A 144,179-nucleotide genomic window follows, 5' to 3' on the forward strand; every position below is an offset into this window, starting at 1 on the left:
CAGAGTACCCGCATCTTTGACAAGACACCCCTGGGTCTGGAGCCCACACTTTCTAGAAACTATTTGAAGCCATTCTCTCAGAAATTCTTCCCACTACCCAAGACAGAGCAGGGCATACGTTCTCACTAGCCTCCTTCCGCTTCCCAGTGAGGGTACCATCTTCTCTCTCCAGCACTGCGTGCTAGCTGAACTCAAAGGCAGAGCAGACACTCCATTAGGACACCAGCAGTGCAGAGGCACACATGTATGTGCACACACACACAGAAACTTACAAGAGAGTTGATGTTACAAAAACATTTAATGATCAAAAGTAAAAAAGTTTAGATTGAATTTCTTTTTATGGATGTTTTGGATAGTATAGTTTCTATTTTGAATTGTGTTTGGAGAACCACAGTGTTGGCACCGTATTCCTCCCAGTGAGGATCTCTTTCTTTCCTAGCAGGCATTTCTGGACTCTGTTACTTTAAGATTACCAGTAAAGTCTCGAAGATGTCTTTCTTCTGGTGGGTGGCTCCTGCTTTCTTCTTTGTTGACTGTGTGTATGTGGGCTGTGTTTGGGGAGGTGCAAAGAAAAGGATATACGTGAGGTTTACCTTCCTGCGTGCAGTGGTGGCATTTTGGGAGGGAGATTGAAGAGCCGAGGGACCACACACACGTGACCATTCATTCCATTAACGCCCTGCTGCCCCTAGTCATCAGTAGAAGCAAAACCTGAAAACTGTGTTTAGTTTTCTCAGTACCAAGGTGAGGAATGGCAACTGGCAGGTTTAAGGGAGCCCAGGGGATGCCTGCTAGTGGATAAAATGCCCAGCTATGCCTTCTGCCAGTTTATTTCAAACTATAGTGGTATCTCTCATTCATCTTAGCTGGAGAAAGAACTCTCTCACAATGATTTTTTTTAACATGCAGAATGTATTCCTTTAAGAAACAAAATGTTTACTTATTTTTTGAATATTTTCTTTTGCCACTTGGAATGAATGAAATATTTTTTCTAAAATAGATTCTGTTGGAACTGGCCTCTTCGATGGAGGATGCAGGAATAGCTTCCCTCTCTCCCTGCAGCTTTGAAACACATTCTCACCTGGACTCTAATACTAAGTCCAGTCTTCTTATTTTGGGGGTGTACTTTGCTCCCCCCTCTGTTTGCTCTGAGGTTCTTTTCTGTTTGTTGATGAGCCCACACCATTAGTGGGGAAACCAAACACCAGGACTGGAGAAGACACCTGCAAAATCACGATGACTCAGGCTCTGTCTGGGCTGGCATCTACACCCAGCTTCAGTGCACGGACTTGGCTGCAGCCATTTGGATGATACAGTCAGCTTTTTTGAGGATTGTCTATTAAATAAATATTAGGAACACTGAACTTGATGTCCTAAATGAAAATTCATGAGACCCTAAGATACAGATAATTTCATCCCCTACTACCAGAGTGCAGGTAGACCCCGGAGCAGTTAAGAAACTTGCCCACTGTTGCTCAGTGTCGTCAGGAGTCACAGCTTTCAGACTTTGTACAAATTTTTCAAACTCTGGATCACACACACTGGTGGGTTAAATCAGTTTAGTGGGTCATGACCAGTGTTTTTTTAAATCAGAGTAAATAAAATAGAAACTATCAGCATAGGTGACAAAAAGAAAGCTTAAGCATTTTCTTGCAAACTTGCATTTCAGTTACATATGATTAATGTGTGTGTGTGTTTGTGTACTGTGTTGTGAAATAAAATTTATTTATTACTGTGGGTCATGGACCAAGAGATTTGAAAAACCCCGCCCTGCATAGCATTTCTCCGGAGGGTGAGGTTGTCAGAGACGGGACTTTTGGGAACATGGCTGACACCAGAGAACTCTTTAGAACCAAATCGGATGAGATGAATGCTCTAGTATTTTATGGCAGAAAACTTAGAATTTCATTATAAAACTGTGGACATGAAACCATTGATGAAGGACTCAAGATATTTGTTTGAATCAAAGAGACCTTCAGGCACCATCCCAAGTGACCATTTAAGTCATTTAAAAATTTAATAGTAGATATTGTCTCTTGTACCATAGAGCTCAGTAGCTGCTATTTATTCAGAATTCGCTACATGTTCGGCCCTGTCCTAAATGGTTGGCACACAGGGTTTCTTTAACCATTGCAACAACCTCGTGGGGTTGGCATTGCTGCCCACAGTTGAAGATGAAGGCACTGGGATACAGAAAAGACGACCAGTTCAAATCCCGCCACTTCGGCATTGTCAGTGCTGAGTCAGAGGGACAGTGGAACCCTGTCTTCCCTCAGAATCTGTGATTAACAACTCGATTGCTTTTCTGACGGGCAGATTTTCTCTGAATCTAATTGCAGTTGCTCCTGCTGCAGTGGAAGCCCTTTCCCTCTTTTGTTTTGTGGCAGCAGGGAACAGCTGGTCGCTGTCCCACTGACAAAGACGCGTGGTCAAGTAGGAGACAGTAATTGTCCTCCTTCAGAGCCAGCAATCTCAGCTCCTTGAACATTTGCTCTTGGCCCTGTTTTTCCTTAGTGACTTCCTTGTTCCCGTATTCTCCTACGAGAACGGCTCCACAGCGCAACTCCTCACCGGCCCTGGGCGTGGGATAGGACAAGGTTGAGGCACTTCCAGTTGACACTCCTGGGTTTCCCTGAAATGGACAGCACTGGGCTGACTTGTAATCTGCATCCAGGCTCAGGGGCCCCTTGCAGCGCCTCCCAGACCCCACATACCCAGATCTTAGCTTCCTGGGCTTCTACTCACAATGGCAGAGGACACAGGGACCTCTGGTGATCTTCGCCTCATTTGGCGTTAACATTTGTCTTGGACTTCTTACCCAGGCCCCTTCCCTTAAAATGCCTCCCCCCCTCCAGATATCCTCGCAACTTCCCCATCTTTCAGGGCTCTGCCCAAACGCTCAGCTCTCCTTCATGGCCAGGAGGATGGACTTTCATCCAGCTCTGGCCACTTGGACCTTTTCTACTTCTCTGTAAGCTATTTTGACTTTCTGCCTCAGAATACTTGTGTACGTATCATATCATTCATTTAAAAATTAATTTTTCATTTAATTCTTAAAATAGACACTATATGTACATAGTGTACACACATACACACATATAAATGCACACATACCACACACACGTGTGTGTATACAACTTGGCTAACAGCCACACACATTTTTCTGAACTTTCTTTCAATTGCTAGTATAACTCGGATACCATTTCATTATGAGTTTGTAAAGAGCTTCCTTATCTTCTTTATGGCTGTATACGATTCCATTCCATGGAGATACCCTCATTGATTTCACCAACTCCTATTGAAGAACATTTGGTTTTAAGAGCAGGGATTTTAGAATCAGACTGCCTTGAGGGGATTCTGGCTTATCGCTTATCAGCCATGTGACCTCAGGCAACTGACCTTCTCTGTGCCTCAGTTTCTCATTTGAAAAGATGGGGGTTATAACACACCTCCTCCCCAGGGGTGTTGTGAAGAGTAAATATGTTAATCAGTGTAAAGTCCTTAGAACAGTGTATGGCACATAGTAAGCTTTCATAAATGTTAGTTTTTGGTCAGACTGTTTCCCAAGTTTTCCTATTGCATTCTATTCTGCAGCGAATAACCTTGAACACAGGAATGATACCCAAATGTTCAACAACCCTTACATCACCAGCACTGCCCAATCAGAAGGATGTGGGCCATAGCGCTGAGGCATGGTCCTTCTGTATCAGGCGTTGAATTGCTGGGTTGTAGCAAGGTCTGGGAATTTGGGGAAGGGACTGGATGACAGGGCACTGGGTGGGTTCAGGGGCAGCAGCATTTACCAGTAAATAAGAATTTTAATGTTTCAGTAACCAGTATGGCACTCTAGCGCACACCAGGTGGATTTGTCTCTGTGTTCAAACATCAGTTCACACATCTGTGCATATATATCTTTTAGGATAGATTTCTGAAAGTGGAATAGCTACATAAAAGTTTATTTGCACTTGCAATTTGTCCTCCTTAGAGGTTGTACCAGTTTATATCCCCACCAGGCATACACGAAAGATGTGTGTGTTTCTTCACCCTCACTGGCACAATGTGTTAGTGAACTTCTTTTTGTCTTTACTCATCTGATCAGGGAAGAATGCTGTCTGATGGGTTTTAATTTGGGAGCGGTATCTGAGAGTGGTTTTAATTTGCATTTCTCTTAGTGTAATTGGGTTTGCATGTCTTTCTGTTCCTTTTCTGTGTACCATCTTTTCATATGTTTTACTCGCTTTTATTTTGTGTTGCTGATCCTTATAGATTTGTAGGATCTCTTCATATATAATGTTATTCATTTGTTTACTGAACTATACAGATTTATTAGGGATACAGAGACTAAAAACAACTCCATAGTACTTTGTTCAAGGAGCTCACAGACTAGTGAAGATACGGAAAGAAATAATTGCAATAAAGAATAACGAGTGCTGCCCTGGCTGGTGTAGCTCAGTGGATTGAGCTCGGACTGCGAACCACACGATCGCGGTTCGATTCCCAGTCAGGGCACATGCCTGGGTTGCAGGCCAGTTCCCAGCAGGGGACTCACGAGAAGCAACCATACATTGATATTTCTCTCCTTCTCTTCCTCTCTAAAAATAAATAAATAAAATATTTAAAAAAAAAAAAAAGAATAACGAGTGCTGAGAAGGCTGAATGTGGGGTGCCTTGGGACACAGAGGAGAGAGAACAGTGACGTGGGCCACGTCTGGTTAGGTAATTCCGCAAAGCATTTACAAACTTTTGAGCAGTGATGCTTAATAATGCTTGTTCTGTGTATAAAGGCTAATGTTTTAAGTTCCTAGTTGACTTCTCTATATCAGACACATTTCTTGGACAACAAGCATCATGATTGCTATCATTTCTGATTCTGCTCTGTGGTCATAACCTATATCCAGCCCTTGAAACATAAAAGGAATAGTGTAGGAGCTTCATCCCGACCGCTGGAAAGCTCTGAAAATATCCTTTCTTCGCAATAAGTAGATTTGTCTCTACTGAAGACAGATGCTAACCATTGAGCTGTCAGCTAAATTTACCGAACGGATGAAGGCCTTTCCAAATATAAAATGGGCCATGTCCCCAGATGTGGTCCTTTGTTTTACCTATTAATAATCTTTTTGGTTTAAAATGCATGTTGGTCATAATATAATAGCACTCAGGCCCAACACAGACCCTCATCTTTCTATTCTATCTTTTATCAAGAACCTGCTGTGAGTGTTTCACATCCAATTAACCCCTGTAGCAGCTTGCAGCACTAAGTGGGTCATCCTATTTTAAGACCGTTTTTTACGGCAGTTGAATGCGGTTTGGACAGTCCACCCCAGCTGGGGCTGGAACAATTGAACCCAAGCCTTTAGCAGAACAAAAGTTCTAAGGAGCTTCCCTCGTGTGCCATTGCAGCACATGGCAGACTGTTGAAATGCTGTGTACCGTAAGCCCTCTGGGCCTCGTACTTTGTCCACCAAGGCTGAGGGTCACTGCTTCAGCTCCCAGCACTGCTGAGGAAGAGAATTCCACTTTCCTTTCAAAGACTTCCTGTTGTTTGAATGGATAGACTGCACCAGCTACATAATTTGTGGGGCTCAGTGGAATGTGGAAAATAGGAAGACCTTTATTGAAAAATTAAGAGTTTCAAAAGAATGACAGCAGAATGTTCAATGAAACACAGGACATTCTACTGGGGGGCCCTGGTGACTGACAGGTTGCATGCTCCTGCAGGCGCCCCGTTGATGGGCTGCTGAAAACCACAGTGGTCAGCACAGTGCGGCTGGGTGCTCCATCAGACCCCCAAATAGCGGATGTGGGAGGAACCTTGGCTGTCCCCTAGTCCAACATTCCCATCCTACAGGGGAGACTGAGGCTTAGAGTAAATGAGTTGATTAAGTTCCAAAGCACAGCTGGCCAGAGGCAAAGCCAGATCTGTAACCACAGATAAGTGTGGAGAAGAAATGTTTGGGGAAGCGCAGTCTGGATTACTTGTTGCACCCAGAAACTGATAATTCCCCATATTATAGAACTATGACACCACACTTTTTCTTAGTGGCTAATTTTGTGCCTTTGAGAGGTCTATCACATCTCTGCCAACATTTTCTTACTAAGAGCCTAAATGGGATATGTGCCCTTTCCCTTTTCCCTTGGTTTCCTTCTCCCTCCAGTTATGTCCAGAATTCAAGTCTCTTGGGCGCCACCCAATTCACCGATCTTTTGACTGGTCAGCGCTTGTCAACCTTTCTAAAGTGTGACCTTTCTAAACTGTGTCATACTGAAATCTCGGTCTCATCCACCCACATGTGTAAGTGAAACAAAAGCTTCATTAATCAGCACTTTTCTTTTTTTCTTGTAATGCAAATATTTGCTTTGCTCTTTTTAATACACTATTTCATTAAAAACAAACAGGGTCATGACACACTAAACTGACTTTGTAAACCACGAATTATTCATATCACACAACTTAAAAAACACTGTCTGAAGGTCTGTGGTGCTTGTCTTTTGGGAGTGGTAGGCGAGGACTGGAGGCATTTCACAGGAAAGCTCCCCTGAAAAAAAAAGAATAAAAGGAGCAAGGAATAGACATACTTGAATCCTATTGAGGGCATGCAAATTGGCACAATCTTTCTGAAAGCAGTTTGCTAAGTTTACTGTAGAGCAGGGGTGTCAAACTCATTTTCACCGGGGGCCACATCAGCCTTGCAGTTGCCTTCAAAGGGCCGAATGTAATTTCAACTCCTTATCAGTTAGGGAGTGATTACATTTATACAGTCCTGAAATTATTTTGGCCCTTTGAAGGCAACTGCAAGGCTGATGTGGCCCCTGGTGAAAATGAGTTTGACAGCCCTGCTGTAGAGGCTTAAAAATGTGTTCACTCTGACCTGATAATTCCACCTCTAGAAAACCAGGCTGAGGAAATGATGATAGATAGCCCAAGATTTATCTACAAAGGATGATCATTGCAAAATCATTTACAATGGGAGGAAGGTAAAAACAACTCAAAAGTTCATCAGTAGGGAACAGGTCAAATGAAGGCATATATCTCTGATTTGGAGTAGTATACCGCCATTAAATGATGTTGTTCGTGTAATGAACTATTTAGTAATACCAAAATACTTGTGATGTATTAAATGAGAAAAACAGATTAAGAACCATGTTTACCATGTAATATTAATATCATTTTTAAAGATCAAAAGATAAGACATGGATAGGACTATTTAGCATTAAAAAGTTTGGAAGAAAATATATCAAAGTGTTAATAGTGTATTTTAGGAATATGGGTGGATTTTATTTTCTCCTTTAAGATTCTGTTCTTATTTTTCTACAGTGATCATTCAGTTGTAATTAAAACAACTGCAAAGGACTCCTCCAGGAGAGAGTGGGGCAGGGAAGATACTGAAGCAAAGTACGTTTGATCTCAGATCAGGGGAGAAATTTATTTGAGATTTTTCTAAGTACTATATCGTAACATTTTAGCTTATGCATTACCTATTCCATAAAACAAGTATGAATATGTATTTTTAAAAGGTTCTAATAATTAGGAATGGCCCTCCAGGTTCAGATGAAGGTTTAGCTGCATCCTTCACCATTGGTAAGAGGGTTATCTCTCCAATGTAGACCCAGATTCAGTAAAAGAAAAAAAAAAGGAGAGATCCTGGAGAAGATACAGAAGCCGTAGAAAGCATTAACCAAAAAACAACAATTTCTATGAACGGAAGTCTTTTATTTTTTATTTTTTTGGCAGACTGGCTTTGCTGCTATATATCTAATACTACGCCAGAGTTGATTATTACAATATGTTAATGACTTCCTGTTTCATCTCTATCCTATTCAGCAGTTAATTAAAGTATCTGAAGACTGATAAGCATTTCATAGAACAAATATTTTAAGTCCCTTTTGCCTGGGTTGATAGTAGAATAAAGTAAGAGAAAGTATATCAACTTTGGAGAAAACAAACTGAAGTTGAAGGCCAGGTTGTTGCTCTGATGAGTCACTGAGTATCAAGTCTTTCTTAGTTTTCTCATTCATGAAGTAGATATAATACTTCCTAGTTCCAAACTTGTAAAAACTAGAAGTAAGAATCCCTCATTTACCCAATGATGTGCTTAGTTGACTTGCAGTGAGTCACGACAGCCAATTGTTAAATTTTGGGGACTTTTTGAGCTGTTTGTTGAACATAGCCACTATTAACCCTGGTTGGTGTGGCTCAGTGGATTGAGCAATGGCTTGTGATCTAAAAGGTCACCGGTTCAATTCCTAGTCAGGGCACATACCTGGGTTGCAGGCTAGGTCCCCAGTTGGGAGCTATAAGAGGCAACTGATAGATATTTCTCTTGTACATCAATGTTTCTCTCCCTCTCTTCCCCTCCCTCTAAAAATAAGTAAAATCTTTAATAAAATGGTCACTTATGTTTATTATATCTGTATGCTGGAAATACTAAGTAATGATATGCTCCTGGACATCTCTTTCCAACTCCATGTTAAGTGAATCATATTATAGTTTGAATTTGGCCACGAGAATTTTTAAACCTTGGAAATTCATTGTTTTAATTCTCACTGGAAGACATTTTTTCCCATTGCTTTTAGAGAAAGGGGATGATGGCGGGAGAAAACTAATGGGTTGCCTTCTTGCACGTGCCCCGATTAGGGATAGACCTGTGACCTGAGAGCTTGTGCCCTGACTTGGATTCGTACCAGTGACATTTTGGTCTATGGGATGACTCTCCAACCAGCTGAGCCACACCAGCCAGGGCTACACTTGGATGTTAGCAAAATCTATAAGTCAGGACTTGATTTATTGCTTTATTGATTGTCTAAGGCAGGGATTTTCAACCCCAGTACTCTTGACCTTTTGGAGCTGGGTAATCTTGTCGTGGAGGGATGTGCTGTGTATTGTAGGGTGGTTAGCAGCATCCCTGGCCTCTACCTACTAGATTCCAGTTCCACTTCCTCCAAACTTGTGACAACCACAGTAGTTTCCAGATATTGTCAAATGTTCTATGAGAGGCGAAATTGTCCTCTTTTCCCCACTGAGAGCCACTGGTCTAAGGGTTGGTAAACTGAAGTCAGCAGATGAAATTTGGCCATGGATGTTTTTGTACAGCCTGCAGACTAAAAAGAGGTTTTAGATTTTTAAAAGGTTGTAAACTATGACAGAGATCACATGTGGTCCTCAAAACCGAAAATATTTACTTTTTGGCTCTTTAGAGAAAAAGTTTGCTGACCTCTAAAGGATGGAGAAGTTAATAATGCTAATTAAACATAAAAATATGTCCTATTTGTAGCTGTTAGATTGTGAAAGTCACACACACACACACACAAAAGTGATTGAAGAGCCGTGGCCAGCATGGCTCATTTGGCTGGGTGTTGTCCTGCAAAGTGAAAGGTTGCTAGTTCGATTCCCGGTCAGGGCACATGCCTGGATTACAGGTTCCTTCCTGGTGGGGCACATACAGAAGGCAACCAATAGCATTTCCCTCCCTTTCTTTCTCCCTCCTTTCCCCTCTCTCTATTCAGAGACATGTAGTCCAGCAAAAACTGCTCATATCACTGATGAACAAGTAATGCTCCAATATACATAGTGTTGGAGCGGAGAAGGAGCTTACGAAGCTAATGAGTATAATTTGTATGTGAGCAGCAGTTTAACGGTAGATCACATATGTGATTCCATGATAATAAATATATTGGGAAAAGAATTAGTGGGCTGGGGTGCAGTTCCATTCATCAAATCCTGGTTGTACTGCAGTCGGTCTACCAGTCCATACTGGACTTCAGCAAAGCTCAATGAAAGAATTCTGTAAGGGTCAACTGACCACATGGGATTTATAAAAATACACAAAAGTTGTATATGGTATATTTTCTTATTTGTAAAACATGAATTACACATCTTTTATATCAGAAAAATTTTAAATAAGCGTGTTAGTGTGTGTGGGAATGTTTGAGTTTGGGCATGCGTGCACGGTGCCCCTCGGAGCGCTGGTTGTTAGGCATCTCCCAGCACAGCACTGCCCCTGCCTGTTCCCTCCCTATTTCTTCCCACCTCCTCCACACTCTTTGCTATAGAGCCGTGGCTTCCTCTTTACTTCATGGGATTCTCCAAGCTACCTCCTGCCTCAGAGCCATTGCCGCTGCCTTTTCCTCCCCTTCCCCTCTCTCTCCTCCTTACTCCTCACTCCCGACACACCTGAGATCCTTCAGGTCCAGTGCAGTTGGTCAAATACGGACAGTCAGTGTGAAATGCCAGACAAAAAAAAAAAATAACAGCTAGTGTTTATATCTCATTTCTGTGTTTCAAATACACTATATGTATAGCACTTTGCACGTATTACTTTATTTAATCCTTACAATCCTACCATGAGATAGGTAGTAAGTAATTTTATCTCCATTTTGTAGATGGGAAAACTAAGACGTAGAGATGTTAACTAAAAGCTAAAGTCACACTCCTTGTAAGTGGTAGAATTGGGATTTGAACTGAGACTATCAGCTCCAGAGTCTGTGTCCTCAACCATCACCTTCCACTGCCACTGGGGAGAATGAAATCACAACATAGTCCCTTGTCATCCAAGAGGAATTGGTCTGGGAGTCAGGCGGGAGCCCCCTAGGCAGCGGGAGCTGCAGAGAGCATGGAGAGTGTCACCCCAAAACCACTTCAGATGGTCGAGGGAGAATGTAGGGGTCCAGGCTCCCCTCTTCCTTGTGATAGAGGTGTATGGGGGGTGTGCCTCAGTTACATCAAGAGCCCATGGGGTAGAGAGTAGGAACTGAGGGACCTACACATGCTGTGTAATCAGAGAAGTAAGATACAGCCTCACTAACAGATTTGACTGTGGCTTTCCACTGACTTACTTTACCAAAGGGAATATTATGTGCACACACACAAAAGTGTGCACATACCGCCATTTATGGGCAGACACTTTACTTTGAAAAACTGCTATTTTCTGAGCTCACTCATTGATTCAGTTAGCAAATAGTTATGCAATACTCCCCCCCCCCACCACCCCGCAGAGAGAGGACACTAAGCTAAGCCCAGGGATGGATACAAAGGAAAGTCTGCTCCCCATGTTTGTCCTGTAGAAATTTTGTTCCTGTAACAGAGATAAGGAAAAGATAAGTAGGCAACTTATCTTATCTGCAAGGTCAGAGGAATTAAGGGACAGCTCGAGATGAAGAATGAAGGCAGTTTGGTGGGAAGGGCAGGTGAGAGATAGGGTCCACTTCAGGGAGAACTCAGCATTTGCCATGGGCCTGGAAGCCGTGTGGTTTTGAAGGGAAGATAATCCAGGTACAAGGACAAGCTTGGGCAGAGGCGTGAAGGCAGGAGAGCTTGGCACCACCAGGCAAGAGGTTTGGGCCTCTGAAGAGACAGAATTAGAGAAAATGCTAGAGAGATAGTTTAAGTATAGATTGTCAGGGTATGGATGGGGGATTCTAAATGTCGGATCATACATACCACTTTTACATTTATTTTTTAGGCAGTGGAAACCCCTTGGGGATGTTTGACCAACAGAACATCTAGCAAGGTGCTGGGTGCATAGTGTGCAGAAAATCAGTCAATATTTCTTCAAAGAGAGAAATCAGAACTGCTAAAATAGGTGCTGCCCATATGCCAGACAGTTTTCTAGACATTTTATACATTTTTAATGATTCATATCATTCTCACAGTAGCCCGTGAGATAGTTACTCCATCCCGGCTTTACAGACAAGGAAACCCAACTCAGAGAGGCTAAAGTATCCTGCTGAAGGTCATGACCAATGAGAAAGCATCTTGAGGGAGCTCACACTTTATAATGCTATGCAATTAGGAAAAGAGGAAAAAAGGAGAGGAAAGAGAGAAAAGAGTTATGTGGCCAATGCTTTCCTTAAGAAAGGAAACTGTGATCGGCCCGAAATTAGCAGAGGAAAAGGGTGAGATGAAAGTAAAAAACATTCCAAAGATAGAGTCCACAAGAATCTGTTATTACTTGACGGAGGATGCCTAGGAGAAGGGAAGGGTCGAGAAGGCTCAGAGTTTTTAAACTTCAGTCCCCGGGAGGTGGTGAAACAATTAAAAGAAATTGGAGAGAGATAATGTGAACAGAAAAAAAGAAGTGATAGTGCATACAGAAATCCAGTACTTGGAGCCCCAAAAGCAACCTGAGGAGATGTGTTTTCAACTGCAAGCCTCAGGGCTCCTGGCTTTGTCCCATTGCCTGCTCGGGGGGCCCTGGGAGTGGTTCCTGGGAATCTCCAGCCTCTCCCTTTGTGTGTTTATATCGTTTAGCAGGGACAGGATTGTTAATGACTAATCTGCGTCCCTGAGGCACGGCGCCAAGGAAGAGATGCTGCTGCGCCGGAAGGCCGCGGGAGATCATCCCCAGCTTTTGCTCGAACTCCCTCTTCCTCGCTCCCTCGGCTCCTGGATTCACCCCAACGATGAAAACTTGGTGAACATTTGTAGAAGAATTGGTGGGATTTGGAGAGGAAGACTGGACTCGGGATCTTCCCTGGCTTTGAAAGTTCGTCTCTGACCTGAGACAATCCGAGTGAGTACCTAATTCCTCTGGAAGTGGGGTGTTTATCCATCTCATGGCAACAGAGGGGAGGTGGTCATTTAAAGTTGCTCTCTAACGTCAGGAAGTTGGGTCGACAAATAAATGCTCGATCAGTAGAATTTGATATAAAATCCTGAAAATTAAAAACAGGGGGAAACTCTTAAAAGCAAACAAAAAGGAACGAAAGTTAATGATTCTAACCTGACCTTATTGAAAAACAAGTTGTTGACCTACTGAACAATTACTTAGAAATGTCTTTTTAACATTGTGGTCACCCAGGAGAATGGCTGGGGCAGTACGTTCTGGAAATGCCTCTGTTCTGATTCCATAGGCAATTTAACATGTATGGTGTTCCACATTTTGGTGATCGACCAAGTCCTGGTGTGGGTCTGGGAATACTGCTAATGTCAGATGACTTGGAAACCAGGCATAGCATGTTTAAGTTATGTTTAATTGAAATGCAAGTTCTTCCTAGGAGAGTAGGTTTAAAAAGCTTTCTCTTTGACTTCCATTGTAGACTCTTTTATTGCTTTTCATTTCTCATATTAGAGCAGATGGAAATACTTTAAAAAGAGGGACATTATTAGGAAGAACTTTATTATTAAAAGTGTCCAGTGTCTGAACCTACAGATAAGGCATCTCTGCCCACAGTGAATCAGCAGTGATGGGGTGAGCCTGGATCATTTCTCTTGGATGAGGTTTTATTTAGAAGTGGGGGTGGTGCGGGTATGTGCGTGACTTGTTCTGGATGCTTCCTCTGAGAAATACACCTGGATTTAAAGAACTCTGGTGTCGCCTCAGAGCCACCGCAGGGGGCTCTGCAGGGGGATGCCCTGACCGGGTGGCTCTGTGGTTCGGAGCATCATCCCATGCACCAAAAGTTTGCAGGTTCGGTGCATGATCAGGGCACATACCTAGGTTGTGGGTTTGATCCTCGCCTGGGGCATGAACAGGAGGCAACCACTCAATGTTTCTCTCTCTCTCCCTCTCTCCTTCTCTCTCAAATCAATAAACATATCCGCAGGTGAGGATTAAGAAAATATTACAAGATGGATAGAGGAAGATGTTCAGGAGCCATCACTGGGTTTCTAGCTGTCATAGACACCTTCATCTTTGTCACCTTCCCCACCTCCAAATTCTGGACCGGTGCCATTTGCACCGTGGACTTTTCTGTTTTGCTGAGGATGTTGCAATGGGGCTGATGTAACCCTGAGTTAGCTGATCCAGGGCGGGCCAGGGACCCTTCCTCAGGACATGCGACCCTGTTTCTCGCCACACCCCTCTGCCCTCGCCCCCCAGTCAGAGATGGGGAGTAATGTAGTCCTTGTTCTTCTTCTTATTTCCAAATCTCTGAGACCTAGCCAGTTGTGATGGAACGCCCACTAGCTGTGAGCCCCTGAGGACTTGAGAAAGAAAAGAAATGTGTGTGCAAGAGTGTGTGTGTGGCAGAGTGAACTCTAGTTGAATGATTACTGACAGGTCACAGGCTTTCCTTAAATTGCCTGTTTTCCTCTCACAATAACCCTGCATGGAAGTTATCCTTATATTCATTTTACAGATGGGAAAACTGAGTCTCGAAGAGGACGAATAACCTGTCATGGTCACACATTTAGGACAAGCAGGCTCTGACTGTGAGAGTGGATCTTTCTGGCTCAAAAGTCTTTTTGTTGCTACTCTGATATTGTTGGGGGCCGGGAGAACCTGAAATCAGGGATGATGGCACAGCAGGTGGACCAGCCTGCACACATTTCAGCGTGGTAGGAGTGAGTTGTTCAGCCTCGGTACAAATGTGAACATTGGTAGGGCACTTTCTAATGACTGTACCATGAGCAGGGAAGTGGAAAGTTTCCAGCACTATTTGCTTTAACCCTGAGGTCAGTGTAGAAGAGCTGATTGGAGACTTCAGTTATCAGCATCTTAATTAAAGACTGCAGGAACCCGCCACGGTGCTGTGATTAGGGACATCTGAGACAAGCTCAGAACCGCTGTGGTTCACAGAGGCTGTGGGTTATCAATGCCACGAGAATACAGAAGGCTCGCATGGTCATTAGGTGGGTAGAGAAAGGAAAGAATGAAGTGTACACTCTTTTCTTGGTGGTGAGAGGTTTCCCTTCATTTTGCTCACAGTCTCACTTTTCCCTGAAATGCTAGCAACTTAGATCACACAGGGGCGAAAAGGAGGAGGAACCATTTTCTTCTTCCCAGGTATTATTTATTGCCCCTATATTTTCTAGCTGCAGAGATGTAACCACAAGGCACCACTGTGTGATTGTCTTTAGTCACTAAGCTGCATAGGGAAGCAAAAGTCACCTTATATAAAAATTTTCCTCCTCCTTCCTTCTTCTCTACCCCCTCCCCTCTGCAATCCCCTAACCCCTTTGCCCTCCACAGTGGGTTACTTCCTCCCTCAGTTTGCACCTTTCCGATTTTGGCAATAAAAGAGTATCTACTGTTCTTTCTCTTCTCTTTGTAAATTTGTGTCCATACAATGCTAATATAATCCAACATAATTGTGAAGTGAAATATTGCACAGGAAATAAAATATTGCCCAGGAAAAAATCTTGCCCAGACAAGAGAGCACTGTCCTCGGTTGATATGTTCTTAAGTCAAATAATTATAGTAGAGTTCTGATGACTAAAATTAGTATGCATGAATAAAAATAAATTTGTATTAATCCTCATTTTTTAAGATAAAAATTCTAATAGAACATTAAGATTTTGGTCTGCATTTTAAATAGATTTTGAAGGCCTTTTCCTGGTCCCAGTGACCCTGGGATAACTTGAACCCTTTATATTTTAATTAATGTCACTAGCTCAAAGAAAAGGAGAAATAGCATGACTTTGCAGTGTCAAGTCCTGGAGAATTGTCTAACATGGTCCTCTGGGAGGCACTAGTCCATGGAGAAGACGGTCTTGCTGAGGGATGTTGCCGATCAGAGAAAAGCCCACTCACTGAGCTTCAGGGGCTCAGAGCTTCGTGGCCAAGCAAAGAAGGATCTGCTTCTATTTCCTGGAGAACTACCGAAGTTCTTGGTGGTGATGCCTTGTCTGCACCAGCCTGTCACTTAGGGAGGAAAAGCTGGCTGCGAAAGCTGTCTGCGGTCTAGGGTTAAGAGAGCAGGACAAAGTAATGTCATTTTGAAGAGGTTATATAGGGGATCCTTATTCTTTTGGAGTTCAGGCTCTGAATCTGAGGCCCTGATTGGACTTCAAGGGGTCAGGAACTCTGTGACGCTGTACTGCTGTATTCAAAATATACATGTATCTTACAGAGGATTTTTAGGGCCGTGAAACTATTCTGTGTGATACTAATGGAAAACGTGTAGAATATACGACACCAAGAGTGTGAACCCCGATGTAACTTATTTGGGTAACATGATGTGTCAGTGTAGGTTCCTCAGGTGTAATGAGTGTACAGCTGTGGCGGAGTAGATAGGGGGAGAGGTTGTACATTTGTGGGCATAGGGGTACAAACAGCAACCCTCTCTTCCAGAATATTTAAATAGGCCCGCTTATGACATTCCACTCAATGTCCAAACGGAGAATGGGGAATGATACCCTCAGTGCATTCATCTCATAAAAAAAACACAGCCTTATAACCAAGTCTAAAATCTCGCTTTATCTTCCCTGAAGATAAAGCCGTTCCCCCCTCCTTTCGTCTTTCAATGTGAACACACGTAAAACCACCTTTGTCCTTTCAACTGCAGCCTGATATTTGCTGCTGCAGGTCGAGCACAGTGTGTGTAGCCACTTCGTCGTGGTGATCATTTCGGCGGTTTCCACCTTCGCAGCAGAAGGGGCAATGCTGCAGTGAATACGCTTGTGCACGTGGGCAGGCGTTTTCCAGGGAAGATACCTAGGAACCAGAATTGCATTTACCATAATGTACACTGCTGGAAACCTTGCAGAAGCTTAAAAGATACACTCCCACCAGCAGTGTATGAAAACACGCATTCCTATACCCTTAGTCCAACTTCCAATATTATCAAACTTGAAAAGGTAGGACAATCCGAAAATGGCATCTAGTTATATTAATTTGTGTTTTTCTAATTATTAATCAGTTCTGCATGTTTCGTATGTTTATCAGCCACTTGAATTTCCCTTTTGGTAAATTTCCTTTTTATATCCTTTGCCAGTTTCTTCCCTGGATTGTTTATTGTTTCTGTTTTTATTTATATGAGTTATTTATGTATTGTTCATACTATTTTTTTGCTGTTATTATGTTGTAAACATTTCCTCCCAGTTTGTCTCATATATTTAGTTTTGTTTACAGTGTCCTGATGGCTGTTGTCTTGACTTTAATGTAGTCCATGTTATTCTTTTTCAATTTATTTCTTGTTTAGTAAGTCCTTCTCAGTCCCTAAGTTCATGAAGATCGTAAATGCATTTCCCTATGTTTCTCTCAGTAATTTCATAATTTTAAAGTCTTTAATTCACCTGAGACTTATTTTCAAGATGACACAAGACAGAAATCTTTATTCTGCCTGCCCGCCACTGGAGGAATGGCCAATTTTCCTGACTCTGTTCTTTGAAAAGCCCACCCTTCCACCAATGATTTGAACTGAATTCACTAGCTACAGCAAAGAGAATGATTTATGGTTGCTCAGAATGTACCATGCTATTTCCCCTTCCTGTGCCCTCCCCGCTACATGACTCTTGCATGGTCTAATGCCTGCTCCTTCAAGACAAAATTCAGAAATTAGTCTTCCATCCTCAGGTAGACTTCCTCATCCTTCTAGTCACACCCTTGCTTAGAACCTGCCAATGACTTCCATTTAGAATAAATTCCACTCTTTACCCTGGTCAACAGGCCATATGAGAGCTGTCTGCTCTTAGATGTCATCTCCTGCACTGCTCTCCCCTCCCCCCACCCTTTGCTCACTCATCTCCAGCCTCACTGGGCTTTTGCTCTTCCTCCAGCACCCCAAGCCCTGGTCCTTAGCACTTGCTGATCACTCTGCCTGGACTTCTTTTTCCTTGACATGGCCTGCACCTTCTTATCCTCCATGTCTCAGTTCAGAAATCTACTCTGCAGAGAGCTCTTCCCAGATCGCCCTCTCCAATCACATCACTGTTCCCTGTCTTCTGTATTTTCTCATGATCATTGTAGGACATCTTACATGTTTCCTTATACGTCATCCAGCTTTTCCACTTGAACATATGCCCCATGAAGACAGGGATATTTTCTTTTGCCTCATCTACCACTTCAAAGCCTGATATGTAGCAGAAATGAATGAATGTTCAATGAATGGCTGTCATTTCTGTGCTCCTGAAGGGATTTGTGCTTACCTCTTTCATAGCAGTCCCCGCACAAATTTAATTGGCTTTTCCTTGCCTAACTTGTCCTCTGAGCCTCTTGAAGGGTCATGACTTTTCTTTTCCCTTAAGAACATTCTTCTTGCCTTTGGGTTGAATCCAGGGCTTTTCCCTGAGCATGAAATGTTGATGACTAGAAAAAGATCACTTTTTTATTGCCCTTTACGAATGGTTGAGATAGATGTTCAACACAGTGTAGACTTTCCCATCAACAGCTGGTTGCATCTAAGAAAAATGCCACCAAGGATAGTATCTTTGGGTGTGAAGACTTTGTAGGAAATCAGCACTAAAACTGATTTTTAGTTTTAACTTCTGAGGGCTGAGTCTTCTAAGTCAGAGTCAAAACTTTTTAACTGGAACGGGGTGTTTCCAAGGCCTGTATTTGCATGCGGTTTATGGTAAATCAGAAAAGCTTCATACACCATGAACTTCCTGTGACACACAGTATCTAAACAAGTAAAAACTGATAACCAGACAGCGGGAGTCCGAGCTACCAGTCACTAAGTGTCTTATCACATTAAAAACAAACAGCACATACCATTTCTGAAATTATCCTTGGGTTCTTAAAAAAAAACTTAGGTTACAGATCATACAAATAAACATAAAGTAAAATAAACATTTTGTCCCTGTTTCCACCAATGCTGAAGGCTTCAACCTTGTATCACCCGGCTTCTTCCTTTCCTTTCTTTTTTCTGTGTACTGGACTTTAGTTCCTGCCTTCAACCTCTACAGACACCACCGTGGTATGCGCCCGGTCATCCCACTGTAGCAACAAATTTCCCTCCTCCTTGTACTGCTTGCCCTTCCTGTCCCACTTTTTCACTGGAGTAATCTTGAAGATACTGGGTTGGCCAAAAAGGCCGTATGGTCTTTTTCCATAAAATAAAAGATGCATTTTTTCATTTTCACCAATAATTGTATTGATTTGGATATCTTGAGTATGTTGTCTGTCTGCCACGTGGTAGAACACTGATTTTCTCAATCAATGTCTCAAGTTGATTGCTGTCAACTTCAACTGGTCTTCCCAACCGTGGAGTGTTGTCCAGAGGGAAATCTCCAGCATAAAACTTTGCACACCAGTTGTGACATGTTTGATCAATCCCAGCACCTTCTCCATACACTGCACAAATCTTTTTTTGTGTTTCAGTTGCGTCTTCACTTTCCTTGAAATAATAAAGCATGATAAGCTAAAAATGTTGCTTATCTTCTTCCACCTTCAGTATTAAAATGGCTACATAAAAATTCACCAATTTTGCTAAGTTTTTAAAAAATATATGCTGATATGACAGCTGTCACAATACAATCTAACAAATTGTTTTGAATGAAGTTAAAGACCACCAAGTGCTACTAGAGCCATCTTACAGAAAAAAACAAAGGAACTTTTTGGCCAACCAAATAGATTTTGTTATGCCACTCAAGATTTCCAGTAGTGCCTCATCGAACAGTTAGGGCCTCCAAACATCTTATGGGAAGAAATTAATTTCTCTTCAAAGTCTTAAAAATGTATGTGTGTATGTTTGTGTGTGTGTAGGAGTGTGTAAGAAAGAATTGCTGTATAAACTTGCAAACCTTTACCGATGAGGAAGCTGTTCACATATACAATTTCATTCAGTCATTTTTCATTATGAAACATTTCCAACGTGCCCCTCCCCCCAGGTTAAGAAGGGAGCTGTTACAGGTGCTGCGGGAATTTCCTCCGCACTTGCCCAGTTGCTCTGCACCGCTCCTCTGGATCAGGTGTGACGCTTCCTTGCGTGCTTCTATGGGTTACAGCAGACAGCACAAGCTTTTCCTATAAAGGCCTCATAGTGAATATTTCAGGCTTTGCAGACCACGTGGCCTGTGTAGCAACTACTGAACTCTGCCACTGTTGCGTGAAAACAGCCATAATGTGTAAACTAAAGGGCAGATTTGGTCCGTGGCAGGCTGAATTTGGCCCTTGCGTCATAGCTTGCTGATGCCTGCATTAGTGTGTCAGCGATAATATGTAGCATTGTTTTGCATATCTTTAAACACATACAATTTTATACAACTGTACTATTCTGCAACCTGATTCTTTTGCTCAATATGATGTTTTTCAGTTTATCAATATGAGTACCTATAGTCCTAGTTTGTTCAGTTTAAGTGCTGCGTAGTATTTGATTGTGAATATATTTATTGTGTTCATTCTCTTGTTGATGGACTTCTATGCTGTTTCCAAGTGTTTACGAACAATTCAGTGAACATTTTTGTATGTTACCCTATATATATGTGTGAAAACATTAATGATTCACCTTTTAATCTTTATAGCAGCCATACTAAAATTTTAAACCCTTATTAAGCTGAGGCTCAGGGTGTGGTGTGTGGAGGGGGATGTTAAGTGAATAGTTCCAGGTCATACATGGAGCTGTAAAAGGTTAAAGCCAAGTTTCCATCCTCCTCTCCTCATGCCCTGCTGTAGCATTTCTGCTAGACCACAGCTATTATTCACATGTGTGTGCAGAATACTTGCTGTGAAAGGGAGATGTGAAGAAATAGGATCTATGATTTCTGCCTTCTAGGATTTAGCAGAACTAAGAAAAAAACAATACAAATCATTTAATTGAGGTAACATTTCTCAAGGGTCTATTGTGTGCCAGGCACTGGAATTGGAGATGCCAAGCTGATATGATTATATAGAGGAAAATACAGTGTGAGAACCCAAAGTGAAGATGATTCTCTGGAAAATGTCAGAGAGTTCTGATGTGCCCTGTTAAGGATGGGCGCTTGATGAACATGACTGAAAGTCAAAAAAGACAAATGTGGGGGAAAGTTAGCATGGAGGGAAATCTAAGAGTCAGAGAACCGAAAGCTCCTCTTTTTTAAGGACCAAAGCAACTGGGTATTAGTAGAAAGCTAAAATTTCCTATCACAAAAATAAGAGAAACTCAATATGGAATAATAGTTGTATAAATTTTGAGAGACTTTTCAATCCACGTACATAATATGCAGACACATATATAATTATACATAATTATAAAAGTTCAGGTATATAAGCATGTACACATTGAGCTGGTCAAGATGGAGGCGCAGATAAACATACTTTGCCTCCATGCACAACTATAGCAAAACATACAAGTAGACTACAAAACAAATATCACCTAGAATTGTTCAGAAAACTGAGCTGCGTGGGAGTCTGACAGCCACGGGTTTAAAGAAGCCAAGTTCATCTAGATGGGTAGGAGGGGTGGAGGTGCAGAGAGGTGCAGAGAGATGTCGAGAGATACGTAGAAAGTGAAGAGGTGGAGAGGCGTGGAGAGGCGTGGAGAGGCATGGAGATAGAGTGGTGTAGAGAAACGCAGAGATGGGAATGAGCAGTCCCACATCCACCTGTGGTGGATAAAAAATGGGAGGGATGTCCTGGGACTGAGGGGTCCCAGCGCTAGCCCTGACCACCCAACCCAGGGTTCCGGTGTCAGGAAGATAAGTCCCCATAACTTCTGGCTATAAAAACCAAGGAGGGCTGAGGTGGTGTAAGAAACTGCGAGATTCTCAAGAGACTCATCTTAAATGGTCCACCATGGACTTAGGACTCATGCAGACTTACTCTCTCTAGTGTTTAGCACCAGGGCAGCAGCTGGGAGGGCACTAGTGGCATATGGGGGGGGGGTAAAGTGTGAGTGTCAGGAGACAGGAAAGCTCCAGAGGCCAGACAGCAGCATTGTCCCCTCTACAAGCCCTCCCTCACACAGAACAACAGAGCAGTGATGTGGGTTGCCCTGCCCTGGCAATTACCTAAGCTCCACCCCATACAGCTTAACAGGTGCCCTTGTCTACAGTAGACCCTACTACTACTACTACTACTACTACTACTACTACTACTACTACAGGAAGTCAAAACAGCTCTACCTAATACACAGAAATATAGGGAGGCTGCCAAAATGAGGAGACAAATATGGTCCAAATGAAACAATAGAACAAAACTCCAGAAAAAGAGCTAAATGAAATGGAGATAAGCAACCTATCAGATGCAGAGTTCAAAACACTGGTTATCAGGATGCTCCAGGAACTCACTGGGTACTTCAGTGGCATAAAGAAAGACCCAGCAGAAATGAAGGTTACACTAAGTGAAATAAGAAAAATCTACAAGGAACCAACAGTGGAGGGGATGAAGCTGAGAATCTGATGAATGACTTGGAACATAAGGAAGGAAAATACATTCAATCAGTACAGCAGGAAAACAAATATTAAAAAAAAAAAACAAGCATAGGCTTAGGAACCTCTGGGACATTTTCAAATGTTCCAATATGTGAATCATAGAGGTGCCAGATGGAGGGGAGGAAGAACAAGAAATTGAAAACTTATTTGAAAAAAATAATGAAAGAAAACTTCCTTAATTTGGTGAAGGAAATAGACACACAAATCTAGGAAGCACAGAGAGTCCCAAACAAGTTGGATCCAAACAAGACCACACCAAGACACAGTCATAATTAAAATGCTAAAGGTTAAAGATAAAGAGAAAAATCTTAAAAGCAGCAAGGGAAAAGCAGAGAGTTCCTACAAAGGAGTTCCCATAAGACTAGAAATCAGCTGATTTCTCTAAAGGAACTTTGCAGGCTAGAAAGGACTGGCAAGAAGTATTCAAAGTGATGAAAAGCAAGGACCTGCAACCAAGATTACTCTATCCAGAGCTACCATTTAGAATGGAAGGGCAGATGAAGTGCTTCCCAGACAAGGTAAAACTGAAGGAGTTCATTATCATCAAGACTTTATTATATGCAATACTAAAGGGAATTATATAAGAAAAAGATAAAAACTATGAACATTAAAATGGCTATAAATTCACAACTATCAATAATTGAATCCAAGTAACAAACTAAGCAAACAACCAGAACAGGAACCGAATCATAGATATGGAGATGATTTGGAGGGTTATCAGTTGGGAGGGGGAAAGGGGAAATAGGGGGAAAGGTGCAGGGATTAAAGAAGCACAAATTGGTAGGTACAGAATAGACAGGGGGGTGTTAACAGTAGTATAGGTAATGCAATAGCCAAAGAACTCACATGCACGACCCGTGGACATGACCTCAGGGGAAGAATGCTGGAGGAAAGGGGGTACTAAGTGGATAGGCACAAAGGGGAGAAATGGGACAACTGTAACAGTATAACCAATACAGTGTATTTAAAATAAAAAATATATACACATCGAATACACACATAACAATTCACGACACACATTAAAACTTGAATTTCCCGAGTCCTCAAACAGCTTGTGAGAATGAATGAGGGCCCATTAGTAACAACTTTTATTGGCTTATTCTTTAGGACTTTCAATTCCCTACCAGAGTCTTCCTCCCTGCAAATATTTTTGGAGTGCTTCGGGGTCTCCTCATGTTTGTTCATAATCCAGTCTGCTCTGGCCACTTATTCCTCTTTTTTTGTGCGCATTGGAGAGAGCAGGACCCAACCAGTGGTCACAGCTCCTCTGCTGGACAGTCTCATGGGTTACGATGACACCTCAGCAGCCACAATCTGTGAAATCTGGGGCTATTTCACAATTGCCCCAGAGTGGCCCTGAGTCCTGTTGGGGTCAAAGTTCCACTGTGACGTGTGATGGAGTTGTTGGACAGTGAGGCTGGAGTTGAGATGAGCTCTCTCTCCTACTTACTGTGTTCTGTTAGAAAGGTCTTTCTTATACTTTGATGTGCCCAAGCTGCATTTTTATTTTTAGCTTCCTCCCTTTTCACACCAGTGTGGCAAGAAAACCTCCTGAATCTAGTTCAGGTTGGTCAAATGCTGCTACTTTGAGAATTACACATTCCTTTGATGACTCCAATGGCTTTGCTCTGGGGTGAAGGTCATACTTCCTGGCTCCCTCCGACTTTAGAATGGTTAAGTCCTTTGGCTTGCTGGGCAGCAGACTTTGGTAGGACCGCGCCGTGCCATGGGTTCACCACACGGACACGAATATGTCTGCACTCCCACAGTGGACACGGTTTGTATCCTCTCACGGGAGATTCTCTCCGTTTCTAAGTGCTTCAGCCCGTCTGGCGTGTTCTCATCAGTTCACTTGTGCCCTGTAGAGTACTGCCCATCATAATGAAATGTCTACAGGTAGGGTAGATCTTATCATTGTTTAATAGGGGTTCAATGTTGTTATTAAAAATATGGGTTCCTCAATATCAGTGGACAAACAAAACAGACACAGACTCAAACAGAGAACAGACTGACGGCTGCCAGAGGGGAGGGGTGTTGGGGGGCTGGCTGAAAATGATGAAGGGATCGAGAAGTAAAATGTGTAGTTCCAAAATAGTCATGGGAATCTAAAGTACAGCATAGAGAATAGAGTCAATAATATTATAATAACTGGGTGGTGCCAGCGGGTACTGGAAATATCAGGAGCGACAATCTGTGGAGTGTAATGTGATTGTCCAAGTAAATGTCCCTGTGCTACACCACCGAAACAGATGCAGAATAATTTTGAATGTAAAGGATAGTTGAAGAAAATCAAAAGTAAAATGAAAACTGCCCTTCAAACCACAGCCTCCCTCAGCCGCTTCCTTATCTCGACTCCTTTTCACACCTGACCTCCCTGTTAGAGCACCCTAATCTTCACCTTCCTCAACATCTTTGAGAACACCGTGTAATTGTCTGTATTTGTGTGATTATTTCCTAATGTCTCCATTCCTCATTAAGCTTGATATCATAGATCGTGGGTGCTTTTTCCCTGTCATCTTTTTATTTCCAAAGATCCAGCACAGGGCTTAGTGCTGAGTAAGTCCTCAACACATGCATTTTGAAAGCGTGAGTCAGTGAATGGATGCGGCAAGCGCGGTTTGGTGGACTGTCTCCCAGCAGCCGCATCTGCTGCCCACCTCTGCTGGAACTGGGTCATTTCGCTGAGTGAGGGAGAAAGGGAGACGTGAATGGTAGGACAGTTCTGACGTAGTAAATATTAATCCAGTAAAACCCCCCTGTATTCTCTTCTTGAGTAGAAAATACAGATATTTATATACTTGTAAACAAAGTGATTTCCTTGTGGGGATAGGATACAAAGGTCTGAAAGTCACCCTCTTGAAACANATTTTGAAAGCGTGAGTCAGTGAATGGATGCGGCAAGCGCGGTTTGGTGGACTGTCTCCCAGCAGCCGCATCTGCTGCCCACCTCTGCTGGAACTGGGTCATTTCGCTGAGTGAGGGAGAAAGGGAGACGTGAATGGTAGGACAGTTCTGACGTAGTAAATATTAATCCAGTAAAACCCCCCTGTATTCTCTTCTTGAGTAGAAAATATAGATATTTATGTACTTGTAAACAAAGTGATTTCCTTGTGGGGATAGGATACATAGGTCTGAAAGTCACCCTCGGGAAACAGCCTTGGAAAGGAGGTTCTGACAGTGCATATTTTTATTATTTGACCTTTCAAATTACTTCTTCAGGAAGGCAGAAGACACACTGGAAAGAAGAAAAGGAGGAAGGAGGGACGACCTGGAGATACAACTGAAGGTGAACACTACTGCTCTTGGGTCCCGGGGTTAATTCTGTCCGCCTCCTCAGGATGCAACTTCAGACATTCTGGTGAGGTTTACCATTGTTTGTTCTGTTTATCGTAACTTCTTTTTACCCTAGATAAATAAATGGCCAAGGTAGACTATGGGAGTGAAAATGAAAATCCCTGAAATTTTCCCTGAAAGGCAAAGATAAAGATCTTGGGGAAATGTTTTCTGAATTTTTGATTTGCTGACATAGTGCCTACTCAACTTCAGAAAATTCCAGTAGAAAGGGGTCTTAAATTACTTTCGTGTCTGTGCAAAAAACTGGTCAATTTCAGAATGAAATTTAAGATGTTTAATCATCGATTCAAGGTCTTTATATTTGTTTCTATTTTTCCTGTACGTTAGAGAAATAAAGGCAACCAAAATGTCATCACGTTTTGCCCAAATTTCCCAAGTGTTGAAATTTAAATGAGAATATATGATTTTTTCTAGATAAATTAGAGAGTATCTCTTCCAAAAGCACACAACCTGGGCATGTATAAGTTTAAATTAGGTGCAAAAATGATAAATGGTGACAGCAAATACATGCAGAAAGGCCTTGGCAAATGACGGAAGGGAGCCATTCACTATTTTGTAAATTAGTTTGCACTCTCTCTCACCCTCTCTCTTAACTGTCTTCCTCCTCTTCCATAAACTTCTATTTATTTATTTGCCTTTCAGGGTGTTTTTTTGAAGACCACAATAGCAAAGGTGCATTCTCAAATAGAAAAGTTTGGATGGGATCAAAAATGAATCTCATCCAACACTCTCACTTACTTGCCACGGATGAACTTTCTCTTTCTGAGCATTTATTTGGTAAGTTGTGAAGCTCACTTAAATCTATCACTATATACAATAAACCACAATTTGGAAATGCATGAGAAAAAAACTTAGATGATGAATGCAACAAAGAGTCCAGAAAATGTTGTTGTTCCTTCTAAGTTCTTAGTTAACGTTAGGTACAATGCAAGGGTAGAGGTAGATAGAACCTTGGATTCATTGAACCTCATGGCCCTCTATTTTATAGATGAGCACAGCAAGGCTTGCCCAAGGCCAAAAGGCTAGATAATTAGCAGAACTGGGAGCAGAAACAAATTTCTGCTCTAGGGCTGCGTCTGATCTTATTGCAGCATGTACTAAATTATGAAATCATGATTCTTATGGTTTAATATTATACCCATTAAAGGCTAAGGTTACTTACGGTTATAGCTGTGTGATAGGTTTTCTACCTACTATCCTTCTGGTGCTTGGGGATGTGTGGCACTGTGGCAGGATTAGTCATTCAAACTGGCGTGAGGACAGATTGTACCAAGTTGTTTCCAGTAGATCTGTAACTAGATAGTACCATAAAATAATATATTGCTCCACTTTATGCATTTATGGAAAAAATCTCATAAATAGTTTTAAATGGGATTATCAGGAAAGATTCATCAGAGGTAAAGTTTGGATGGGATAGGGAAGTTTTGTGCCACTCTTAAAATAATTCCCTTTTGCATAGTAGCTGTGTTAGGAGAGCTGGGCCCTGACCAATGTGGCTCAGTTGGTTGGGCTTCATCCCACAAAAAAAAAAAAAGGTAACCAGTTCAATTCCCAGTCAGAGCGCATGCCTGGGTTATGGCCCAGTCCCCAGCTGGAGGCGTGTGAGAGACAAGCAATTGATGTTTCTCTCTCACATCGATCTTTCCCTCCTCTTTCTCCCTCATTTCCCCTTTCTCTAAAAATGAATAAAATGTATTTTTCAAAGATTTTATTTATTTAATTTTGGAGAAAAGGGGAGAGAAGGAGAATCAGAGGGAGAGAAACATCAGTGTGTGGTTGCCTCTCATGCGCCCCCTACTGGGTACCTGGCCCTCAACCTAGGCTTGTGCCCTGATTGGGGATTGAACCAGTGATCCTTTGGTTCACAGGCTCATGCTCAATCCACTGACCTATACCAGGTAGGGCTGAATAAAATCTTTTTTAAAAAGAAAGAGCACTTGAATACTCCGTTATTCATTCTACATTAATCTATGGACTGTGGTAGATAATGATAGTGAAAATGCAAACACTTGAAATTTCACAAAAGTCAGTTTGAAGGCACAATCCTCTATTTGATTGCAGACATCCCTGGGAGATATTAATAGTTTATGTTACTATGTGCGGGTCATTAGCACCTTAGTGTATAATGGTTTATCAGGTCCTTCCAAGGGGAGGTCATTATTTGTGTTACCTGTTTATATGTCTATCTGCCCCCAAACAGTATAAGAGCATTTAAAGGTACTGATGATATGGTATTAACTCTAGTTTGCACCTGATAAATAAGAATCAAGTCATAAATAATAGAAGGGAAGGAGAAAAGAGGTTAAGGAAAACGAGATGCGTATCAGTGAGTCTAAGAGACTGAAGGCATCAGTAATTATTTATGAAAAGCCGGTTCTTGGACATACTTGGTGCATCTTGTTTCTTCCATTTGCCTTTTCCTCATCCTGTGGGTGCATTCTAGGCCGGCAGGACCCCTACCTCCATGTCCAGCTACTTGACCATTTGCTTCTGGCCTATCCTACAAATCCTTAACATAACCAGTGTCTACACATCTTTATAATATTTGCTCTACCGATCAGAATGCAAAGGATAATTAAGACTGTAGGTACATATCAGAGACTAAGGAAAATTCCACTGAAGGTTTTTTCCCCCCGTATTATTGTAAAGCTCCATATTCTGCTCTGAAATTTTATGATTGCATGTTAAGATCTCTGAGAAAGGGCATCAGGGTGAAGGTTGACCTCAGCGGCATGCGGTGAAAAGATGTGAGTAGGGAGAGAAACAGTGGGGAGGGTGTTGTCAAGTGAGAAGCATCAGAAAGTGATTACGGAAGAACCTCGGTGACTCGTGCATCCAGTGTGCTTTTTCTCTCAGGTCTCCTTTGCTGGACCACATTCTTATCTGGTTTCCTAACACTTCATTTAAGGTTTCTGAGACTAGATAGCACAAGATGCATAAGCCACAATGCACAGCTATTCTTCTAGGCTGGAGCAGCTTTTTCTTTTTTAATTTAATTTAATTTTTTAAATATATATATTTTATTGATTATACCATCACAGTTGTTCTATTCCCCCCTTCATTCCCCTCCACCCGGCACACCCCCTCCCCCACCATTCTCCCCCCCTTAGTTTATGACCACGTGTCTCAAGTTCTTTAGATTCTGTATTTCCCCCACTATTCTTGCCCTCCCCCCATCTATTTTCTACCTACTGTCTATGCTATTTTCTATACCTTCTTCCCCCTTCTCCTCCACTTCCCCCTTCTTCCCCCTTCTCCCCTGTTGCTAACCCTCCATGTGTTCTTCATGTCTATGGTTCCACTCCTGATCTAGCTGTCCTCTTGGTTTGCTTTTGTTTTAGGTGTGGTTGTTGATAACTGTGAGTTTGCTGTCCTTTCACTGTTCATATTTTTCATCTTCTTTTTCTTTGCTAAGTCCCTTTAACATTTCATATAATAAGGTCTTGGTGATGATGAACTCCTTGAACTTGATCTTATCTGAGAAGCACTTACGAAGCACTCCGCTCTGAGGAGCGGAGTCCTAAGTGTTCACCAGGGTGGGGCCACTCAGTCGCTGGGTTGTGACGCTGTATGTGGGGGCAGGGTCAAAGAGGAGCCAAGGCGGTCCCGTCTGCTGCCTCCCGCCGCTGTCACCACAGCTGCCACCTTCACCGGGGCTCATGCGTTCCGTCCCACTGTGCACGAATGTGCCACCGCGGTTAGCCCTCCGCCACTGGGTTCGTCCTCTGGGGCTTGTACGGTCCATCTCACTGTGAGCAAATGTGTGTAGGGGGTCAGTCTGCCCTGCACCCGACTGGGTCCGCGCTGCCAGCGTGCCTGGGTTGGGGACTCTTTCCTGCCCGACCCTGGTTCGCCGCTGGCTCCGCCCCTCTTACCGGTCCTGGTTGAACGGTTCGTTGTTGTTGGACTTCCGTATAGTTCAATTTTCTGTTCTTTGGCTATGTCTTTGTTTACTAAACCTTTGCTGTATTCGAACTTGGTTGTGGGAGAAGGCACAGTGTTTCCACCTATGCCTCCATCTTGGCGGAAGTCCACATGGATCTGGAGCAGCTTTTTCAGATCTTCATTTGGTCACCTCTCCTAGTAAACTCATCTGAACCATGTGTGACCATGGCGGGGGGGTCCTTTCCCTTTCCCCCATTAAGTTCTAGAGCCAGGGATAAGCATTTTTCCCCCACATCTATTTTCCCCAGGGTCCTTGTCTCACTCCATTCTACATACTTGAGCTAAGGTATGCCAAATTAGGGGGTGAAGACTTGCATTTTTATCTCTTTATTCCTCCTGTCCATCTTTTCCTGTGCCCTGGTGACACTGATGGATTCCATGGACCTTCCACCCAGAGCTTAGGACGCAGAGCACCAGGGAAAAGACTGTGGCCGTGGATGAGTACCCACAGTGCCTCTTCTACCACTCTTGGGTCTTGAAATATAGCAGAAATTCAGAAGTGGTAACTCATGGGCTCAACCAGCCAGAGAGCTAAACTCTTTTCCAATGGTCTAACTGTGTGATCAAAATCAGTAGTCACGTTGTTACAACAAGGGCAAGTGAAGTTTGTGGACAGCTGTCATTTCTTCCATCTAAATGTTGAATGCTGACTATGTACTGGTGGGTGTAATAAAGCAGGAAACAAGATAGGCAAGCTCCTAGTGGAGGATACTCTCAGGAAACATGCAAATAAATAAACAAGATAGCATCAGGCAGTGGTAAGAGCTATCAAAACAACAAACCAGGGTGATGTCATAGTAACCCAAAGAATGGGGCTGCTCTCAATGTTGTGGTCAGACAAAGGGTTCTGGGGAGTTGTCAAGTGGAGCCGAGACTGAAAGACAAGCTAAGGAGAATGTTCCAGGTGGAAGAAATAGCAAATGCAGAGGCCCAAAGTCTAGAATGGATTTGGAAGGGTCTTCTCACTTTTATTTAGGGCAGTTGAAGGAGTCTAGAGAATGGGTTCTTGCATGTCCCTGAATCAGCACTTGTAAGAGGAGATTATTAGACTTGGAATTCCATGACCGTTGTACATAAATGGTTACCCTGAAAAGCAGAGGCCAAAGCCAGCACCTGTGTGCAGGCAGTTCATGTGAGAGGTGTACTCAGAGGGCAGATGCAAAGGACTGGGGCTTTGAGAGAAGAGAGGAGGGACAACCACCATGAGGTGAATTATGAAGATCACTGCCATGGGCAAGAGGGGCTTGTTCCACTGAGAGTGGCCTGGGGAACTGTCCCCTGAGGGACTGTGGAGAGGGACACTTACTAACTGACCTCTGGCTCCAGTTGGTCGAGGGCAGCCCCTGGGGACATTAACTCCCCAGCACTTCTTGGCTGTGCTTTTGCTGATCCCACTGGAACAGGGCCAGACAGTCTCTGGAGGCATTAAAGGAGTTTGGGACAGGAAACAAAGGGATGTGTGGCATGTTCTTAAAATGACAGGCTGTCAACACGAGGTGAGTCTGTCAACGTGATATGTACTGAAGCTCCACGTGAAATGGGAAGCTAAGCCAAAAGCATGTGACACCAGATGGGTCTGTCACACTGTGTCATGGGATTCTACACTACCCCCTGCCCTCGCCCCAGTGATTGGAATAGTCACAGGAAGGCAAGGATTGGGGGTGGGTGCAGACTTGCTCTATAGTTCTGTTTTCTTAGGCTGGTCCTTGTAGAAGAGAAGGAAAGAAGCTTGGACAGGGTGGAATTAAAAAAATGGGCCTGGAATCACCTCATGAGGGCCTTTAATTGATCTCCTGCCACATATCCCTGACCGGTCCAGATGGGAATCTAGCTCATCAGTAATTCAATCCACACACAAGCCTCAGGATGGAAGGACATGCTGACCTAGGAGAGTTAAGTCTCCTTCCCTCTGGGATGTCCTGCAAGCCAGGATACTTGGTCAAAGATTAATTCAGTGGACTAAGAGAGACTTCTCTGGTGAATGAAAAAGGCATGATCTTTATGTAATTAGTGCATAATAAAAGGTAATAATGACAAAGTCCACAGTTTCTCATGGTTTGACCTAGTGAGTAGGGCAGGAGGTAGCTTGTTAATTAAAATCCATGTATTCTTTTAGCAAACGGTGGTTGAAGAACTCAGAAAAAAATCACAGAATTTCAGATTAAGTAGAAGAGCATTCTAATAATAGCACAGAATAAGCAAGAGACGGTACGGTCTTGCACCAAATGCTCTCAGTGCAGTGGTTCTGGCTCACTCAGCTCAGTGATACTGGGAGAGGCTCACTGAATGTAAGTGGAAATAAGCAGTGAAACTGAGAGAAATAAAGTCTCAGAGGTGACTGAGACTCTCTGAACTTTAGTTTTCTCTCCCCTACAAAGCAGGGGTAATAGTGACATCCCCTTCCCAGCTTTTTGGGAGGACTGAACGGCTGTATGGGAAAGTGTTCTGGAAACTTGAAGGCATCGTCAAACAGTATCATTAGTTCTTGATATGTAGTTGTTATTATTTAAATTGTTGAAATGACAAACACCACTCTGCTCATTAAAAGGAGGAAGTTCTGTTTATCTTAACACTGTTGAGTGCAAAGACTTCAAGGAGCCAATGAAAAGTGACATTGTGGGTGCTCCTGGGAAAGAAACACATGTTCTCATTTTGGCACCACAGCATTGCTAACAACAGCTGTGACACCCATGTTTTTATATTAGTCTGTCACTGTGTCTCACAGTCTTTGTAAAGCCCCATTCATTCCAAATGAGGCCCAGCCAATGGCAGGAGGCATGTCCTGTATAATTCTGTTCACTCAGATTCCATTTTCCTTAGTGATTTTTCATCACTTTATGCTTCTGTCAGCGTTTTATGCCTGTTTTCTCTGGGTAGCTTTATTTTTATTGGAATATGGTTCTTGCCTGTCTTTTTGCTTAAATTAAAAGAATATCCCCAGTGTTACAGGGTCAGCCGGATGCTTTAAAATACAATGAAAGGTCTTGAGATGCAGTTTTGTGGAATATTCCTGACATTTGAGTTCAGGCATTTGTTCATCTCACCGAGTTTAACTCAAGTGAAGCCGGAAGTTTGCAGAACATGGAAAGATACCATAAAAATGGAGTTTTGAGTATAATTTAAATATTTCTTACCCACATCTCTTCTACAAATTTAAGCAGGCTTTGAGATTTTTGTTAATTCACCACGGCTTTGGTTTCTGGTCTCCCAGGGATCTTAGATCTGGTGTTTTTATTAGTGAAGTTAAGAAATGGGTGAAAGAAAAGAATTATCTAAAAAGCATTTCTTTATTATAAAATATATTAATGCCTTTTTAAGAATGGGCATGCATAGCTTGTAAAAGGCATGTAGCGAGGCAAAGAATGATAGACAAGCTGGCCAGCTGGTGCGTGCATCCCCTGCCATCCAGGGCACGGCTCTTAACTTTACAGGCTAAGATACGAATCTCAGGGGCACTTGGAAGAACTGAGCTGAGAAAGGTTGACCATAAAATCAGATTGCAAATTCATACCTTTACAGTGATAAAAAGAATTGTGATAATGCCAATAACTACCAATTCTTGAGCACTTTCTACGTGTCAGGCATCATGCTGAGTACATTTTAGATTTTTAAGCAGGCAGACTTCCCACATTCAGTCCCATCTCTGTCATTGACTAGTGTGTGGTTTTAGGCAAATTCGTTAACTTTGTTCAGGATACTTGCTTTACTTATTACAGTTCTCAGAAGAATGCCTGGCATATCACAAGTACTCTATTCGCCATTAATACTCATTTTACAACACTCCTATGAGGTAGATACCATTACTAGTCCCCATCCACTGGTGAGAAAGTGGAGATTTAAATGTGTTAAATAATCTGCTTAAGGGCCTCTGGATAGTAATGGGGGAACCCAAATGGGATCAGGGCAAGAATCAGAACTGCATGATTAAGGATCCGGGCTAAGAGAGCATTCCTCTTCACCTCGCAGAGAAAAGCTTCCCGAGAAGGTTGCACCACTCCAAGTCTGTTGGCCAAGTCCTGTCTCAAGGGTAGTTCTCAGAACAGCATTGCCCACATATACTCCAGGAGTTTCCTTTTTTCATAGCTTCATAGCTGGTGCCCCCACTTGCCCTGACTGGTGTGTCATTCACATTGTTCCCAAGTACCGTCTGTAACTGCACTGTTTGGTAAAACGTTCTGTGGTGATGAACATGTTCCAGACCTCCTTTGGCCAATGCAGCAGCCGCTATCTGCAGGTAGCTTCAGAACACTTAAAGTGAGACTGGTGTAACTGAGAACTTGGTTCTAATTCATTTAATTTAAATTAAATAGCCATATATGGCTAGTGGGTATTCTTTCAGACACTACAGAACTGCAGGGGGAAAATGTACCATATTTTCACTTTTTTAACCTTTTGTAATTATTTATTCCTAGTTGTGGTATAAAACAGGTGCCTTCCAGTAATGATATTCACTTGGATTTTTTTATTTTTAATTGAATTTATTGGGGTGACATTGGTTAACAAAATTACACAGAGTACAGAGTTACTCTGTAACACATCATCTTTATATTGCATTGTGTGTTCCCCATCCTGAGACAAGTCCCTGTTCATCCCCCCATACTCTCTTCCACCCCCTATAAAAAAGTGCATTTTTAGAAAAAAAATAACATGAGGCAGTTGGTCATCACTGAGAGAAACAAAGAGATCCAATTAGTCTAATTATGAGAACATCTTGAGTAGATTTCATTCAGCAATGAAGTTTTCTTAGACTAGCTAAATTATCCTGCTCATTTTTCTTTAGTATAGAAGTTTCAGAGGGCAGCAGACAGACCCATTTGTTTGACCAGTGAAACACTGAACACAGAATTCTTGAAATAGAAAATCCAGAGGTAGTTTGCCCCAGTTCACAGCCTGTGGGTGGCTCTCGTACCTCAAGTCCTCTCGAGGCAAGGATGGCTTGAATTGTGAGGAAAGGAGCATGAGGTCAGGAGTAAGCAGGATTGTGAGCAGCTGTGCCAGTGGTAACCCTTGGTTGAGCAATTCAAGTTGAAATACATCCATGGGCCATTACTCTTCTTTCTCAGCAATTAGGACAAGTGGGCTTTAGTTTTTTAGCCACAGGGTTTTGAGTCAGAAGACCTTAGTTAAAGTGTAAGTTTTATCCCTTAATAACTGGGTGACGTCAGGCAGCTCATTGAACTTCACTGGGTTGCTTTTCTGAGTCTGTAAGGTAGGGTAGAGAGAGTGGGTATCATAAATGACAGCTTCCTCAAAGGGTGCAAATAAGGATCAGGAGAGATAATGCATGTGAAACCACACTAACCTTGTACAGCTGTAGAAACATCTTAGCAATGATTATTACATTTATATAGGTCACGTTTGCCTTTTAAAACTGCTTTGATATTTATTATGTCATTTTATCTTCACGACAGGTCTATGAGGGGAGTAGGGCAGGAATTATCTGTGTTTTACCATCTGTTGATGTGCACAGATGTGGCCTGCAGAGGCCGAGGGACTGGCCTAAGTTTACACAGTACATCTGCTTGCATTATGCCTGAGCTCAACCCTGGGCCTACTGAGTCCTATTCTAAAGCCCCCTCTTTGAAAAATAATCCACAGTCACAAATTTGACATCTACCAGTTATGCTTCAGAAATTATTCCTACTCAGTAAGCAAGCTACCCTAAAACGTGAGTCCAAAGCTGAATAATCACCACATCAATATAATGATGGGTATCCACCCACTGTACTGAGATTTTTTTTAAAGATTTTATTTATTTATCTTTAGAGGGGAAGGGAAGGAGAGAAGGAGAGAAATAGCAATGTATGGTTGCCTCTCGTGAGTTCCCTGCTGGGGACTGGCCTGCAACCCAGGCATGTGCCCTGACTGGGAATCGAACCTTGATCGTGTGATTCACAGGCCTGCGCTCAATCCACTGAGCTACACCAGCCAGGGCTGTACTGAGAATTTTATAAGTATTATTTAATTTTCATAATAATTCTATGGGATTGTCTGATTATCAGGAAATTGAGGCAGAAAACGGTTCAGGAATTTGTGCACGGTCCACAGAGCTAGTGAATGCCAGGTGAGCTTGAATGTATTAATTTGTTGAAGCTGCTGCGGCCCTCGCCACAGCTGGTTGGGGCAGCATCCTGCACACTGAAGGGTCGTGGGTTCCATGGCTGGCCAGGACGTGTGTGTTTAGGTTGTGGGTTCAGTCCCCAGTCAGGGTGCAGATGAGAGGCAGTCTGTTGAGGTTCCTCTCTCACGTCGATGCTTCTCTCCCTCTCTCCCTTCCTTCTTCCCTCTCTCTAAAATCAGTAGTGTGTCCTCAGGTGTGGATAAAATAGAAGCTACTGTAGTGAAATCCCACTTACTGGGTGGCTTAAACAACAGAAATGCATTGTTTCATCATACTGGTGGCAAGAAGTCCAAACGGCAGGTGCTGGCAGGGTTGGTTCCTTCTGAGGGCTGTGAGGGGAAAATCTGTTCCTGGCCTTGGAGAGCCTCGGACGCACTGACTTACGACTGTTTTCATCTCTGTGTCTGTTCTCACTGTCTTTTTCTGGTGTGTCTTTCCCTGGTCCAAACTTCTGTTAGTATAAGGACCCCAATCCTACGGGACTAGGAACCAACCTAATGACCTCATCTTAATTTGATTACCGCTATAAAGACCCTGTCTCCAAATAAGGTCACCTGCTGGGGTCCTGGGGTTAGAACTTCAACGTATTAATTTGTGGGGAGCACAGTTCCACCATAACACTGGATATAAACCCAGATCACACTGTGAAGCCTTATGCTTTCATGCTTCCTGTTGTTACAGAACTGTGCCGTTCCATGGCCTTTCAATAGGAACAAATTTTAAGACCTGGAGCATGGCACTTGATTCCCCAAATCCACGTTTAGAACAACAGAACAGAAATATACCCTGTGAAATTTCTTAAAGTGGAAAGCGTTACCCCAAAATGTTAATCTAAGAGACTGGTTTCCAGCTTACTAGGCAATTTGGCATCGAGGACCTTTCTCATAAACATTTACAAATATTCTGCTCGGTAATGAAGTTAATCAGTAAGCCACACAACCTCTGGCCTCTGTCACTCCTTCTCTAGTCTCATTTTCAGTTGCTGGGAATAAGGTAAGAATGGTAATGCAGTTTCAGGAGTTAGAAAATCCCGTTCAAATTAGTCCTTTCCACAGCCGCACACCGTCAGGAGTTATCATGGAGATGATGGGCGTGAAGCCTGCTAAAGGTAGGACGCTGCTCCCAGCTGCTCTGGGTTGGGCTTTTGCACCTGGCCTGTGGAAAGGGGGGACTTGGGTTTGAGGTGGGATGACGGTAACAGATCTCTATCAAAGGTGGCTTGGTCAGAACCAAAAGACTGGGGTGAGAAGTGGGCGTGGGGTGATTTTTATAGGCCTCCAGGTAGGTATTTGCCTGAGATTAAATCTGAGTAGGTTTTTCCTAAAATTCTTCATTAGATATTATGTAAAATTAGCACCATTGTTTGAAGTGAAACACTAGGCAGTTCTAACCTGAATGCTCATAGACCCTTGAAATAACATTGTAAAGTATATTATTTGATGCAGTGCTTTAAAAATGGCAAGTCTCAGTTGCCAGAGGTTGGTGAAATCTGTTTTGTGGCTTGTCACCAGCATGGCAAACTGGAGTGGAATAGACGTAAAGAGGAGAGGAGAGGGGACAGAAATCTCAGCGTGCAACTCCGGGAGCAGAGGGACGTGCTGCTTGACAGAAATCTCGTTCCAGTGACTTGCGTATAAGTGTGTCCAGGGATAGAGACAGAAGGTCTATTTCAAACTGTGGGTTGTGGGGAGAAAAATAAAGAGAGATTGAGGAACACTTATTTTCTGAACTACTTTCACAGGCTATTTCTCCTAATAGTCCATGGAAAATCAAATAAGCAAAGGGTTCAGCTTTAGGCCTAAGTTATTTATTTTTTCTGAAGCAAAACATGGATTATAATTAAAATGTAGGGTTAGAATGAAGACAGTATTTTGTCTGTTTTAATATTCTTCTCAGAATAGCATCTTACCTTTTATATTTCCAGCTAAAAGAGGAACTCTAACCATTTTTACAATAATTTCAATATCGAACATATCGTTACCGCAGACTTGGCCGCATACTAGTTTGTTTAAATGGGATGTTTAAAAGTGACTGGTGGATGTGAAACGCAGTGTGGTGCTTGCTGGGGGGCGGGGGTTAAGGGGCCGAAATGGTAATGGAAAAAATACAATAAGGATTAAATTTTAAAAAAGTGCCTGACTATTTAGAAATGGAAATTAGTTGAAAGGCTAGGGAAGTAAATTTCCTATTACTTCCATTTAACATTTATTAAACTTTTACACTGTGTCAGGCTTTGTGTAAGGTGACAGGACTAAAAAAGGGAATATGTTATGATGTGATACTCCAGAAAGTCCCCAGACTAGCCACAACAATGACAAAAATGTATTGAACATTAATGCTGTGTCAGACACTGTGCAGTTTATGTTCTTTGTCTGCCTAAGTCTTCACTAAAACCTCTCATTTGACCACTATATTATTCCAGCTTTGTAGAGGACAGAAGGTTAAAGAAGCTCAATGTCTTTAGCAAGTTCATACATTTAGCAAGTTCATAAATTGTGGATGAATGGCATTCAGAGCTGTCCATGAGGTAGGACCCTCATAACCAGTACATCATTTTACTTCCAGTTCAGCATGGAAGATAAGCCTATAAACAAACAAAAATGATTGTAACTCGCTTCCAAGCACTGTAATAGAGGTGTGCACAGAGGGTTGGAGAGATCAGTTCTACCCAGGGGAGTTCAGACAGACCTCGCAGAGGAGGTGGCCACCGACACCCTGGCACCAGGAAAAGCAAACAACTCCACAAATGAAGCCATATCCTATAGTTAAGAATCCATGAATTAGGAAGTAAATGAGGCAGAGAAGGCAGTTTTCCCATTCATGAGACATTTTAGCAAACACCCATGCTGTGTTTATTGTGGTCAGCTCAGTGCCAGAAAGGAAACCTGGGTAAAACCTGGACCCGCTACTGGCTCCAGAGCTGTGAGGCCCCGGGGAAGTGTCATTGCTATTACATGAACCCTGTTCTTCCCTGCAGGGCACAGTGGTTCTCACCACGAACTCCTCAGAGCTGCACTATTGTAGTATCATTAGCCACATGTAGCTACTTCATTTTAATTATTTAGAATTAAATGAAAAATTCATTTCTTCATTATTGCTAGCCATGTCTCAAATGGTCACTATTCCATATGGTTGGTGGCTAATGTGTTGATAGGCATAGAGCCCTTCCATCATCTCAGAAAGTTCCCTTAGATGGTACTCCTCTGGAGAAACTATTAAATGCTGCAGTCTCTCTGCCCAGAATTTGTTTTCCTCTGCAGGGGGTCTCAGACTCCCCTGAAATCTATTCAAGTGTTCCTCTTTAAAAACTCTTTCCTCAACTCTCATACTCTTATTCATGTAGAATTTCCTGTAATAAAGAATCCAGATTTTCCAATCACTTGATTATCTGATTCCAAAAAAAAAACCACTCACAAATTAAAACTTACACATATATCTCTCTCTCTCTTTAAATTATTCAAGTAGAAATAAATTTACCGTTTCAGAAAGTGTACTCTAAACTTGACCTGCCTCTGCTTCTGCTGTATCAGAAACTTCTGTGTTTGTTTCTTTGGTTTTATCCCAGTCTGGGACACCCCCCCTTGCGGCATGTGCACACACATACACCCACAGGAGTGTGTCTGTTGTCTACCTGTCTTATTCATTGCTTTATCCCCAGCGCCTAGCATCTGGCAAATGGTAAGTGTTCAATACATGTACATAAGTGAACAAGTACCCTATCATTTATGTCATCAAAACAGACTGATAGATAGTAACAATTATTGCTTATCAATTAACTATCATTAGAGTCGGAGTTTTGCTAGTTTCTTCAGGAATCAAACATGTCTTTTTATGGCACTTAGCTTGTCAAAACTTTTTCTCAAGGACTGTTTTACAGTCAGAACTGCCTTCTGAGACAGCAGGGCTGGGTATTGTTAATAGCCCCATTTTATGGAAGAAATCAAGACAAAAATGTTTGGCAGTAGTTCAAGGTCTCATAGTCAGTTCACAGTGGAATTTGTTCCAGTATCCCATTTTTTTAAAACATCCAGATTTTCAAATTTTTTGTCATGAATTTGTTGATAATATCCTCTTAGCTTTTTAAAAAATATATTTTATTGATTATACCATTACAGTTGTTGTTCTATTCCCCCCTTCATTCTCCTCCACCCTGCACACCCCCTCCCCCACCATTCCCCCCTTTAGTTTATGACCACGTGTCTCAAGTTCATTAGATTCTGTATTTCCCATACTATTCTTGCCCTCCCCCATCTATTTTCTATCTATTGTCTATGCTATTTTCTGTAACTTCTCCCCCCTTCTCCTCCTCCCACTCCCATTTCTAACCCTCCATGTATTCTTCATGTCTATGGTTCCACTCCTAATCTAGCTGTCCTCTTAGTTTGCTTTTGTTTTAGGTGTGGTTGTTGATAACTGTGAGTTTGCTGTCCTTTCACTGTTCATATTTTTTATCTTCTTTTTCTTATATAAGTCCCTTTAGCATTTCATATAATAAGGGCTTGGTGATGATGAACTCCTTGAATTTGACCTTATCTGAGAAGCACTTTATCTGTCCTTCCATTCTAAATGAAAGCTTTGCTGGATAAAGCAATCTTGGATGTAGGTCTTTGGATTTCATGACTTGGAATACTTCTCTCCAGCCCCTTCTTGTCTGTAAGGTCTCTTTTGAGAAATCCGCTGACAGTCTGATGGGAACTCCTTTGTAGGTGACTGTCCCCTTCTCTCTTGCTGCTTCTAGGATTCTCTCCTTCATTTTAATCTTGGCTAATATAATGATGATGTGCTGTGGTGTGTTCCTCCTTGGGTCCAACTTCTTTGGGACTCTCTGAGCTTCCTGGATTTCCTGGAAGTCTATTTCCTTTGCCAGACTGGGGAAGTTCTCCTTTATTATTTGTTCAAATACATTTTCCACTCGTGGCTGTTTCTTTTCCCCTTCTGGTACCCCTATAATCCGGATGTTGGAACATTGAAAGATGTCCTGGAGGTTCCTAAGCCTCTCCTCATTTTTTTGAATTCTCGTTTCTTCATTCCTTTCTGGTGGGATGTTTTGTTCTTCCTTCTGGTCCATTCCATTGATTTGAGTCCCAGTTTTCTTTCCATCACTATTGGTTTCCTGTGCATCTCCCTTCATTTCAATTAGTTTAGCCTTCATATGTTCCTCTAATTTGTGACTATGTTCCTCTAATTTGTGACTATAATCTACCAGTTCTGTGAGCATCCTGATAAATAGTGTCTTGAATTGTGCTTCTGAGAGGCTGGCAATTTCTCAGTCACTTAGAGTTACTGGCTCTGGGACTTTGAGTTCTTCTTGCACCATCTTTTGGGCTGTTCATGCCTGTTCCGTAGCAGGATCAAAGCCCTAAAGTGTTCACTAGAACATTGGACCCAAGAAGGAACACACCAAGGCACATCAGAATTACAGTAGCCAAGACCAAAATGAAGGAGAGAATCCTAGAAGCATCAAGGGATAAGGGGACAGTCACCTACAAAGGAGTACCCATCAGACTGTCAGCGGATTTCTCAAAAGAGACCTTACAGGCAAGAAGGGGCTGGAAAGAAGTATTCCAAGTCATGAAATCCAAAGACCTACATCCAAGATTGCTTTATCCAGCAAAACTTTCATTTAGAATGGAAGGACAGATAAAGTGCTTCTCAGATAAGGTCAAGTTCAAGGAGTTCATCATCACCAAGACCTTATTATATGAAATGCTAAAGGGACTTATATAAGAAAAAGAAGATGAAAAATATGAAGAGTGAAAGGACAGCAAACACACAGCTATTAACAACCACACCTAAAACAGAAGCAAACTAAGAGGACAGCTAGATTAGGAGTGGAACCATAGAAATGAAGAACACATGGAGGGTTAGAAACAGGGGGGTGGGAGGGGGAGAAGGGGGGAGAAGGCACAGAAAATAGCATAGATGGTAGGTAGAAAATAGATAGGGGGAGGGTGGGAATAGTGGGGGAAATATAGAATCTAAAGAACTTGAGACACATGGTTATAAACTAAGGGGGGGAGAATGGTGGGGGAGGGAGTGTGCGGGTGGAGGGGAATGAAGGCGGGGAATAGAACAACTGTAATGGTATAATCAATAAAATATATATTTTAAAAAAAGAGAAGAAGAAGAAGAAAAGATGTCCTGGAGGTTCCTAAGCCTGTCCTCATTTTTTTTGAATTCTCATTTCTTCCTTCTTTTCTGGTTGGATGTTTCATTCTTCCTTCTGGTCCACTCCCTTAATTTGAGTCCCAGTTTCCTTTCCATCACTATTGATTTCCTGTGCATTTCCCTTCATTTCAATTAGTTTAGCCTTCATATGTTCCTCTAATTTGTGACTATAACCAACCAGTTCTGTGAGCATCCTGATGACCAGTGTTTTGAACTGTGCATCTGAGAGGTTCGCTATTTCTTGGTTGCTTAGTGTTATCGGCTCTGGGGCTTTGAGTCCTTCTTGCGCCATCTTTTGGACTATTAGTGCCGTTACGTATGAGGAGTGGAACCCTAGGTGTTCACCACGGCGGGGCCATTCAGTCGCTGGGTTGTGATGCTGTACGTGGGGGCGGCGTCAACGGAAATCAATTGCGGTTCCCTTTGCCTCCGCCCACTGCCGGGGCTGGGCGGTCCGTCTCACTGCTCACTCCTTTGCTGGTTTATCTGCGCGCGCAAATGTACCGCGTGGTCAGCCTGCCCTGCATCCTCACTGGGTTCGCTGCTGGGGCCTGCGCGGTTTGCTGCTGGAGCCTGCGGGGGTCCGTCTCACTGCTCACACCTCTGCTGGTTTATCTGCGCTGGAATGTGTGACCCCACTCAGCCTGCCCCGCACCCTCACTGGGTCCGCGATGCTACCCCGGCTGCCTGCGCACCTGGATGGCCTGGGTCGCCTGGGTCGGGGGATCCTTCCTGCTCGACCCTGCTCTGCTGCTGGCTCCGGTCCTCTTACCCGTCCCCGTTAAACGGTTCGTTGTTGTGGGACTTCCTTATAGTTCAGTTTTCTGTTCTTTGGTTGTGTCTTTGTTTACTAAACCTTTGTTGTATTCAAACTTGGTTGTGGGAGAAGGCACAGTGTTTCCACCTATGCCTCCATCTTGGCGGAAGTCCTCCAGTATCCCATTTTGAAATATGCTGGCTGTGGTGGGGTTACTTTGTTGTAAGTTGCCTGTATATTTGTCGTCTCTACTCTGTAGAGACTTGGTGGGGACAATGAAGTACTCGGAGTATTCCATACGTGTGCTTTGGGGATACAGGCATTATTCATGTGTGCCAATCTCCTATTCTTACCACGTGTTGTTGTTTCGTGTAATAGAAGTGGGAAAACCTCCCATTGTAACTGAGACGATTCCAGAGGTTGAAATGATATTGATACCGGGGTCTGATGAGTTGGGACTCCATGCTGTCTCTTGATTACAAAGAGTTTTGTTTTGTTGAAACGATGCTCGGAGATCTTGGAATTGTCATGAGAGGAGAAAAACATACACATTTCCTTGGTTTCTACGAATCCAGATTCTGTCACTAATTGATTGGCCTCAGGCAAGTTGCTTCCCCTTCCTGGAAGTGTGGGCGGAAGAAACCGGGCTTGGGGTGGAGATGTGGAGTAGATTAGGGGTAAGATGGTTTGGAGGACAAAATCTGACTGTAAGTTCACATGAAACTTTTTAATGCCAAGGTCTTTGGGATCCTATTCAATGCGGAAATTTTAGTCATGTAATTATTAAATAAGTCAGGATTTTATCTTTCCTTTTTTCCTGCCATAATTCCATATATTTACGTTCTTCCATGTTGTGGTCTTTAGACCAATCTTCTTGCTTGTTCGATGTTCTGACTCAATGCTGGTTTTATATGAACAAGTTGAGCATGAGAGAAGTCGATGTCTACACAGATACTGTGCGCTTGGTGCTGTGCCAGTCACTTCCTGGGTCAATGGAGAAAGCATTCTTTTTAACAAACATTAAATATGCATATACTCTACTTTGCCATTGTCAAAAAGCTCTGAATTCTAATGCCCATGGCCCGTTAGTCATACTCTTACAGATATGTTAGGTATAAAGAAGAACTGTAAGATTATCCAGCATGGTGTCTTTACAGGTGAGCAAAGGTTGGCCCAGGCAGGGAAGCTGAGTGCCGTATAACTAGTCTCAGAGCCAGGACTCGCAGGGACTCAGACTCAGGGAAAGCTTCTGAGAGGAACTGTACTTAAAGGGAAATTGAGAGGTAAGTGAATACTAGTGAGACGAAGCCCTCAGAGGGGACGGATGTATTTCGGGCAGCCCCAGGCTCAGGAAGCAGCTCATGGGAAAGTTCCTGAGTTGGGAATCAGCAAGGAACATTTAAGGAATGGCTGGAAAAGAAAGGGTAGGATCACAGAGCCTTACAGATCTAGCGAGAGGTTATCTGCAAGCAGAGCAGTGAAGAGACTGAGGAACTCAGAGAGGAAGAGAAAGGCTTTTCTATCGAGCTCTAAAGCATTGCACATCTGAAGTTGTCCTGGGGAGGAACAGTTCTGCGCATGGGCTTTGAAGTCGGACTTCAGAGTTCAAAGCTCAGCTACTGAGGTACCTACCTGAGTACAGTTGCCAAAGTTCTCTGTGCCACAGGCTACATGTTTGTGAGCGCAGCAATAATGTTAATTACCTCATAGGATTTTGTGAGAAGCATGTGAAAATATACAAGTGCCTGGCACTAGGAAGAAAAAGTTTTCCAAAAGTAACAGTAGTAATAATAATAATAGTAACGACCATCTTGCAGGCATTGTGAAGAGCATTCCCCATGTATCAATGCATAGATTCACAATCCCTAATCGACAATTCCAAATTCCTAAAACTCCAAAAACTAAGTGTTTTTTTCCAAAGTGTAGTGCAAACTTCTTCAGTGGCACAACCTGACCTAAATGAGTGTGAGGGCATTCACGGCCCTCGTTTATTCCTTTTACTGTGAGCGTTCATACATTGCATTGTGGACAGTATTGCTATTTGGTGCTGGGTTCTTCCCCAGCCTGTGCTGGGAGAAATAATACTGTATTCTGTTCTACAATCAAGCAACGCTGAATTTGAAACCACAGGTGACTTAGTTTCAGATGAGGAGCTTTGGATCTGTATTTTCTCAATCTGCAGCCATCCTCGATAGAGGTGTTTCCCTCCCACGCCCGCTGCTGTGAAAACGGGTTGTCGGCACTTGGTGAATCTGCTCAGTCGCGTTGTTCTTCGAGGTGGAGATGGAATTTTGGTTTAGGGTTGCCTGATTATGCTTTGAAGAATCAGACACATTTGTACACTCTCCCATATCTAATTTACGTCTGTGAAATTTTTTAGTGTTTTGTATAATTTAAACAGTGCTATTTTCTAAAGAGCCACAGCTTATGTTTCTAGGAAACGGAAGCATTTTCACAACGTGATGGTTTTGTATTACCTAGAGGTTTTCTAGATAAGGGTCTCATTTCATAATGGCAGGGGGAATAATGACTATCACAATTTGGGTGGCAGCTATAATTCAGCTGGTACTTTATGTGTCTGCACATTTAGCAAAGTACTTACATTTTGGATGCATTACCTCATTGAATCCTTACATCAATCTAATGAGGCAGGTATTAAATCTTGTTTTGTGAAGAGAAAACAGGGACTTAAAGATGTTAAGTAAACGGTCCACATACACAGATAATAGGTAATAAAATAAAGCTGGGACTTGAACCCAGGTGGGCAAATTTCAGGCACGACGTTTTTTGTGTGGTGCCGTCTCCCACCCCGGAGAACAGTGCAGAGACCTCACGTCCCACGGTCGCCATCACCCTCTTCCCTCTGCCCTGTGCCAAGGATTCCCTCATGTGCACAGGGTGTTTTTTAACATTCTCGAAAATATACACATTAGTTTATCGCTTATTTTTTTTCAAAAAGCACCATATTATAGAAACCTTTCCATTTCAGTACACATATTGCTTCACATTTACATAGTATTTCATTGTATGGGTATAATATAATTAACTGGACTCCTATTGATGGATATTTAAATCACTTTCAACTTATGGTTCTTACAAATGTTGCTGCAAATGAACACTTTGCACAAACATTTTTTTCATTCAGTTGCAAGTATATCTTTGAAAGCAGTTTTCAAGCTGAAGATTGTTGGCTTCAGAGTGTTTGAATTGTAAATGCTGAAAGTGGGTGACAAATTGCCCTCCAAGAGCTTTGCTTTCCGGAGTGTGTGTTGTTTGTCAAACTTTTTTAACCTTTATATGTTTAAGGGTGAAAATTGTGATGTTTCCTATTGTTGTTTCAATTTAAATTTAATTATTGGCAAGGATGTACACATTTTTATATCTTTTTAACACACTTGTTTTTTATTTCTAAAAACAGACCATGTCTTTCATCATTTTTCCATAGGACATTAAATATTCTCCATTTTGAATGTTTTTTTAACAGTCTTTTTGTTTTTAAAATGTTTGTATTTGTTTTCAGTTTTCTATATTGAGTGTTTTCTTACTGGTTTGCGAGAACTCTTTACATATTAATGCTATAACTATTTGGTCTGTCTTTATGTTGTAGATATTTTTCTGAGCTTATCATTTAGTCATTTAATTCTTTGTGCAAACTTTTTGGTGTAAAAAAAGTTGTTAATTTTTATGTAGTTAAACATTTCAGTCTCTTGTCAGAGCCCACACTCTTAAACATACTGCATGCTAAACTGCCTAATGTATAGAATGATAATGTTCATTCCAGTTTTATCATCACTCTGTCCAGGTGTTCTCACAGAACCAACTGCGGGCCCCCTGGGACAGAATCTAGAAGTGGAATCGTACTCACAATACAACAATATTCAGTTTCCCCAAGTTCAACCACAGATTTCCTCATCATCCTATTATCCCAACCTGGGTTTCTACCCCCAGCAGCCTGAAGAATGGTACTCTCCTGGAATATACGAACTCAAGCCAACGCCAGCTGAGGCTCTCTACCAGGGAGAGACTGGGATAGTAGAGATCCCTGTCACAAAGAAGGCCCGAATGGGCACATCAGCAGGGAGAATAAAAGGAGACGAGCTGTGTGTCGTTTGTGGGGACAGAGCATCTGGATACCACTACAATGCCCTGACCTGTGAGGGGTGCAAAGGTAAGCATCTTTCGCTTGGCAGTGTTCTCCTCGTTAAGGTGTTACTATGTCGGTTGTCAAAATCCCTCCGACTGGATCCACTATGTCGGTTGTCAAAATCCCTCCGACTGGATCCTCCCCTTTTCCCAGATAATTTCCCAGGTTTTCCTACCTCTTCCTATCTCCTCACCTTTGCTTCAATGACTTAGATCTCTGGGAAAAGCCTGTTAGAATATTTTGCTTAGATACGAGTAACTTTTTTCCTATTTACAACCTTACACTTAGCTAAGAAATTTATGATTGTGGATTTTGTTTGTTTTTGTTGGTTTTTTTTAAGAGACACTTGAACTTCAGTTTTTTTAAATTAAGAAAGAAGGAAGTAATAATAGCTTATTTCCACAGGTATTTCACTTAGCAGGAACCATCTGTGAGATGCTTTGCAGGTGAGGAGGTCAGGGAAATTTCTCTCCATTTAGAATGAATGAAATATAACACGTGAAATGTGAAAACAACTCAATTTAAAATCTCATGTGATTACTATCCCAAGAGGGACAAGGCAATAAGTTCATAAAATTTCAGAGGAAAGAACAGAGTAGACTAGTAGGTTAACCTGTTTATCTTTGTATTTCTTCATTCGACAAATATTTATGGAATGCCTACCTTGTTTTAGGTACTCTGCTAGTTTCTATGACATTGAAAGCTGAATAAGAAATGCCCTTGAGCGAATCTGTGAATGGTGTGCCAAATTCAGGTTCCCAGATGGCCATGATTGCCGTGCAAATAAACAGTCACATAAGAATGGCTCAAGGACATTTCAAACCTTTGAAAGTTCAGATGATCAGATTGTGTAAAAAAAAACATTAGTCACCTCTTAAAAACTTGATGCGATGTCATTAAATTTTTAAAACATAAAGTGGTGTTTGTGTCCTACATTTAAAAATTAAAACGGATCTATAAAGAAAATTTAAAAGATCTCATTTATGGCCTTCAGACTATCCTTATTCTCTTTGTGGAGAGCCAAGTTTGTATAGGTGAAAAGAACTTGTAAATTCTTGGAAGGCGTTGGTCATGTTTTCAGCTCTGCTACACCCCTTTGTGCCCAGCACAGTGCCTGCTGTATAGTGAGTATGGGATGAATATTGTTTGAATGACATGTAAAAATCACGTTCATTGCTGGTGCTTAGTATATAATAGCTCTACTTTGTAAAAATATATTCAAACTCTTTTATCTACTTATGTTTTTCATACCCCCAAATGATAAAAAGTAATATTACACCACCCCATTCCCATATGTGGTAGCATTTATTTTTCTTGAGTAAGTAGAGTTTTGGAGATGGAAAGCTGCTTTTGTGACAGTTAAAAAAAAAGAGTTGAAAGTTGCTGAGAGAATAGATCTTAAATGCTCTCACAAAAGAAGAAAAGACGCAGTGGGGGTGTGGCCCAGCGGGGGTGTCAGTAAAGGCTGCGGTGGTTGTCATTTTGCAACATGTAAGTGTAACAAATCATGTTGTAACTCTCAATTTACACAATGTTGTATGCCAATTATAGCTCAGTAGAGGTGGAAAAAAGAAACAAAATCAGCTGAAATGAAAAAGAGGGAGAGATGAAAGAAAGCAAGGAGGAATCACTAATGGGTTAGAAAAAATGAAAGTTTCAAAATGACCAGCCTGAAAGTTGGATTAAAATAAAAAACAAGCCCTGGCTTGTATAGCTCAGTGGATTGAGCACGGGCCTGTGAACCAGAGGATCGTGGTTCGATTCCCAGTCAGGGCACATGCCTGGGTTGTAGGCCAGTTCCCAGCAGGGGACTCATGAGAGGCAACCATACATTGATATTTCTCTCCTTCCCTTCCCCTCTAAAGATAAATAAATAAAATCTTTTAAAAAGTAAATTAAAAACAAAATTCTACACATAGGTTTGAGAAATCAGTTGCCAACCTACATAAAAGAAAAAGAGCTTTGTAGTAGCTCCAGTCAGAAAGTGAGTGGGCCCTGGCCAGGTGGCTCAGTTGGTTGTCCTGATATGCCAGGTTTACAGGTTCAGTTCCAGTCAAGGCACCTATAAGGATCAACCAATGAATGCATAAATAAGTACAACATGTATAAATAAGTACAACAACCAATCAGTGTTCCTTGCCCTCTTTCCCTTCCTCTCTCTAAAAATAACCATAGAGATGATCCAGAGAATACTGGTACTAATTTTTAAAGACATCCATAAAGTAAAAATATAAAAACAGATTCCATATGTGCAAAGTTCATGGTCTTAGCCCATTATCATTTGTTTGGCACCACTTACCCCATTTGATGTTGACTCATTACTCAAAGCCTTCCCACCTTGACTGTGTAGACCAGTGCTACTCAGTGTGGTCCCCGGTCCAGAAGTATCAGTTCAGCATCACTTAGGAAGATGTGGGAAATGCAAATTTGAGGGCCTTTCCCTAGACCTGTGGAATCAGAATTTCTGGGAATGGGGTCCAAGAATCTGTGGTTTAACAAATCCTCCTCACTAAAGTTTGAGGACTACTGATGTAAATCCTATCTAAAAGGTGCCTGAGTTGACTTATCTGGCTGAGCAGCTTGGTTGTGTATTGTGACTGTGAAATTATCAAAGGTGGAAGAGGGGAGATGCTGCTCTCCAGTCATCAGAAGGAAAATTCAATAGATAGAAATGTCGACTGTAAATGCACAAAGTTGAACCAAGTCATGTTTCCTGCTTAGAGAGAAATAGAAAAGAATGCGCATAGTTTATTCTGAAAATCTGATTCAAAAGAAAAATCCCTTTATAAATTTGAACCTACAAATCCCAGTGCCAAAGACAAGCCAGTACCATAAATATCTTCTCAGGTTCTTGCAGAAACTGTGGGAAGGAGGTATTACTGAGCCTATTTTAAAGGTGAGGAATAAGCATTTCATTTCAAAAAGAAGCTGAGATTTGGAGGCCAGTGCTAATAGCTTAAGTGATATATTTACTATACTTCCGTTGTCAGCTTGTAAATTCTCATGCCTTATCCCCATTTTATGGATGAAAAAAGTGAGGCACAAGAGATTAATCAGCTTCTTCAAGGCTTCTCAGCTAATAAGAGGTAGAGCTTCAAATCTATACCTTATAAATCTAATTCCAGAGCCTCTATTATTAACCTCTAGGTTACAGTGCCTTTTTTATTGCTTGTCCACTAAGTGATCATTCTACTATTTGAGCTGTTTGTTCAGGGCCAATATTGACTAATTCAGTGGCCAAAGGAAGAAAATCAAGAGCTCATTTAGGGGTTAAGGTATTGGTATTGCCCAAGCCAAGGGCATAAACCCATCAAGTCAGTCAGCTGCCTGGGCCAGCTCACCTCCTTGCAGGTGAAGGCTATGGTGAAACCTGGTCCCCCTGAGAAGAATTTGGTGCTGTGGCAGGGTGATTAGAGGGAGACCCATGTGCCAAGGACAATCCTAATAAACACTGACTTCAGGGTTGAGAAAAAATAACAAAACAAACAAACAAAAAACACTGACGTTAAAGGCGGGCAAGGAGGAGAAGCCCACAAAGGATATAGAGAATAGGAGTCAGAAACAGGAGAGTCCAGGGAGGGGCAGGGTCGCAGGGAACAAGGCAGGGGACCGAAAAGTAGGTTATTTCCTTATTTGGGGATCTCTGAGGTGCTGTGCTTCTCATTGGCTGCGCGGCAGAAGCAGGTTACAGAAGCGGAATGCGGAACTTAGGTTATTTCCTTATTTGGGGATCTCTGAGGTGCTGTGCCTCTCATTGGCTGCGCAGCAGAAGCAGGTTACAGAAGCGGAATGCAGGTTACAGAAGCGGAATGCGGAAGTTAGACTCTCCTATGGGGCGTTCTTAGGCTAACAGAAAAGGGCTTTTCTCTATCATTCCCCCTGTGGGTGCTTAGACAGCACTTTCTTCTGTCTCAGCCTCCAATAACGGGACTCTCTGCTCTTGTTGCTGGAGCATGAGAATGCGGCTAGTGGTCTTCCATACTAGTGCTCCTTCTAACTGGCTGACTACTGTTCTGATGGCCCAGGGTCCTATGGTAATGACTCCTGCCATCAGGAGGATACTCCCGTCCCGGCCCTGGGCCGTAGTCTGTCTTTAAGTTCATTTATGCGTTGTATGTTTTCTTTAACTAAGCCACTTTCATTAACAAAATAGCAACACTCTTCTCCTAGGAATATACAGGTCCCCCCCATTCCTGGATTCAGAGCATTAATGAGGTTTCTTTCCTCATCATTTTTCTCCTCCTGTGATTAACTATTAGGAGGGGTTCTGAGATTCCTTTTTCCTTCTGGAATTATATAAAGGACAATGGACGAAGGTCTCATCTTCTTATAACTACTGGAGGCTGGACATGGATGTTGTCCTACCTTCCCTTGGGTCGGGGTACCCTGAAAGAGGAGGTGGATGCAGCACAGAGGGAGTCCTTCCTGCAAGGGGAAGGACCTTACAGGGTCCTGGTCAGTTGGCTGTCACCAGGAAGTCGCAGGCTTGGTGTCCAAAGGCTGGCATTACTGGACCATTGGCCTTCTGGTCAGGTCATATTCTGGAGGTGACAGATTAGGCAGGTCATAGGCATACAGCCTATGTAAACAGAAGAACATACAGGTCAATTCACACAATAATCCCCAACCAGTTGCTGTGCCTGTGAGACTGTCTTTTGGGATGACATTCCATTACAAGGTCCTTCCTAAAATGACATTTAACAGTGGCAATTTGACAGGTCCTTTGCACCTGTAAATTGTACATCTTTGGTGACATCACAAACCTGGTTTCAACTCTGAAATGAAAATAAGACAGTTTTAAGACAGTTAGCTGCACCATTCTGATATCCAATACTGAGCATAGTGATTTTTCTTGAACTATAATTTTTCTCCCTAAGGTCACCCTTACTGTTATTACAGGGACCACTTTTGATTTTGACTGTTCATTTGCATAAACACATCAAGAGCAGCCTGGATCACTTATGATCTTTAAGTCCACTTTGCTGGAACTCACACAGGGAACCTTCAGATTGACTTCTCAGTCTGCCCCTCAGGGCACAGAAGCAGAGCCACACATCCTCCATCTGGCTTCCCCTGTACCAGTCATTTCACTCAAATCCTTGAGCCTCCATTGTGCCTACAGGTTCCTTTTAGCCATCTTTCAGGAAGGCAACCTTCTTTCCTTCCCTGGAAAGACTGGCACGAACCCCACAACCAACCAATGTACCAGGCTTTTCTCGTGGGCTTTTGCTAGTTTCACAGGTCAATCCCAGTTCCTCTGAGCTCTCTGGTAATGACCAGAACCCATACATGCCTCCTTCAAGCGTGACATTCCAAAGTCCTGGTTAACAAAACCACTATTAATGACTGGTCTTATTGGTTTTATGCAAAGAAACCTTACGTCATTATTCATTCCTTCAGAATGCCAAATTCTGGAGGGATCAGGTAGGGAGAAAAACACAAAGCTTGAAGGAAAATCTTTCTCCTAATACCCATTTAAGATGCATCTCTATGCCTTACACTTTCTATTACTAATATCACATAATTTCTTTCCAAAACCTTCATATTTCTATTTATTTTTATAACTTCCTATAGACTTTCTACAATATCTACAAACCTTCTATAGCCTTTTTACCTATCTAGATTTATCTATAATTCTCTTTTAATTCCTGTTCCTTTCCCACACTGGGAAGGACTGTACTTAAACTCAGTATCTGGCAGCTAAAAGTCCCTAGATTCGCAAGGACATTTTTCACCTTTCTGAAGCTTAGACCTTGCAAACACCCTATAAATCAGATGGTTGGCTATGGACCTCAGTTCATGACCTTCAAAACCAGAGTCACTCCTATCAGAACCAGTTACACAGAGAATCTGACTGCTGCAGGGTCCACACAGGAGCAGCACACAGCTAACAAGGTTTACAGAAGCAAGAAAGCAGGGCTACTGATAGGGTAATGTTCTTTTGTTCTTACTCCTTAGTTACTTAGTTGTTTACCCCTCTTTATCTTAGTGGCTCAGCAAACGGACCCAGTCTCTCTGACTTGTCTGGGCTTGTCTAAACAGGTCTCCTGCTACATCTCCCCCCTTTATCTATTCTGAGGATGGGAGGAGGTCTCCTGAAGACTTAGGGGCATTCCTAATTCTAAGTAGTGCCAGCGGCAGCAAATCTGTCCAAGGTCATCCAGTCTCCTTCTCAGTGAATGATTTTAGATCTCTAGCCAGGGCGTCTCTGAGGGCAGTGGGAGTTTCTGAAGCACTGTGGCAGCCTGGTCTCGGTCTAAGACAGCTAGGCTGAGGGCTGTAGGTGTCTGAAAGTGGGCTTTTTCTCTTCCCGTTCAGATACAGATACAGAACAAAACTTAAAACACAGAGTTCCAAAAATAACAGACAGACATTAGGCTTTCCCCGCAGCTGCCCCGAGCCCTGCCCAGGGGCTCCGATGTTTCTAATTACATAAGTCACCGGTGAAGGCGAGGGGCGGGGGCCAGGGGCCGGGGACCTGGTGGAACTTGCGTTGTCGCGGCGGCTATGCAGGGTGNGACTTGTCTGGGCTTGTCTAAACAGGTCTCCTGCTACATCTCCCCCCTTTATCTATTCTGAGGATGGGAGGAGGTCTCCTGAAGACTTAGGGGCATTCCTAATTCTAAGTAGTGCCAGCGGCAGCAAATCTGTCCAAGGTCATCCAGTCTCCTTCTCAGTGAATGATTTTAGATCTCTAGCCAGGGCGTCTCTGAGGGCAGTGGGAGTTTCTGAAGCACTGTGGCAGCCTGGTCTGGGTCTAAGACAGCTAGGCTGAGGGGCTGTAGGTGTCTGAAAGTGGGCTTTTTCTCTTCCCGTTCAGATACAGATACAGAACAAAACTGAAAACACAGAGTTCCAAAAATAACAGACAGACATTAGGCTTTCCCGCAGCTGCCCCGAGCCCTGCCCAGGGGCTCTGATGTTTCTAATTACATAAGTCACCGGTGAAGGCGAGGGGCGGGGGCCAGGGGCCGGGGACCGGGCGGAACTTGCGTTGTCAGGGCGGCTACGCGGGACGAGGGGCGGTGGGCGGGGGCTGGTGGAACTTGCGTTGTCGCGGCGGCTGCGAGGGGCGAGGGGCGAGGGGCCGTGCGCCGGGTGGAACTCGCATTTTTGCAGCGGCTCCCCGGGGTGAGAGGCGGGGTGGGGGGGTGGGGGGGGCAGGCGCCGGGCAGAAATCGCCTTGTCGGGGCGAGGGGCGCAGGGCGCCGGGCAAGACTCCGTGTTGTCTCAGCGGCTAGGGGCGGGAAGAAGGAGATGAGGTTTTCATCCAAGAAGCGTTGGACTCGCCACCCTCCCTCGAGGAGGGCGGGCTGCCAGCTCCCAGACCGACGCACAGCCGGACCGGCCCACGCTGCGGACACACGGAGGGGGCGCGGAGGCGGGCGTGGCGGCGGCGGGGCTTTGGCCCTGGTCTCGGCCTGGCTGCACCCGCGCGGGGGGAGTGGGGGGGGTGAGGAGCATCCCACACCAGCGGCACTTCCGGGAGAGACAAAATGGCGGCGTCTCTTGTCCCTCGAGCAAGGGTGGGAGGAGTGTCACTCCTGCTCTGTAGGTTTTTTCACCCGTGGAGCTATAAGCACAGTCACTTTTACAAACAGACAAACATTCAAACAAATAACACAGTTCCACGAATACACGGACCATCAGACGCGCCTGGCACACAAACAGAGGAAGCACAGCGCGGCGCGGGGGAAGGGAAACCTAATGTAACCGGTCACAATTCAAATTACCAAAACCAAATTTCAGAGTGCGGCGTCCCACCTCTGAAAGTTCCTGAGTGGGTCAAGGCGGCATCCCACCTACCACCTCAGGATTATTTGCTCTAGAGCACCAAAACCAAAAGGGGGATCCCCACCAAATACTTATACAACCCGGGCTACCTTCCGATCTCCGATCCGAAGTTCCACTGAGGGAAATCTCGCTGGGGCCTCCAAATGTTGAATCCACCAACCATGAGAACAAATGTCGGAGACTTTCAGGGTTCCAAAGATGTTACGTTATTGGCCACGTTTAACCTGCTCAGGGGCGAACGCTCAAAGTGTCCAGCGACACAGTGCCCACAAGGCCTGCAAAGGAGAGTCACACACAGCACTTACAGCTAAGTCCTTATATAGAGGCAAGCAAGCAAGCATTACACAGATGATGTGGCAGTTAGCTATTGGCTTACAGAGCCCGCGGGCGCGCGGGAACAGGATGGGGTCTGTCTCAACTGAAAGGAAAATTTTGAAACTAAACAGATTGCAATCAACTTACAGGATGTTTGCTAGGGTCGCAGGCTCCTTGGGGCTGAGACTATTTTTCTTGTTCCCAACATCTGATACAAAAATAAATCCTGTATAAGTGAATGGGGGCACCTATTTCATCCTACAGCGTGCGGAGGCAGACCTAAAGTCTAACTCTATTCGGGCCACATTGGATGTGAAGATCACTGGTCAGTCGCTCAGCTTTGTGTTTGTTGCTATTTTCAAAGCATGGAGACCCTCCAAGCTGTAAACAACTGTGGCTTCAAATTAATGGGTAGCCTGCTGTCAGTTAGTGGAGTCTGGCTTGTGTTTGTGTGCACATGTCTACATGTGTGTGTATGAGTTGGGTGTGGTATGTAAGTACCATGTCCATAAAGGAGCAGAAAAGCAGGCTGTGCAATATTCTGTGTATTTGAGGGACCCATTTTACCATCTTAAAGCTGTTTTCCTGCCACCCCAGGAATCCCTGTAGTGCAAAGCCAGCCCTCATCTTTTGTTTGTTACTAGGGAGCCTCTGTTCCTCAGTGAATATCCCTTTTCACCCATTTCCACATGACTTCTCTGATATGCACATTTTTAAAAACGCACACGGTAGGTGTATGGATGGATTTGCATACATATAAATACAGTGTATGTACCCATATTTAAGTGATATAATGATAGTATTGTGTTGACACCTCAGAGTGAAAGCTAATTAATTCAGCTATTGAGATGATAATGATTTCTTTCTCAGTTAATATCAGAGAAAAAAGCTGCAGATTTTCCTATGCACTGTTCCTTTGATTCATCTTGGAATAAGGAGTTTTATTTCTGTTAGTGATTGAGCCATCAGTATCTGACAGTGTTAAAGGGGATTGTTCCTGGCAGGGGCTGAAGATTAGTAGAAAGATTGACTTGGGCTAAAGTGGTCATTTAGCTCAAGAATTTGGTACCAGGAAAAAACATTTTTTTTGCCCATAGTCTTTTTAGAATACATGGTATTCTAAAAAGAATACCATGGTATTCTTTGGTATTTGCATTCCCAATATCAACTTTGATCTGAAGCACACTCTTTTTAGACTTTCCACAGTTGAATTTGACATTTAGGAAAATGGTAAGACCTTTCCTACTGCAACTTATGCCAAATGACAAATTCACAAGCACGTCTGTTGCCCTTTAGCCTTGACATCTCTAACTCTTCGTTCAGTGTTTGCTTTCATATTTATTTACCAAGTCCTGATTGTTCCTGTGTCCTCCTCCCCATCCTCACCGTACCCCACCCCCCACCTCAAGTTCAGACATTGGGCATCGTGGCTGGTCTTCTCTCCCAGTCTCCTTGCTCTACCTTTCTTCTCCTCGTATCAAGGATTCTTCCCAACATGCAGGTTAAGGTTAGGTCATACCCTCCCCTGCCAGAACCTCAGACCCTTTAATGGCTTCACCTTCTACACAGTAAAGACTCAACTCCTTAGGTTGGCATTCAAAGGCACCCAACCATACTCTGTCCCCCTACATTACCTCACCCATCCCCCACTAATTTAGCTGCTCTTGGTGACCTCCCATCAAAATAGATTATTCAGACTTCCTTGGCATCTCTGTAACTCCCTGCCTTGGCTCATTTCCCAGAATGTCCTTTCTTTTTCACAGGCTATATTTCAAAATCCTACTTTTCCTCCAAGATCCAGCTCAAATTCCACTTCCTTCGTGGATTCTTCCATGGTTCCCTCTACTTAAGATTAATTAGGGTTATTCCCAGGCCATATAATGCCTTTTTCTCAAGACACTTGACTTCTAGCTATTGGAAAATTGTCCTATTATACAAGGTCTGGTACAAATAACACCACTTTTTTATTGCAAAATCTTTTATTACAAAATCATAAGTATGTTATTCTGTACCATAACAGTATCACTCACACACACCGTATAACATTTTAGGTGACATGTTCAAATTAAAACTACAAATCATCACACCAATATTATTACCCTACCAACCACACTCAAACAGGCCTTACTTCTGCCGGGCCCTGTACTTATTTACTAGAATAATGTTTCATTGTCTTCTACTAGAATGACTATCACAACAAATACACAAATCTCCATGTCTGTGATGGAACTGCTACCCACCTCCCCTTAAACTTGACACAACCTTCACAAGTTCATAGTGTGGCCCTGAAGTGGTCACTTTTCATCCACATTCCAGTAGTTTATTGTTTAATTAGCTGTCCTGTTAATTTATCTTGCATTATGCTGGGAATGTACTCCTTTGTCTTCCCGCCAAATTGGAAGCTCTGAGGACGAGAACGCCTTACTCACCTCGGTCTCTCCCGGGTTGGAGAGCAGCTTTCTGTCTGCTTCTCCATTTCTCTACTTGCCCCTTCTATGAAATTGACTGTGAATGCAACGTTCAAATAGTAGATATTTAATATTAAGTCATTCTACTCCCCTGCGACCCGAGGGAGGCGGTTATAACTTGCACAGTGCTGTAAGTGTGGGCTTCGCTACATGCTCACCTGGATTTGAATCTTCTGGTCCATTTGTTAACCCAGTGAGCATAGCGCAGTTACTTGGCCTCTCTGTGGCTTTTTTCCCTTCGTCTATAGTGTGGGAGCATATAATATTAGGTTCATCATTGGGTTGATGTGAGGATTAAAGAATAAGGTGCAGGCAAAGTAGTCAGAACAACAGCCAGTGAGTGCTTAATACACGTTGATTATTATTTCAGCAGGCTGTTAAAATAGGAAGGACTGTTGTTTAGACTTTCTCAGAGACATGAAGACACTAGATGCTACATTCCAAAGTGAACCCATCTTGTAATAGATAGTAAAAAAACTATTTAAATACTTCACCCCTTTGAGGGTATGAAGTAGGCAGGTAATGGAAATTATAGAACAGCATTGTCTCCAAGATTTTGGCACATATGACTACTGTGCTATAAACCCCACATCCCTACTGGAAAGGGGTGAATGCCAGGTGCAGTGTCTTCTGCTGGGGCACACAACTGAAACATATGATTCTTTTGTGAGAATTAGGGAAAGGGGTCCCCCTTTCCCCAGTGGTCCTTCAACAGGACCACTTGAGGAGATTGGCATGTATCCCCTGAAGCTGAGGGAGACTGGAGACTGGCATCTGTATTTCACCTGAGAAGTCAAAAGGACAAAAAGAAGGATGGAAGATTGTTTACCGATAAGTGGGAGAGATTTCTGTGCCCCACAGAGTTTCTTGGACCACAGAAAGTCAGCACGGAATTATCTTAATTCCCTGTTGGCAAGAGGGCCATGTAGAGGGGCATTGGCAACAACAGGGTGGAGGTGAATTGCCAGATTCCTGGATGCTGAAGGAGATACAAGCCATGGGCTAGAATAGAGATGTACTTGCCCACAATAAGGACTTGTGGAGGAAAGTATCCCAGTGATGGGAGGTGTTCTCTAAAGGGCCCAACCCCCCAAAGAAAGTCGATTTCAGAGACTTGCTAGCTTTGCAAGCCATCTTCTAACAGTAGAGGCAAGTGCTGTAATTACTTTCTGGTCACTTCCTATCTCACCTCCCACCATCCTCTCCTTATTTGCCCCTCTGCCTTGACTCTGGAAGTTTCAGGAGCTATGGTTGGCCAGATACAGGAGAAAGAGTAGAAGTGGCAAGTGGAGAAAAGGAGAAGCAGACAGAAAGCCGGTCATCTCCTTTCCCTGACGCTGGACAGATTAACTGTAGCAGGCTGCAGTTGCAGCTACACCTTTTCAAACAGATGTTTGCTTTTAAATCGAAGTTGGTGTCTTTATTATTACACAAAGCTGGGTCTATTAAGTACTGGGTTGAAACCTTGAATGAGACCTCTCCCGGCTGCCCAGTAAACAGCAACTCATTTTCCAAGACTTAGCTCAATGCTCACTTCTGAGTCTGACCTTTTCCTCCAGATCTGACCATCCTCCCCGCCTCCTCCACCCCGGCACAGCCCAACAATGCTAAATTTCACTTGTTTGGTTGTTTGCATGGCTTTGCTCTCAACCTGCCAGAGGTGTCCAACTTTTTGGCATCTCTGAGCCACTCTGGAAGAGGAAGTGTTGTCTTCGGCCACATATTAAATACACAAACACTAAAGAAAACTGATGAGCAAAAAAAAAAGGTTTTAAGTAACTTCATGATTTTGTGTTGGGCCTCATTCATGGCCATCCTGAGCCACATGCGCCTGTGGGTTGGACACCCCTGCTTCGACTCCACGAGGGAAGGGGTGACTCTTCACCTTTGCACCACTAACACCTAGAGTAAGTGCACAGGCATGTAACTGACCCCCCAATGCAGGGATAATAAATATAATGTACCTTAAAAAACTAAGATTTTTTTCCTAAGAGGCATTATCATTGAAAAATGTCTTTATTTTTGAGAGATAAATTGAGAACAGGACCTTCCTGGATGACGTTGGGCAGTTGGAACTGCTTCTGTCAACCTCACAGTCAAGGACGGCCTGGACGCTGTGCCCAGGGCTTTGTGAGAAAACATCCGGGCATCTCAATCCTAATGTGTTTCTCCGAGGAGAAGGTGTCAGGAGTTTTTTACCTCTTTCTGTGTTTCTGCCACAGGTTTCTTCCGGAGAAGCATTACCAAAAACGCCGTGTACAAGTGCAAAAACGGGGGCAACTGTGTGATGGACATGTACATGCGGAGAAAGTGCCAAGAGTGCCGACTAAGGAAATGCAAAGAGATGGGGATGTTGGCTGAATGTATGTATAGAGGTATTCACATCAAGCCATTAAATTCCACTAAATATCTCTTAAGAAGGCAGATGTCAGGTAACTCGTCTAATTAGAGTGGTACTTCACGTATTAAAGAAGAAATATACTAATCCATCTAAGTTCTTGAAAAGGATAATGGAACCGCTGGAATTGTCCAGACTGTCAGCTGCAGAGCATTCCATGCACCTGAAGCAGCTGTGTTTTATTGTTCATCATTGCATGAAATTAGGGGTGGAGAGAAGTGACGTTAATTTTACAGACTGCAAAGAATGACAGTCTAAGAGTTTCCTCCAAATTAAATTTAGCATCTTTTAAATTTATTGTTTAATTAGCATAAAAATTCACAGTCGTTGGGGAAGAATGAGACTAAGGTGTAACTGCCTCTGAATTGTCTAAATAGAGTTTTAAGCCAAGTCATTTTATTAAGAATCCTTTTTCGGGTGCAGCTCTAAACCAATTTGTATAGATTTACACAGGAAATTAACTACCCTGAGTTTTAATATCATTTGGCCCTTCAATCTGATAACAAAAGACACTGTATTAACTGCTGGCTTTGTGAGAAACCGTAATCTTCATCAACATTTGGAATGTGTGCTAGTATATAACATATTAAGTTTTCATTCTGAAAATTGTGCAGGCCACTCTGATTTGGAGATACGTCCTCTTCTCCCTCAAAACACAAACAGACAGACAGATGTCACCAAGGGGATAAGAACAGTCGGGGGGGAATGCCACATGAAATAAAAGCCTTTGGAAGGCGACTCCAGTTCTATTGTTTCCAAACCGTGCAGACGACTGGGATGCACCCAGAGAAATAATGCGTGCAGGAGGGGGAAAAACAGGTCAGTGTAAGTAATCCAGCTCTGGAAAGATGAAAGTTTTATGGTGGTCGATCACAATCGTCCCTTAGCATATATGAAACCAGAGCCTGCAGTCGGCACTGCTGCTGGAATCCAGTCTTGCAATGGAAACGTTTACTCCGATACTGGGTGGTTCATGTTGCTCATCACTTAAACATGAACTTGTCCCAACTGAAGCACTGAGGACATTTTTCGTGACTCCACCTGTAAGAGCCTCTAATGTTATTTATGAAAGGTTTAACAGATGCAAAGCTTTCCCATGATCCTATAAACTAAATTCCCTGGACAAAGAAATTCCTGGAATTCAGTTTCATTAACATTGAGAGAATGAGGAAGCTAAATGGGAATGTGCAAGATCATGCTATGTTTTTTTTATAGCTCTAGTAAGTGTAGACTAATGGTGATATATGATATTCAACAGAAAATTTTTATGTCTCCTTAAGTTATTTTCATCTTTAACTATGTTCTCAATAATTTATACAGTTCTGAAAATTAACAAGATCTGAAGTTGTTTCCTTAAAGATCTTGGCATTTGTTTTATTCAATATGTTTACATACATATTTAATATGAAATTAAATATATGTCTTATGGTACAATTACATAAACATGGGTGAAAAATAATATTAATACTATGTTTTGAAACAGTAACTTTCAAAGTTCTCTAGGACAGAAATAGGGAGTGTCCTTCTTCATTTATTGATCAAGTACCTTGCCTTTGTACGATGCTTTGGCGTTAGATCGTTATATAAAACCGACTTAAAAATGACGTGGTAACATTTAATCTGTACAAAATACTGCGAGGTAGATATTATTCCCATCTTATGAATAAAGAAACTGAGACTCACAGAAAATCGATTTCTTTCAAGACCAAGCCTTAAAAAACATCAGAAGGGGAAGACTCAGCGCTGGACCGAATCGTGTAGAAAATCTTAGGATCCAGCTGTGTATCAGCTGCCTCGTGACCACACACCCAACAGTACTTCCTGTGGTCAGTGAAGTCTCTGTGTTTGTTTTTCCTTCAGGCTTGTTAACTGAAATTCAGTGTAAATCTAAACGACTGAGAAAAAACGTGAAGCAGCACGCAGATCAGATCATTAATGAAGACAGCAAAGGACGTGACTTGCGACAAGTGACCTCAACAACTAAGTCCTGCAGGGTAATGACATGCAACAGCGCCTGCCAAAGCCAGCGGCAGCTGGGCTTCTAGGCGTGCAGTGCACTGGCGGGGAGGCTTTCAAATTAGAGCCCCAGCTATGAGCAGAACTGCATTGCCATTGTGCATTAAATGGACTTCTTTTTAATCAAGCGAGTAATACATCCTTCTGTGTACATTTCAAATAATAACGGTGTGTAAAGTAAAAAAGCGACAGTTCTTCTCCTTGGCTCCATTCCACTCCTACTTCCCAAAGGTTGCCAGTAAAAAGTGGTATGGTGTATAAAATAGATTTTTCAAACTGAGTTTGAAAAATCTATTTTATAGATTTTATATAAAGGTCATCACCTGCCAGCAAGAAAGGAGGATCAGGCTGGGGAGGGGGTGGACTCAACAGAAGCTTATGAGTTAGTCTTTATTCATGGGTAGAACAGGGTGAATACACATTTGTGGACCGAAAAAGAAAAGCCCATCTCACTGAGGTCACAAATGACTCCAGAAATCCTTTGAGTAATTTGGGACAAGTAGAGGAATAGCCTCTTGGATGATTAGCTAAACAAATTGATAATGTGCAGGGCATTTCAAGGAATTTTAATTTGCTAATAGCTGCAAATCCAATAATCCATTTTTGTTCAAGTCACATCCTTCTTAATATTTATTATTATACTACTGGCAAAGGAAATTTCATCCATGTTTAGTTTTTCAAATATATTATTTTATATTTATTTCAGAAAAATTATTGGATATAAATGTATCATTTGCCATAATGCTTTATCAGTAACACTTTGGTAAAAGGAAGCAAAGAATTGACATGGTTGTCCATCCTCTTCAAAAGATGTTAGTAAGGGAGAAAGAGTTGTTTAAGGTCAGAATCATCCAGATTAATGACTCTACTTTAGGGGTCAGTGAATTTTTTTCTGTAAAGGGCCAAATATTTTAGGCTTTGGCCCCATGGTCTCCATCTCCACCGCTCAACGTGGAGTAGCATCAATAATGCACAGACAAAAGAGGATGCCTGTGTTCCAGTGGGTTTACAAAACCAGGTGGATTTGGTCGGTGGGCCAGAGTGTGTCAGCCCCTAAATAAATAACCTCAAATGGATTCTTCGTTTGATATTTGGGAACTTTTCCTTAGTTATGACTAAACCTTGAACTTTCACTGAACTTGTCTATGAATGGGCTCAATAGGCTTTATATCCAAGCTATTATTTATTCCTAAGAAATACTTGAAAAAAATATTTTGTTTTCCCTATTTTACAGAGAAGAAAATGAGTAACTTGGGACAGCTTTAGGGAAATAGGATAGATATGGCTTGCCCAGGGACTTAGAAGAAGCGATGACACATTGTGTCAGAGCATATTCCCAACAGTTTCCAATACTGGTTTTTTTCAGATGAGTGCACATATATGGGAAATGCCTCACAACCCCCTCCCTAACACCTTTCATTTTTCTGCCAGTGTAGGAGAAAACTGAACTCACCCCAGAGCAACAGACTCTCCTACATCACATTATGGATTCATACAGCAAACAGAGGATGCCTCAGGAAATCACAAATAAAATTGTACGTACAGTGTCTGAAAGTACATGGGCTAACGTTAGTATTTTCTGGGGCCTTTCCTACATTACAGGTGGCACTGATATATAAATATATAACTTTGGAATGAGTAGATCCAAGAATTTGTTATGCATTTAAACTTTTAGCAGCATTAAATAACTAATGAGTAAGAAGTCTCATATCTATCTCAGTAAGAGTAATTGCTCTCCAAGGATCTGCAAAATACAAGCTGAGTCTTTAAATGTTATTGTCTAAATTTGGTTCTAGAGCCTAATGATTTTATATTGCTTTATCATTTTTACCTGTTTGTTAATCATTTGCTTTTTTCTTAAAATTTAGTTAAAAGAAGAATTCAGTGCAGAAGAAAATTTTCTCATTTTAACTGAAATGGCTACCAGTCATGTACAGATTCTTGTAGAATTCACAAAGAAACTTCCAGGTATCCTTACATGTGGTTACTTCTGTGCTACACTGTACAATGCTCTTGTGACATTACGAGAAGCTGGTCTGTTAGTTGCAAAATGAGAATTACCTCATATCTAATTTAATGTGTCTACTATAGGCATAAAAATGTTAGAGCTAGATAGGATGTTTAAAATCATTTCTAGTAATTCTTCCAAATTGACAAATTAAGAAATTGAGACTTTGCAAAGTTATAATTTATTCATTTATTCACTTAAAAATATGTGTTGGTACCTACTCTGTACTAAGTATCTAGCTATTACCTTCAAAAAGAGATTAAATGCTGTCATAAAAATCTATATGCAAAGTGCTGTTTAAATAGGGAGGAAGTAATTACTCATTGTATTTGAGAAGGATAGGAAGGCTTCTGAGAAGGTCATATTTGAGTTGGATCTAAAACAACAAGGAGTTTTTCAGGTGGTATGAAGGAGAAGGGGCTTTTGGGTTGAGAAATCTGTTGTGGAAAGTACAAGAAACCGAAATTCAAGATTCTTATCTCTCAGCCTCCAATTCTTTAGACCCAGCTTCAATGCCATCTAAGTCAGTAGGTTTAAGTTCCTTCAGTGTTTTAAAAGCAAAACATATTAGTACATTAAAATTGCATGATCTAGAGGAGTATAATAAATACCTTGTATAGCTGCAAAACACTATTAAACACTAATATTAAATTACAGAAGGTAGCTTCTGACATCAGATATTAATTAAACATGTTAATTTCTTTCTTTTGTCAGCATTTGCTATTATTTTATTAAATGTGTCTTGGGTAAACATAAGCCTACATAAAACTCATAAATTTCAGGAGAAATTTCTTGTTATCACTGAAACATTAATATTCTCTCATTACTAACAATGAAAGGGGAACTTAATTTGTTATATGCTAATTAAGCTGAAGGCAATCTTGATCAAAAACAAGACTATTAAAGAGTAAAAACCATGGGGGAAGACATTGGGAAGGGAGAAATTTGTTTTTTGTTGTTTATGGAAAAAGATTTTTTATTTCAAATGCTCAGTTGATCTTGAACTAGGAAAGAATTGAAGACAACACTAATCTCACTCACGAGGAGGTAGCTTATCTGAAAGAAACGGCAATATCTTAGCATCTCTTCAGTCCTGTGCCTGGAGTGGTTCCTGAAGGAGAACATTTTTGATTAATGTGTGTTTAGTGAGTAAAGCAGGAGGGAAAAATAAAAAACACAGAAGGAAAGAAAAGGCAAAAATAAAACCCTTGAGAAAAAAAATTTAACAAGAATTACAGAAATGCCATTATTACAAATAGTCATAGTAGTGATGCAGTTCTAATAATGAAAGGGTGTTTTGTGAGGGGCCGAGTTGACTCACCCCATCCTGCAGTTCACGGGGTGTCGTCCAGGGAGCTAGAGACTCCGTATGTCTCCTGCCCTCTAAGGGGCCCTCAGATTCTCTACAACAGTGACATTCATCCACTCATCTACTGATGGGCACTTAGGCTGTTTTCACGTCTTGGCTATTGCCAATAGCATTGCTATGTGTGGGGAATGACTGTGGAAGTGGGGGGTCATATTGGGTGGAGGGGGGCAATAAAAGGGGAAATTGAGAAAACTGTAAGGGCATAAACAATTAAAAAAAACTCTGATGTTATTTCTTGATCCTTAGCATTACCCTCTTCTCTAAACTCTCAAATTGCTGTTGGTATTTAATACCTTCCTAAGCCACTTAGACCCTGGAGGCATTACTTTATCTCTATTCATGGGACATGCGTATGTACACATGTGCACACGAGCTTGTGTTTGTTTCCTCTTCATTACTCCCGTCATTCATTACTCAGTCATTTTCCCCATCCTGCACAGTGCAGTGCCGAGCTTAGAGAAGGTATCTCAACATGACCTTGATTAGATTTTATACTGGAAGTCCAATGCACCATCCACTGTGCAACGGAGCCACCTATTGGAAATGCTACCCATTCTCCAGATTGACTGAAGAGTCATGACTTGGCCAAATATTTCTTTAAACCTCTGGATACATAAAGATTTTTCTGGCTTATTAATACTTCCATTCTGTAGAGTTGCCTGTGACACCAGATGTAACAAAAATAATCCAAGAGAATCTGCTTGCCTGTAATTTTTGAGGGTTGCTTCATCTCTTTCAGCCTGTCTTTGCCATTTTATATATTTGGTGGGGTTTGACATTCTCTTTTGCCCAACTTGTTTATCAAACCTACTTGATGAAGATAAAAGTCACCTTCTCTTGGGGAGAGATCAATAGATAATTATTGACTCAGCTTGACTACCCAATTTTAAAACAACTACAAAATAATTTTGTGAAAATGTTTTATCAAGGAGGATGCTGGTGCTGAGAAATCCTGTTTTGCAGCATCTGCAGCACCTTGATACTGATTTGCTTCTCCTCTTCGCCCAGGATTTCAGACTCTGGACCATGAAGACCAGATCGCTCTGCTGAAAGGGTCTGCGGTGGAAGCCATGTTCCTCCGTTCCGCTGAGATTTTCAGTAAGAAACTTCCAGCTGGACACGCCGACTTGTTGGAAGAGAGAATTCGAAAGAGTGGTAAGTGACGTGGTTAATGGGTAGAAGAGTTTGTCTCTGCAAGAAAAGAATTTGTTCAACCCGGGAAGGCGGGACTCTTGCTCGTCTTCCGCAGTGTTATATGCCCATTATGACTAACAAGGAGAAGGGCTCTGTAAAGATACCTGTTGAGTAGGTGGGACTTTCAGGGTTTGGGTTCAAAAAACCTTGTTACAATAGCAAAATATGAACAATACTCTCTTCACTACACTGAGATGAAGGGATCCCCACAGGAGGGATTTTTCAGAAATTTGGGAAATTTGGTAAAAAAATATAGCATAAAGGAGCCCTGGTTATTCAGTCTAGAAAAAAAATCATTTATTTAAAGCCCCCAGCTCTGAATGCCTATGTATCAAACTGTTATCAATCTTTATTCAAGGAAAAATAAGAATAATAATAGCAACCTTTATATATAATTTACTAGGTTTCAGACACTGTTCTAATTCCATCAAATCCTTGAAATGTCCTATGAAATACATACTATTGTTGTTCCTATTTCCCCATGTTACAGATGAGAAAGCCATATGTCTTAAGCATTGTGCTACAGTGCCTCTCAAGAGAAAATGAAATAATATCAATAGTACATGTAACTCAGTTTAACTAATTATGGAGTAATAGTAACACAGAGGGTCAAGCGATATCTCAACAACACAACAAAAAGACAACACATTGTTGAGACAGTGTCTCGACAACACAAAACAGAAACAGCCTTGACTGGTGTGGCTCAGTTGGTTGGGCATCATCCTGCACAACAGAAGTTCATTGGTTCGATTCCCTGTCAGGGCGCATATCTGGGTTGTGGGTTCCGTCCCAGTCTGAGTGAGTCCAAGAGGCAACCAATGGATGTTTCTCTCTCATATCATGTTTCGCTCTCTCTCTTTCTTCCTCCCATCCCCTCTCTCTAAAAATAAATAAATGACATTTAAAAAAAAAAAGAAACAGAACCCATAGATACAGAGAAAAGCTGATGGTTACCAAAGGGGAGAAGGTAAGGGATGAGGAAAATTGTGAAATAATAATAATAATAGACATAAAAATGGATTACCAAGAATTTTGTGCAGTATTTCTTAAAAGGTATGAATCAGTTGTTTATTTTTCTCTGAGAGATTTTATATGTGGTTTGGGAGTATAAATGTGATGAGATGACTTTTGAAGGTGTTTTTTTCCTGAAGTATTATTATTCTATAATTGACTGACACAAGTTTAAATACTTACAAAACCAGTCTTATAAAATAGAGATTGGAAGACAGGTTTTTCAGGCAGCTTTGTATCTTCAGTATAAGTAAAGTAGTTGAAAATTGCCCTGGCTGGTGTGGCTCAGTGGCTTGAGTGCCGCCTCACGAACTGAAGGGTCACTGGATGGATTCCCAGTCAGGGCACCTGCTTGGATTATGGGCCAGGTCCCTAGTTGGGGGCGTGGCAACCAGTCAATGTATCTCTCACACATGGATATTTCTCTTCCTCACTTCCTCCCTTCCCATCTCTCTAAACAATAAATACATAAAGTCTTTTAAAAAAAGAAAATAAAAAATTATTCTTAAATGCAGCCTTACCATAGTCATGTTTTCTCCCCTAGTTTAAGACTGAAAGCATAATTAGCATCATTGGTAGATTTTAAAACATTTTTAAAAGATTCATTATTTCTATATACCCATTGATTTTTTTTTTTTTTTTTAGTTTATCAAGTCCATAAGAGCAAAGTACTATGGGGATAGTGAGTAGAGGAATCGGCCATGTTCCCTCCCCTCAGAAGTTGGCAGTCTAGTGGGAAGATGTGAACTGTACAGAGATAGTTAAAATGTGGAAAAAATAACAGAGAGATGACTTCTAGTTGGGAGGGGTCAGGAAAGTTTTCGTTGGCATTTTTGCAGGACTGTGAATGATATTTTATGTGATGCTCAGAGTGGAGGTGCAGGAGATGAGAACTGGCAGGAGCAAAAGGTCTGAGGCAAGAAAGCTCAGGCTATGCACACAGAGTGAATTGTCGATTTTGATTGAATGAAGAGTTATATTAAAAAGAGATAAAAAGAAAACAGAGTCAGAGCCAAAGTGTTGAGGGCTTTGAATGCTTGGCTAAAGCCTTTTTCCTTTATTTCCTACATAATAGGAGGCATTAAAGATTTTTGAGCAGGAAGGGAAAAAAACATCAGCATGCTTTACAAGTCTCCCAGCAATGTTAGGATAAGCCAGGATGGGAGACATCTGGTAGGAGGCGGCGGATACCAAGAATGTGACCCCTGCTGCTGGGGGAAATGGAGAGGAAGAGAAGGAGCTAAGAGATATGTTATTGCAGCTTTTCACTGTTTGAAAGACATTGTGTTGTTGAGAAATATGGATTCTGGTCCCAGACCACTAGTATCACTTACCTGTTCAGGGTCTTAATTATAGTGTGTGTGCATCTGCATGCATCTGTCTGTCTGTCTGTCTGTCTGTCTCTAGGAGACTAGGAGTAAGGGAGAAGGGTTGAATCAGGTAACCAACAAGGCACAATTGAGTTCTACAACTTTTATTGCTTTTCTTCTTAATTCTTCTCAATGTAATGTTCTCAGTAAATATTCCTGATTGATGGTTTAGCCAGTCACTTGATCAGCTGCTAAGTATCCTGATTTATTTTATTATTTTATTTTGTTTTGTGGTAGTAAGAACATTTAACATAAAATCTACCCGTTTGACAGGAGTTTAAGTGGTATTGTTGACTATAGGTACAATGTCGAACAGATAAGAGATCTCCAGAATTTACTCATCTTGTTTAACTGACACTATGCCCATTGATTGGGGCAGGGGGTAGTAGTTACTAATTAATGGGAAAATATCTCGATCTTAAAATTGTGATCAGTAATCAACAGTTCACCTTAGGAAGGAATCAAGGATGGAAACTGCTGAATGTTCATGCATCTGTTAGTTCATGCTATTGAATGTGAGTTGTTGGCTCCTTCTCTGTGCGAAACAGAGCCGTGGCTTTGGCCTCGCCAGCCTAACCTGGTCAGTGATTGGGTCCTGGTTTCTGTACCCTGCGAGTATTTAAGAAAATGTGGGAGTCTAATCTAGCCTTTAAAAAACTAGTAAAATAAAAGCAAATGATGACTCCTGGGATGAAATAGTTTTAATTTTACAGCTATAACTCATTAACTATCAGAGGATATTACTCTGGTTGATGTATTTTTGGTTTGTACATCAGTAGAGAGTGGTGATTAAGATTCTGGCTTGAATCCAGGCTCCACTACTGGTCAGCGGTATGTCCCCCCTTTTTTTATTAAAAACTATTGAAATATACCCCATGAATAGTTTAATCTCTTAGAAATCATGTCTAACTTTAGTATTTGTTCTACAGTTTTACCTGGATTTTGATATTAAAAGCTGTAGGCAGGGGGGTGCCTCTTTTTTCACTTAGTATTTTATCCTAAGTATCCAGTATATGCCTGGCTTGGAGTGGGTGCTCAACAAACATCTGTGAAATGGATGGATGGATGGACGGACGGACGGGTGGGTAGAGGGGTGGATGGGTGGGCGGATTATCTGAAGCTATGAGTCTAGACATTTATTTTCTTTTCAGATGGTTCTTTCCTTGTATAGAACACGCCACTCACCCCGACAGGTCCAGTCTTGCCCCAGACTCAGCAAACTCTGGGGCGCCCTATATTGCATCTAATTCTAGGAACTTGGCTCAGTCTTGTTCCTTGTGACGATCCCTGCCTTCCAGTGTGAGTCTGTTTGGTGAGTTAGAGAGGCTTGAAAGTTGACAATTAAATCATGGAAGAGGTTTGGGAACTTGTCAAGCCACCAAAGTCTGAGGGAGGCATTCCAAAGATATATAGCCATTATAATATAACAATAGGGAGCACAGAGATGTGAAGGAGTGAGAGAGGAAATAACCATGCATAGGACTCACAAGGACTTTAATATTATTTAAAAATAATATTTATGAAGCTGAAATTATAGTAAGTACTAGATTATTAAGGATGTCGAATGCCATAAAAGTACCGTACTTTAATGTATTCCTTATATAACGTGGTGCCTTTGTAATATTCTGAGTAGATGTGACATGACCCTAGAGGTACTGCAGAGAGATCTTCCCAGCAGTAATGTGAGGGAGGACTTTAGAAGGATTAATACAAGAAGCACAGACACCTGTGAAGAGACCGATGCAGGAACTAGGTGAGAAATGGTGAGGGCCTTGCAGGTTAAAAATATGTAAGCAAAAAGAAAAATCTTGCTCAATAACATAAATTTCAGAACTTGATTCTGCAAGTTTCAGAAAAGTTCAAAATCAAAGTTTTCTCGCGGGTGATCTCTATAAATAAGTAAATACACACTCCTTCAGGTCATAGTAAGATACTTTACCCAAACATCAACCACATATTGTGAAAATAAAAAGCATCAAATTCACATGCTGTTTAGTCTTTTATTATCTATGATTATGGTTCTACTTATTAATATGTATGAATTTGCTCCTCCCAGTGAATTTTCAGAACATTAGCTCTTCCACACATCACGTAAAACCTGATCTTGCAAGATGACCTTTTAGAATAACTTTTCACTCTTATGAAAATATAACGCATTCTTATTTCTATTGTACCTTTAATTCCATGGTAACATAATATCTCAGTTGTCCTGTTTATGCCCACACAACTCATTAAAGAATATAGTGTGAATTTCTTTTCTTGTTCTCCAAATTCATACTCCTTTGTCTGCTGTTACTAAATCCCAGTTACATGCACTAAGATACTGTCTCCTGAGATGCATTTACTTAATGAAGGTTACAGTGTTTATTTGCGTGAATTGAGGCTTCAGAACACTCATCTGACATAACCTGTGGCTAAGTTGCTTCCCCATAATTCTAGTACATCAATTTCTTTATTCCTAATGTAGTTTTATGAAAATTAGATTTTAAGATGAAATTTTTAGTAAAAATAGGAATAATCATATAATACTATAAACTACAATAGGACTGAAATAGGCTTGCTAACACTGAGTTTACATTTTAACAAAGAAATTAGCAATAACCTCTCACAAACCGAAGAAACTTGTTCTGTTAATTAAAATATAAATAACCTCTGAAATTCATAGTATTTTGTGGCCTTTTTGATCTCTGTAACAGACAGAAATGAAATGTTCCGTTTAGTAAGGGTTTATCGGGGTGGCTGTGTATCTTGTGGTCGTTGCAATGGTTTGCTTCTACATATGCCCTCATTGTATCCCCAGTGGCCCCTGGAGGTGGATGCTGGGCTGCTGTTTTGTAGATGGGAGAATGAGCTTAGAGAGGCTAGATGACTGGCCCAAGGTCATACAGTTAATCAAATCAGCAGAGTGCCAGAATGAACACAGCTGTTTCACTCAAAGCCATGCAGTCTTTCTCTGTGTTACACCTGTCACTCACCAAGATCTAATATTTGCCCACTATCAGCTGGTAGGGAATATAAATAGCAGTAAGACATGGTTCCTGCCCTTTGGTTGAGAGATAAAGTATAAGCACAGTTAGCAACTTCCAGTGGTTTTTGAGAAAATGATAAAACGAGTAGAGACAGTGAGGTCAGAGAAAGGAGGAATTCTTACTAGAGTGATAAAGTCATAATTTATAGTAAAGTATTAGCATAGTAAAGTATACTGTATAGACTATAGTATGTTTACTTTTCTGCTTTTTAAATATATATGAATTTACTGTCTTAGACTTGAAAACAAATGAAAAGCAATACTATAAACTAACTTTTCTAAAGAAGCAGATGTAAGCTATGGTTCCAGTACTCTCTTTGAAAGAGAGGTTAGAAATGTAAACAGATGGCAGAATCTTTGTGAGAAAGGTAAGTGCTTACATTAGAGTTTACAACTCTTAACACCTCTCCTTTTGCTTTTCAAAGAGGTCATGTAATAATTTTGGCATGGACAAATTTGGGGCTCAAATCAAAGGAAGAACATTTTTTCAAAATAAGAGAAAGTACTAAGGTAATAAAAGAGTCTGTATTTCCACTGGCGCTCAGCGTATTGTGTAAGCCCATTAAATGTGTTCCATTTTGGGCATTACGTATTTGTTTCTGTATCTGCGTCTCCCAGGAATCTGTTAACTGCTCCAGGATTATTCCCAGCACTATCAGAGTGCCTGGCACCTATTAGGTGTGCAGAACTCAGTGAATTTTACTGAGATGAATCTGGAACTTGATGGTCCAAACCCTGCTGGCTCCTGAGAGCACTGGTGAGGTCTAACGTGGCGAGAAAAGTTTAAGCCACTAGGACTAGTGAAAAGTATATTATTTATGAAATGTTTTACATTTAATATTTTATAATGTAAATCGTTTTTTTTGAGTTGCTGATTTGTTGGCAGCTTTTTACTCGAGGCGAACCCTGTGGCACAGATGACTCAGTACAACAGCAGTGGTACAGAGGCGGGGGCCAGTCTGTTAGCACCACGAGAACGTATCCATTGTCTTAATGGCATCCCTTTCCCCCTTTACATTTTATAACCATGTCACCTTCATCACAAAAATACTAGCAGAATATAATATTGCCTAATTTAATATACATTTATTAATCCCCTGTCAGGTCTCCAGCAGGATGTTAGTTACCAAGGAGACGCACATGAATGCCCAATGTCTGTGGAGCACCATTCGCTGGCCCGGCAGCGTGCCAGGCACCGGTACAGCATTGGCTCCTGCTGTCATAAAATTTATATGCTATTTCACACTCTCACAGGATGGAGAGAAATGAATTGACAGGTGCAATAGAATGGGACATACAGAAGGGAGTGACTAATTCTGCTCCACTGTGACAGGGAAAGCTCCAGAGAGAAAACCCAATTTCACCTTGGCTTTGATGGGGCATCCTAGCATGACATCCTACCCTTGTATAAAATGCACACTTACATGTAATACACACACCCACATACACACACTTGCCTCAGCTCCATTTTGTCTCCGATTAAAACTAGAAAGTTAATTTAAATATAAATAAAGGCATTTATATTTAAAATAACAACTTAGAACAGCATAGTGTTAATCCTACCAAATGGTTAATTCTTTCAAAGAATATTTCTGACCATTGAACAATTAATTTATCAATCACTTTTTTTAAAAAAAGATCTCTTTTAAAAATATATAAAAACATGAAAACTTTAAAAAAAAGCAAAGAAAAGAAGAAATAGAAGAATAGAAACGTAAATGCTTTTTCATTACTTTTAACATTTTCATAGTGGCCTTTGTGATTAAGTTAGAGAATAGCCCCACCTTGTGACCAAAAAATCAGCTAATTGGGCATAAACCATTGGAACAAACCTTAAACCAGTCTCCAGAAAGGAGGAAGCAGGAAAATGGGAAAACACTGCCCCTTCAGGCTGATGTTATTGTTACACTTCTCATGCTAGAAATTGCTGTTCATAGAAACTTAATACACCACTTAGTTTACGCTGTTGTGGTTAATTCTGATTATTGATTCTAATTCAAAAGCAGATTTATATTGGACTCATCTTGTAGGAAAATTACTTTTCTAAACCCTTCTGTTATTTATTTTCTACATTTTCTCTATGTTTACTTTTGTTCTTTACATGTATAAGATGAAAAATTGTAATAAGCATTTTAACTTATTTTTTTCCAAAATTATCAACTGCAATTACATAACCAGTAGAAGTAACATCTTTGAAAGGTGATTTGGCATTTATAAAGATAAGTAAAATAGAAAATTAGGTAGTCAAAGATGATTTCTAAAAGTTAAATATTTTCAAACCAGTTGTGTCTAATATTATTCCCAAATCCTCACCTACTATTTAAAATAATAGCACAGTCATGAGTTATTGTTTTAGATAACTACAGCTGATTGTGTAGTCCCCAAATGCCAAAGACTGCCATTGTTTGAAGGTGTAAAAGAACAACCTTACCAGGAAAATACAGATCTTAGCTTAGCTTTACTACCTCAAGAAATACTGAGGCAAATCACTGATCAGTCGATCTGTATTACTCCCTAGGGAACAGAAGAATGTAAAAGCAAAGCAAAACATAGCTTTGCAAACACAAAAATTTATGAGCTTAATCTAAGATTAAAATGATTGAGACTGAGATGGAAATAGTGTGCTAATCCAATTCTCCTGAATGACAATAATAATAGCTTTTATCTTAATTATTTGCTCTGATATCTATGGAGGGTTTACTATTATTGTAATTTACTTTTCATAGATGAAGAAACTGGGGCTTAAAGAGATTAGGTAGTATGCCATGATCAAGTCATAAATCAGATTTCGAACTCAGAGCTGGCTCAGTACCTCTTAACTGCTATGTTTGTTGGAAGAAAGGACTGGTTCTCCCAGACTCACACTCCAACCCTCTGCATTTTAAGTTGTGTCTAGGTTGGTTGTGGGTACTCAGTTCAATCTGAAACAGCTGGATAGAGGATCGTCTTCCACATGGTGTAATCCCCAAGGTACTCAACAAAGACATTGTTGTTAAGAGAGCCCCCTGGAGTTGCTTAAAGAATCCAAAGTCAAAGGGGAGAAAAGCGTGGCGTTTTGACTAAAGAGGGAAGGGTTAAGGGGTCAGTATGGCACACTTCTTTAGGTTCCTCTAAAGGTGAGGGTTAAAAAGAGATAAAACTCTTGGTCAAGCACAACAGTGTGGGTATTGCCCAGGGCAGAAGGAGTCGGGGGGAGGCAGAGGAGGGTACAGGGGAGAGAAATGTTGCTGGAAGCCGACTGGACTTGGGCGGTAAACACACAATGTAATATACAGATGACGTGTTGTAGAACTGTGCACCCAAAACCTGTATAATTTTGTTAACCAGTGTCAGCCCAATAAATTCAATAAAAAGGAAACAAAGTAAATAAGTAAAGGCGAGGATTTAGGCTTTCTGATTCTGTGAGATGTAATATTAGATGATAATTAGACCTTCTGGAATCTGGAATCCAGTTTTATCCTGGTTTGAATCACCAAAGCTCTATGGCTCTGGATCTGGTTGGGTGTGGAATAGGGCAGTCTGGTCTGGCCCGGTCCTGGGAACTCATGCTCATTTTAATCCACCCCTAGGTCACATCATAAGCTTTCTTTTTCCCTCTGCATTTCCCAGTCAAAGCTCTTTTGGAGTGGAAAAGAGCTCTGTGCACAGCACAGGCACCAACCTAATATTTGTTGAATGAGTGGAGAAGGTGACACAAAGGAGTCTTCAATTATAAAGGGGAGTAAGCTAGATAAAGAAAGAAGGGGATATTCCAAGTAGAGAGAACAGCAGATACAGAAATGGCAATGGCTGAGCACAGCTGGACTGTGTGATAAGGGCTGTGTGGTATGGTGGACAGGTGCAGCAGGTTAGTCACAAATGAATACCAGGACTCTGGCGCCTGCTGGCTTTGGTTTGAATTCTAGTTCCACCTCTCACCGGGTGTGTGTCCTTGGACAAACTATGTAACCTCTCTGTACCTGTCTCATGGGGTGTTAGAAAGATTAAATGAGCTATGCCATGAGGAGTATTTGAAACATTGCCCAATATATAACTACTACTCAATACTTGTGAACTCCTAGATTATGATGTGGGTGAGCAGTGGGCGGTGGGATAGGCAGGGGCAGGTCCTGGAGTTTCCTATGTAAAAAGGAAGAATGTTTATGCAAAAGCAGGGAGAGTCTTCGAAGGTTTGTAGAAAGTGGGAAGTCGGGGTGGGATTTGAATTATGTAGGAAGGTAGGTCCGGGATGGGCTTCCGCTGAAGCCCTCTGGAGGCTACACTGAAGACAGGAAGACCATTGGGGAGGCCATTGCAGGATTCCAGATGAAGAGAATCAAGACTTAAACTAATTCCAGGGGCAGTGGGGAGGAAAGGGAGCCCTTATGTGAGAGGTAGCAGGTTTAATCCCTGGAGTTAGCACCTGACCAAGTGAGAGGGACGCTGAATCTCAGTTTGCAGGAGGGGCAGTTGGGTGGGTGAGAACACGAGGAATGAGGTGGACTTGAAGGAAGATGAAGAGTTTAGTTCTGCGCATGGTGTCTTTAATTTTTGACATGTTGAGTTTGAAGAGAGCAGCCAAATACCAGTGCCTAGTAGGCGATGTGTAAACAGGTTTCGTACTTCAGAGAGAGATGAAAACTCTGATAAGAACTCTACCCATTATTAAGTGGAACTGTTTATACTTCTGGGCTGAAGAACAATAATTTGGGGGGGTTGTTTAAGATGCTATCTATGCCCTAATTAGAGATATTAACATATAAAAGATTAATAAATCCCATGTAGAAAATGGTGAAGTTCAACAATTCTTCTGGCAATTCAGGAACATTATCATTTATTGTTAGACAGTAGTGACTAAAACAAAGGCACTGTCAAAATGAAAGGCATACAAATCATTGATTTAGTTGTATTTTGAGGATGCTGTTATCTGACCTTCTTTGTCCTTTCTTTGGCTGGAACATGTAATATATAGTATTATTTAAATGTGCGCATATGGGTGCAAATGTTAACATCTGTGTGCCGTGTGTTTGTAATTTTACACCTCTCAGTTCTTCAACAACCTTACCTCTGCAGTTTTTAAATTCACCCCACAGGTATCGCTGATGAATATATAACACCGATGTTTAGCTTCTATAAAAGTGTGGCAGAATTAAAAATGACTCAAGAAGAGTATGCTCTGCTTACAGCAATTGTTATCCTCTCTCCAGGTAATTTCAATGTGAGATTTTTATTTTTATGCTATTGGTTCTTTTTAAAAATATAATCGTAATACTGTTTATGAAAGAAAATGTTTCTGTGTTTTCCTGACACAGGTAAAGGAAAACACAGAAACAGAACAAAGTAAAATGCCTATACCCCCACAGCTTCACACTGAACCACGGTTACACATCAGTGTATATCTCCTCAACCTGTTTTCAAAACCTCACATCCATTCAGTAAATGCACTGTTAATACTCACTATGCAGTAACCATGGCTCTCGACGCTGGGGGATGTGGCGGTGAAGAAACGGGCAGGACACAGGGACACGGAGCTCTCCACACTCTAGTAGGGTGAAGACGACAGTACGTGAAGAAACAAAAATAACTTGTAACTACAAAGGGACAGTCGAGTCCCTTTAGTTAGTGGTCAGGGAAGGCTTTTCTCGGGATATGGGCAGGGACCTGAATTATATTATATGTACACTTTTTATAGCTTAGTTTTTATTTATTTATAATTTTAATTAAATTTATTGCAATAAACATTTTAGCATAATGTAAAACATGCTGTCTTTTTTAAAAAGTGTACTTTTATTTAAAAGTCTTTCCCCGTGTCATTACAAAATTATACTGGTAAAAGTTTATTGTCATGCACGCATCATATTCCATTTTATTGATGACCAATCATTTACTTAATTTATACCATATGTTTGGATATTCAGAATGTCTCCAATTTTCTGTTGTTTTAAACAATGTTGAAATGAATTCCTCTGTACATACATTTTTCTATGTTTTTTCGCTTAATTATTTTGGTATAAGTGATGCCACGTTCATAATTTGTGGCCTTAAGCCGTTTTATACATGGTATTGTCAGAAGCTAGTTGTTACTTTGTTTCACCAAAAAATTATAATTAAGATGAAGGAAAACATGTTGGCAGTACCTACTAAAGTTACACACGCAGAAACCCCATGACCCCACAATCCCGGTCCAAGGGCTGTGCCCCCAGAAATGACGCTTACGTTTACCATGCAGGTCATTTGCGGGGCACTGATCAGAAGGGGGATTTAGGGAGGCCTCTGAGGGCAGTACATTTTCTGTATCTTGATCTAGTTGTGATTAAGTGAGTGTGACTAAATGACCTGGCTGTGATTAAATGTGTGTGTAAAAATTCATCCAGTGCAAATCCAGTGGAAGAATCCATGGATTTTTTTCCCTCTGGATGGAAAAAATTCATCCAGTGTCGTGCATTTCAAATGTACAACATGTGTAAGTTCTACTTCAGGAAAGGGTAACGATCCGATATACTTACGCCGAACATTCCGCTTTTTAATTTTGTGGTTTTATTTTCAACGTCAAAACAGACAGGCAATATATAAAGGACAGAGAGGCCGTGGAGAAGCTGCAGGAGCCTCTGCTTGATGTGCTACAGAAGTTGTGCAAGATCCACCAGCCGGAAAACCCTCAGCACTTCGCCTGCCTCCTGGGCCGCCTGACTGAGTTGCGGACGTTCAATCACCACCACGCGGAGATGCTGATGTCCTGGCGGGTCAACGACCACAAGTTCACCCCGCTGCTCTGCGAGGTCTGGGACGTGCAGTGATGCGCACCGCAGGGGCGGGCTGCCTCTCCGTGGTCCGCGTGTTACCAGTGTGAGGTGGAGCTGTCCCTTATTTCATTTGTACCTGGTTTCACACAAGAATTTTGATGAGTATTTATGCAGTAATTATATAACTTCCACAACTGTAAACAGGGGGCAAGGCAGAATTACTTTCTCTACTTTGCATTTGACCTGGCGTCAGGGAATCTTTTATTCTGATTGGCATGCCCTGTTTGCCTAATAAAATTGATGATTACCTCAATTCTTTATGTTGAAATAGGGAAAATCTCATTTTGTTCTTCATCTTCCCTTATCGTATATATTTTATTAAACAGTGTGTGTACTTTTGGCAATAAACTGAATATAATGGCAACAAGCTTTCATTTGGAAACGGGATTTGAAAAAATATACAAACAAATGACACCCTATTGAGCCTGAGGGGATAATTTATAAAAAGATTAACTCTCACAACACAAATGGTACATTTTTCATCCCTGGAGAAGCCCCAGGGAACATTCATTCACTTGTAGTAACCTTCTGATCATTTCTTTGACATTCAAAGAGAATAGCGTACAGAAAAATTAATGATTGTCACATGAAATATCCCTATCCATATTAGTTACACTTTTAGGAGGAATACTTCCCGTAGTCTTCTTCCTGAGGCAGCATTTACAAATAACTCCAGTGATGGGAGATTTCCTTTTCTCTCTGAAAAGTGCTCACTGTTGACTTCAGTGCATATAATTAATCATTTCTTTGTTTTGTTTTGCTTTACTTTTGGAAAACACTCCCGTTAGCCAGGTGCACAGCTGTTGTATACCTACTCCAAAGCAGGAATTAGTTCACTTCCTTCCTTCATTGTTATACTGTTGCATTCTTCTCCCCATTATCCTTTGGTGAATGCAATAAAACACCTTTGATAAGTAATGGGCTTATATCTCCCTTTCTCCTGAAGTCAGCCAAAATGGAGCTTGCTTAGCAAGCAAAGGGCATTTTTTTTTTTTGTATTAAAATCCTGGGGCAACCCTGAAGTCCTAAAATTAGCTAGTCAGTGGAAAAGAGAGTGAATTGGGGCTGCATCAGTTGGATTCCACCTGCTCCAACAACAGAGACTTGAATCCCCACTAAGTACAAGACTCTTTTGCTGAACACCACAGGAGAATACGAAGATGACCGAGACACAGAAATTACCTCGGCTCACATTGGGGGTTGGGAGATGCATTTTATAGGTTTCCCTGTCAGCTAGCTGTGACTAGGTTACATCAATGGAAGGACAGAAAGGGACAATCTAGGGTATTTCTCCCTTGCTCTCTGCCTCACATGGCATCTCTAGTAATGATTGAATCCCCTCTTGGGCAAACCCTACCCTATTGGTGAAGGCCTCGCCTTCCGGATTCCTCTTTTGAACTTCCAGGCCCTAGAAGTGCAGTGGCTTCTTAGCAACCACTTAGGGTTGCTCATCTCTGGGTTGTCTCATCTGCTCCTGTTCATTGTCTTCATCCTTTCTTCTCCTATGAAACCAGGTTCCTGTGTTAAATTTCCTTTTTCTGAAGCACCTACAGTGGTTCATGTTTTCTCCCATCCAAGAACTAACCAGGCCCCACCCTGTTTAGCTTCCGAGATCAAACGAGACTGGGTGCTTTCAGGGTGGTGTGGCTGTGGACTGGTTCATGCTTTCGGACTTGAGCCTGGCTCAAGTTCCTTGTTTTTTTCTTTTTTTTTTTTTTTTTTTGGTTACACTTGAATTTAAGAGAATGTAGAACTTGAACTGCTGGAAGCCATCTTGTAACCAGAGGAAATGTGAGTATAAAGCCAATTTAAACAGCAGAGTCATTTGAGACTGGATTCAGGTTACATTATTTGAAACCTTAGATTAAGCTTTGCCTAAAACTAGAGAATTCTATCAAGGGATTTTAATTACATGAGCCAATTATTTTCTTCTTTCATATGTGAAATTGAGAACTTTTCCCTTCATATAGAACTAAAATAATTTTTTATAGGGGCACTCTCAATGGATTTAGGGCCCACCCTCATCCAATATGATCTCATTTCAACCCTTAATCTTAATTATACCCGCAAAGATCTTATTTCCCAAGGTCACATTCTGAGGTTCTAGGCAGAAATAAATTTAGAGGGGATACTATTCAATCCATCATATAGTTAATATTTTATATTAATAACAATGGTTATAAAATTTTGTATCATTGAATTACATGTTATTTTGTCCATGTAAATTGGTAACAGTCCTCTAAGATAGAACTTAGTACTGGTTTTAATGAAGTTGGCTATTAATAGATTATCTGTCAAATGAGTAGTTTAATGAATTATGAATGAATCAAGATTTCTGTTGACCCAAAATTTCATCTAGTATATCACCCAAAGCAATACTGAGATTGACTTAATAATGTAAAGGCATTAAAATCTATAGCAGCAACAACAACAACAAAATGCTGGACAAAACAACTAGGAAACCAAAAGCAAAAATAAAAAAGCCTTAAGCTATGGTATATTTTAAGCAATAGAGCATTCCTGTAGAACTGTGAGAGTGCCAAATCATATTTCAATATACAAGGGCTGCATGAGAGTCTGTTCTGTGTTCTGTAAAGATGTTTAGTCAGATGAATGATTATTCCTAATGTAATAACTCAAAATTTAGATTTCCAAGTTTAATACTTACTAAAGTGGGGTACATCTTCACAATACTGGGAAAGACAGAACATACACACTCTGTCATCTGATGAAAGCAGATGAATGGGGCTTGCTCGGTATGTTGCAATCATGTTAATTTCAAGTAAAGCAAGCATCTCTAAAATGTGGCTATTAAGCCAACCACCAATTAGGAAATCTACACATGAAAGTAGATTGCAGCTCAGTAGGTGGAACCCTCACTTACTAATTGCAGTGTTAAAAGGTAGGTAAGATGATGAGTGCACTTACCAAGTGGGGCACTAACTGAGAATTAATGTAAAAGAGGTTGGGAAAGGAGGACAACTGTTTTCTTATTTATATGTAAGGGGGGGAAGAACAAGAGTCAAAGAGTCTAGAAGAGAATTCACCACATTTCTCCAGTGAAGATAGGGCCGTAGAGAGGAGAAGCCCTTTCCACAGGCTGGCTGTGAATTCACTCTTCAACACACTGTCTTGTATCTGTATAAGGAAGAGGAATTACCGAGACAAGCCAAACAGACAATGAGAATAAAATGTAAGCAGCCACAAAATGCCCTGCTATCAAAGTTTCAATAAATGGTTAGAATTATTGTTTTGTGTGTGTGTGTGTGTGTGTGAAAGAGAGAGAGAAAGAAAGAACACTTCTGTATATACCTCATATAGCAGTTTTTAACAAGAGGGACTCAAATGTTTAGGCATATTGTATGCATGTAAGAAGAAATAAAAACTATAAACTAATGACTCTTCAAACAAGATCTATGTAACACAGTTTATTTTTAAGGTTCTCCAGAGAAGTATACATGTTTCAATAGTAGGGCTCAACAAATCCAATTTAAAACTGCAAAGCCACTGGACCTTTGGCTAAATGAAGGGGTATGACAGTTGCCTCTAGTTTTAAGTAGAAACACGATAAAATGGCTGATTTGAACAACAGGTCCTGTGAAAATCAATCCATTGCAGTCACGGGCCATAAAGTGTTCTGGGAGGGGCTTTTGGGCATCAGGCTCAATGACCACTTATACGTCAACCTTCTGATGTCCATCTTTGCCCATCTCCCCAAAGCAGATATGCTCTGCGAGAGCAGGAGCCCTGTGCTTACAGTGCAGTCTGGCGAAGAGCGAGTGCTCACAGTCCTCGTTGATTTTCCAAATCTGTATCTCTCGCACAATCCAATTTAATCACCTTCAGACCTAACTTCCCAAATAGCTTTTTTTTATTTAACTTTTGTTCAAGTACAGTTTTCTTTCTTGTATTCCCAGCCCTGCCAAATAGCTTTTGAACACCTCTGCCTACATGTTCCTCTCATACGTCAAACTGAACCCATCCCAAAACAAAACACATTGTTCTTCCCCCAAAGTTGTTTTTCCTGCATTTCTTAGATCAGTATCAGGGTCACATGATAACCAAGTCCAGATACATCAACCTCTTAGGTATCTCCTGACACTTCTTCCTCACCATCCCTTCTGAGCTAGTTTAAATAAATGTCATCTATCTTTTGTTTTGCTTTTAATGATTTTATTTATTTTTAGAGAGAGGGGAGGGGAGGGAGAAAGAGAGGGAGAAAACTCGATGTGTGGTTGCTTCTCACACACTGCCCACGGTGGTGGTGGGGGGGTGGACCTGGCCTACAACCCAGGCATATGCCCTGACTGGGGATCAACCAGAAACCCTTTGGTTTTCAGGCCAGCACTCAATCCACTGAGCCACACCAGCCAGGGCGTCATCTTTTATTTTTTTTAAATTGCTGCCAGTCTTATTCCTTTCTTCAAAATTATTTTTTCTAAAACAAACTTATTCATACCATTTCCTCCTAATAATCAATTCCCATTGCCTGTAAGAATCTAAAGTCCTTGGCACCTATCAGGACTTTCATCTGTGCCTTCTTCAGCCTCACGTATCTCCTGATCTCCAAACTTCAGTCATTCATTCGTAACTGCTATGCCCAGATTATCCCAGGTGCTCTCCCATCTCTGAAATCTTGTTGTTCTCTATGCCTAGAAAGCAGTCCCTATCCTGATTATCCTTCCTCTTGGCAGATTCGAATTCATCAAATTCACACTTCAACTTCTTTCAAACCTCTGACCATCCCTGCCCAAGACTGTTAGGGGCTCCATCTTTCACAGACCTCCACAGACTTCCATTGATTTAGGCTTTACCAGGCTGCAGAGCACTTTGAGGGCAGGACTGCCTTCTTCATTTTAGTCTCTTCAACCAGCAATAGTACTCCCTGTTTCTTTTTGGTTAGTGAGCGAAGGAGTAAATGTGCACGCATGCACAAGAGAGAGTATGAATCATTCCAGGTCAAGCCCCACACTTTGTAGACAGGGAAATGGAGTCCCACAGAGATGATTTGATGAGCCTGAACTAACAAGAGAAGGAGGGCCTGGAACTCCAGGTTTTTGGCCATTGATTTTTTTTTTCAGTTAACATGCCATATTTACAGTTAGTACAGACCCAGCTCTTGTTCCATTTAAATACAGTCTCTGCTTTGTGTCAACCTGTGGAGAGCAGGACCAATAAAATGGCATAGGTCCAATTAAGATACATAAAGTATATAAAACAAAGGGGAGTCACGTATGTCAACTAAAATGGCTGTCAGTCAGCCCTGACACTTTGGTCCAAGAGGGAAACCACCTAAGTCAGAGTAAACATCTGGCAAGGAGACACACCTAAGACATCTGCACACGTGGTCAGAGTGGCCATGTCTGCAGAGCGGGACCACCCATAGATAGGCTCCGGGACAAATTCCCCACTTGGCATCAGGGTTGCCGAGGCACTTATCAAAAAGACCCAGGAGGCTGGAGTCCACCACTTCCAAGGCACAACGGAGGCTCTGCAGGTTGCAGAGCTCCACACACCAGCGTGCTGGTCCACGCCACACTGATCAACCTGGGCACCCCCACCCCCCACCCCTGCAGGCTCTGCCCTGCTGCCCACCTGGCTCCGGAGATCCTTCCCTGCAAGACACTGACAACTCCCTTGCCCACGGTGCTGTTTCCCCGACCTGAAGGCTGAGACTCTGGGACTGGGGTTCGTTATTCCCCATTGATTGCTACGTGTGTGTGTGGTATGTTTCTCCTAGATTGTTAGAGTGTGAGTAGGATATCAAGGTATGTTGATATTCTAGAGTGAGCCTGCATTCAATAAAGGCTGAGTGAATAGCATAGTCGCGTGTGCGATTCTTGTCTACTCCTTGGTAAGTTGCCCTGCTGACTTATTGGAAAGACTGTATCCCGAATAGTAGCTGGTGACACAGCCCTTAGAGCTGGTAAGCATATCTCACTGTGTTGAGGTTAATTTTTCTCCCCTAGTTCTCGTGTTTTCTTAAGGAAGTGCCAACATCCCCTTTTTGATTTTGGTTTTGGCCTGAAGTTACAGGATTCCTTCCCTTCATCTGTCACCCTGACCCCCTTATGAGAAGAGGGGCCTCTCGCTGAAAATCTTCTGCCTAGGACTCCCATGCCTGCTCGGTGACTGCCTCCGCGCAAGAAGGCGCCTTCAGTACAGCCAGATCGGCAGTGGGTTTAAGGTTGGGAGGACTCAACTGATCAGGAACTCAGGGCAACGCCCTTCCACGCCTCCTGGCCACATTCCGAGATGAAAGGCTGGTTCAGCTTTCCGGCCTTTCGGGACTAGCAGGAGGGGAAGTTGCTGTAGCCGAGGGGCCAGAGAGCTAGACGCGTTCAGTGACTAAGATTGGCGTGAACACTGAACTCGTGAACCAGGGGCGGACGCCGGGGGCTGAGACTCGCGCACAGGTCTCGTGCTCTCCGGAGTCCCGGGGGCGGGGCCTCCGGCCACGCCCCCTTCCCGCCCTCTGATTGGTCCCTTCGAAACAGGCGTTGGCGATTCGCGGCAAACAGTAAGTCTGAGGCACCCCGGCGGTTGGCTCGGGGCGTTGCGGCTCTGCACTGATTGAGCCGTGATGTCGCCCCCCGGGGTGAAGTGACCCTTCTGCTTCTGCGCTGGTGAGTCTTTCCGTGCTTGCTTTCTTTTATCCTCGAGAACTTCTCCTCGCCTTCTCCGGGCTGCCGCGCCACAGCCTCCGGGCTCGAGGAATCCCCTGCACTCGGAGGAGTCGAAGAGGCAGGAGGGAGGGACTCTAAGTTTCGGGGTCCAAAGCGCTCCGTGATTGGCCCGCTGCGGGAGTCGCGTGCTCTGATTGGTTCCTGGGGCCGTCAAGGAGAAGTGAGGTCTGCCTTCAGCTGCCCACTTTGGTGCGGAGCGAGGGGCAACAGGTGTTCTGGGGTGGCTCACGGCAGGTGCTTGCGTGCTAGTCTGGAGAAGAGGTATCCAGCCGCCACCACTCTGGCTTTAGCATCCAAACAGGGATCAGAGCCTGGAGCTAGCTTAGGGTCCCCCGGGCACCCACCTACCCGAGCACTTAGGATATTTAGGATCACTTGATTCTCCCACCTCGCCGTTGGGAAGGTTTGATGAAGTCACAGACCTTGGAAAGGGAGCGACGCAGTCATTTCCTCTACACTCTCTTCCCTATTTGTCCTCTCCAGTCCATGCAAGGCCCAGATCGGAACAGGGAGATCCGCGTGGTGCTTTCCTACTCATACCCCTCGGGCAGCAGAGCTGCGTGGGTTGGGGGTGCTTGCAGATTGCGTGTAAACGGGAGGGCAGCGTAGGAGGGCCTACTTGCCGATGAGGTCAGTCCTGGTTCCCACGTAATTCTTTGAAACCAAGGGGTTGAACCGTGTGTATTTACAGTGCTCGTGGTATACGTATGGTGGAGAAGCTGATTCAGTCGCTGCTAAGTGAAGGGATGGTTTTTTTGCAGGCCCAGTCCAGGTCAGTTCGAGTTTCGCTGCGTTTGTGTGGAGGGTGCTGCTGATAACTACTGCCTCCAGTAAAGTGGTTTGTGCTCTGATCACATCTTTTGACGCTTAAACGATTAGGAATTGGAAATTGTGCCCGCTGAGATTCCCTCTGGGAGGAGATTGGAATGGGGAAAAGGGGGAAACTCTGGTGTAGAAACTGATTCGTGCTGTCGGTGATCTGTTTCAAAAATTTATTAAAAATCGGGGAGCAATGAATTGTAGGTGTCTTTGCTATTTTGAGGTTACTGGATGAAAAGTAGTATTTCTCTCCACTGCATCAGAGCTGCATGTGGGCTCTGAAACCAGACTTAACTGTGTGTGCGAATTTAGGAAGTTACTTAATCTTTGTAAACCTAGATTTCCTGCTTTGTAAAAGAAGGTTAATAAGAGTTCCTACCTTACTGATGCAAGGGTTGCCGTGAGGACTAAATGAAATAATCGATATAACTAGTTTAGTACAGTGCCTGACACACAGCTGTTGTGACTGTGCTGTTTAGTTTGGCAAAGAGGCCGGCACACAGGTGAGGGCAGTGCCAGAGGCAGTGATGGTTAACATTCACTGATTAACTCGTGCAAGGCACTTACAATAGCACCTGGCTGGTGATAAACATTCTTAGTTATCGGATACATTATTACTTAGAATGTGCCAGGTACTGTGTTCTTTGTACTTTATTTATATTATTGTCAAACCTCTTAGTAATCCTGCCCTGTGGTTGGTGTTACCTCCATGTTGTAGATGAGTAAACTGAGGCTCAGAGAAAGGTCATGGCCTAATGAGGTCCATCTTCTTTTTTGTATCCTGCTGCTCTTGCATTTATTTTCCCAGCATTAAGCAACTTCTCTGCCCCGAGTTGTTTGTAGGGCCTAGGTTAATTTCTGCTGTGAGTATGGGTTTATTTTGATACTTCATTAATTTTAAAAAAAAGTAACTTGTGATGGTGAGTCCAAGTATGTGAAAAGAGAGAATGTCAACAAGATACATGCTATTACTAAAAAACTAAATGAGTCCAATGGTGTTTGGAGAATTGGTCAGTTCAGAAATGTTTCCTAATTTATATTTTTGGAAAAAACATTAGTTTTTGCTTATTCCTTATATTTTTACTAAACAGCACTCTAATAGTATTCTTTCCTATAAATCTTTTTTTATTCTTCTTTATTCTATTACAGTTGTCCCAATTTTTCCCCCTTTGCCATCCTCTGTCCCCCCACCCCCTCCCACAGTCTATCCCCACACCATTATCCATGTCCGTGGGTCATTCATACATGTCCTTTGACTACTCCCTTCCCCTTCCTCCCATCATTGTCCCCAACACCCCCACCCCTTCCCTCTGGCAGCCACCAGACTGCTCTCTGTTTCCATGTTTCTGGTTCTGTTTTGCTCATTGGTTTATTTTGTTCATTAGATTCCTCTTATAAGTGAAATCATATGGTGTTTGTCTTTAACAGACTGGATTATTTCACTTAGCACGATAGTCTCCAGGTCCATCTGTGCTGTCGCTTTTTCCTGTAAATCTTTTTAAAAAATATTTATTTATTTTTAGAGAGAGGGGAAGGAGGGGAGAAAGTGGGAGAGAAACATCAATGTGTGGTTGCCTCTCATGTGTCCCCTACTGGGGACCTGGCCTGAAACCCAGGATGTGCCCTGACTGGGAATTGAACCAGCAACCCTTTGCTTCACAGGCCGGTGCTCAATCCACTGAGCTACACCAGCCAGGGCTTTTTTTCCTGTAAATCTTAATTTAAGTCTGGAGATAAGAGAAAGAAATTCAGTTAATTCAATAATTGTTTTCCAGCCACCTGTTGGTGAGGAAAGTAAGGAATTAAGGTTATTATGTATCATGATATTTTACTTTCTTTTTTTGAAAGGTTTTATTTATCTTTAGAGGGGAAAGGAAGGAGAGAGGGAGAGAAATATCAATGTATGGTTGCCTCTCGTGGGTCCCCTGCTGGGAACTGGCCTGCAACCCAGGCATGTGCCATGACTGGGAATCGAACCGCAATTCCTTGGGTCGCAGGCCTGTGCTCAATCCACTGAGCTGCACCAGCCAGGGCTATATTTTACTTTCTTAAAGTAACATGTTTGTGTGTATGTCTGTGTGTGTGCTTTACTTCCTATTACTTGTTGCTGTCTGTACTTCGATGTAACGTATGACTTAACATACCTATGAACCATGTGATGTACAATAGGATTTGAGAAAATAGTAAACCTGAGTCTGTCAGTTTTCTTACTTCAAACTTCCCTATTTTTAATTAAAATTTAACTGCCATAGAAAATGCTTCAGAAGTAATGTTTACAAGATATAGGCAATAATAATAATTATATTTCTTTAGTATTTCTCCTTCTAAAAACTCAAAGTTTTTTTTTATATTACTACATTGTTACAGAGTAGGTTGTTTTAACAAAAAGTTACCATGTATTTTTTAAATGGATTACTACTTTCCAAAAGATTTAGACTAATAAAATGTAGTATATATACTAAATGTAATTTCATCTTTGATGGTAAAAGTATCTTAGGAATTTATAGTATTATGACCATGACATGCTAGATACTGCTGCAGTGATGACTGACAGAGACTTCTGCCTGCTGTCACACAACAAACTTTTCTGTGAGAAAGTGTAATATTAGCTATGGTGAATGGCTCACGTTATTTAGTTTTAAACATAATGACTTTTGTTTTCCCTCGATGGCGGACTTGTTAATTAATATTTTTGATTCCCAAAATAAAATTGGCTGTTGAAAAATAATTTAGGTATGTTCAGAAGTTTTTTTGATACACACACACACACACACACACAATTTAGAAAACATTGTGATCTAAGTAACATAATTATATATTTTTGGTTGCATAAGATATAATAGACATTTTTTCGGATTAGTAGCTCTATTATATATTGTTTGAAGTGACCAACAAAATCCATTGTGTAAGTGTCCCATAAGTTTTTTGAGCAATTTACTGCTACCAGACACTTAATGTTTTTACATTTTTTAAATATTTATTTTGAGAGTACGTTTATGAGAGCTGGGGACAGTGAAACAAGGAAGGGCTTAGGATGGGAGAAGCCCGAGGAGAAACACTAGGCTGGGCTGCTTTGGCTGTACCTTTCTTTTTAACGTTCTTTTTTTTTTTTTTAAGAGAGAGGCAGACAAACAGACAGACATTGATTTTTGTTCCACTTCTCATGCATTCATTGATTGCTTCTTTTATGTGCCCTGACCAGCGTCGAACCTGCGACCTTGGATTATCAAATGAGGCTCTAACCAACTGAGCTATCCCATCAGGGCTATATTTCTTTATATTTTTAGTGTCAGTGTGTGTATGTTTTCCATAGAGTGTTTTAGTCTGTCATATATAAAGGCAAATTGATTTTAAGTTCTTTAAATTTTTATATCACTCAAAATTTTACAACAAATTAATAATTCTGTTTAATACAAAATTATCAGGTTGAATCTCTGCCAACCATTGAAAGAAGAAAATTTTAAATAAAAAGGGAAGACTCCCAACAATTGAACAGTTTTTATATTTTGCAAGTAATATGTGATGTTTTATTAAACTGTAAGAATCTTAGTTCTTTTTCTTAAAACTTTTTATTTGGCTTTGGAAGCTGCCTTTCTCTTAAGTAATACACCACAGATTTATTTCATTATTGTTTCAGATTCCTTTTAGTAATAAATGTAACATTTATTATACTTAGGAGTAATTCCAGCACTAATTTTAGCGATGATTTCTGCGTAGAAGTAGAAATGGAGACTATTATTCTCTTAAGGACCTTATTTTTAAAAGTATGGAGTACAGTAAAATTGAAGCATGTCTTGCTATATAACCTAAATTGAAGAGTGCGTTCATAGGGTTCTATTTTAGAGAAATTGAATCTGAAGCATAGGCAGGAGTGAGTCTGGAAGAAGAGAGTGTTCCACGTGGATGGACCAGCTTGTGCAAAGAACTAGAAATGGGGGAGCATGGAACTCGGAGGGTCTAAAAGAAGTTCCGTGTGGCTCGAGTGTAGGGTTCAGGAGAGCAGGCTGCTAGGGAGTCCTGGAAAGCTTTCTTTAGCTTTGTTCGGAAGTTTGGGCTCTACCCTAAAGGCAGTGAACCATTGGGGGTTTCAAGCATGTCCTCAGGTGGGAGTTTGTGCAGATCAGCGGCTGCAGGACAGGACGAAAGGCTGGAGGCCTGTCGGTGGGAGGCTCCGTAAACCTGGAGGAAGATGCCCAATGGCTCCAACTAGAAGAGAGGCTGTAGGTATCGGAGAGAAAGTTTAGACGTAGAAGCAACAAGACACGGTAATTGATTGTTTTGGCTGACGTAAGTCGGGACGGGGATGGGGAGGTGGACGTGTGAGCCAGGAAGGAAGTGAGGATGGAGTCAGGGAAGACCTGGTAACTTGGTGAATCTTGATGCCATTTCCTTAGATACTAAATACAGGACACCTTTGTAAATATTTAAATGCATGAATGAATAATAAATGATTTTAAATATACAAAGGCGGGAGCATTTAGTGGTGATGATGGAGAAGATGGTGGTAATAATAGCAAACACATATCACTATACACTTTGAATCTTTTTTTTAAAGCTTGCTGTACAAAAGTGGTGCCCTTTCCTTATCATTTCAGCGTGCGGGGTTCGCTGATACACACTGCTTTCTCTGGGTTAGGTCGGATGTCTCGATCCTCTGGGCCAATCTTCCTGTCTTCACTTAAGCATATTAGGTTCCTTTTACTGCTAGAACAAATAACCACAAACTTAGTGGGTTTAAAAGAACACAAGTTTATTATTTTACTGCTTGGGAAAACAAAAGTCTGGAATGAGCTAAAAAAGAGGTCGGTCATGCTGTGTCACTTTTGGGGGCTCAGATGTGGGGAGTCCATTTCTTAACTTTCTGCAGCTTCCAGGGGTCACCTGCATTCCTTGGCTCTTCCTCCCTCTTCAAAGCCAGCAGTGTAACCACACAGACATGTCTTCTGTCTCTCTTTCATCATAATATCACCTTCTCTCTTTCTGTTTTTGTTGTCACATCGCCTTCTCTGACTCGGACCTTTCTGCATCCGTCTTATACTCATTTGGTTACATTGGGCCCTCCAGGGTAATCTCCCACTTTAAGGTCCTTAATTTACTCAATCATCTGTAGTCCATTTTGCCTGTGAAGGTAGTATATTCACAGGTCGTGGGGAATAGGGCATAGGCATCTTTGGGGACCATTATTCTATCCACCATAAATGGTGTTTAAGTGTAGTAAAGATGTACCGTTCACTGGGGCAGTTGTGAATGTCTGAGTAGCACAATGCCTCCAGAATCCTTGCCCCTTGGCACAGTGGTCCATCCTGTTCACTTGGACCCTCTGCCTCTACACCAGTCTTAGTAATATTTTTCTTAGTGATTCCTCTGATATGTCAGGCAACTCGCTTGAACTGCTGGTACCTTGACTAGTAACCACTGTACATATTTCCCCTTGGACATGTTGGGTGAGAGGCAACCTATCAACTCAGGTTACATAATAAATAAAAATGAACAGTACCAAAAGAGGTCTCCCTTCAGACCCTCGTCCCCTGCGTGGCTGCTTCTCAGCTTTGCTGTCACCTCTCTTCCACAGCAAAAACACTGTGGAGAAGGGAGACAACCCAGATTTTCCTAGAGGTACTCACATTTCTCCTAACAGCAGTGTTCCCTAAACTTTAGGCCGGAATACTTCTCTCAAACCTTTCCAGTAGTGCCCTCCCTGGCCGGGGTAGCTCAGTGGATTGATTGTGCGCCTGGGAACTAAGGGGTTGCAGTTCGATTCCCAGTCAGGGCACATGCCTGGGATGCAGGCCAGGTCCCCAGTGGGGGTATGCAAGAGACAACCACACATTGATGTTTCTCTCCCCCCCTTGTTCCTTTCCCCTCTCTCTAAAAACTTTAAAAAAAACAACTTTCTAGTAGCAAGCCAGGAACTTATAATGTACTTGGCCAAGCAAGCAACAGAACTAACTCAAAAGTATAAAACATTGTAAAGGCAAGTGATTGGGAGAAATACTATGTGATTTCAAAATCTAAAGTTCTAATTAATTCAGTCCAATCAGGAAGGGCTACTGGGAAGGGGTAAATCAAAAAAGTTGTATCCTGGATTAGCTGAGAAGATGAGGAATCTCTTCAACTGTTCCTTCTCTATTCCCTTTGCTGATTCTTTCTGCCATGTCTAAATTTTGGATTTTCACAGGACTTGTTCTTAGACCCTTATCACTCATTCCTTTCTTCATTTCTTTCTCGGATGATCTCATTCTTTCCAGTAGCTTTACCTCCCAAGTATTTGCCAAAAGTTTCTGTCTCCTGAACTTCCCCTTTAGCTCTAGAATATTATTTCTAACTGCCAGCTTGACATTGCCCCTTGAGTATTTATAAAGGCTTCTTATATTAAATATGGCCAAAACAGCACTTTTGACATATCTATGCTGTGTTCCCTGCTTCAGTCTGTTCAGTCTCCATCATCCTCATCTCAGTAAATGCTCCCACTATCTGTTCAGTTGCTTAAGCTGGAAACCTGGGAGTCCTTCTTGACACTTCACTCAGCCCTTATGTCCCTGTTCTTCACCCATCCATCTCTAACCATGGTCAAGTCTTGCTTCCAACTCCAGAATAGATCTCAAACCCACCCCCTCCTCTCCAGTGGGGACACTCCGCATTCTCACTCAGTCTCCATCCTCTGTCATTGAACTGCTGCAGTGGATCCCTAACTCTCCCCCTTCCGGGCTCCTGTCCATCCTGTATGCTCTGTTTCCCTGGCTCGCTCTGTCTGTACCCCTCTCTTTTCCTTCTCTCATTGTTTCTCCTGGTTCTTTCCCCCACATTTCCATCCACCCCTTCTTCAGTTTCTTCTCCCTTTTAACTGTTAAACCCATCACTATTTCACTCCCATGTTTCTCTCTACCCCCGAGAGAGCTCTTTTAAAACTATGAATTAGATTATGTTTCGCTCTTGGTTCAAACTCTTGCATGACTTCTTTGTGGCACTTAGAATAAAATCTAGTTTCCTCAGCATGGCCTTGTGTGGTGGGACTAGTGTCTAACTTTTCAGCTGTGTCCCAAGTCACATATTCTCCATGCTCCGGCCATACTGGCCTCTTTTAGTTCTTGGCATGCACCAAACTCTTCCTTTTTTGAGAGTCTTTACAAAAATGATGCTGTATGCATAAAACTCTTTCTTCTTTCTCTCTCTGGCTAATTTCTACCATTCTTCAAATTCACATTTTTCCTCCAGCAAAACCATTTCTAACCACTCAATCTAAGTCCAAAGTAGGTCCCTGATGTTTCTCTCTTTGCTCCTTCCTTCAAAGCAATGATCATGATTTAGCATTGCATATTTATTTGTGTATTCACTACTAGCTCAGTAAGGGCAGTCACATGTCTGGTATGTATATCTGTGACTCTTCCCAGCATGCCTACTTTTATAAAAGGTATGAGTAAATGCTTGTTGAATAAATGAATGAGTGTACCCCACATGAAAAAGCATACATGTGGGGGCACCTTTGCCTGCAAGTTGCCCCATCCACCACAGATGAAAGTAACACTACCAAGACATGATCTGTTTGGGGAGGAGAGGTGGCCAATCTCTCAGAGGAAAAAGGCCAAGAGCCCCTTCCTCAATGACTTTTATTGGGTTTTAATACACAGGAATACAGGCAGTAAAGATCAAACGGTAGATAACATTTCAAAGAAATCTGAGGGATTAGTCTGAGTCAGTGTCTGTCAGGAAAGGGGGTTGCAGAAACTTTGGGAGACTACTCATTTCCTATTTGGACCCTTATCATATGAATGAAAGCACTCTTAGCAAAGCAGGTTTCACAGAACTTTTAGGAATTCTTTCTGATGCCAGATCACCCCAGATCCTGCTCTAGACAGCAAGAGGCTGCACCGCCTCCCCCATCACAGGTTTTCAGGCTTAAGTGAATTAGAGCCAGGAAGCACTTCTCCCAGAGGACATGGGGACTCAGGTCATGTCAAAATAGCAGGGGGAGGTGAGGGTCCATCACTCCCTCTTTGTTGCAGCACCCCCCCCCCAAGTCCTTCCATGATGGCTTCCCAAGTGATTGTGTCTGGCTTAGGTTGCCCCTCCTCTGAGGAGTCTTACCTGTTTCTGACTAATCTACCATGCGCTGGTGGCAGGGGGGGTGAAGCTGAGGCAGCTCTTGCTACCAGAGACAAGCTTTGTCTCCTGTGGCTCGCATTCTGGAGGTCGCTCACTCATCCTTAGCCATGCCAGGCAGTTACAATTCCTGAAACCAGGCAGAGTGGTTCCCAACACATACATTCTGAATAGTGATAGGGCCACAGAAATGAGCAACACTGATGGGGGCAAGGACAGTGTGGAGGAAGGCTGAATGGAGCAAAACACACATGTTACATGAATTGCTGAATACTTTAATTCTAGCAAGACAGTTATAAGTCACGAATTCATATTTCAGTATACTCCCAATTATGATGTGGATAGTTTAAAGCTTCTACCTTTGTTTGTTACCATCTTTATTTTTATGTTAGTAAAAGAAGCTTTCCAAATTACATTTAATGATTTCTGAGTATTATTTGCCTTGTTTTCTTATCTCTTTAATTTGCTAACTCGTGATATGTGTATTATAATTACGTCTCATCATAGTATGAATCATTACAACTCATTTGTGAAGTGCTAGCTCTGTCAGGTACTTTTCTTTTATCATCTCATTTCATCATTACAACAGCCATATGAAGGAGAGGATGGCATCCCATTTTATAAGTGAGAACACTGAGGCTCAGAGAAATTAATTCTTCCAAGGTTGTATAGCTGGAATCTACACCAGACGTTTCTGCTACTTTCTACTACTGCAGTAGTGTCTTTATGGTGAGTTATTTTAATATGCATAAAATATGAAATATGTTTGGTATGAATATAGCATTTCTATCTTCTCTATTTGGCAATTGGAAAATATTTAATTATTTAAAGTTGTTTATTTTCCTGAACAAATCAGGGAGGCTGTCTTCTTCAACTGTTTTAGTAAATAAAGCATTAAAAAATGATAACATGTTTTTGACATTCAGAAAGGCGTATCATAACACCTGTTCTCACCACTGATCTTGAAATAAAACCTCACCAGCACTGTTGAAAGGCCTCTGTGCATCCCTCCCCAGCCTCATCTTCCTCCTTCTCCTCTATGGTAACTCCTCTCCCAGCGTTGGCAATTTATCATACCCCTGCAGCTTATGTATCTTGGCAACAGTCTGGTGGCCGAGTGCTGAATTTACACGTTGCAGTGCTGTTAATGGTATTATTTTTCCTAAGTAACTTAGCTTATGTCTGCTTTTTATTTTTTTTCCAATTAAAAAAAATGACACCCCTCCCTCATTTGCACCAGGGCCTAGTCATCCCACCATACTTATAATGTGGGTGAGAAATAAAAATGTGCTCATAAATGTGTCTCAGAGCCCACAACTCTGAGACAAAGGACTGATGGATTGGCATTTTCCTCCATCAGGATCTGAAGTCAAATGGGTATAAAGAACCTACCACAAATAATCTTGAGGACCTCATGACTGAAACTTTGTAAAATGAGTGAGTTAGGCCTAAATCCAATTTAAGTTTCAGGTAGATGAGCACATTCTGTGTTTCTAATTTCCCCCAGGTTTAAAAATTAAGTGTAGTTGTCTTCATTTATGTGGTCTGTGGATGCTCCATGTCTTGTGAGAGATTCCCAGCAGGGTCAAAGTATAGGTGGAGTCTGGACTTGGTCACATGAGAGGTCTATTTGTTTTATTTTTTTATACCCACAGCTAAGGGAAAGACGTCCTCAAATTGGCAACAACTTGTAAAAGGCTTCCCCAAAGAGACAAGGAAAGAAACAGAAACAAAATGAAGCCGTTAAGTTGTTAATTATGATGTAGCTTCAAAATGAAAGTTTTGTGATTGTTTATGGGAGAAAGTAGAGGTCAAGACTTTCAGGGAAGATAGGAAAGAGGAAGACAGGTAATAAAACGAGTGAGAAGCAATCAAGAATTGTGATTGTGGTGAGGAGGAGAACTGGACCAACTGTGGAAACGGTGCTGCTCTTGGGACCCGAAAATGGTTTACAAACAGAAGAGTGAATAACTAGAAAATATCAATAACTGGATCTTAGTATCTGGGACATGATGAGTACTCAGGAATTAATTAATTAATGATTCACTGATAAAATCTCATCAGTTTGTAAAACTTTTTTTATAAAAGCATATATTTGTGTACATAATAGTTTTTTTAAATATGAGTGTATGTTGGTAACTTTATGTGAGTACTTGTCTGAGTATTTTATCAGAGGAATTCTTTTTAAAGGTAACCCAGGTGGTTTTCTTTTTGTCATCATAAAAGTAGTTTTTCCATTACACAAGAGGCTTGATTCAAAAAACTTTCTGCTAAAGTTCAACCGACTGAAGGTTGTGCACAAATTCTTTGTTTCTTTCATAAAAACTATTTTGCAGAATTTTCCATGAAAAATGCCACTACTAAACATTCTTGTGATAGCTCCTTTATGAAAGTGTCACTGTTCTTGATTTGCACACGGTTTATAATTTAGGCCTTCTTTTGTTTTGGGTTGGAAGTTCCAACTGTTAAAGCTCTTGTCTGATTATGTGGAACCGCTTATGTTAATGGGAGCAACTTCTTCGCTGCATTTTGAAAAAATGGACTCGGAAGCTTCTTACTGTGGATCTTTGTTGGGGACAAAGGATTATTTATGCTAACGGAAAATGTATTCCCCACTGATTTAGCTCGTGGGAAGCATAACAAGCTCATTAGCAATGCTCAGTTGTACTTTGCCCTTTTGCTATGGTAGAGAGAAGGAAAATGATATCAAAAAGGACATTCTGCTATCCTTTGCCTTCCCGCAAAGAAAATGTGATGTAATATTAGACTTTTCAGTTAGGTCTAGCTCAAGTTCAACTTTAGTACTAGAAGAAATGTTCCTGAAAGGAAGGTGGTTGGCCGCTGTGCATGAGGTATGTCTGCTGTAACTAAGAGGAGAAAATAACTTTTCCTTGGAATTGGTAGCATTATAGCCTTGTAAACTGTTCTAGATTTTTTCCTTAGAACTTTTAAACAGTGGTTTGCAATAAAAAAACTGGTATATAATGCTGCTGTAAACAATTAAAAATTCTAGGTTTTATATAGTCTACTTATTCTGAGTGTTTTTAAACTCCTCACTTTTTTTCCTTCTGAAAATGCATTAAAGAATTGTACTAACCTAACTTAATTAAACTTGTGGTTGTCTTTCTTGTAGATTTCAAGAAGAGTACTTTTGAGCTAAATTATGTCTTCTTTCTTTTTCGTCTTTAGCACCTCATGGAGAAAATAACTTATGAACAATTATTATAGAAAGGCATTGAGTGTTGTTTCACAGTCAAAATTGATGTTTATGTCTATTACCTTGTGGTCTGACAGAAGAAGCTCATGGGTGGCTTGTGAGTTTATGCAAAGTCCAGATGAACTTTTATGATCTCCATGTAAACTTCAGGTGAGAGATACTTGATTTTTAGTATCGGTTGCTGTGACATATGTATTTACATTACGTTTACATGGGGGAGATTCTGGGAGACTGTTACTTGGCTAAGTTTTATCATCAATTTTATTTTACTAACCAGAAGCTTCAAGAATTACTTTGAAGCCAGATGTTTCAAGAACTGGTTTGCTTGCAGCCATATAGTTAGTTAGTGAGAGCTCCCACCACACAGCGTTTTCTTTTTTGGTAGATTACTAGATTGAAAAGAGAGAGAGAGCACCAGGACTTTTGAGCCACAGCACACCATTTCCTCCCTTGCATCATTTTTCTGTGTTAGGGAAGAAGAAAAAAAAGAATCACTTTGATACTAGTGCCAGAAACTAGATATTGAAATGTGTTGCAGGTAGTCCTGTTTCAAATGAAGAGTACTTTTAGGAAGAAGCTGGGAGCAGTTATTGAATTCTCATATAGTCAAATAATTCTAATTAGAAGAAAAAGTTTTAGGTTTTCAGTCAAGTGTAGAGTAAAATAGTTTCCTTGTAACTGTTTTACTTTGAGGGCTTGAGGGAGTAGGAAAGCTGCCATTGTCTGCATATTAATGTTTTGTTCTGTTTTCAGGAAATTAATTTCATTTCAATATTGATGACCATGCAGCCTGCAATTCAAGTAAGTGTTTTTCTTGGAAAAAATTTTTTTATGAGATTAGTATAATGAAATTATAATAATTAGTAAAATAAGTGAAATAAAATATAACTTGTTGATTTTTATCCCCTTGGCTTGATAATAGGATCCATTCATTAGAGGTTCACTTACATTTACCAAGATATGGAATATTGAAAATGACTCAAGTATCTTGACTACTAGTTTGCTTCTAGATTATATACTTCCTGTGAGCTGCTACAGTTTTACATATGTTGTATTATATGTGGTCTGTAATTCATCATTTAAATATAGATACGGGTTCTGCACACTTCACAAGGTCACATCCATTCATGGGGTTGGTGTTTTCTCTAGGTATGGTTTGGAGAAGACCTGCCTCTAAGTCCACGGAACCCTCTGACCCCCAGACATGGGCCGGGTCTGGCTGATGTTTATCAGTATGACGAGTGGATAGCTGTGAGGCACAAAGCCACCCTGTTGCCCATGCAAGAAGACCTGTCAATCTGGTTGTCTGGTTTGTTAGGTAAGACTTGAAAAGATACTCAAAATTGTGTTCTCTCCTTCAGTAAGTGTTTATTGAGAACCTTACTCTTTGTCAAGGAGTGACTGTCCTAGAGGCTGGGTTGGGGGGTACTCTAGTGAATGAAGCATTCAATGTCCTTGTTCTCACAAAGCTTATATTCTAGTCGGGGAGACACTTCGTTTCACCCTGACCCTTAGGGCTTGAGTAGTAATGGAGTTTGAGGTTTAACGGAAGAGGTCAGTAAACTTTGAGTAATCAAAATTTTCACCGTAAATGTTAAAATCTTTTTTTAAGTATATAGGTCTAATTTTGGAATCTATATTTCACTGACTTTCCTCCCTTAATCTTGTATTAGGCATGAGATTCTGAGTGGAATTCATAGGGCAATTGAAATGATTATTCTTTCTCAGGCATTGACAGGTAGAGGCATACGAAATCTAGGAGAAAATGTCAGGTTGGATGGAGAATGTCTGGTGTCATATTGCTTTACTCAGTTAAAGGATGTGATAAGTGCCCTCACAGGTGTGGCTCAGTTGAGTGGGCATCATCCCACAAAGCGAAACCGATTCCCCTGTCAGGGCTGATGCCTGGGTTGCAGGCGCTGTCCCCAGTTGGGGCACATATGAGAGGCAACCAACTGATGTTTCTCACATCGCTGTTTCTCTCCCTCTATTTCTCCCTCTTTTCCCCCCACACTCTTAAAAACAAATAAATAAAAATGTAAAAAAAGAATATAAGTGCTCTGAACTTTCTTTGCAGAAAAAAATCTCCTTTTAGTACACAATTTTATATAACATTGCAAGGTTTTTGTGAATAGGAATGCATAAACCTCAGCTCTTGCCTTCCCAAGATAATTAAAAATAGCAAACACTCACTTCAGATATCTAGTATCTGTATGATTTAGAAAAATTTTAAAGGTTTATTAAATAATAAAGCTTTTATAGAAGGCATTTTAGAAGTGAAAAGTTAGTATTCCCTGGGGGTTTGTTGTGTTACTGTCTTTAATTTTTGAGTTGCATCAGAGCTCATCTTATTTTTTTTTAAATATTTTATTTATTTATCTTTAGAGGGGAAGGGAAGGAGAGAGGAAGAGAAACATCAATGTATGGTTGCTTCTCGTGCATCCCCTGCTGGGAACTGGCCCCTGCCAGGAACTGGCCTGCAACCCAGGCATGTGCCCTGACTGGGAATCGAACCGCAATCGTCTGGTTAGCAGGCCCGCACTCAATCCACTGAGCTACACCAGCCAGGGCTGTTCTTTTTTTTTTGAATTAGTTTTTGGGATTTATTCACATACATTCCCAGAAGTGAAGCTGCTGGGTTATAAGGCAGTTCCATTTTTAATTGTTTGAAGTAACCCTATACTGTTTTCCATAATGACTGCACCCGTCTGCATTCCCACAAATATTGTGCAAGGGTTCCCTCTTCTCCACATCTCCTGCAAAAAAATGAAACTCGAGCACCAACTTACACCATACACCAAAATAAATTCAAGGTGGATAAGAGCGTATCTTATTTGTAGAGAATTGTTCTTTCTCTTGTGTAAGCAGCAGTAATGTGCAGTGAATCAAAACTTAACCTTAATAGTCAATATTGAAATACAAAACACTTTGGTTTTTTTAAAATGAAATAAAAGATGTGTCTTTTCTTTCTGTACTTCTGTGTCACAGACATTTTGGTTTCAGTTGTCATTTTTTAACTTGACATTCTCTGCTGTTTAACTGTACCTTCCAAGAGTGAATAATTGTGGCCTGATCTAATATTTATCTAGTATGTCAGCCCTAATCTAATTACATCTAATTAAATTTTAACCATAGTGTTTGAATTTACTGTTTCTAGAAGAATCTTAACTTTGAAACATGCTTTTAGGTATTGAAGTTAAAGCAGAAAGATTATTGGAAGAACTTGATAATGGAGTACTGTTATGCCAGCTGATTGACGTTCTTCAACACATGGTGAAAACCTGCAGCTCTGAGGAACCAGGGGTAAGCAGATGCATGACAGTGGTGATTTTAGTCCTTGGTGCATACTGATTGGTTTATGTACATTTCTTACTATCTCTGCAAGATTATAAACTTCCACCCTGACTATCTGTAAGACCTTGGATAATTTACTTAATCTTTTTGAGAGTCTATAAAACTGTTCTTACTTGTGAAATGGAGATATTAACATTTATCTTGTAGAATTTATTTGCAAGGATTCAGCAAAATTAAATGAGATAATCTGCAGATGGTGTTTAAGTTGGTGTCTAGTGCATAGTAAATAGTCAGCAGGTAGCTCTTCAGAACAGAAATACTGGGTTGTTGTGAGAATTAAATGAGAAAAGAGCTTGTGGTAGCTCCTGGTACACAGTTAGTAGCTAGTATCATCTTTTCATTCTTCATGTTTCGGATTGGTGAGTAAATTCTATAAATATCAGTTGAATGGATAATAATTTTTTAACCAGTTTTTCTCTGTTGACTCTCAAGTTATGATTTGAAGTAGATAAAGTGTTCTCTCTTTTCATCAAACATGGGTGTTTTCACATGGGGTCTCGACACTCACACTGCTGGTGAAGTATGAAGTGGCATCATCTTTCTGGGGACAGTGGGTGACATTTATACACACATATCTCACATTGAAAATAAAGCATGTCATAAAAATATGGAGGAATTAAGAAGTACAAATTGATAATTAGAAAAGAGCCATGGGAAGAATGTAAAGTATAGCACAGGGAATATAGTCAGTCGTATTGTAATAACTGTGTGTGTTGCCAGTTGGGTACTGGAAATATCAGGGGGAACTGATATTTCAGAGTGTGTGATTGTCTAACCAGGGTGCTGTACACCTGAAACTAATACAAAATAGTATTGAATGTGAACTGTAATTGAAAAACAAAATAAAGAAAAGAAAGTAAAGCACCTCCTGTGATACATAGTGTAATTCTACTTTCAGGAATTTGTTCTAAGGAAATTGCAAATTCACAAAAATGACTATGTGGGGGGGTGACTTTTCCCTAAAGTTCCCCCATCCGCCACGGATGAAAGTAAACACTACCAAGACATGATCTGCTTGAACCAGACGATCGCGGTTCGATTCCCAGTCAGGGCACATGCTTGGGTTGCAGGCCAGTTCCCGACAGAGGCCAGTTCCCTGCAGGAGATGCACGAGAAGCAACCATACATTGATGTTTCCTTCCTCTCTCCTTCCCTTCCCCTCTAAAGATAAATAAATAAAATTAAAAAAAAAAGACATGATCTGCTTGGGGAGGAGAGGTGGCTGATTCCTCAAAAGGAAAGGGCCTTGAACCCCTTCCTCCGGGGGCTTTTACTGGGTTGTAATACACAGGAATACAGGGCGGCAAGGATCAAACAGTAGATAACATTTCAAAGAAATCTGAGGGATTAGTCTGAGTCAGAGTCTGTCAGGAACTGAGTTTTGCAGAAACTTTTAGGGTTTCCTGCTTGGACCCTAACATATGAATGAAAGCACTCTTAGCAGAGCAGGTTTCACAGGTTTTTGAGGAATTCTTTGTGATGCCAGATTCCTCCCCTCCGCCCGCCCCCCCACCCCCCCATCCACTCTGGCAAGGCAAGGAGCTGCACCCCTCCCTATCAGGTATTCAGGCTTAAGTGGATTAGAGCCAGGAAGTGCTTCTCCCAGAGGACGTGGGGACTCGGGCTATGTCACATAGCTGGGGGGGGTAGGGGTCTATTGCTCAGTCTTTGTTGCAGCCCCCTCACCAGTCCTTCCATGATGGCCTCCCAAGTGATTGAGTCTGGCTTAGGTTGCCCCCTGCTGTGAGGGGTCTTACCCGTCATAGACTTCCGACCATGCTTTGGGAGCAGGGAGAGGAAACTGAGGCAGCATTTGAGACAAGCTTCGTCTCCTGTGGCTCAAATTCCGGAGGTCACTCACTCATCCTTAGCCATGGGAGGTAGTTACAATTCCTGAAACCAAGCAGAGCGGTCCCCAACAACTCTGCAAAAAATTAGGAACATTAAATGCTCATCAAGAGAGAGAAATTGGTTCAATTTTAATTATGGTACCTAAACACAGAGGAATATTATCCATTCATTTATGAGAAATGACTCTTTCAATCTGTTCTTTTTCACCCTGAAAGATGCCTACAACCTACTGTTAAGTGTGCATGAACACAGCTTGCAGGGGTGGACACACAATACTGTGTACAAGTGATGTGTTATAGAATTGTGCTCTGGATACCTATATAATTTTGTTGACTATTGTCACCCCAGTAAATTCAATAAAAAGGGGAAAATAGTGTGCATAAGCACATACACACATAAATCAGATTGCAGAATAGTGTGTTTGTTTACTGTTCTTTAGGTACACAGATGTCTTCCAAGTGTATATTTGTGCCTAGAGACGTCTTGCTAAAATGTAGGTGAGAGGATTTAGTTGATACTGATCACCTTTGTATTGTTTGATATTTATTGGGGGGAACATGGCCATATATTCTGTATTCATTAGAAAAACGTGCAAGACTATTTTAATTCTGGGAAAGAATAGCAGCAGGAAGGATATATAAGGAACTGGCGATAGTGGTTACCTCTTGGGAGATAAAGGAGCTGAGGGGCGGAGGTAGGAGAGAGATTGTATTTACTGTGCCTATTGCATTAAAAAAATCGCAGACATGAGTTGCTTAATCAAGTAGAAATTTAAACTAAAATAAAACAAAAAGACCTTCCAACCCCAGCAGTATTATCTAAATATTTTTGGCTTAGAATATCACCAGAGACATTGAAACTAAGAACAAACTGACAGTAACCAGAAGGGAGGTGGGAGGAGATAATGGGGGGGAAAAGGGGAAGGGTTTCCAGGAACTTCCATAAAGGACACATGGACTAAATCGAAGGGCGTTAGGATCAAGGGTGGAAAGTGGGGATGGCTGGGGTTGGGGGGAGTTGTGGGGGGAAAATGGAAACAACTGTACTTGAACAACAATGAAAAAAACATTTAAAAAACAGTAAAAAAACTAGGATTCTGTTTGAATTAAGAATGGGTTTCTACTTCCTTATTTGATAGTCTCCTTAGGAAACTCAGAACCGTATTTATAAATCTGCAAATAAGGAAGTAAGCAGACTTGAGTGCATCTGTTGACCTTTTACAAGGCAGTAATTCTGTGTTTGTAGTGAACGGTCTATGGAAAGACATATTATAGAGATGTACTTTGGAAGTATTAGACTGTAATTTTTAAATTTAATTTATTTTAAATTTAAGTGATTCTTTTGTCACTTCAAAAAGAAAAAGGCTAGAAATTCTTGATCTTACTGCTAATTTTAGCCAAATTGTTTCTGAAATATACTTAAAAGGAGAGCAAAATAAAATAATTTAAAGTAAAATAATTAGAAGATAATTTGTTTACTCTAATGTCATACACTTATTACTTGCATTCAGTGCACTGGACATATGTTTCATGATATTAAAATGAGTACCTAATGAAAATATCCTTAATGCATTTTTGAAATTACTCTTCTGTCTTTTCCAGAATTTTCCAATGAGAAAAGTGCCCTGTAAGAAAGATGCCGCCTCAGGTTCATTCTTTGCTCGAGACAATACCGCAAACTTCCTTCACTGGTGTAGGCACATTGGGGTTGACGAGACGTATCTCTTTGAATCTGAAGGTTTGGGTAGGTGTTGTCATTATTGTGTTCAATGTCTATTATAATATTTCTTTCATGCCTTGTTCCTGATTTTTCTTTCCGAATAAAGACTCAAATGCCACATCTTATTCTCCTAGAAAAATATATACTTTAAATATATGTCATAGAATTAGAGAATTTGATTCTAAATCAAATATATTAAGCTTTTCATTTATTGTTAAAGACCTTATATACCTAGAATACCCTAGAAATATTTTACTTTCTAAATGAGTTGGCTGGAGGAAGTTTTTGGATGAATGCTTTACTAATTAATGTTTTCATCAAGAATGACTTAACTATGACTTAGATAATTATAGAAATAACAGAAGGCTAAATGATGTATGTTCATGATTTTAGATTCACCATGTAAGCAGCACCTGCCAAGTTTATTATCTAAATGGGTTAATGTTTTTGACTATTCATTTGACAAAGTCGTGCTCTACTGAAGAATTATTGACATATTACTCTCTGTGCAGTGACTAAAGTGGAAGCTATCTAAGTTTTAGACTATATATTATATATATTTCCTCAAAGCATATATATATGCTTTGTGTATATATGTATGTGCATTGTATTTATATATGCTATATATATATAGTTATCTCTTTATCAATATTGTACCACACACACGCACAGAATTTATGATGTTTTGATAGGAGCAGTAGTATCCCAAAGGTGGGTCATGGGAGTAGTAGTCGGCCCTGGTAGAGAAAAGTATTTTATCACATTGTGTGGAATTGCTGGTTCATGGTGATAATAAAAAGCAAACTGACTTTTAGTTGGTTTTATTACTGTTTAAAAATTCTTGACTGACATTGCATGCCCTTGGTGCCGGCACTCAGGGCAGGCTGCCCCCACTGCTTCCCATCTAGTGCCTCCGAGGTTCCTGTGCACTATAGCATGAAAAACGAAATGCAGCTGATTGATGTTTTACCTCCAGGTTGCACTTTGCTTTAATCCAGGTGTGCTGGTTATTATTGACAGTGTGACTGATTTAATGGCATACACCGCTTCTAGAAATCAAAGGGGAATGGAAATGCTTTGACTTCTCTAGTTTCCAGCTTATTATTTCTGAAAGGATATGAGATTGTTGTATACTTCTCATTCGCAATAGGAGGCATTTTCCAATTGTTTCAACAGTCAGTATAGGATTAAATAAAGTACTGCCAATAACTCATTCATTTCTAGGCGCTGAGCTGATGAGCTAATGTTTTTACTTTCTAAAGATCTCAGAGATGAGCCTCTTCATTTTTTACATTGCACTAGGAACTTAAACCGATTATAAAAAGGTAATACTATATTTAAGGGTATGTCTAAGTGTTCAGAGAAACAAGTTTAATAAAAATTTCAGGATAAATTCCTTTTGGTATGAATTTAAAAGTTAAACATAGACCTTTTTATTGCTTCATGCTGTGGGTATGTAATAGATATTACTGATAAATCAAAAAACAACTGTCATTGCCATTCAAGGAGTCAGTATGTATACAATTTATCACACAAAACCATTATTATATTGGTTAGGTTTCAGGAGTTTAACCTAGAGCTTTTACCTCTAAAGACAGGGAAAGGAAGTTAGGTGATCCATGGCTACTATATTGGTGCATTTAGCCTGAGTTCTAATCGTCAGGGTTTTTTGTTTTGCTCTGTTTTATTTCTTTAAGGATCTCTGTTTGAACTGTTAGGCTTAACATTTGGGTTTCTTTTTAGTGTAGAAAAAACTTAATTGTGATAAAATATGTAAAACAAAATGTACCATTATAACCATTTTTAAGCATATGAGATTTTTTATAGCATTAAAAATTTTAAGATATACTTCATGTAACATAAAATTCATCATTGAAAAATGTACCTTTCATTGTTTTTTTATATGTTCACTATGTCGTGCAACCATCACCACTAATTAATTCCATCGGTCTCAAAAGAAAACCCATACCTGTTAGCAGTTAGGCCCAATTATGTACTCCCTACCTTCATCCTCTGGCAACTGCTAACCCATGCTTTTTCTCCATGAATTTGTCTATTCTGGGTATTTCATGTACGTGGAATCATACAATCTGTGGCCGCCTGTGTCTGGCTTCTTTGTTTAGCATAATGGTTATTTATGTTGCAGCATGTAACAGTGTGCACTTCATTTCTCTTTGCGGCTGGATGATATTCTGCTGTATGGATAGGCCACATTTTTAAAATTCGTTATCAGCTAATGGACATTTTGGTGGTTTCTACTTCTTCCTTATGATGAATAATGCTTCTGTGAATATTTTCGTACAAGTTTTTGGGTAAACATTTGTTTTAAATCCTCTCAGAGACACACTTGGGAGTAGAACTGTTGGGTCCTGCGATAACTCTGTTTATCTTTTCGAGGAACCACCCAGTTGTTCACAGTGGCCGGACCCTTTATATTCCCACCAGTGTGCACAAGGGTTCCGGTTTCTTAACCTTTCCTCCAACACTTGTTATTTTTCTTCCTCCTCCTGCCTCGTTGTTGTACTTTTCCTTCTCCTTCCTCTTCCTGTCTCCTCTCTGTGCTATTCCTCCTCTTCCCCCACCCCTCCTCCTTTCCTCCTCCTTTTCCCCCTCCTTCTCCCATCCTAGGGGGTGTGAAGTGGTGTCTCACCGAGACATTTGCATTTCCCTGATGGCTAATGATATTGAGCATCTTTTCATGGATTTTTGTATATCTTTGGAGAAATGTCTGTTCACATCCTTTGCTCACTTCTAGGAGTCATTTGTCTTGTTTTGTTGACTTGTAAGAATTCTTTATTGTAGATACCAGTCTTTGGGTTGTCCTTTCACTTTCTTTATAATGTCCTTTGTTGCATAAATTTTTAATTTTGATGAAATTCAATTTATTTTTTCTTTGATTATTTGTGTTTTTGGTGCCATATCTAAAAAACCATTGCTTAACCCAAGTTTCCTTGTAAGACTTTTATAATGTTAGCTCTCCACCTATGTTTCCTTCTGAGAGTTTTGCTGTTTTAGCTCTTACATTTAGGTCTTTGATCCATTTTGAGTTATTTTTGTATATGGTGTGAAGTTGGGGTCTGAATTCATTATTTTGCATGTAGATATCCAGCTTTCCTAGCACCATTTGTTGCAAACCTGTTTTTCCCCTGTTGAGTTGGCTTGGCTCCCTTGGTTACAGATCAGCTGAACATAGACATATAGGTTTATTTCTGGGTGCTCAATTCCATTCCATTGGTCTAAATCGCTGTTTTTATGCCAGTAACACACTGTTTTGATTAGTATAGCTTCATAGTAAGTTTTGAAATTGGGAAGTCTGGGTCTTCCAACTTTGTTCTTTTTCAAAATTATTTTGGCAATTTCATGTCTCTTATAATTCCATGTGAATTTTGTCATTAGCCTGTAAGAAAAGGAAGGAAAAGGAATTGATAGATACTGTATTGGATCTACAGATTGGTAAGTTTGGAGGATACGGCCATCCTAACAACACTACATGTAGTGTTGTTTCAATTTCAATATCTTTGTCAACCCACGAATACAGGAGGTCTTTCCATTTGTTTATATTTTCTTTGACTTCATTCAGCAATGTTTTTAGTTTTCAATGTACAAGTCTTACACTACTTTGGTTAAATTTATTCTTAAGTAGTTTATTCTTCTTGAAGCTATTGTATATGGCATTATTTTCTTAACTGCATTTTTAGATTATTTATGCTAGTGTTTAAAGTGCAGTGGTTTTTATATATTCATCTTATCACATGCAATTTTGCTGAACTTGCTTGTTAGTTATAATAGTTATTTTTTGTGAATTATTTAGGGCTTTTTTTAATACTAAGGATCCTGCAATCAGTGAGTGGAGGTAGTTTCCTTTCTTTTTCAGTCTGAATGCCTTTTATTTATTTGTCTTGTCTAAAGTTCCTGGCTAGAATCTGCAGTACAATGTTGAATGGAAATGGTGAAAATGGACATTTTTATCTTTTCCCTGGTCTTAGGAGGGGTCTTTCACCATTGAGAATGATAATAGTTGTGGATTTTATATGTATGTCTGTTTTTATATTTATACAGGTCCATCTATTCCTAACTTATTGAGTCTTTTATCATGAAAGTGCCTTTGATTTTGTCAAATGTTTCTTCCATGTCTACTGAGATAATTGTGTGTTTCCTTTTCTTTATTCTATTAATATGGTGTATATAGATTGATTTTCATATGTTGATCCAAGCTTGCATTCTGGGATAAATCCCATTTGCTTCTGGATTCAGTTTGCCAGTATTGCAGTGAGGATTTTTATATCTATATTCATAAAGGTCTTTATGTTTTCTTGTGATGTCTTTCTTTTTTTTCTTTTTTCTTCTTTTTTTTTTTGCTTTCATGTCAAGGTAATATTAGCCTCGCAGAATGAGTTAGGAGTTCTCCCTCATCTATTATTTTGAAAGATTTTTAAAAAGCTATTAACACATAGTTTTACACTAAAGATACTTTGGAATAAAATTGAGGTGATAAATTTCTTCAAATAGTATCTCCTGTTGAAAGATCTAAATTGTACATAATTCAGTGTTACTTAAGCCTTTAGTTTTTTTAGAATTAAAATGCTATACAAATAAGTGTGCATGTAAGTCTTCATCCTCTTCTTGTTAGCCGTTGTTTTAAAATTTATGAATGACAGTAATGTGCGGAGAAGACAACATATCTTTTCTAAGTTTCCAAATGAGAAATGTCTTCATAATTCTTTTCTTTTACTTCTTTCATGCCAGAAATATATTTTTCTATTTAATTTTACCACGTAAAATGTGGTTTTCTTTTCTTCACAGTTTTGCACAAAGATCCAAGACAGGTGTATCTTTGTCTTCTTGAAATTGGTCGAATTGTGTCAAGGTATGTATTCCACAATATCAGAATTTCAATGTTTTAAATATTTTTAAGCTACTTTATTTTAGCTAGAACACTTTTCTATAAATAAAATCTCTTATCGAAATCAAGTAACTTATTTTTTTCTATTTTTTTATTAACTTTGTTCTGTTTGCATGAGCCAAGTCATGTACCAACATCTGCTTGCTCACATAACTTGCCTTCATTTAATGTTAAACTGTAAAAGCGGTAAATTAAAATTTTTGGATGAAGAATACAAAACATGTAGTCTTTTAGCAGGGCAAGGCACGGCAAGTCCTCGAGACACAAGGAGGAAGTGATAGGAAGGCCGTGCTTTGTGTCCTGTCTGCCTGGCTCAGCCCCATCTTTACTCACACACTGATTTTTAAGGTGCCTTTCAAAATTCTTGGTTGAATATTGAGAGCATCCAGTAACCCAAATATATGTTCTGATGTGAAGTTTATAATCTGAATTTTTGGCAATCTGTGGGACATTAAAAAGCATTCTAGATATCTCGGTGAAACAATTGGGAGAAGAGAGTCATTCAGATTTCATTTAAAAATACAATATAACCTATTGCAATACGCAAGGAAGGGCTTGGGTAAGACTCCACTTGCATGATGAGGTTTCCTAATTGATTTTCAGATATGGGGTTGAGCCACCGGTGTTAGTAAAACTTGAGAAAGAAATTGAGCTAGAAGAGACCCTACTTAATACTTCTGGGCCTGAAGATTCCATCAGCATCCCGAAATCATGCTGTCAACATGAAGAGCTGCATGAGGCTGTAAGTAATTGCTGTGTTTTCGACCATGATGTGTTAGTCTCCTGGACTGCCTAGCAATGCTATGTTCGAAAGAAAAGGTTTCTTATTTAGAATATATACACTGGTACTGACTTTCGCTCCCTGGTGAGTTCAAGGCACTATGATAAAGGTGAGTTTTTGTTATGTGTGTATGGTGAGGAACGTTGGGGCAAAAAAAAAGCTCAATCCATCCTGAAGGGTGCTATGGGCCATGAGATTCATTGATTCTTTTTTTTTTTTTTTAAACATAGTAGTGTTACAATCTGATTTAAAAAATTATAAGGATTACTCTCATGGTCACAAAGAAGTTATATTGGTTTTGTGCTAATAATCCAGGCATAAGATGATGAGAACCTGAATTCAAGCAGTAGTAGTGGGAAGAAAGCAAAAGGAAAAAGTGTAAGACATATTTAGAAAGTAGAACTCACAGGAATACCACTTCTGATAGGGAGGGAGAAAACCCGGGATGATGACTAAGGTGTCCAAGTAAAGGCTGCACTGAGCCTTGGGGCATATAGGTGGCAGAAGAGTTGAGAGAGCAGATTGGTGGGGTTTCCCAGTGTGTGCCCCCTGACAGGACAGATGCAGACTTGGGTCTCAAACGGGAAGGCTCCTTACCGTTACCCGATTATCACTGCATAGCGGTTGAGTCGGCCATGGGTCTTCTGCACCTTCTGTAGTGTAACAAGTGATGGAGGTGGACTAAGTATTAAGTATTTTTTCTGCTTACGCTGTTGCTTAGATTTCTTGGTCTTTTTTTGGATTGTAGTATTTTATGAAAGTACTTAATATGCAAAATTATTTAGGAAATAACAAATAAGTCATTATTAATAAGTATGTAGAAAGGGTTGTTTTGTTTGATATAATAAAAGTATATAATAAGACATTTGGATAGGCTTGAAAAACAGATTAAGAAAATATCAGCCTAAACAACTTTATCAGGTCAAAATGTATTTACATATATTGTTGATTTGTGTGGTGACTATGAATGTCAATATGTGATGCAGTGATAATATAGTAGGTTAAAGTAAAACTTATTTTAAATGTCCTATAACCTAAAATAATAACAATTAAATAAAAAGGAAACATTTGTAAAATATTTTTTATTAAGAAAATATGTGTTAATTTCCCTATTATATAAAGGCCATATACTCTTTGGTAAGAAAAACATTTCTAATAGATAAATGGGCAAAGACTGTTGTTCACATGAGAAGAAAATACAGTGTTGAAACTTGCTGATAATCAAAGAAATTGGATATATAATTTGCCCCGTTAGCAGAATTTTTTGAAGTTATGGAACCTAGTGCTGGTAAATTCTGGTAACACTATACTTAGGGACTGCTGTGGGCAATGGCAAAGGATGTAAACTTGAAAAACAAATTGACAAATGGATATCAAGAGCCACAAAAACTTTGCTCTCTCATTTTTATTGCAATTGAAGAGGGGAGGAAACAGCATGAGTAAAGTGCTTATTGCACTGTTGTAGATAATGGTGGAAAACTGGGAGCAATGTAAGTCCTCTTCCGTAGGGCGATGGCTAGTCAGGCTGGGATTCTTTATCTTAACAGAGTAATCGTTTTATGTGACAATTTTGAAGACTACGTAGCAGTAAGAAAAATGTTTATTTTGTGTGAAGTATGTAGATCTAGACAAGCTATGTAAGAGTAAGGAGAATGGAAATAATAGTAGGGAAGTGCCTTTGCAGATACTTTTCGCTCCTTTAGTGTTGTAGTGTCAAGCATGCAATCTGTAAAGCCAGAAGAGAACATTTTTTATCTGTAGCACTTCTTTTAGGCCCACCCTCCTTATTTAGATAATGGGTTGGTGCTAATTTGGACTGTTGAATATAAACAATATTTGGGTATTTCAAACAGGGAGAATAAGTGACTTCTTTTGTCTGCATTCTTGTTAGGAAAACTAAAAAGGAACACATTTCTCTATGTTATAAGATATTCAGTGTCTGCCTATCACATGTGAACTACAGAGATATTGGGGTCATGTTTAAAATAAGGAACAATTATCTGATTCATTATTTAGAATATTGTTAAGAAGTAGTATTCCACTGCAATTCTGTATACATGAAAATTTTATGGATTCAAAGTAGTGATTGAAATAAATACCTCTCTTCATATTACTTTGGTTAACTAATGGGATAGGGTTCTAATAATTGTAAATTCTTTGCCCAAGCTTAGTTTATTTTCAGGCATTTTATGGATGCGTATGTATGAATGTGTATGCACATGTACTCATATGTCCAGCCAGTGAATCAGATAAACTTGATTGAGTGGCTTATGAAACTCAGTTCTGTTTATCATCATGTTATTTTGTTAAACAAATGATATAGGCAGATAAATTCTGGGCCAGTCTAGTCAGGCCCTGGTGAATCCACATGTGTTCATTTATTTTGGGTAGATAATTAAGACAGTCATTAATTTCTATTAGTGGTCAGCTAAACTGGGCATACCTGAAGAGACTTTTAAAAATATCATGCATAAATTCAACTAAATGCATTTGTTTTGATGCTCTGTGTGACAGGTAATTGAGAAAAATATGGCTTTAAAAAAATAAAATTTTAGGAAAATAAAATATTTTTCTTCGTGGCTTATATGTGACTTTTTTTTCAGTCAGGCATATCTATCTCAGTAGATATTTTCATTTAACCAATTTATTTTAATTTCCATGTTTTAAATATAGAATTCCTGGATTTATTTTTTATATTCTAGTTTTTACATTTTATAGATACTTGCTGCAATTAAAAATTCTTTGAGTTTCTTGAGGTGGAGATGTCAGGTTTTCTCCCTGACTTTCATCTCTTTATCAGACTGTTGAAACAGTGAGCACTTCTAGAAAAATGCCTCTTGAACTGAAATTTGTAGAATTTTACTGAATCTTGGGTGAATAGATATATATGTCTCTGGGTATTTTAACATTAGCTGTGGAATAAACCTAGATATTCCCTCACAATACTAAGTTAGCATAGTGTTAAGGGGCAAATGAGAGTTTTTAATGTGAGCTTTATCTGACTGTTCCTATATTTTTTTATTTTTAATCCTCATCCAAGGATATGTTTATTGGTTTTAAGAGGAGGGAGGTAGGAAGAGAAGGAGTCAGGGGAAGAGAGAGAGAGAAACAGATCAGTTGCTTCCCATATGCACCCCCTCCAGAAATAGAACCCACAAACTAGGTGTGTGCCCTGACCAGGAATAGAACCCTCAACCTTTTTTGGTGTACAGGGCGATGCTCCAACCCACTGAACCACCCAGCCAGGGCTGACTGACCCTATCTTTGATTCGACACAGGTACATTAATCCAGGGCTTACAGTAATTCAAGCTTAATGAATTAATGTGGCCTAATGAATGTGTTTTGAATTAATTTTACTGTTGTGCACATTCACAAAATTTCTCCAGTGGTCAGTGAATGCACTACAAGCCTGATGGCACTGAGGAAAGACACATAAAGAAACTGAAGACTTTCTCACTGCTAGTTAAAACTATAACTAGCAGTGATGAAGTTTTAATGCATTAGGTAATGTCTGGTATCAATATTTTCAGCAAGTGAAGAAGAGAATTAAAAGTTGCACTGTCTTTAAATTTTTATCTTTGAGTTTGATTTTCCTAGCTATTAGATAACCTTGCATTTTAATGTTAAACAAAATACTTTTGTCACAAGCACTAATTGTTATTTATTATTAATCTTAGGTTACACACATTGCTGAAGACCCTCCTTGTAGCTGTTCTCATCGATTTTCCATTGAATATTTATCTGAAGGACGGTACCGACTAGGGGACAAAATACTCTTTATAAGAGTAAGTCTACCATTCATATTCTGTTTATGGTCTTGTTTTGAAATTAGATTTATTGCTTTATCTACATCCTTTTGCTCCCCTTTTACTTTTTAAAAAAATTGGTGTTACTAATGAAAGAATTTCACTCTATAGAAAAAATACAGAATTCTTGCTTTCATGAATATGTAACAAATTTAGGTAAACACCTTTTACATGACAAACAACTAACTACAGAATAGCTAACACTATTTTGAAATCAAATATAATCAGGGGAAAAATCTTTGTATATTTCAGGTAACTTATTCCATTTCTCAAATTTTCTAAAAAATAATGTTTCATTGTAGTAAGAAAAACAAAACATCTAATAACATTAAATGTCATAATAAGAAAAGGAAATAGAAGCACTGCAGTTTATAGTAATATGTACCTGGGGTCTTACGTGTAAACCTTTTTATGTGAACACAGCATCAGTATTTATACAAAATGCTGATGTACATACTTATTTCCTTTCTTTGTCCCTGCAACTGATTATCCCCTTTTGCTGATAAGGGGAGAGGAGTTTCACCTGTTCAGCGTTCTGTCTACTTCTGATACAAGAGCTGTTTTATTTCTAACTTAGGAATATAATATGAAAGTATTTAGAAATAAATTTCAGCCTCTATTTTTTGTTTCATATATTGTCATTACCTCCCACACCCTACCCAACTCACACAGAAACATTATGTGTACTTTTTAAAAAATTTCTTTCTTTTTGAAGCAATATTGTGTAGTGACAGCTCACAGAGCTTGGAGTTAGAGTTCAGATTTTCAGCGCAGTCTCATACAGCTGTGCAGCTTTTCCTGTTTCATGGACGGGGTGGGGCAGAGATCCAGCCTGGTCTCCCCTGGCAGGCGCGCGCGTGCCCTACCCTCACAGAAGCCCCATTTGGGTTGGTGCAGCCTGGGGCGTTTGAGGCGGGGCCAAGCTTTGTGGTTTGAGACTATTTCCTTAATCTCTCAGAGCCATAGTTTTCTCATCTGCAAAGAACTAATAATAAGTTATATCAACGTTTTTAAATGATCAAATTGATATATATGAAAGTAATCTATTAAATTATAAAGTACATGTATTAGTCATTTTTATCTTTCTTTCAGAATAATTTCTTTTGTCTTTGTGGCATTTTTTCTCTAATTCTCCATTTCTCTTCCTCTCTCTTATTCCTTCAATACAGAATTCTTTTTTGAACAATATTGCCCTTGTAATTTTGTATATTAGTAATTTTCGTTGTTTAGGATCCAAGTTGTGTATAAATATATTCCTTAAAAATTGGAGGGTATTGTTTTGTTACTTGTATTAATATTGTATTAAATATTGGTTTAATATTGTATTAAATTTATTATTTTAATAATACAAGGAAGAGACTCTCGATTTATAATAAAGCGATTGGCAAATCCTCTGAATTTTGTAGATCACGGCAAACTGTGACTGCGAATGAATTGTAACTGTGAAACTTACGGTTTTACACCTTTGTTTTTTACTTTCTTTTGGGGGAAAGATGCTTCATGGAAAACATGTCATGGTCCGCGTTGGTGGAGGCTGGGATACTCTTCAAGGATTTTTGCTGAAATATGACCCCTGTCGAATATTACAGTTTGCTACACTAGAACAAAAAATTCTGGCATTTCAAAAAGGAGTTTCTAACGAAAGTGTACCTGATTCACCTGCCGGAACACCTCAGCCTCCTGAGATGAATCCCATGTCAGCAGTTAGCATGTTTCAGAAAGAAAAATCAAAACCAAGTGCTCCAGTTGGGATCACAAGGAGCAAAGGAAATCAAGTACGTCGGCCAGGTGTGACGCTGCCAGTATCTTCCCTGAAAGGACGTGACCTGAGCTCCGTGTCAGTCCGTTCTAAGGTGCCAAGTTCTCCAGCAGTATCTTCTGATCTCAAACTCAGATCTTCAAAAGCCGTAACAAAGAAACCACAGGCTCCTTCAAACAGTGCATCACCTTTGCTCGCTTCTTTAAATCCAGGAGGTAAAAGCACTTCTTCACCAGCCTTATCAAGAACTACACCTTGTGTATCCGAGTCATTAAGAAAATGTATCTCATCACCCAGTACTCCAAAGGCCAAGTTTATTCCAGCCCAGAAATCAAGAGATGTGCCTGAGTCTACATGTTTGCCAACTAAGTGTTCTGGAAAAACCAAACCAAAGCATTTGAAACATACTCACGTATCTTTCAGGGATAATGCCGTTTATCACTCAGCTGTACATCTAAATTCTTCATCAAAGTGTCCAAAGCTACCTACACCATCTCCTTCTGACCAGTCCCCTGCAAAAATGACTAAATCCGGCTCCAAAACAACAACCGCAGGACTCAGAACACAGCCTCAGCCACCTGATGGAGCCCCGCAAGCAGGGCCAGTGCCGGCACAGAAGCTTAAGTCAGCCTCGACCTTAAAACAGCCACTTCCTGTGTCCTCAGCTGCTCCTGCAAAAGCACAGGTATCAAGAGAGAAGAATATAGTTTCAGTTGTCAAAAAGCAGCCTCAGAATATAAGTACATCCCAGAGGACAGGATTCAGCTCCCCAAAGTCCCCTGGTCGTACCCCACTGTCCATCATGAGCCTTCCTCAGGCCTCGACGAAGACGCACACTGTATCAAAGGCAGCACAGACTGCTGCCAGGAGCCAGTACTCAGCCAGAGGACCTCCCCAAAGTGGCAAAGCCCCAGCTTCAACCAGGAAACCACCCTCATCTGATAAGGAAGCAATTAGTGGAGATAAAAAACCTACTGCAAAGAAAAAGGAAGACGATGACCATTATTTTGTTATGACTGGAAGTAAGAAACCTAGGAAGTAAATACAACTGTGTCAGTTTAAGAAAACAGAAAAGAGAGTGAATGTGTTCGTTTCACATGTTAAAAGGTTCTGTTTGTGTTTGTCCAAATAGGTGCAGACACTGAGTACAGTAGTCTAGGGGTCGAAGGCTGGGATAGAGGGCGGAGCGGTAAGGAGAGGGCTCCCCGGAACTCGGTGTCTGATTCACTAGGAGGTACCCTTTGGAGGCAGGCGGTGGTGAAATCACCGCAAGGTTCTTAGGAATTATAGACATGGATCTGATTTTCAGTCCATAGAATCTTTATTAATGTCTGCCTTTTAAAGGAAATGTAAAGTCAGATAACACTACTAGAGCTTTAACTACAGTGGCTTTATTTTGAATATGTATTAAGTATAGGTTTATATTTATATAGAGATGTTACATGCCTGCCAGCAGCAACTGTGGTGCTCTTACTATTAGTTACTAATGTTAGTAAAAAACTCAACGGTTTGGCACTTGCCTTACAAAAGGCACCTAATTTAATTTTCTGATCGGGATCGTCTGATCAAACAATACTAAGTTAAGTACCACTGGCTGCTGCTGATTAGGTTGGTGTTATTCTGGGTTTGGTAAAATTGCTACTTTTCTTTAAACTTTCTAAATCAGAGGGAACTGACCTTTAAACTGGCTTATTAACATTGGTAATAATTTGTTATCAATATTTTTGGTTAAAAGCCAATTGAGGTATTGTGAAATGTCAACTGAAACTTGGTAAAATCCAAGGTTTTTCGTATTATTTGTAAGAATTTACAGCTTGTACTTTAGCTGGGTGTCGTGCAGTGTGAAAGGGGAAACCAATTTAGTAGCTTTGAAGATATTAAAATATTTTTAATAATGTAATTTCCTACAAGAGCAGATACGAATTTTTACATTAATATAATATCTTAATAACACTAGAATTACATTTTAACAATTCTAAAATTAAGGTGATAAAGAATCTTAGAATTCATAAGAATATTCTGTATTAAAAGGTGCTATATAAAGATCCTATCATGTGGTTATTTTTTTAGATAGTACAATACCAGTTTTAATTAGCTTCTTCCAGCTACATTAATTTCCTTTTATAAAATCATGCTGCCTTCAGTTTTGCAATGGCAAGTAATAGTATATACGCAGCATTTTCTGCTCTGTAGTCAGATTCCCCAGGGAATATACCCAGATCACGTATGACTGTATGGACCCATCAGTCTAAGATGGTTTTTGTAAATGGATTTTTAAGAGATTGTGAATATTTAAAAAGTATTAAATATTACTTTCATAAGTCTTGGGGTATGTTTAATAACTGTACAATATTATCAGTTATCACAGGTTATTCAGTATTGAGGCTTGTGATTCTCTAAACTATAATGTGTTTTGTAAAGCAAAATAATGGTTTATACAAATGTGCAATCAGAATAAGCATTTTAAGCTGACTACGAATGTTCTATATATTATAAAGCAAGAAAACTTTGTATAAAACTAAATGTTCTCTTGTCTGAGGCATCTAGTTCAAAGATATATGCAAGCTAGTTTTTGGAATAATTGATGCTTTTCTTTTTAAAAAAGACACCAAATATTTGGTTTAGTTCTGCTGTTGATCTGGGCGTTGAAAGACATATGTTCAACTTTGGAAAGTAAAGTCAATGTTCAGCAAATCCTAGAAGCTTTATATTTTTGCTGATCAGAAATATTTAATGCATGTTTCAGAGAGGAAGAATTTTACCTTTAAGAAGGAGTTTATTTCCTTATAAGAAGAAACACTACTTTTGTATCAGTAACTTCTAGAACTTAAAAAAAGCAAATGATATTATAGCCAACCTATGAATCCAAGTGTATTTCACAATATGTGAACTTTTGTGTTGGGAGCCATCAGGAACAGAGTATCCCACGGATATCTGGCACAAATTCCAATAATTATTTTTGAAAAATTAGAAATTCGTTTATAAGTAGCCTTATTCTTCATCATTAGGAGATCTCTCCACTTATATTCGTGTTGAATGAATTTTCATTTATGTATGGTTTACCCTTCCACACTGAAGGTTTCTTTGAAGTACACGATGCCTGACAGATGCTTTCTTCAAGTATATTTTCAAATACTGTTAAAAAAGAGCTACTGTCTCTAATCATTTTCATGACTTAAAAAGTATATTGTTGAAGTTGGAAAGTTTTTATTTCTCAATAATTGTGCAAGACTATGAAAATTTTTGTGTTTGGTATTTAATAAGTTAATATTAAGCTTAAATTACTGAATTAACCAGAAGAAGAAGTAATGTATGTTTTCAAAAAAATGGAATAAAGGTTGTTTTGGGGGGTATAAATTTTTAACATGACTAATATATCAAATTAATCTTCAGAGGAACATGAAATTATGATTATTTTTACATTAGGTGTTTAAGGCTTATATCTTCAAAATGCCTTAATAAACTAGTTTACATCTAACTTTTCTCCTCACAGTGAGTTTACAGTTAGTGGATACAGGAAATATTTTGAGAAATAAATTACTGTTCCTTCTTCACTCTATCTCAGATTTGAAAATCTATTGCTGCTTTAAAAGGTTTCCATAATGAGCTGTTACAACGTTGTGCTACATTCTTACAACCAAGTTCACATACTGACTGAATACAATTTTGTGTCATTCCTTATTTGTATAAGACTCATATTTTTTCAAATATTAAAATGTAAACATATACACCAAATTCTCAGTTTGCTTTTTTTGTGCATTCTGAATATGTTCCAACCACTTGGTTCATATGAGAAACTGCATGTGTGAAGCATTTATAATTTGAGAATAGTTTTAATTTCATTGCTACTTAAGATAGCCTCCTTATGCTTGTGGAATTGACTTCACTATGCTAGGAAATAATCAGGTTTTGCCATTAGGTGAACAGAATTTGACCTCCAAGTCCCTGTTATCTGCTGTTAACATCTGCTGTCCTGTTAACATTTCAGTTTGACTAGGCTCATATTTATTAATCTCTGAGATAATAGAAATAATTTATCAGGTATTAAAGCAGAATTCTACTGATCACACAAGTATTATGTTCATAGAAAGCTCCTGGTAGTAGGAATTTTCAAGTTCTATAATTCTGTATTAATGCAAGTTCAATACAGTGAGATTAGTCTTGAAATACGATTTTTTCCTGAATTCATGATCAGAGCAGTTATAAAAAGCAGTCAATTCAGTATGTACTTTCTGTGATATTTCCAGAAAGAAAACATAAAAACACCACTTAGACAAAGTTTTATTAAATTTTCCTAACCATTTGTGAATGTAAAATTTTAGAAACACACTTTATGGAGTTCTGGGGAATATTAGAAAAATATTAACAACACTTTTGCCAGTAAATCTTACAAACATTGTTTTGTTCTTGTAGAAAAGCACAATAAGACTTGATCTTGAGGAAATAATACATGCAGAGATTTAGCTAATAGTATGTTAATCATAGCACACCATTAATATTGGTATGATCACAAAAATAAAAGACCATGGAGCTATTAGAAACAGTGTAGATTTTGACTTATCTTAAGAGAATTATGTATGGTGCTGAAGTGGTTTGTTCTGAAAGGCTGCAGTGATAAAACATTAATATACAATATTTCTTAATTATCTGTATTCAGCCAAGAACAGCACAATACTTACTGCATGATTTGTGGGCAAATGGCATGTGTTATCTATTATAATTAACCCCTCGTGGCTACAGTCTTTCACATAATATATTTTATTTAATATGACTAACTTTCTCAAATGTCTCTTGCTAAACTGTCCTCACAAATTATCACATTGGAATGAAGGAATATAGTAAACGGAATGGATTAATCTTGGGTATGGCTTTTGAGGCCCTCTAGTGGTCAGATGTGGCAGTGTTGAGACACTACTCCAGGTCACTATTTCTAAAACCTACTGAGTTATGGAGATAAAAAGAGTAAGTCATCTCATTCAATAACCTTGGGTTTATATAGCACTTGCAGCTCACAAATTACTTAGTTACAATAATATCCAGTCTTCTGAACAATTCTGTGTGACAGTAGGTATTATGACTTTCATTAGAATATAAGCACCATAAAAATAAATTGCAGCTGTTTTATTCACACTGTTTCCAAAGCCTACGCCAGTGCCTGGCTCATAGTAGGCATTCAGCAAATGTTTGTTAACAAATGAATCTATTGTAGATGAGGAAACTGCTCAAGAAGGTTGACAGTAAGTATAAAAATACCTACTAGGATTGACTGAATTTTACTAAAGGATAAATTTATTTTTACCCATTTATACTTTTCCACAAACTTGATTTACTTCTCATGGCAATGTAATAAAGAAAATAGCATCTTGGCATTTTTAATCCACTGGAATATTACATTCGACTTTGTGTTCTGAGAAAAATCTTGATTTGATTTTGAATTATGCTTGATTTAAAATATTCTAAGCTTGAATATATTAAGAGATTAGTATATTCTTATGCTTTTAGTTTAACATTTATAAAGCACCTAACTCAAAGCATTACTCTTGGAATAACGAAGTATAGCATTTAATCCTCAGGAGAGTGCTCTATAAAATTTACTGGATAAATGATGAGAGAAAAATAAGTTGAATCTAGCAGAGAATACTTATTTTAGAAATTAAGATCAATTTCCTGGCAGTGCAGTGAAAATAGATGTTGGTGAAGATATGGCTATCCGTGGCCATAGGATCTCCATTAAAAAAAATGAACAGGTTTCATGCTTCTTGTAAAAGGAGTAAATACGTTTCTCTCACATTGAAAATGTGACAAAAGCTGTGTCATGTACATCCCTCCAGTAATTCATTACACTGTGCCAGGTGCTCAGAAGCCCAGGTAACAGGCCAAACGGGTGCACGTTGGAAGAATGAAACAGTAACATTTTAAATGTTAATCCTAAGCACTGAGGTAAAATGAAGGTGAGTGCCTTCAAAACAGAAATTTGCAATAGTTTCCATTTACCTTAAGCACCAGCAAAAACCATTTTTGAAGTCCCAGGTATCCTTACAGTTTTTTAAAAGAGTAGAGCCTTTGAATTCAATGAAGTTCAAAGGGCGATTTGAGAAGGGAGAATAATTGGAGCCACAGAGGCACCATTTTTTGACTTGAGCGTCTCCTTCCCCCTCCCCCTCACCTGGGTCGCTATTGAAACTTCCAGTCTCTCCAGCCCCGCCGGGTGCCTCCAGGGTCCCGTCTCCCCACCTGACGTTATTCCTGTGGCTGCATAGCACCTGAGACTATTTCCCATTCACTTACCTAAATCCCGCACCAAACCTAGGCTGGCAGCTCTGCGTCTCACCTGTTCACAGCTCCATCTCCTGCATTTAATGTCTAAATGTTTGTAGAAGGAATGAAGGAAAGAATGTAGCCTTTTACTGATGGAACTAAGCATCAGTACGTGTCAAGTGAACCGCTAGTTAATGTTGCTGATCAACCCACTGCGAAAGGATTTTTTTTTCTGAGAAAATGTCATGGTAGAGTTCAAAGAAGCCTGCGAACATGACCTTATTTGGGAAGGGGGAGGAGAGGTGAGGGAGGTAACAAGACTGGCTCTGAAGATAAAGCCACTCACTGTTACATTAACGCAATAGAGAATGCTGCAGTTGTACAGAGCAAATGTGAGCAATGTCCCAACTTACTGTACAGGTTTTTGCTGTAAAATATTCATTTTCAGGGTTAGGAGAGCATACTCAGCATAACACATAGACTTAGATTAGCTGGGGTCTGGGCCCAGCATATTCTTTGTATTGCCTGCATCTGTGACTGGTTCGATTCAACCACAGTGCAGTGGAACGCCCATTCATTCATTGGCTCATTAGTAAACAGCTTTTCTGGTGCCGGAGACTAAGCTATATTCTAGGGACACAGTGATCTGACCAGTTACTGTTCCCTGGGAGATACAATCTGCAAGCATTTCATCATCCTGTGTGTGTGTATTAAACACCTTGTATACATACTGCGGTGGTGGGGCACACAGACTTGGCGTAAGACGTTGCCTGGGTCCGACCAGTTTGTACTTTTTGCTTTTTTTTAAATTCAATTTTTGAGCGGGAGGGGGTGTGGATGTTGGTTAATGAAATTACATAGGTTTAATGTGTATAATTCTATAATACATCATCTGGATATTGTATTGTGTGTTCACCACCCCAAGTCAAGTCTCCTTCCATCACCCTTTATCCTCCATTTACCTTCTTGTACCTTCCCCCATCCATTTTCCCTCTGGTAATCACCATACTGTGGTTTATGTCCGAGTTTTTTTTCTTTGCTTAATTCCTTCACCTTTTACCCAGCTCCCATACCCGCTCCCTTCTGAATGAATAACTATCATTCTGTTCTCTGTATTTATGATGTTTCTATTTTGCTTCTTAGTTTATTTTTGTTCATTAGATTCAGAGAAAGCATATGATACTTGTCTTTGTCTGACTGGCTTATTCACTGAGCATAAGGCTTTCCTGGTCCATCCCTGCTGTCGCAAAAGGTAAGATTTCCTTCTTTTTTATGGCTGAGTCGTATCCCATTGTGTAAATGTACAGTTCCCATTGTGAACTGTACCACAACTGTTTTATCTACTTATCTACTGATGGGCACTTGGGCTGCTCCAAAACAAACCGTGGCTATTGTAAGTAACACTACAGGGAACATAGGGGTGACTATATCCTTTTGAATTCGTGTTTTAGGTTTCTTTGGATATATATTCCCAGAGGTAGAATTGGTGGGTCATAAAGCAGTTCCGTTGTTTGGTTAAAAAAAAAATCAACAGTATGATGTTCTTTTTGGCCGTAACCCCATTCGGTTCTTTCTTTGTGGATTATTTTACTCTTGGGATAAAGTACCTTGATAAGAACAGCTTGTATTTTCTCATATGGCTTCAGATCTGGAGTCCATAAAAGAAAATGAAAAACTGGTATTTGTTTTCAAGTCTCAAGAACAAGAGTCATCGACCACCAACTGTCCAGAATTCTGTTGAAAGTCGGAGCCACCCAGCGAGGTCTCTGGCATGAAGTAGCCATTGATTTCCACCATCGGCCTGTTCTCCCCGGGTCACGGAGACCACTGTGATGCAGATGTGCCCCCCGGTCCTTCCAAATCCAAATCTGTGCTTTTGGTGGCTGGAAATGCTCCATTACTGAGTGCTGCTGTCGATGAGTATCAGTAATATCAGCAACGTTTGTGGTATCCTTGGGTCCAGGAGGCTCAGGAACCTTCCCTGAATTAGCCCTTTGGAAACCTTCTAAAGCCCTTTTCTGAATAAGAGATAAAATGTTCTAGACCTCCCTCCCCAGTTTCTAGAGAAGTCACTCTAACCCTTTATACTCCAGTGTCAGCACAAGTGACTGATTTAACCAGCTCATTAAAACACAGTCAAACCAGTGCTTGGGAATCATGGAAACAGAACTGTGGATTGGCTGACTTTTCCTGTTGGTAGTTTTGGTGTTTTGTAGACACAGTCTGAGATGCCCAGAGTTCCTTTTATCATCCAGAATCATTCCTATCCCTGAAATTCTGTCCCAATCTGACTTTCAGTGACTCCTTGAAAGTGTCCAAAGGCTTTTGCCTGTCCTCTTTGTTTTTCCTCCTAAGAAACTCCTATTAAATGAAATGCGCATCTGTATACAAGATAAATTACAATTGATGATGTAACACATTAGCTTTGAAACTGGTAGAGATGTTAAATATACTCACTGTTGACCTTGCCTATTTGCCGTCTAGGACAGCAGAATTTTGCTGTCCCTGTCGGTTGTGTTTATTTTTTAAATGGCTGCAAGGAGGATGAGGAAGAGGAGGAGGAAGAAGCTGTTTCCAGGGTTCATCACCACAGTTGGATCTTCTTCCTAAAACCTGAGAGGGTTCTGAGATCACATTTAGATGGAACCCATTTTGTGCAGTTCCAAGTGCTTTACATGTAGTAGTAGCCCATTGGCTTTTTACAACTCTCTGAGATATATTCTGTTATCCCTATTTTACAGATGGCAAAGCTGAGGCACTGAAATGTTTCCTCCATGCCGCTACCTGTTAGAGAAGGCCCGACAATAACTCATCTCAGATAAATACTTGATCATCAGCTCTTTAGCTTTCTCCGGAAGTAGAGACTCATGGGGCAGGAAAAATGTATTAGGGGGGCTTGTCACAAATGTCTCACAGTTGGGAGTGGGGCTACACAGCCAGTGTCCCTGGCTTGTGGTATGCTGGTGTGTCTACACAGCTGCGACATAGCCACTGGTCTCCCCCAGAACCAAGACCAACTCACTGTACCCTCCCTATATCTTCAATTTCTCTCTCTGCCCAGCTCTCCCCTTAATCCTACAAATATGTTCAAGTCACTGATTACACGTTTTCTCTTCTTTTTCTCCTGACTCCCTCACCCCCAAGTGGCCACCAGGTATGGGTCAGGATGGGCTAGGCTTTGCTGCAGAAACAATAAACCACTTTGTGGCTTGTGGCCAGATGTCTATCAGAATCACCTGGGGTTCTGCTCCCTGGAGAGGGACCCAGGCGGATGGAAGTTTTGCCGTGACCAATGCCTTAGTGATTGCTGTGGGGGGAGAAGAGTGTGTGGGGAAGGCCAGCCCCTTCTTTGCTAATCTTCTCTTGGCCCTCCTGACACACTTCTGAGTTTTCTCATGATTCTCTGGCCTCACTCCCTCTTCCCACTTTCTGACTTGTGTTCTTTCTCTGCCCCTTTCATGTGGCTACTCCATAAAATCCACTCCTCGCCTGCCTTCTCACAAATATTTCCTCTGTTGGCAGTTTATTCCAAATTGTGGTTTCCAGTGCCATTTCTGTGGGAATGTTTCCCAGATCTTTATTTTCATCTCTACTACCCTGAGCCCCAGTTCCACTGTCAGCAGCAATCAGCCTTCTTCCCTTACTAACTGAAATCTCTTACCTAGCCCTAGCTGGCATGGCTTGGTGGATTGAGTGCCAGTCTGTGAACCAAAAGGTCACTGGTTCGATTCCCAGTCTAGGGCACATGCCTGGGTGGTGGGCCAGGTCCCCAGTAGTGAGTGCATGAGAGGCACCCAGGCATTTGATGTTTCTCTCCCAGTCTTTCTTTCTCCTTTCCCCTCTCTAAAAATACATAAATAAAATCTTTTAAATAAGTAAATAAATAAATAAATACAAAATAAGATCTCTTACCTAAAAAGGAAGTTTCCACCTTCACCAAATCTACGCTTCCTCTTCACTCCCCTATTTCTGTTGACATTCCTTCTTCTTCCCACGTTGAAACTTTCAAATTATTTTAGAATGCATCTCAAATCCACCTGTCTTCCTCTGTTTCTGCCCAAGTTCATGGCCTTCTCATCACTCTTCAGGAAGACAATAGCTTCTACTAGCTCTTCACACTTCCAGCTTGTCTATGGTTCATGGCTGCACACTGTACAATGCTAGGGAGCACCATTCACGAAGTATTCTAGGAAAATGATGCCCCCCCCCCAGCACCCCTGCCCGTTGTACAGTGCAGTTGCCCTGCAGGCCCAAACTACGTGTAATAGTCTGTCCACAGCCCGACCTGAATCCTGACACATCACTGCTCAAGCAACGTCCTTGGCTTCCCTGTCCAACCTGAATAAAAGCCCAATGCTTTGGCTCTGTCCCCTCACAGGCCACGATGGAAGTTATTCTCCCTCTTCTACATCTCTCCTACACCTAATAGTGTTTTTAACCCTGCATTATAGTGATTTCAGAACAGTTTTTCCCTTACCTACTGGATAAGTGAGATGTTACTTCCTATTTGGGGGATTAAACCAGTGAAGATTATCTGCTGCCAATGGTGAAAAAACCCAAGCCAAAGAGCCTCCGTTTCAAAAGAGAAAGTATTGGCTCACATGAATGAGAACTACAGAGGATATATCCTACCGCTGCAGGGCACCAGAGCGCAGGGCTCCACGGATCCCTGGGACTCCTTCCACCTCCTCCCATCCCAGGAAGCTGAACCCACACCAGGCCTGTCTGGTGGGAGCTGGAGCCAAGGAGGAGATGCAGCTGCTGCCAGAGATGCTGCCCAAGGTGGAGAGAGAGACACACTCCGGCTCCTCCCTTTTCCTGGCCTCTAATGGCTCCACTGGTGCCTGCCATCGGCTGACCCCAGACTCGGGAAAACAGCCTATAGGGCCCCCTAGAGGGGAGCAGGAGAAGGGAAAGGGGTGCATATGAGAGCAAACGGGCTAACCACCAGCACAAGAAACTCAAAGTCCAACAGTAAGTGGCAGGCCTGTCTTGAATGATGGCTGAAGCCTGAATCCTGACACTTGATGCTGTAGCCAGCCCGAAAGAGCAAGCTTTCCAGCTAGGGGCTTTGGTGTGAACGGGTGGGGAATTCTAGAACACGTGGAAACAGCAGAGCATTCCCCTGGGCTGCACTGAAACCTGCTTGCAGAGTGGGGAAAAGGATTCACACTGTGTAAACCCGAAGCCCAGCTCCAGAAATTGTCCTTCGTTCAGGAAGCAAACAGGAAGTTATAGAAGGAAAAGAATGAGTTAAGGTATTTGTTGATAGCTATAAAAATGTCAGGAACAGGACGGAAATGCTTGGACTCTCTTCAAACAAAATGAAGATACAAGGTGAAATAATTCTCAAGAATAAAAATCACAAATATAGTAAAGAGTTGTTCTTTTTCCTTAACTTTTGTATGGTTGCCATGTTCGATACTTCTAACAGAAACCAGAAATGAACATTCATTCATGCTTGCGTTGCTTCGTTCATACCAATGAAGACCTACTATGGGCTGGTCACTGTGCTGGGGTTTTAGAGCACACCGATACAAATCATTTGCTGGGCTATTCTCATGTTTTCCTTTTCTTTTGAAGTTGCGGGAGAGCATCCCATATAATGACCTTTGATCTGAGAAAGATCTGTGGTGTCCAGGAAGCACATAAAATGGTTGTTCACTTTGTACTCGCTGTGTGGTTTTAAACTTGAAGGTCATATGCTCTGGCTGGGTTTATTTCAAGTTAAATGACTTGACCTCACTCACAAATGATGTCTATGGAATGTGCACAAAAAAGAAGTGTTGGCTGAAAAGGAAAATGCCTTTGGGGGAGAGAGTAAACCTAAAGCAGAAGATTTTGTATCTTTTGGTGGGGGGTCATCATTGGGTTCGATACTAAGTCCCTTGATAAGTCCCCAGTTTTCAATCATAAAGAGGATATTTGTCATTTAATAAGTGATAATCATTGTCATCTTACAACACAGATGTACCTACTAAAGACCTGGCTGTGGGCCATACAACCTTAGGCATATTACATAGGGGTCACTCCATATATACAGAGTCTGGAAAAAGTCCAGTTATTGTTACTATCACAAGAACAGTTTGCACGACATCAATATAAGCTGGCAGCCAAAGAGTGGACTGGAATGTGCGTGCATGAACAATGACACCTTCACTGTACTAGTCAATGGGTTGGAAGATGCCAGTTGAGTGAGCATGTGTATTGTCACATTCAAAATGACTGAGCGAGCAGAGCAACGAATCTGCATTAAACTTTGCATTAAGCTTGAACATTCCTCCTTGGAACTTACTGGGATGATTCAGAAGGCCACAGCTATGGGCAACTGGTGATTGGAAGCTTCATCACAACACACCCACTCGTGCATCACATCTTGTGCAGAGATTTCTGGTGAAACATCAAACCCCCCAGGTGACTCAGCCCCCTACAGCCCAGATTTGGTGCCCTGTGACTTTTGGCTTTTCCCAAAACTAAAATCTCTTTTGAAAGGGAAGAGATTTTAGACTGTTGATGGGGTTCAGGAAAATACGATGTGGCAGCTGATGGCAATTGGGAGCACTGTGTGAGGTCCCAAGATGCCTACTTTGAAGGGGACTGAGGCATCCTTGTCCTATGTACAATGTTTCTTGTATCTTGCATCTTCTTCAATAAATGTCTCTCTTTTTCATTAAATATGGCTGGATACCTTCTGGACAGACCTCATAAAACTGAGTTCTTGCAGATGGCTAGCTTCACAGTGTTTTTATTTTTTAAATCAAAAGTGAGTCAAGAAATTTGAATCATTAAGTATTTGGAAAGTTTAGCCTACCTCCCCTTCAATGACACAACATTTGAATGAACTTCATTCATCCATCCATCCATGCAATATTTATTAAGTACTTGCTATTTTCAACAAAGATTTTAAAAGTGTATTTTATTGATTATACTATTACATTTGTCCCATTTTTTCTCCCTTTTATTCCCCTCTGCCCTGTATACCCCTCCCACCAGCATTCCCCTCCTTAAGTTCATGTCCATGGGTTGTACATATAAGTTCTTTGGCTTCTTCATTTCTCATACTATTCTTAACCTTCCCCTGTCTATTTTATACCTACCATTTATGCTACTTATTCTCTGTAGCTTTTCCCCCATTCTCTCCCCTCCCTCTCCCACGCTGATAAACTTCCATGTGATCTCCATTTCTGTGATTCTGTTCCTGTTCTAGTTGTTTGATTAGTTTGGTTTTTTTTTTAGGTTCAGTTGTTGCTAGTTGTAAGTCTGTTGTTATTTCACTGTTCATAGTTTTGATCTTTTTCTTAGATAAGTCTCTTGAACATTTCATATAATAAGGGCTTGGTGATGATGAACTACTTTAACTTGACCTTGTCTAAGAAGCACTTTATCTGCCCTTCCATTCTAAATGATAGCTTTGCTGGATAATCCTGGATGTAGGTCCTTGCCTTTCATGACTTTGAATATTTCTTTTCAGTTCCTTTTTGACTGTAAGGTTTCTTTTGAGAAATCAGCCGATAGTCTTACGGGAATACTTTTGTAGGTGACTGTCTCCTTTCCTCTTGCTGCTTTTAAGATTCTCTCCTTATCTTTAATCTTGGGTAATGTAATTATGATGCGCCTTGGTATGTGCTTCCTTAGATCCAACTTCTTTGGGACTCTCTGAGCCCCCTGAACTTCCGGAAAGTCTATTTCCTTTGCCACATTAGGGAAGTTTTCCTTTACCATGTTTTCAATTTTTTGTTCTTCCTCTTCTCTTTCTCTTTCCCTGTGATTTAGATGTTAGAATGCTTAAAGTTGTCCCAGATATTCCTAAGCCTATCCTCACTTTTTTGAATTCTTGTTTCTTCATTCTGTTCTGGTTGAATGCTTACTTTTCCCTTCTGCTTCAAATCATTGATTTGAGTCCTGGTTTCCTTCCTGTCACTATTGGTTCCCTGTATATTTCCCTTTATTTCACTTTGCATAGCCTTCATTTCTTCCTCTATTTTGCAACCATACTCAACCATTTCTGTGAGCATCCTGAGTACCTGTGTTTTGAACTCTGCCTCTGATAGGTTGGCTATCTCTTCATTGCTTAGTTGGATATCTCTTCATCGCTTTTTTTCTGGAGCTTTGATCTGTTCTTTCGTTTGGGCCATATTTTGGGTCCCACATGCCTTTTACATAGTAAGGGGCAGAGCCTTAGGTGTTCACCAGGTTGGGGCAACTCACGTCATTGCATTGTGGTGCTATGTGTGTGGGGGGATCCAAGAGGGAACAATGCTGCTTACTCTACTCTTCACCAGCTTTCAGTCACTTCCTCCTCTGCTACCCACAAGCAGATTGGGCCTTTCTGGTGCTGACTCCTGGGTGGGTGGGTTTGTATACATTCCTGTGGGTCTCTCCAATGAACTCTCTTATGAGGCTGGGAGTTTCTCCTGTTGCTAACTGTAACTGGTTGTTACAGTTAGAGGTTTTGAGGCTTCATTTCCCTCGGCTGGAATCCTGGGTTGCATGATCTGTCTCGCTCCTCAGTTGTTCCTCTCACCTTATCTGCATGCAAATGTGGCACCACCTGGTCTGCCAGCCACCGCCTTGCCGAGAGTCCTTTCACCCCAGCTGCCCATCTCCACCCCTTCTACTGGTCTGGGTGAATATTTCTTCTTTAACTCCTTGGTTGTCAGACTTTCATACAGTTTAATTTTCTGGCAGTTCTGGTTGTTTTTTTTTATTTTTAAGGTTTTTGTTGTCCTTCTCTTGGTTCTGTGAGGAGGCAAAGTGTATGTACCTATGCCTCCATCTTGGCCAGAAGTCCTATTTTTAACAAGGATTTGTTAATTGCCTACATGGGCTCAACTCTGGGTAATGGTAAACAGATAGTTATGGGTCAACTTTTATGGAGCTTACAGTTTAATGAAAATGCTATCTATGCACATGGTTTGACCCAGATCATGCTGTCAAAAAGCCTCCTCTTTAGCAGAAAAGGCAAATTTGTAAGCATAACTACAAATGTGGTGTGATGAGTAGATGAAGGTGTTCATTGGGAATGAGTGGAATGGTGATCTCTCCAAGTGTCCTGAAAAGGCTTCTCCAAGGAGCTAATGCAGTAGCTGTATCTTGAAAGCACAAGAGCTTCCAGACACTCAGGGAAACATATTTTGAGCAGAAAGAGTGGCAGGATGCCAAGATATGGAAATATGAAACATCATCCCTGGTTTGGAGTGTAGAGTTCTGAGGGTATGGGAATAGATGGGTAGAGTCCAGACATGTGAGGCCCGGTGAACCATGTTTTAGAGCTTGGATTTTATGATGAGGTGCATGGAGATGATTGGTGGATGTCAAACAGAGAATGACCTGATTGGATTTGCCTTTTAGGAAAACCAATGACCAGCATTGTGACTCCAGGAGCTACTAAAGCAGAAGGTTGATGTGTCTTGGAACTTGGCCACCCACTGGATGCAGGTAGGGGTGTGTGTGTGTGTGCGTGTGTGTGTGTGCAGTCTATGAGGCTCCCAGGCTTGTGGCTTTTTGCAGCAGCCTCTACTTGACCTCAGACTCCAGACTTTTCACACTACACACATTCTGTAGGCCACAAACAGACCTATCTTCCTTGAAAAGATCTTTCTTTTGTCTTCCCCTTATAGCCCATTTTATTTTAAAATCTCAAGCCTATATGCTATACAGAATTTAGGCATGGCTAAACAGGGTCTGGCTATGAAAAAGAAAAAAGGGAATTACTGATTAATGGTCAATGAACAGTAACAAAATGATCAGTTAAGGGATTTTGTGGGTTAGAAAAAATTCTGGCACATGGCTTTGTTGTTCTTTCCAAATAAGTCATTTAAGGACAGGTGACTGGGTCAGAACAGAGGTGTGTCATTCTGAAAACAAATACCCAGACTCCAAAACAATATATAATACATCACTGACTTGTAGAAGGTTGATGATAGAGTGGAGAAAGGAAAATAGAAAAATAAACTAGAGAGGAGGGGGAAATCAGTGAGGTCATGCAATGTGGCCATGTTCTGAAGACAGACACAGAAGAATGAAAATAAATTAGAATAAGGAGCATCGCAAAGCAGACATCTTTCCAATGAGGTTACAGATCTTACACAAAGCTCAACCGCTTGATCTCGGATCATGACCTAAAACCTACCCAGAGCACAGGGCCAGCTTCTCTGAGACGTGTCTTTGCTGTCACCACCATCCCCTCCCGGTCCTCACACACACACACACACACGCACACGCACAACCCAAATTCCTACAGTGGTTTAGCCACGTTTCCTGGGGGCAGGTACCATTTGCTTTCTAAATTACGTTGGCAGGAAAGGGCTCTGGAGGTGGGCAAGATTTAAGTCATGGCTCCACCACTGACTGGGCGCATGACCTTTTCCAAGTAAGCACACCTCAGTTTCCTGAACTATGAAATGAGAATAGCAGTCCTCATAAAGTGGATGCAAGCGTGAAGCAACAAAATGTTCCCAAAGCATTAAGTGAAATGCTTGGAAGACATATAGGGGTGAGAAAAAGTACCTTTACAAATAAATAATACAATAATTAATAAATAGTAATACAAGAATAAACTGTGTTTCATGGACTCCCAACTGTAAGCCTACTTTTGCCCATACCTGTTTGGGTTTAATAAATGTCTATTTGGTTGAATTTTAAGAATTAAGAAGTTATGATTCTAATGGGGTGGGAACATACAATACTATATGTAGATATACAGAAGCTATATTATAGTATTATACACCTGAAATCTATAATTTTATTAACAAATGTCACCCCGATAAATTCAATAAAAACAAAAATAATGATTCTAAGAAGGTATAGAAACATACATACTTCAGTACTGTGCAAATTATTGGAACCTGATAGTGATGCAGGATTAAAATACATCTAGTGAGGAGAGAAGGGAAGAATAAACTTCACTTTCTTACCAAGCCATCTGTAGAAATGTTAAAATTTAGAACATTCTCATGACAGAGAATTGTCGTATTCGTTACACTGAGTTGTGAGAAAAAAAATGGTCAGTTTCTGTTTAGTGTAACAATCCCTATGAGAGTAATTAAAATCTGAAGCCCTGTTCCTCTTTTTAGAAGTAATGGCTGCTTCAAAGGAGCTCTGATCGTCCCTCTTTACACACTGACTGCCTAGGGCCCCTCCTGCTGCAGACAATTGTAATCAGCTGCATTCAAGAGGAAAGCAGTGACCGTTTTTCAGCTGCTTTCTGGCTTTTGAGCTTAGGAGGCAGAGGACAGATTTTGGCTCCCTTGCCAAATGGAATTTAAATCTGCCACAAGCAGTCAGTTGCAAGAATGATAATTGCACAGTTTGTTACAACTGATTTATACAGGCCCCAGAACAGAATGAAGATCTTCTGGCTGAAATTACCAAACGAGTAATCAGTGATATGTGAGATTTTCCTTCCCTGGGATTTTGATGGCTACATTTTAAATAAAATGGTAATGCTGACCTATTTCTGATACAGTGAATAAGCCAGCTGGTATTTTGGAGTGTCTCTTTAATCATTCTCACAGATATCACCCCTTTGAATATTCATTATGACCTGCTTAGTATTCAGTGTTCTGTACTTTTCAGATGAAGAGCTTTCAGTGAAAAAAATGTAATTGAATTACACCGTGTAAAAAATGTATGCAAAAGCTAAAATTGTGCTGCCGGGCCCCCAAACTTTTAAGTGACACCAAAATCTTTTACAAAGACTGTGTATACTGAATTAACAATGCTCCCCAACCCCCAACAAACACACACCACACACTTGCACATATATACACTCAGCCCGGAAGAAAGGGAATGATTCCACTTAGGTGATTCATGTGCAAGTATCTAATTTTGCTTGTTTCATTTAATTTGACAGTCTCTTCATTATATAAATTTAATCCATTTACATTTATTGTAATTCTTGGTGTGTCTGAACTGTCTCTGCTATTTTACTCTGAGTTTCTGGTTTTCTCTTTTGTCTCTTTTTCCTCCTTTCCTGCCTTCTATTCTTTTCTCCCTTCTTTTTACCAGTTTGCAAGCATTCTATTCTTCTCCTTTAATGGTTACATTAAAAATTTTAATACACATACATGATACAACTCCTAAAGTAAACAAGCAGTTTAGCATGTTTCCTCTGAACTTGACCTACCACCATCATCTTTCATATTGTTATCTACAATTTTAGGTCAATTTTGTCTTTAAATAGGAATAATTATTATTTCTAGTTTTGCAGGCAGTAATTATTTTTATTTTACAGTCAGTAACTGCATTGCTCACTTTCCTTATGGGTTTATTTTTCCTCTTCCTTTAGTAATTTTTCAGGGAAGATTTTTGGATAATAAATGAATCTAGTTTCTACCTGAAAATATCCATCTCATTTTTTTCTCTCTTGCTCTCTCTTTTTAAAAATTATATTTACTGTTGGGAAAAAGGAACACTTGCACATCATGCAAGATTCAAGTAAATTAAGTGTTATTTTAGTTGGGTATAGAATTCTAGATGGAGTATTGCTTTTCCTTGGCATTTTTGAAATTTAAACATTTATTCTGGAATCTGTTTTTGCTGCTTAGACATTTTGCATCAGTCTGACTGTCCTTCTTATAATTTCTCTTTGGTGGCTTTTAAGAATTTTCTTTTTCTTGATATTCTGCAATTCTGCTTCTACCAGTATTTAAGAATGAAAAAAAAATTAAGTTGTCCTGCTTGACATACCTTGATACACCTTTTTATTCCAAAGACTCATCTCAGAGCATTAAAACCTGTTTTTCATGTCTCTTAACTTCCCGTTTATATTTCCTGTCATTTTCTCTGTGCTGTATTAGGGATGATGTCCTCACCTTCAATCAAGGATTCTTTCACTGAATTCAGTCAACTGTTTATACCTTTTTTATGTCATTATTTTTTACTTTCCAGAAAAATTTTATTGTTAATTTTTTATAATTCTTTGTTCTTGGTTATAACCTTCATCTATTATTTCCTTCAAGATTTTAAACATAGTTAAAAGACACTTGGATATTGCTATATTTCTATTTATTGGAGCATAAATTTTCCTGTTTGTTTGTTTTATTAGATATCTTTGGTGGGTTGGGATGACCTTTGGAATTTGTAAGTTTGTGCCCTCAGCCCTCACTCATATCTATATATGACATTTCCTGTTCAATATAAACTTTAATAACATTGTGGCTATAAATTTTAAAATATATAAGCTACCATTTTGATGTATCTGAGCTGGAAAGAAAAATTCCATGTGTTCTTACTTTATATTGAGACTGGAAATCAATTTTTTTTTAAATCAAAGACTGAAAAAAACAAAGTGGAAAAATATATGAAATGTATTTAGATAGTTAAATAGGATACAATGAAAAAGATTACAGCTCTAAAACATTTGAATATGAATATGATGTTCTATCTCTGCTTGGTTTATATGTGTTTAGCTATGTTTTTCAAAGATAAATAATAGAGGATTATAAAGTCATTTATTTATTTATTTTTCTGAATTCAGCAGTTATTGAATTGAATGTGTCTGCCCAAAAGAGTACTAAGTACAGTTATGCAAAGACCAGTGAGTCTCAGGGTTTCCATCTGTAAAATGGGACCATAGTATATATACCATGTGAGGTGGTTGTAAAGAGTAGAGTTGAAGATCCTAAGTGCCCAAAAGAGTATCTGACACCTGGTGGTAGGAGGCTAATAAAGGGGAAACTCTGTTATGATGATTATTATTATCAGTTGTCTCAGTTGCAGAGATTTTGTCAAGTTGGGAAGACAAAAAGATAAACAAACACTTAAATACACAAATACTTATAAAAAACTAAAAGAGACTGATTAACCATGCTTGGGATAACAGGGAAGCCTTTGCAGAGAATATACTTGGCCTGGGTCTTAAAGACTGAGTAGAAGTTTGCCAAGTAGAAATATTTTAAAAAGTGAAAAAACACATTCGAAGTCGTGGAAACTTGAAATGACAGATAATATCCTGGGAACTGAAAACGATAAGGACGAGCGGGGGATGTGGAGTGAACAGAGCTGGAGGAGATGTGTTCAGAGAGGCAGGCAGAGGCCAAGGAAAGGGGGGGGGGGCATGTCAGTTCTGAGCTGCAACCGTCCGAAGGAGAGACAGCCGAGGCCTCAACTAGACAAAGATGGTAAGAGTGGAGGGATGGGGATAGATCTGTAAAACAGGAGATCAAATATGTAGGACTTGGCAACTGGTCGAATGTAGAAGTTCAAGTGCTAGTAAGACCACTCACCAGATGGGAGGCTTAGGAAGGTTATTTAACTCGTCTGAGCCTGAACTTCCTCATCAGTAAGATCAAACTGGGAATAGAACTAGAACGTATCTCATGAGATTGTATCAAGGACTAGGAAAGACAGGTAAAGCAGTTTAAAATGCACCTAAAGCATACAGGGTCTCGGGGAGTGAGGGCTACTGCGTTCACCTGGGACATGCAGGGCAAGGACGCCCCGATTCCTGGCCCAGCCACTGACACGCTGCTCCTGCTCCTGGAGGCAGGGCCTTGGAGGAGGAGCAGGTTTCCCTCACATTTCCTGCCCATCAATTAGGAAGCATCAGGCTACTGGGAGGGATCGGATATAACAGGCCTTCTGGGAGCTGGTCAGTTGTTTTGTTCGACAATTATTTCAGAGCCTTTGTCTGTATGAGGAAACAGAGTGTTAGCACAGTACAGGGAGTGAAATGTGGGGCCTCAGTCCGCTGTGTCCAGGAGGTCCCTGGGGAGTCTCTAGTCACCTTAGAGTCATAATAAGAAGTACACGGAAGGAAGGTGAAGGAATTTAAGAGCATTTTAAGAAACAGGTTTAAAAATATCCACACCCCCTGGTCAGGGCACTTACCTAGGTTACCTATGGGGTTTGGCCCCTTTTGGGGCTGGTAGGGGAGGCAGCCTATTGATGTTTCTCTCTTGCATTGATGCTTCTCTCTCTCCCTTTCTTCCCCCTCTCTGAAATCAATAAGCATGTCATCAGGTAAGGATTAAAAAATGAAAAAATAAAAATAGCCACACTCGGCTTAAAAGCTGGGAGAAAGAAACTGTCCATTAAGAGATCAAACTCAGGACCTTGTGTAAGCTTTTATTTGCTAATGTCAGACCCTCATACTCAACAATTTTCTATGTTGCATTATTTTATGTCCTCTTGAAAAACTTGGGAGGATAAGAACAACAGATATATTCTCCATTGTACAGATGAGAAAACTGAGGGTCGGAGGGATGCTACTCTTTGTGCAAGTCCTCATGGCTAGGAAATATGGCAAGATGAGGACGGATGCCAACAATGTGGATTCCTATTTCCTTGTTCTTCCCATTTCTTGTTGTTCCTTCTCAGTGTGCACCTCATTAGTGGGGAGCTGTGCTTCTCATCTTCTGATGTTTCCTTTCTGCAAATCAATGTAACCCTGGCCTCTCTCTCTTTCCTCACTCCACCCTGGGGAGGTAGCAACGCACCTGACTGGTACGTTTAGGAAGAATTCTCCCCTTATTCCTTTTGGGAGAGAGCCTGTCTGCCCAGAGCGGAGCTCTGCCCCACTCTGCAGTTCAGGAGGCATGGGGTGGTACACCAGTGGGCGGGTGAATGACAGCAAGAGAGCTTTTCTGGTCCATTTCTGCCTGGGATTTGGTGCTTAAATTGGCCTCATCCAGGCAGCAGGCCCATTTGTATAATACCTAAACTTCCCCTTCCCATCTAGCTTTGATTATGGGTAACATTGATATTTGGGTTTCTATCTTACTCATTATTTTATTTCTCAACATGCTCCGAGCTTGGACAAAGAATAGGGTTACTGTCTATTGGCGGGTCCCCTGGAAACTGCCTACACACCTGGAACACTCGAGGGGGTTTGGAGATGATAAAGAAATGTGCGATCAAGCAGTCATGATTAAATTTTACAATAATCACAGGAAATTTGCACAAGTCAGAAAATATATTAGACTTCAACAAAAGTTAGCTTGGAAAATCCATTGATAGTAGCAATTAACAGATGGAAATGCTGAAAATGAAACCCATTTTTTTAGGGGGGAAAATGAATGGACCAGACAACAAATTAACCTCTATGCAGTGCTTAAGTCTCTAGGAGCAAAAATAAAATCAATATATACCAAGCATGCAGGTGTTCTAAGATACAGCATCAGAAATGAATGCTAAGGTGAAACACTAAGCTTTGGGGAAAACCAGTTTTTAGAAAGTGACCTTGTATGTGAGTTTCTTTCCTTAAATCAGCTTAAGATTCACTTCTTCAATGCCGCCTGCACAGATGGATCTTACCCAGTTTTTAAAAATGGCTTACTATATGCTAGGCACTTTCTTAAACATAAAAATGTACATAAATACACGAGGAAAAGCAGAGTGTGGTTCCTTACTTAGAAATGTTTAGCGAACTTCTCAGCTGTGAGTAAAGATGAATTTACAATTAGAAAACAGACCGTCCACTTTGGACCAGAATCCTGGTTCTTATAGATCGCTCATTCCAATGTTAGAAGGCCGAGCATGTACCTGCTAAGGTCAGAATAGATGCCGCATCCCAGGGGGAGGTCGCAGCTGGGTATCTCTCTGGATCTTCCCCGTTCCACTTCTGTCCTTGGACTATCAGAGCGCATGGTCAATGGCTTGGTTTTGCGCACGGCATCTGAGCCTCTGACAAGGATATTCAGGTCAGGATGCCTGTTTACAAAGAATCTCTACTGAGTTTCTGTTGCTTTTTCATCCCCTAGTTGAGACCAGCACTGTATGTTAATCTAGAAACTTGCATTGAAGAGGGCGTGCTGTGCATAGATAGAGATTTCAAAATAGACGTGTTACAAAGCATTCGATACTTCTAAGAGTGACCTTTTCTTTCCTGCTTTGGATTTTTGCTTGGATGCTCCTCAACATGATGTCTAAACAATTCTGCCAGGATCTAAAACTTTCTGGGGGCATAGATTAGGTCTTATTCATCTACATACCCCTCCCAGTGCTGTGCATACAAACTGTGCTCGGTAAATACTTGCTAGATGAAAGACGGGTCCCATTACTGAGGGAAGAAAGAACTCTAACCCCCCTGAGATTTACCTGTCACTTTAACTGACCGTCACCAATGCCTTCAGACGAAGAATAAAGATGTCATGCTATCAGGAACAGGAGTTCCAGCAACAGGAATTTCTTTCGAGACAGCTACAAAGTCCGCGTGTCAGCTTTACAGCGTGTGCTCATGGCAGCAGACGGGGCGTCCTGTAGTGCAGCTAATCTGAAAATGCCCTCACTATCAGAACTACCTTAATTTTACTAGGACTGCTGGTCAGTGTTCAGGGATGTCTTTGTAGTTCTTGATAAACATCGCAGCTGCTTTTCGGACACGATTTCTCGGTTCCCAGAGCCACCAGAGGGGTGAGACCTCACCTCTCACAGAACTTCTTTCTCCGCTCTACCTCTGGGCGGTCATCTTTTTTTCCCCCCTCTCTAAAATCTAGGTAGTATTTTTTTTAAATTTAAATAAAAAATGCTAGTTTGCTGTTCTTATTCTCATTTCATTGACTACCACTGAGACTGAACAATTTCTTCTGGCAATGTCCTTTGGCTCATGTTATCCCCAGCAGTCTCAGCGCTCTCCTCATTTGCGTAAACGTCATTACATAAAGGTAGAAACATGAACTCCTGCCTTTGCTCTTGTTTACATATATTTTTTTCCAGCCTGCTTGTCTTTTGTTTGGTATATATTTTTTTATATGTAGAGGTTTTAAATTGAGTGCAGTCAAATCTCTTTTGTGATTTCTTCAATCACCCCAGGTTTGGAAAGTTGCATTGTCCCCACAAGCTTGATATTTGTTTTGTTTTCTTCTACTTTTTAGTGGTTTGATTTTTATAAATAAGGACCTAGGGCATTTGGCACTTATTGGGATGCATGTATGTGATAAAACCCACAATTTCTTCTTCTGCCAAATTGCTAACCAAGTATCCCAATACCGTTGATTGAATTATTCCTCTCTTTTACAGTATTTGGTGCTGCCTTTATGAAAAGTTATGTATTCAATTCTCATAGGTAGTAGGATCTACATCTTCTATGTTTATTCTAGTCCAGGGATCTGCATGTTCAATAGTGTGGTAAAAAGTTTACCACACTCTTTCAGATGTCGCTTTACAATCTTCCGTGTAGGGTTCTTCACCATTGTTTCTCTACTCCACTGACCCTGTTACTACTGCTTTTCAAAAGTTGTTTTATAGTCAACTTTGTTTGTTGCTTCACATGAACTTTAAAATATTTTCCTTCTCTTTCTTTTTTTAAAGATTTTATTTATTTATCTTTAGAGAGGAAGGGAAGGAGAGAAGGAGAGAAATATCAATGTATGGTTGCTTCTTGTGAGTCCCCTGCTGGGAACTGGCCCGCAACCCAGGCATGTGCCCTGACTGGGAATCGAACCACGATCGTGTGGTTCACAGGCCCGCGCTCAATCCACTGAGCTAGAAATATTTTCCTTCTCTTTCTCATGAAAACAGTCATGACGGAATTTTGTTTGGATATCATTCCTCTGTGCATGAATTTGCTGAGAATTGACGTCTTGTACCATTTAGTTTCCCAGTACAGTGTGCCTCTCCGTTAAGCAAGTATTTGAGCCCTCTTAGTACAACTGTGGATTTTCTTCATAGAGGTCATGCGCATTTCTCATTAAAAATTCCTCCCGAGTACCTTATCTTTTTCTTGTGCCAGCAACTGGAATCTCTTCCTCATTATATAATGTAGCTTCTCATGTAGAAGTGCTATTGATTTTCACCAAAGGCATTAGGTCCTAGTCATCCTTTAAAAAAAAAATTTAAACCATGGGTCTTATTTTTTGTAAGACGGTATTAGGCGAAGCATTCAGGAAAAGAGCGTTTCTGCATCGTTTGCACAATTCACAGTCATCCTGTGACTCAGCGCCCCTTACAGAAGAGATGAGACTAGGTTTCCCTGATGGGGCAAAGAGGTACGTCTATGTCCTCTACCTCCCTGGTCCTCAAAATAGTGCTCCCTCCCCCCCCCACCCCCCATGGCTGGCCCTGCAGTGCCAGCTGCGCCCAGCAGCTGTTACTTGGGCATGCTCTTGCCTGTCTCCTTGGTGTTCCAGTTCCGGCTGTGGTACCATATGATTTCACTCATATGTGGAGTCCAGTGAACAACATAGACTAACAAACAAAATAGAAATAGACTCACAGATTCAGGGAACAGATGGCCAGCTGCCAGAGGGGAGCGGGTTAGGGGGCTGGGTGAAAAGGTGAAGGGATGAAGCAAAGGGAAAAAAACCCTCACAGACACAGGCAATGGTATGGGAGTCAACCGGAGGGAAGGGGGGAGGGGGTAGAAGTGAGTGAGTGTTACAGAACAAGCTGCGGGGGAGGGGCAGTTATTGGCCCACCCAGGGATGCTAAAAACTGTTACAGAACAGATGAGCCACACACAGGCAGGCCAAGGGGGGCCCGATATACAGTTCCCCCCACTAGGTTTGTTATGTCCGCTGCCTTATAAGAAAGACGTCTCTCAATGCCAGAGATTTGTGAAAAGGAAAGGAATGTGTATTTAATGCTATATCGACTTAAAGTAGTGATCTAATGTCTTCATTAAAGTATCAAAGTCCTTTTTGGATACCCACAGATGCACACAGTGCTTCCTTCTCCCTCAGACCCTAATTCGGGGTACCAATACTCAGGAAAAGAAGCAAACATCTGTGTTTCAGGCCACTGGCACCATCAGCTGTGTTGCCACCGAGGCAGGATCTCCAATTATTCCAAAGCCATGGGCACCCTCTCATGGCCTACTGGCAAGAGTTCTTTCACCCTCCTTCCAGGCAAAGTCTCTCCTGCTTCCCAGGCCACGTGGCCAAAGGGAGCACCCCAAAGCTGTGTGGTCCTCTTCTACCAAAGCTGCAGGGGTCTCCACTCTGGCCCAAACCACATGGCTCCCCCTTCTCTCCACCAAAGTTGGGGGGCAGAGTGGCAGTGCTCTGCTAAAGCCGCGTGGTGATTCTCTCCACCCCGGCTGTGGGGACCTGCACTCGTGCCAGAAGCGAGTGGCTCTCTGTACTCCCACAACCACATTGCTTCCCCCTCAATGGCTGCCATGACTCCATTTAAATCCCCACGCCAGTCCTCCTCTGCAGCCCCATTTCCGACTCCTCCCACAGTTGGTTACACCTGCCAGCACTCCTATATTCTTCCAGCTTTACTGGGCCGCCATGGTGAGTCTGGGCAGGTGTGGCCCCATGGCATGGAGCCAGCCAACTCCAAGCTCTCATGCAGGCGCTGTAAATAGGGGGAGCTGCCTCCCAGTTACATCTTGGGTGGAAGTCACTCCCTTCTCCCTGGCTCAAAGCACTGGCCACAGCTAGTTAACATATCTATGCAACCAGTTAAAGGCTATAGATATGTTAAATGACCATGCCAGAGGTTAGCTGCAAAGCTGTTGCTGTACAAAACAGCTCTCAATGGCCCTGATCCATGTGTCTCTTCCCCTAACTCACACCTGAGAGGGGAAGGGGTGAGAGCATCTTATATGCCTTTCTAATATTTCCTGGACCCCCTGAGTCAGGATCCCATTTCACATCCCTATTTGGGGCCCCCCTCTTGGCTATACCCTGTTACATAAAGGGGGAATAAATGTGATAGGAGAGTTGACTTGGGTGTTGAACACACAATACTATATACTAGTGGGTGGGGTGTTTAGATTGTTATAAGGCTGTACCTTAATTTTTTCTACCCATCAATATTTTATTGGGAAAATTTTGAAATCTAGAGAAAAGTTACCAGAATAGTACAATATATAATGAACAGCCATATATACCTTTCCCCAGGGTGACCAATTTTTAACAGTTGGTCTCATTTTCTCTAACTCTTTCTCTTTAGCTCTTCCCATGTATGTGCTCATTTCCCCCTGAATCACTTGAAAATAAGTTGTATCATCCTGACGCTTCATCCCTAAACACTTCAGCATGTATCTCCTAAGGGCAAGGCCATTCGTCTACACAGCCACAGTGACACTCAGAAAATCTAACTGTGTGTATTGAATTTCTTAAATTGTTCTGATAATGCCATTTATAATTATTTTAATAAAGGCAGAAGCCAATCAAAGATCACCCACTACATATTAGTCAGGACTCTGGAGTCTCTTTCACCTGCAGTGGTGCCCCAGACTTTTTTAAATCATTTACAAAATTGACATTTTTAGAGAGTCCAAGCCAGTTTTTTGCATTTAACTGATTCTTTTTTCATGATTAGATTTGGGCTAAACATTTTGGCAAGAAGACCAGAAGGTGATGTTCCATTCTCTTAAAAACAATTTTAAAAAAGATTCTGGCAAATCTATTTTAACAATGTTAAAGAAAAAATATTGCTAATCACTGGGTCTTCGTGTAAAACACATGGACGTGCACACACACACACACACACACACACACACCTTACTGGTGCATCCTCATTTGTCATTCTGATCCCATTTTCACGAGGATATCACAGATAATGGAGAGCATTAAAACAAGGAAATTAGCCCCATGGAAACTGGTGGACTCGAGTTCATGAGGAATTACATGTAGGTTAGTTCCAGTCAGTTTCCTTAACTTGTCTCTGATGCATCCCTGTGTCACTGGTCCAGCAATCTTCCTTTCAAAGAGACAGCCTGTGGCCTGGATTGGCTGCCAGCCATGGGGTTGAACCTCTGCACCCTGGTGATTGGTTAAAGAAGAGGAATGCTCGTGACCTGGGCCAGGGCGGTCTTCCCTGAGAGGTTACACATGGATTCTGAGAGAGAAGCCTCCCTGATCCTCAGGGATCTGAAGATACGAGATAACACTGGGTGGAGCCATTCAGGGTCCTCTTCCTGCCTTCAGCGGGGAAACTGCAGGAGAAGAGAATAATTCGTTCACAGACGAAACAGGGCAGGCCGAGATGAAAGGATGGGTAAGAGAGACAGGGTTAGTCTGTGTGACAGTGTTTAGTCCCTGGATCTAGCCATGCCTGAATTTACTTAGAGCATCTGTAAATTCCCCCTTTCTCCCCTTGAGTTGGAATTAAGTTGCTATCTCTTGCAACTGAGTTTTGGCTAGTACAGTCACAGTTTAAGAACTTGCTTAGAATCTCTTGGGGATGTTTTTCTTTGCCATTGTGGAAGCCATGGCAAGCCACTGAAGAGCCCCAGGTGACGGTAAGGATAACACCCACTTCAAGGGCACCTGCTTTGCAGATTAAGGAGGGAACTCGTACATGCTTCACAGTGCCTGCCTCTTATCAGAGAACTGACGAACACTAGGGACGTGCACAAAAGTCCATCCGCTGGCTTCTACCTCCTGCTCTGTGCCCTTGGATTTCCCCTGGCTCTGCCCAGACCAAACCAGACTTTGCTGAGAGCACTGCTGGGCGAGGAGGCATTCATTGCTCACCATCACCATCTTGGTTGTACTCTCTCTGTTTGTCCTGTAAGCATGGCGACAGGAACAGAGTGCTGACACGTCTGGAGGGTGTTCACTCTGTCAGGTTATTGTTTTTCCGGGTGAGAGAGGAGCCTAACTGCCTTGGCATTTTTGGCAGCAGGCATTCCTGGATCCCTTGAGGTCCCTACATGAGCTCAAGTTGAAGCTCAAGGGGCAGGGGTAGTGGCAGGGGTAAGGAGAAAGGCTCATTGGGGCGGGTAGGTTTTTTTGTTACCGTTTGTATTTGTGTTGGCCTCATTTTCCTCTTTCTGCA

At 40.9% G+C, this 144,179-nt stretch overlaps 2 protein-coding genes across 7 annotated transcripts; both read left to right on the forward strand.

The window, feature by feature from the left end:
* The first annotated feature begins 25,272 nt into the window (after positions 1 to 25,272).
* NR1H4 (nuclear receptor subfamily 1 group H member 4) lies at positions 25,273 to 79,667 on the forward strand. Of its 4 annotated transcripts, none has more exons than XM_037067896.1 (10): positions 25,273 to 25,367; positions 26,006 to 26,140; positions 46,157 to 46,522; positions 59,298 to 59,450; positions 61,334 to 61,467; positions 62,926 to 63,024; positions 63,358 to 63,457; positions 65,875 to 66,021; positions 76,542 to 76,655; positions 78,007 to 79,664. In XM_037067896.1, the coding sequence occupies exons 2-10, from the start codon at positions 26,062 to 26,064 to the stop codon at positions 78,243 to 78,245; spliced, it is 1,431 nt and encodes a 476-aa protein (XP_036923791.1). In that variant the 5' UTR covers positions 25,273 to 25,367; positions 26,006 to 26,061; the 3' UTR covers positions 78,246 to 79,664. The 4 variants fall into 4 exon arrangements, with proteins under 4 accessions (XP_036923791.1, XP_036923792.1, XP_036923789.1 ...); XM_037067897.1 differs by having other exon boundaries at positions 59,298 to 59,438; positions 78,007 to 79,187; XM_037067894.1 differs by lacking the exons at positions 25,273 to 25,367; positions 26,006 to 26,140 and adding an exon at positions 36,069 to 36,537 and having other exon boundaries at positions 78,007 to 79,667.
* A 4,470-nt stretch (positions 79,668 to 84,137) lies between these two features.
* On the forward strand, positions 84,138 to 117,659 carry GAS2L3 (growth arrest specific 2 like 3). Of its 3 annotated transcripts, XM_037068258.1 has the most exons (11): positions 84,149 to 84,177; positions 84,282 to 84,877; positions 97,046 to 97,223; positions 97,827 to 97,874; positions 98,223 to 98,391; positions 100,261 to 100,376; positions 103,880 to 104,021; positions 108,801 to 108,864; positions 109,504 to 109,642; positions 113,360 to 113,467; positions 114,982 to 117,659. In XM_037068258.1, the coding sequence occupies exons 4-11, from the start codon at positions 97,851 to 97,853 to the stop codon at positions 116,287 to 116,289; spliced, it is 2,070 nt and encodes a 689-aa protein (XP_036924153.1). In that variant the 5' UTR covers positions 84,149 to 84,177; positions 84,282 to 84,877; positions 97,046 to 97,223; positions 97,827 to 97,850; the 3' UTR covers positions 116,290 to 117,659. The 3 variants fall into 3 exon arrangements, with proteins under 3 accessions (XP_036924152.1, XP_036924153.1, XP_036924154.1); XM_037068257.1 differs by having other exon boundaries at positions 84,138 to 84,877; XM_037068259.1 differs by lacking the exons at positions 84,149 to 84,177; positions 84,282 to 84,877 and adding an exon at positions 85,306 to 85,709.
* The last annotated feature ends 26,520 nt before the right edge of the window (positions 117,660 to 144,179 follow it).

The sequence above is a fragment of the Sturnira hondurensis genome, unplaced genomic scaffold (assembly GCF_014824575.4).
Source record: "Sturnira hondurensis isolate 20B ecotype Veracruz unplaced genomic scaffold, ASM1482457v3 Scaffold0017436, whole genome shotgun sequence".
NCBI lineage: Eukaryota > Metazoa > Chordata > Mammalia > Chiroptera > Phyllostomidae > Sturnira > Sturnira hondurensis.

Coding starts and splice junctions, on each gene's coding strand:
- NR1H4 (XM_037067894.1), top strand. CDS start 36,429: ATGGTAATGCAGTTTCAGGAGTTAGAAAATCCCGTTCAAATTAGTCCT. Junction 66,022..76,541: donor AGAGAGAATTCGAAAGAGTG/GTAAGTGACGTG, acceptor TTCACCCCACAG/GTATCGCTGATGAATATATA. Junction 76,656..78,006: donor AATTGTTATCCTCTCTCCAG/GTAATTTCAATG, acceptor ACGTCAAAACAG/ACAGGCAATATATAAAGGAC.
- GAS2L3 (XM_037068257.1), top strand. CDS start 97,851: ATGACCATGCAGCCTGCAATTCAA. Junction 104,022..108,800: donor CTTTGAATCTGAAGGTTTGG/GTAGGTGTTGTC, acceptor TTTTCTTCACAG/TTTTGCACAAAGATCCAAGA. Junction 113,468..114,981: donor ACAAAATACTCTTTATAAGA/GTAAGTCTACCA, acceptor TTTGGGGGAAAG/ATGCTTCATGGAAAACATGT.